The following is a 144,179-nucleotide window of genomic DNA, read 5'->3' on the forward strand; positions in this document are numbered from 1 at the left end:
TGAGACCCTCCCGGGTGACTAGCGCGCTTTACAAATGCTGTGATTGATTGATTGATTGATTGATACTAATGCAACAACGAACGAACAAACAATGACAACATGGAAATCCGCCGCCATAGTGCAATTTATTCTAGGGAAAACGGAGACATTCCAAGCGTGGGGCATTCAACTATAACAGCCAATCACCCCAAGATACCCGCTTCCTTTACAGATAAACACCTGCCCGCAACTTAATAGGAGACTGGCGGCCCATGCCCCGAAAAAAACAGTCTATTCTATTTTACAAAACGCCAAAGGCAGAAGCGAGGCAGAACCCACATGCGAAGAGCCCGATCTAGTTAAAGCGGGGGAACCGTTAACAACACTTGATTCTTAGAAATGGCTTCCTAGTATACTAAATAATAAACGGTCTAACTGACCAAACAGCCCCGAAGGAAATAATGCAGTAAATGATAATATACATATTATCTCATGGAACATAGCGGGCGCAAAAAGATTGCTGGAGGACGGTCTTGCCTTGGACGAATGGGACAACGCCAACATAATTGCCCTGCAAGAGACATGGATTAAGGGAGAAATTGCACTGCCAGGCTATATCCACTACACGGTGCCAGCGAAAAAATGCAAAACCTACGGGAGAGCAATTGGTGGCCTTTCAGTATACGTGTCTACTGCTCTAAAAATCAAGACAGAACAACTTCAATCTCTGGATTCAAGCTTTCAGCTAATTAAATTATCAGGCCAGAAACCGTACAGTCATAAAACAACAATTCTGATCAATTATTACACTCAACCAAATCTTCAAGTAAAAAAGACAAAAAATGATTTATTATGCAAGGAAATATTAAATCTGCGATGCTCTGAACCAACCTGGAACATTATCTTAACGGGAGATTTTAACTCCAGTCTCATATACCCACCAGAGGAAGATGAGATACTAACTTCAGAGAACATACATTGGAACGTCCACCAGCAGGCAACTGGCCCAACAAAGAGCCGAAAGGACAGCCTAGCTGTACACTCAGTAACGGAGCTAGAGTACCTAGGCATGTGAGTATTGAATGGTAGGACAGAGAAAGACAACCCACCAAAGAAAACGTTTTACGGTCCTCATAGTCAATCTACATTGGATTTTACTATAGTAAGTCTTCCATTGATCCCTCCAGTACTCACCTTTTACATCGAATATACACCAATGAGCGATCATAGCATGCAACACCTGAAACTCAACTTTTTTGCAGAAACACTGCAACCGGTGTATGCCCTGGAGGGCCAACTGGGAACAATTAATCAGAAACGAATACACTGGAACAGTTCGAATAAACTGACATGGAATTCAACAATAGAGGCCGCACTGCAAGAGATGAACGGACCAACAATGGACAAGACACAAGCCTGGTCTCTTTTTCTTGAGAAATTAAAGTAAAAAATGAAACCAATTAAAACAGTGGCAAAAAATAAGCACCAGACAAAGAAACTGATCTTGGCCCTATACGAACAAAGAAAGGCTCTACGTAGAAGCCAAAAAAAACTACAACTAAAACCGAACGACCCGAGCTACTTGAATATTTTTCTTGTCCAAAGAAAACTATATAAAAAAAGGGATTTTGAAGCAGAAAAAGAAGGAGAATGACGAGTTCTGGATTAATTTACTGGCCAGCTCTAAGCTCCAGGATTCAAATACATTTTGGAAAATAATAAACTAGCTGACAAGACCACAAAACGTACTGAACTCGAATATCCAAGAAACGGTATGGTCAACCTTCCTGTCGACAAAATTTGAAGAAAACTAAAAGAATGCTCTTGGGCAGCAAATAGGATCAGCGGACTCGCATTTAAACAGCAGCACAGAACATTGCCTTACCAACATACAACAATGGCCCAAAGGAAATCTCCACCCATTGAAGCCACAGATGGCTGGCAAACGGCTGATGAGATTATCACCTTCATAAGAAAGGGAAAAAGTAACGGAGCGCCGGGCCCGAATGGCATCCCGCAAATTGCCTTCAAGGAAGCACCAGAATTTTGGGGTCCACATCTCGAAGAACTTTTTGCCGATGTTCAAAGTTACAACCGCATTCCTGAAAGCAGGAAAGGTTCTATCATCACGCCAATATATAAAGGAGGAGACAGAGCTAACCCTTTAAATTATCGCCTAATAACACTCCAGGATATTGAAGCTAAATATTTTGCTTCTCTCCTTTTAAAAGACCTGGTAAATTGGGCAGAAGATAAAGCAATGATCCCAATAAACCAAACTGGATTTACAGCCGGCATCAGAACTACGTCAAACATATTAACAATAACCATGGTATCAGAAAAATGCCAGCGTTCGAAACAGGACCTAAACCTCTGTTTTATCGATCTGAAAGCGGCATTCGATAGCGTTGATCGCAAGCTATTATGGGCGAAGATGAGAGCTTGGGCCTTACCTGAGAAATTACTGAGGGGGCTCCTCCTATTCTTTTTTTTTATTATAAAGACCTTTATTGAAAGCAAAGCCATTGACATCACCAAGTATTCACATTTTCACCTTGCACTATATCATACACCACAAAATACATGCGAGCGATGATCAAGAAGAACCTTACACAGCCTTTTTGCCGGCATCCCGGAGGCCCGGCGGCGTGGTGAAGTGTCGTAATTCTAGTATAACCAGGTGTAATGTCTCTCCATGGGTAGCTTATTAGAGCAGTGTGTCAACTGGCAATCCCCAACTGCGCTCGCGACAAGAAGGTCTAGTATTGAAATGCGGTCAATAGAACTACCCCAACTGAACCCCTACCCCTCCCCCCAGAGTGTGGCTGTGGAACTGCTAACCCCATCTAGTCATGTGTACCTCAAGGTGTGCCTGCCATGTGCCCCGTGTCGTCGCACCGTAAATGAATGCCCTCCCCAGTACCACCCCCAATCGTGCCCCAGAATCAGGAACCTCAGCGTAGCCCCCTCCCGTCTCGTAGAACCCCCAAACCCCTCCCCTCGGGGAAGAAATGCATGCGTTCCAACCAATATTCCCCCACCCGGTCTTGGAGTTCAGCTACTTCAGAAGTGTCAGAGTCGCCATCTTCCCCCTTATGAGGTATTCTTTGTAAAGATCCCAGAAATTCTTGGGCCTACTCCTGGGCGGTAACAGGTCGCTGTACAGTTCCGTTTGAGTGCAGCAGTACTGTAGGTCCCGCAACCATCTTGTTTTGGCCGGTAGGGGCCCACGCATCCAACAGGTCGCCACCACCCTTCTGGCCAACAGCAGGGCCATATCGACCATCCGGCGCAGAGAAGGGGCCAACGGCTTAGAGTAACCAAGGAGCGCGAGCGCGGGAGTGCGCGTCAGGGACTCCCCCAGAATCTGGTCAATTTCCGCAAATACCTCCTCCCAGAATGCTCGTACGCCGGGACAAAGCCACGCTAAATGGAAGAAGTCTGCCACTAATGTTCGGCAACGCTCACACTCCGCAGTAGGGCGAAGGCCATAGCGGTGCAATCGTTCGGGGGTATAGTACACCCGCTGAAGGAATTTGAAATGCACCAGCCTGTGCCTGCCATTTAGGGAAATCTTGCGCGTGCTGGAGCAACAGTATCTCCACATAACGTCGTCTATGGGGGTTTGCAAATCGTCCTGCCAGGCCGCTCTAGCTTTAGAGGGTTGTGGGCGCTGATGCGCCACTCCCAACCTGTTGACCTGTGAAATAAGCTTTGCGGGTGATGTGGATTTAATAATATAGGTCAGTTCCGGGATCTCCTCAGGCTCCTCCATGGTAGAGCCCAGGACCTCTCGGAACGCAGAGCGAAGTCTGTGAAATTGAAATTTCTGTAGCAAGGAAGGGCCCGACTCCGTGGGAGTAAGCTGATCCCAGGTTTTCAAAGTGCCTCCGGAGAACAAGTCCTCCATCCTCGCTATGCCGAGGGCACGCAAGGCCTCGACTACTCCTCTCTCGCCCAACGGGTCCAGCCAGAGGGCCCATTCCACAGGCATCAATGGGGAGTACAAAAGGGCGCATCCGCGGAAACGCATCAGGGAGTTCCAGGCGTGATTGGTCGCTTTAAGGGAGTCCATTTGACCGATCGATCAATCCGTGGGAAGGCAGATTGTGGCAGGCAGGGGGAGTGGGTCCGCAAACAACCGCTCCAGTATGAGGTGCGGCGTACGTGCATCACCGTGAATCCACGAGTGCAGGTGCGAAGCCTGCGCAACTCGGTAGTAGCGCTCTAGATCCGGAGCTCCCAAGCCCCCCATCTCACAGGGGAGAGTCAGGATTGTCCACCGTACTCTTGGTTGCTTGTCTCCCCAGGCCAGTCGGATCATGACTTGGGTAAGTTGTTTAAAAAATGCTCTAGACAGAACCACAGGTAAGTTAAGGAAAAGGAACAGGAATCGGGGAAGCACTATCATTTTCATAATAGCGATCCTGCCCAGAAGGGAGAGCGGGAGTTTGACCCAGGCATCGACATCATCAACCAATTTATCGTACGCAACTCCGTAGTTGTCCCTAACCAGGACCTCAGGATCAGTATGCAGGCGGATACCTAGATAACGGACTGAGTCAGCGGACCACTGTAGTGGGTACTCCATAGCAAAGGGTTGTGTTACCGGGGTGAGAGGAAAAGCTATGGACTTGTCCCAGTTCACCCTCAAGCCCGAGAGCGATCCAAAGCGGACCACCTCCCGAAGAACCGCGGACAGGTTAGATTCCGGGTTCCGGACATACAGTAGTGTGTCATCAGCGTACGTCGAAATCCCTATTTTGTAAGTGGGAAAACGTATACCCTCCAGACTGTGGTACTCCCGTATAGCGCAAGCGAGGGGCTCCGCGACCAGCGCATAGAGCAACGGCGACAGAGGGCAGCCCTGCCGAGTGCCCCTACCAATGTATACCGGCTCCGACACTCTGTCTCCCAACCGAAGTCTGGCAGAAGGCCGATGGTACAGCGCCCCTATTCTCTGCAGGAACGGTTCGCCTAGGCCCAGCTTTCGCAGTACTCTAACCATGAAAGGCCACTGAACAGAGTCGAACGCCTTTTCCATGTCAAGGAAGATACCAGCGCGCTGTTCTCCTGCTTGACATGTTGCATTGTGCCCAGCACCGTGCGGATGTTGTAAGTTAAATTCCTGCATGGGACAAATCCGGACTGCTCTGGGGCGACAAGCTCTGGGACCAACAAGGCCAGCCGGTTGGCTAGGACTTTTGCTTAGATCTTAGCATCTACGTTCAGCAGGCTGAGTGGCCTGTACGAGCCGCAGAGGTCCGGTGGTTTCCCCGGCTTAGGTATAGTGATCAGCAACGCTTCACGCATGGTGGGCGGCATCTCGCCATCCTCGCAGATAGCATCAAAGAGGGCAACCAAGTGAGGGAGCAGATTGTCTTTGAAGGCTTTATAAAAGCCAACCGTGAGTCCGTCGGAACCCGGCGCACTCCCCGATTTCATGCTCGCTAGAGCCTCTAGTATTTCGTCCTGGTGAAAGGGGGCCATCAAAAATTCCCTATCCGACATATACAAGCGTCACCTACTGGTCCTAGGCCTTACTGTAGCCAAGCGGGATATAGCCAGGGCCTGGAAGGACCCCAGGGCCCCTTTGTTGGAAGTTTGGCGACGGGGATTGGACTTTTGTATGGGACTTGAGCACCCGATCTTTGAGGCCAGGGGATGCCCCCGGAAGCACTTCAAGATATGGAAAAGATGGGCGGACTACAGGGGACTGTGGCTGGAACCACCGATGGCCCAGGACACTGGAGAGGATCTTTAACAACTGTATCCTGGGTAGTAGAGAGTATACGCACTGGAAGTTATCATGCTTTATGCCTTGAAATTAGCAGACACTGTGTGGGGGGGTGGGGTGGGGCCCGGGGAGTTAGGGAGTTGGGGGATGGGAGGGTTGGGTAATTACTGCAATACTGCTTGTACTGACGGCATACACCTTTTCATGCCTTTGTTCATTTGTTCTGCGATGTGATGCGGTACGATGTCCCTTCATTCTGTGTTATGTCAGTGCTTGAATAAAATTTTGTTCTGAAAAAAAAAAAAATTCCCTATCCGAGTTCTTGAGGAACGGCATGGCAATATGGTCCAAATAATCGTCCATTTCGCTCTCGACTACCTGCGCCTTGGACTGATATAGTTCAGCATAATATCGTCTAAAGGTCCCTAATATCTGCTCCTCGTCTGAGACCGTGTCACCCTCCGGGGTCCTTAGCTCCTCAACAACCAGAGGCCGTCGAGAGCCCCGAACCATGCGAGCTAGCAAGGCACCTGGCCTGTCCCCCTCACCATACACTCGGGCAGTGGCGTACTTGCCCATATAAAGAATCTCTCTATCCGCCAGAGCCTGAAACCCAGACAGGAGTTGGGTGAGCGCCGGGCCATCTGCAGTACCAAGTGTCGACAATTGTCGAGCCTCCAGCTCCGCTATCCCAGTCTCCAGAGCAGTGAGTTCCCGCCTGATGAAACGTAGCACACTGGAGTGCTTAGACATAGCCATACCCCTGATGTACACCTTAAAAGCCTCCCAAACTGTAAAAAAGTCATCGACCGAGCCTTGGTTAGTAGCAAAATATTGGTCTATATCTTCCACAAGCTCCCCCCGGAAGGCATCATCAAGCAGAGCGAAAGGAGGGAACCTCCAAGTGAAGGCCGGTATCCCCTTTCTGGCAGTGGAAAGGTGTAATAGAATGGGGGAGTGGTCCGAGAGTGTGCGTGGGAGAACCTCGCATGCGCTGATACCACCCAGGACCGAGGGAGATGCTAACCAGTAATCTATCCTAGTGTGCACATTGTGGAAGGCTGAATAGTGCGTGAAGCCGCCCTTCGTGGGGTGTTTGTCTCTCCAGACATCCACTAGGTCTAATTTAGTCATCTCGGCTTTCATATGTGTGGCCGAAGGCACCGGGCGCCGAGCAGGGCCCGCGGAGCGGTCCCTGGATGGGTCGAACACAAAGTTAAAATCCCCCCCCCACAACATCCCAGGCTGGGCATGTAACCTACAAAGGGCAGACAAAGACACATAGAATTCAGGGTGATCATAGTTGGGGCCATAAACATTTACTACCAGCAGATCAAGACCTTTACCCACACACCTAGCCAGGACGTATCTGCCCTCCGTGTCTGTGTGTACCAGTATCAATTTCAGTTGTGATGTAGGATTGGCCCAGATCAACACCCCCCGGGAGTGTGTCGTGAAGCCTGCAGCCACTATGTTCCCCGCCAACCCCCTAGATTGTAACATCCTGCTGGTGAGTGGCAAGTGCGTTTCCTGCAACAAGGCCAGATCGACATGATGTCTATGGAGATAGCCGAGGACCTTCCTCAGCTTACGAAAGTCGTTCAGGCCCCGAACATTCCAGGTCATCAATTGCAGCTTATGCAGGATACTTGTGGGTGCATTCAGTGTAGCATTAGACATTGCATGAGCTTACGGGTTGTATTAGTAGCAGGGATGGGCAAAACAGGACACAGCAGTACACTTGATCCCATATTCGCCAGCCGGCATTTCCTAACCGGAACAGTTCCGCCAAGCAGTCCACACTCAATACGCACAAACAACCCAAGGGAACAACCCCCCCCAATTGTCCTGACCCCCGATCCCACCCCCCTTTCCCCCGCCCACCCACAGCCGACCACCCCCAACCAGGTCAGACAGGTCCCAAAAATCCCCCCATCAACCCTCAAGTAGCAGAGTTTTCGTCAGTTCGATACCAACTCCCTGGAGAGTCGCACAACCAAAGGCACCGGGGCGAAGCGCGCCAAAATAGTACAACACCGCAAACTGTCCCAATGAAAAGTTCAGATCGGCACCTCGATCCTGCCCCGCTTGTTGGCCAGTGCCCTTCGAGTAGCAAGTGTAACGGCCCCCCCACAACCCTACCAGCCCCCACAACGATTCAGCAGTGTTCAGACCCCCCGCCTATCAATGGCCAACGACCTCCTCACCAGCAATCCATAAGGCACATGTCCGAGCAGTGTAGCCGCCTCCCCTCCAGATAGTACCGGCAGCGCTCATGTAGACCAGATTTACCGCCCCTCCTGGGGTGGTGCAGCGGTACCAGGTTGCAGTGTCCCACACACGATGAGAGGTTCCATATATTCCTCTAGTCCTGTTCATCCAGGTTCAATGCTGAGCCAGCGTCGTCTTCCTGACTATGCCTAGCCTCCTTTCGCTCCCGTGTCCATGTCTTTAGGGATTTCTGGAGTTCTTTCGGATCCGTAAAGAAATACGATCGCCCTCCTGTGTTAATGCGAAGCTTGGCAGGGTACAGCATCGCGTAGTCAAGGCCCAGAGTGCGCAGTTGTTTTTTATACGGCGCGAACTGTCGTCTCTCCTCCTGCACTTTGGCCGTAAAGTCCGGGTAGAGGGAGATATCCATACCCTCATGTTGAAGCTTGCCCTTCTCCCTCGCCAGGCGCAAAGCAGTGTCCCTGTCGCAGTAATTTAGGAGCTTCGCGATGATGGGGCGAGGAGGCGCGCCCGGCTGCGGTTGTGGGCCCAGCGTGCGGTGGGCCCGTTACACTATGAACATGGGGGAAAAAACCTCCTCCCCAAGGAGCAGTTTCAGCAATTTTTCTACGAAGAGTTCCATCTTCCCAGTTAGCGTTGTTTCCGCCACACCCGTAATACGGATGTTGGATCTGCGTGAGCGCGCCTCCAAGTCCTCCGTTTTATCACGAATAACGTGCAAAAGTCTATCAAACTACTTTCTATCTTTGTCCCACTCGGTCTGGGCTTCTTCGGCTTCAGTGAGTCGACGTTCCGCCATGTCCAGGCGCTCCGTGTGTTTATCCACTCGCTCCGCCATGCGGTCCATGCGGTAAGACAGAGCGTCTATCTTAGTGCCCACAGACGCAATGCTGTCCTGGATGCCCTTTTCCATGGCAGCCAGCATGTCCCGGAGCTCCGTGGACGCTGGGGCGGTCGCAGTGGCCCCCTTCGGGGATGACTCCGGGGCCGTCGCATCAGGCCCTTTCGGTCGGCGCCGTTCAAAGGAGAGCTTCGCCTGGGCAGCGTCATTTTTCCCCATCTTCTGCTCCTGTTGCGGTGAGGCCCAGAACAAAGAAGCGCCTCGCAACCAGCAGGTCGCAGGGGCAATACAGGAGATACGCCACTAGTTACTGAGTCTGAACCAGAGGCCTGATGCAGCCAAGATGGCGTCCGTTATGGCAGACGAACCGCCTCCAATCACTTCGGCAAAACCCACACTCGCTGGACACAGGGTATTATTAAGTCAACAATGCCAACTCCAGTCAGCGTCGCACCACCGTGGCGTGGGGGCGCGGGGATAGCAGACCGCCGATGTGGGGATCCGAACCAGTGATCGCACCGATATGGCGACCGCTCCACCTCGTGGTTCGGGTGCTCAGTGTCCTCTCTGCCGGTGGTCCTCCGCCTGGGAGGACAAGTCGTTCTGTTGTGGAGCAATCGCAGACAAAAAAGGGAGGGGGGACGCTCCGGCAATGGAAAAGTCCAAGTGTTAGTCCGGCTGGAGATCAGTCCGTCAACTCCCGACTCTGAGGCTGCACGTCAGGCGACATCACCCGGCCACCTCTCCAGGATAGTACGCGGCTTCAGGCCAGGTCCTCCTCGGCCGAGTCGCAAGGAGCCGCCCTTCAAACAACTCGGAGAGGCCCGCCAGCCAGTGTCCAAAAAGTCCCCCAAAAGAATCTAGGGGTGTCGGCGGGTGTAGGAGAGCCCGCTATGGCATATAGGACACGTTTTAGGATAAATTATCAGGATTATTCCGGGGCTAAGGCAAGGAGCCGAGAGCTCACGCGTCCGCCATCGACGCCGGCTAGCTCCGCCCCCCCGGGGCTCCTCCTATTCTACACTGATACATGGACACAAATCAAGCTAGGGGGCTGATCACACCTGTCACGAAAAGTATACACATAGATCGGATTAAAACAGGGTTGTGTATTAGCACCACAGTTTTTTAATCTATTCATCTCAGACCTTTCGGGCAATTTAAACAACTGCAATGCGCACGCACCGAAACTTGGTAATTTCCAACTTACTCATTTGGCTTACGCAGATGACATTGTGCTCCTGAGTCTAACTAAAGTGGGCCTGTCCAGATTACTAGCAGTAACGTCAGAATTTTTGACGGTAAATAACCTTGCCCTGAACCTGTCCAAGACAAAAATTATGTCAATAACCAACCGTCGTTCAGCGCAATTTAACATCTCGCTTGATGGAAAATCACTGGAGAGAGTATCAAACTATAAATATCTAGGATACTACATTGACGACAAACTCAGTCTAAACGCCCAAATAAAATATATGAAGCAGAGAGCCGGAGCATTAACATTCGCACTAAGCTCACTGGCAAAAAAACTGGAAGGCCCCTCGTTTATACCTCTACTAACAGTGATGGCAAGCAAAGTACTTCCAACTCTATCTTATGCTAGCATAGCTATGCAGGGCAAGGATGATATCATCCTACACAGCCTTACCACAAAAATCTACAAGAAGGTCTTACAACTCCCACGCTCAGCTTCACCTGCCCAGACGCGTTTAGAATTTGGCCTGATGAATGAGTCACTGGGAAGACTCTACACAAGCATTAGAGTATGGTATAGAATTAAAACGAACTCCACAAATAAGACCTTGGACAGCTTGTTATGGCAGGAATTAGAAAGCCAACAACACTCTGCAGCAAACAAATATCTGACTGGCGCGCTGGAGCAAACATGCACTGCAAACCTGCGGGAAAAAACCTGCCATTCGCGTCCTTTAAACAGGTTCTAAATAAAGCGGCCAAATTTCACTCACTAATTACGGAAAAAGCTATCTTTGCTGCCCGCTACCATTCTTGGACCGTGAATAACAGTTACAATAATCTCACCTCGGCTGCCTACCTAGCATCAACGTATTCTGTTTATAAAAAAAAGGCTGATTGCAGTGAGATTTGGCAAACTACCAACTCTGGCCGATGAACCTGTCTGGAAATGCTCAGATGTAAACGCCTGTCGACTATGTGGCACTACAAAAGAAAATATAATCCATATTATATGCCACTGTAAAATACTGAACCGGGAGCGCACGCTCTTTTTAAAGAACATTTTTAGGGCCAAAAGACTGCGCACCTGTAGATCGGCCATTATTGGTGCTCTAGACTCAACAGACCCTATAATCAATTGTAAACTGATAAAGTTCTTGGTAGCCTTTGAAAAGCGTCTGAAAGCTCTTGAAATTTAAAAATAAGACTTTCTGTATTATTAATTATCTTAACGACGAGCAATCTGATAAAGTTCTTACGAGCATCATTTTAAATTTTGTGCTTTAAAATGTATTATGAAGAATCTTAATGATTTAATTGTAATGGACAATTTTCTTTCACTTTTGGTTTTGTTATGGCTTTAATAAACTAAACAATAAAAGTTTATTATTATTATTATTATTACCACATCCCCTTTTTATATAAACAAAAGAAAATTAACACATCAATTAATATAGCAGTGTAAATACTACAAGAGATAACTCGTTTAGACAACATAGGGGCATATTATCAAGCAAGGAGTTAAAATTATCGCCTATTTAGCGGCAGAAAACTGCCGCTAAAACAGCGATAATGGGCTTGATAATATGCTCTGGAGAATTCCAGTAGAAGCCCATGTTCACACCAGAACATGGGTTTCTATTCGAAATTGCAAGGCCATATTATCAAACCCATTATCGCAGATTTAGAGGCAGTTTTCTGCCGCTAAAACAGTGATAATTTTTAACGCCAGGCTTGATAATATGCCCCTCAGTTTCTTAGACGAACAGGAACAGTCCTAACTCTGCTACTGCTCCTACTCCCCTTACATATCCCCTCTTCTTCCCCTCTAACAGGAATAATAGCATGAGATTGTAAAACAGAACTTGGATGAATAGAAACACAATCACGTTGGCCTGAAAATGAAGGAGGGGAAGTAGAATTACAGCTAGATTAATCAAAGACCCGTTTTCCGAGTCTGTAATAGCGATTCATAAGGAATCCCTATTACAGACTCGCAAAACGGGATTCATGTAGGAATCGCAAAATTAAATGCGATTCCTACACATTCCTTATTTGCGATTAGCAAATTGCTAATCGCAAATAAGGAATAACTCCCCAAACATTCCTATGGGCCAAAAGGCCCGTAGGAATGAATGGGGAGTATTCCTTATTTGCGATTAGCAATTTGCTATTCGCAAATAAGATAGCGATTTAAAGGGTGCCAGGGGTGTCCAAAGGACACCCTGTAGCACCCCTTAAATGCAAATTCAAACAGGTGTTGCGCACACACATGTCCAAAGGACATGTGTGTGTGTAACATGCAAAAGAAAAAAATGCACTAAAGTGCTTTTTACTCGTTTTTAGCAATTTACCACGAAGTCAGATTTCGTGGTAAATTGCGAGCAAATATTGCGAATTCGCAATTTCAAATAGGGTGATGAATTGCATTTAAGGAATCTCTATTAGAGATTCCTTAAATCCAATTCCTCGCAAATTTTCGATTTCACAAATAGCGATTTTTGCATTTGGGATAATGAATCCCAAATGCAAAAATCGCACTCGCAAAGGGCCAGATTCTCAGAATCTGGCCCTTTGCGAGCGCAATTTCGTTTCATGAATCGGGCTGTATGTGACAACAGGGGTAGTCAAATCACCAACACCATACCAATTGTCGTTCAAACTATCACTTTTGTTAACACGAGTTTTGTGGATAATAGCAGTTTGCTCAGATGTAACTTTGACCACAGCATTTTTGTTCCACCAGCCCTTGTCTTGAAGAAGAACTACCATGAGTGAAACTTTCAACACTCGAGCAGAAAAAGACAATTTAGACTGACCTTTGCAAACCGTAATGGGATTTTTAATGAGAACCCAATCTCCAGAACTCAAGGATTTGTCTTTGACATGCATGCGTTTATCATAAACATGTTTATGAGCATCTTGTTTTTGCTTTACTTTTTCCTTGACTTTATTCAAATCCAGGGCAGGATGATCACACTTGTCCATTAACCATGCTGCGATGAGTTTGGAGATGGGAGTATGACCCCTGAGTAAAACATACGGAGAGACACCATTGGCATTATGTGGTGTTGTATTATAATTCCAGACTTTTTGAAACAAAAAGGAAGCAACATCCAAACCATTAGTGACAGCAGTCTGGACAACTTCTTTAAGTAGACATTCAACATACCACAAGACCATTGGAAGATGGACTATATAAAGGAACTAAAATACGCTTAACATCAAGTTTAGTGAGAAACGAATTGACCTCTTGTGCAATGAAATGGGAACCATTATCAGGTATTATTTCTTTGGGAGTGCCCCCAATACAGAATAGACGCCGTAAAAACAGTACAACTGAGTTGGCATCAGCGTTTATGACAAGGCATAATAGATCAATTTTGAGAAATAATCTATGGCAACAATAAGGAATTTCTTTTCTTTACTAAAAACAGAAAAGGGCCCAGCAAAATCAAGACTGATCTTTTGCCAAGCAGCATTAAGCCATTGAACAGGGTAAAGGGGTGCACTAAAAGTTTTCCAGTGCTCTTCAGAACTTGTCATTGTGGACACTGGTCAATGTGACTTTAAACTTGGTGTAGTATAAATCAGGCAGGAGTATGTAATATTTAAGCTTCTTTAATTCCACGTACAGGAAACAGGTGTGTCTCTTCCAGCAGCCACAACAGTACTGACTGGAATACTAACATCACCTGGCAACATAGCAATACATTCCAACTCTGTGGTAACCTAACAATACATTCTAATAACTCACCAGTTCTACTAAAGAATACATACACAACACACACCCTCATTATAATAGAACAAGAAGAGACTCTATACATATATATATATAAAAAAAAATATGAACCTACCGTGAGCACTTTTCCCTATAAAAAGGAAGAAATATATATATATTAATAATGTATTTACATTCACAAATTATCCAACAGCAAAATCCTTCAACTACGTCGGTAAATTTCTTTTTCTTCCACCCCTCCAATCCACCATTTCTGCTCACTTACTCTCAAAGTTATGCTCAGTAGGTGCAACAGAATTCTGGCAACTAGATCCACCAATATCAGTAGAACAAAGAGGATCTGCAACAGATGTACTTTTGCTTTTCACTTTTGATTGGCTTTTTTTACATAGCACCACTCTTTTCAGATTCCACACTTTACCATTTGTTAAACAAACTGCATTCTTAAGAACATCAATAACTCTTTCTAAAGCCCCTTTTAACCATTAAAGGTTTTTTGATTCTTACCCAATCACCAACTTTTACATGGACCATTTTCACATTATTGCAAGCATCATAATATTTTTTACTTCTTTTCTGATTTTCAACCAGTTTTTCCTTGACCACATCAGGAGACCATTCTAAAACAGTACTTTCACTTAACCACTTTGGACTAAATCTTCATCTCTTATAATTACTAAAGGAGATAACCCAGCTATGTCATTTTTGGTTATTCTATATGCCCACACAGCTTTAACAGCTAAGTTCCTTCTGAGATTGCACTCTGAATAGTTCCTTTTAATACTCTGTTGAATCTTTCAACTGTTCCGTTTCCACTTGGATTATAAAGTGCTGTTGTTTTATGTTTCAAAAACAACTGGAGAGTGATAGAACAAACCACACTTAAAAGGAAAATAAGGTGGGATGAAAAAGGAGTAGACAGAAGGTGAAGGAGAATCAAAGAAAGGTTTTTTAAGAACCCTCACTCACCACCTAGTGGTGACATGCTTCATCACTGGGTTCCCACTGAAAAGACCTAGCGTCTTTCCAGTGTGCTACAACGCCTGTTTTGCAGCGGAGCTGGTTGTTTGTGAGTGTTGAGGGTGCAAACGAAAAAAACCAAAGAGTGCTATGTGAGTGCAGATTAAAAAGTGCGTAGTTGTGACAGCAAACTATTTTATTCAAGGCCCAACTAGCACTAATAAAAACAAGGCTAAGTGGAAACTCAAAAAAGCCCAAGTCGCTCAGCTTTCGTCAGGACCAAAGGACAGTGATCCTCCGGTGGTATGCACACACTACAATACCACCGGAGGATCACTGTCCTTTGGTCCTGACGAAAGCTGAGCGACTTGGGCTCACCAATAGCAGAAACATGTCGACCATTTTTTCACCCAGTGGACTAGGTGTCTTTAATTATAGATACCTTTTTTGAGTTTCCACTTAGCCTTGTTTTTATTAGTGCTAGTTGGGCCTTGAATAAAATAGTTTGCTGTCACAACTACGCACTTTTTAATCTGCACTCACATAGCACTCTTTGTTTTTTTTCGTTTGCACCCTCAACACTCACAAACAACCAGCTCCGCTGCAAAACAGGCGTTGTAGCACACTGGAAAGACGCTAGGTCTTTTCAGTGGGAACCCAGTGATGAAGCATGTCACCACTAGGTGGTGAGTGAGGGTTCTTAAAAAACCTTTCTTTGATTCTCCTTCACCTTCTGTCTACTCCTTTTTCATCCCACCTTATTTTCCTTTTAAGTGTGGTTTGTTCTATCACTCTCCAGTTGTTTTTGTAATCATTCTTGGGGGTACGAGAGTGACCTGCTATACCCTTACTCTCTCTTTGTTTAGTAGTAGTTTTATGTTTCAAACCAATTCTAGAAAAATATGTTTTAGCTGATGAAGACATGAATTATACACCATTATCACTTAAAAGAGTGATAGGAATACCTTCAGGGAAGAATATGCTATCTAAAAATTCTAAAAAAGTGCCTCTATCTGCTTTACATACAATATAATTTCATAAAACTTTATTTCGGCACATTTGGCCATAAAAGCACAGTTTAAAATAGTAATTTAACATTTGAATAAAGTACAAATAGATAAAAAGAAGAGAAAAAGGTGTACATCCCACGCTCTGGAGCAACATTTCCGGGCATCAGCCATCTTGGAAAACAGGGCATAAAGTGCTTGTGCAGTGTATAATTGCAGGTTATATCTAGGCAATTTTTACTCCATTTTGTATTACAATTTTAAAATTGCGCTACACGTAAAGATGATGGTTAAGAAAACAGAATAGCAATGCAATTACTCAGCCGGTGTTTTTGCTTCCAGTTATCAACACAGTGTTTTAGGTAAAACCACAAACATTAGGGAGCAGAAATCTATATACAGAGCTTGCCAGCGTCGATGTAAGACGTGTGTGTGCTGAGCTCCGCGCTATCACCCAATAAATCCTGAAACTTATCCTAAATCGACGGACCTAGAGAGCCACCAGGGTGAGGATACATCACACGGACCTCGCTGGCACAATCGGAGGGGCCGGCGGTGGAAATCGGGCGAAAAACAGAGGAATCGGAGAGCACGCGAGCCACTAGCGGACCAGGCCCAGAGCAGCGGACTTGCCTGAGCATCTGGCCGCCGAGCGTGCTACTACGTGCGGCTAGAGGGGGAGCGGATACTCGGGGACTACCGAACCACCTCCGCGAAGGGCAAAGCGGACGGTGAAACGAAGTGCCACCTGAGGGCTCTGAGGTGAGAAGCAGCGATAAACGCCCTGGATTATAGCGGACACACACAGGGTCTCTAGACACCGCTGGAACTTGTTGTGGACATTTTACTGCGCACTGCACACATTTTGGCGGTTCGGCGGCGGGCCTCCCTACGAACTTCAGACATTATCTGGGCTTCCTGGGCACTCCCCCAGAACTGGGGTTTCCCTCCCCCGCAGCAGATGTGTGCAGAAAGGCCGACCCTTGTCGAGCTGTGTGACGCTCGGCTGCACCGGGTCCCCCCCCCCTTAATCCAGCGCTTGCTGCTGTCCGCTCGTAGGAGGACTGAGGAGCCGAACTTTAGGAGGGCAAAGACCAAGAGAGAGCTGGGGGTGATCTGAGTGGTGCAGTGAGCGAGCCCTCCCTCAATACTCCAGCAAAAAGCTCAAACCTAGTGGAGCCACAGGATATCTCTACCCCTCCCATTCCAGGCACTGCGTGGCTGTGTGGTAGTGCAGATCGCCCAGCGGACTGACAGCAGTACACAGGGAGAGCGCGCCATTTTGAAGGACTTTACCAGCAGGGTGCTGCAGTGTTTGAAGCGGGAAGTGCGAGGTGCGTGAACACATCGCGACGGGAATAGCGGCTGGGTGGGCTGCACTGAAGCTCTGATTGCAGCCCAACTTCTGTGACTACAGTCTGCTGACCCTGTAATTGCCATACTTCGGAGAGTCTTGGGGTACGTGGCTGAACCCCCGACCAAGGGACAATCGAGTGCAACTACTTTAGGTGAGACCCAGTGAAGTGATCTTGCCGACGGCTGTAGGGTGGAAGCAACTACGAGTCGAGGGAAGCAGCTGGGCCGCACTACCGGTAGTGCCAATCGATTGCATTCACTAGGTATTGGTACGGCACAGGTGCCGCGAGGTGTAAACATTGCTGAGATACGAGTGCCACCTGCTGCAGTAGTTCTCAACCCAGAGCGCACACAGAGGAGCGGGACACCAACTTCCCCGGCTACGCACTATGGGCAAGAACGATAGGACCCAGACCAAACTTGTGTTTGACCAACGCAGAACAAAGGTACCAGAGGACTCAGCACCTGACCCTTCGCCGACGAGCAAAGGCCCAGAAGGCACAATGTTTGCGGTCATAAAAGATATGCTTGTGTCTATGGAGAAGGGATTGCAAGACAGCATGGCGTCCATTGGCTCGAAGATAGACGCACTCACCTACCGTATGGACCGCATGTCGGAGCGGGTAGATAAGCATGCGGAGCGGCTCGACATGTCGGAGAGGCGTCTCACGGAGGTTGAAGAAGCGCAGACTGAATGAGATAAGGACCGCAAACAGTTCTCCAGACTACTACAGGTCATCCAGAATAAGTCAGGAGACTTGGAAGCCCGTTCGAGGCGCTCGAACATACGCATCACAGGGATTGCGGAGACGACACAAACGGGGAAGATGGAACTCTTCCTGGAGAAACTATTGGTCACCCTGCTAGGTGATGATGTCTTCTCACAGATGTTTATTGTAGAGAGGGCTGAACATGATTAGTGGGGACAACTACTGGGAATGGGGAGAGCATAGAGTAATGCTGGAGTCAGGAAGGAGGTGTTTTTAGACAGTAGGGAGTGCGGGGCGGTGAACACAGCGTTTTCTAAAGGCAACAAAGTGATAACTCTATGAGGGGTGTATTGAGAGGTCCTGCAGGAATAAGGTAGTTGTCTAGAATTTGGGCGGGGTGCTAGACTCCCCCTCCTATACCTAATGAGGGATGACTTGAAATTACCTCTCTAGGAACTTCAATTGGGTGGGTGTACTGCTGGCGAATTGTGGGTGGGGGGGTTGTTGGGGTAGGATTCAAGGATTGAGTTTTAACGTGGAAGCTGTGTTTGTCCTGCGACCTATGGGGTTTGGCGTAATAACTTAGTAGACATGCAATGCACATTTACAGGAGGAGTGAGACGATATTAATGCTGTGGAACTGTTGATAACCTTGGAGATCTTGGAATTACGTACTAATTGAACGCCACCGGGCCTCCGGGATGCCGGCTAATTGGCTGTGTAAGAAGTCCCTGGTATGTGCGGACAGGTTTGTGGAGAATCAGATGCCGGCCCTAGGGTTGTAGGCTGCACGCTATGTACAATATTCTGCATGAGAATGAAGGTTTTGAAAAAAAAAAAAATCTATATACATTCAATGTCTGGGAATGTTTAGTCATTAAGAATAATTCAGTTATCTCCACAGCAACAAAATAAATACAGTTAGTGCTAAAATCATCAGTTAAAACATATCATAGAGATTTGTCATTCCTATTTAGAGACTTATTTAAGATGGCTCTACGTGAGCACTACATAGAAAATAAAAAGCGTGAAATTGAAAAAACAATAGGCATGCGCGTGTCAGATTTTTGAATCCTATACAAGTTGCGACAATGTCTAAACCCCAAATTCCTACAAAATTGAAGTAGCAATCGAGACCTTGCCTGACAGAAAAATATCACATGAAGATCAGTCTCATCTACGTTGAGACACGCAAGGCACTCTGTGTTTGTGTGGCTCACCCACTTTTTTTTATAAGTGAACGCAGCAGAAGGACTCCATCCCTAAATTGCAGATAAAGCTTCTTAGCCAAAAGCGGCTGTATGTTGTCCAACACTGGTTCTAAAATATATGTTGTTTTTACTTCCAGAAACTCGGCCGTCAGTCTCCCCGCTGAGGGTCTCCTCTGAAGCTGGGTGAGTTTAGGTTCACTATAACTCTCTACCAAGGTTTTTCTGGAAGTTGTTTGTGAGATTTCTTCTACATTATGCCACAGACTGCCCCTGCCCAGGTCCTCACATAATTTCCTGACATACAACAGCCAAGGCAACTTCAATGCTCCTCACAACCCCATGACCTCAATCAGTTGTTCTCTGTAAGAGGCTAAATCAGGGGTGGACCACAGGCGCCACCAGTATAATATAGGTCTAAGAGTAGCTTTTTCCTTACTGGGTCTGATCCCTAGCTCCATACGTAGAGGTGTTAGTGGTGTGCTAGGTAGCAAGCCCATGAGTTGTCTGGCAAATAGGTTCTCAGTACGGGCTAACTGGCCAGAAGGAAAATGGCCCCACAGTTCTGCTCCCTGGAGTGCAGCCATCCTGGCTTGGGCCTTGTAAATTTCCACCACAGGACTCACCAGTTATTCAGAGCAAGTCCTATATAGTTTTAAAATACCCCCAGTAGTCTGGGATAGCTATAAGCCTACATTACTGATTTGGGCTCCCCAATCCATTCTCTCTGTTAATGTGATTCCCAGGTACTCAAATATGGATACCCTCTCTAGGAGACTTCCATCCAGATGAGGGTTTGGACGAGTGGTGTTACCTACGTTAAAAGCCATGTACTTTGTTTTTTGTAGGTTAATTTCTAGTCCCTTTTGTTTGCAGAAGGCGCTAAAGTTGTTTGGGGTCCTCTGGATTCCCATTGGGGATTTAGCGTGCAGTAGCGTATCATCTGCAAACATGAGGGCAGGTATTGTGCGTTTTGCCAGCCTGGGAGCATCAATGTTTACCCCGGCATTCAATGATTCTACAAAACTATTAATAAAAAGGCAGAAGAGAGTTGGGGCCAGGACACAGCCTTCCGATCCCTCTCTCGACAGGCAGGGGGGATGAAAGTTTGTCATTTTTGCCACATCTAATTCAAGCAGAATTATCCTCATGTAGGCCTTTTAACTGATGGCAAAAATACTCTGGGACTCCCATATCTAATAGAGTTGCCCAGAGTTTATCCTGTGGTACCAGTTCAAAGTCTGATTTAATGTCTACAAATATAAGGTAGAGGCTGCCACCCTCTATGATAACAGTTTTCCAATAGATCATCTGTAGCCTTAGGATCTGGTCAGTTGTTGATATCCTTGCTCGAAACCCGGCTTGGAGGAGGGAAAGAACATTATGTTCCTCCATCCAGATCTGGAGACGCCCCAGTAGGACACATGCAAAAAACTTTGGCTTACATCAATCAGACTAATCAGGGGATAGTTGACAGGTGAAAGCCGGGAGCCCTTTTTATAGATTGGTATTATTTTGGCCCCTGCCCAGGTGGTGAGAATCGCCATACCTCTGAGAATTGCATTAATCAGGGAAGGTAGATATGTGGCCCATACAGTCGGCTCAAGGCAGAAGAGATCACTAGGGATCTTGTCCAGCCCAGCGGCTTTGGTTCGTTTAATCATGCCCAGGGCCTCAGAGACTTCTCTCAGCGTGATCGGTGAGGTTTCTGCTAACATCGTGGAAGGGGACTGTAAGGGACTATTCACTAACCCTTTCCCGTCATCAACCCTTGTATATAGTGATCAAAATGGACCTTCCATGCTTTTTCACTGACATTAGGTTCTATGGCTGATTTGCCCTCCAATACAATATCAATAATAGGCCATTTAGTGAATAAAACATAAAAACAATAATGTACTCATGTAACTCACTAACTGGACCCATGATATCTATCGCAACGTTTTCCCAAGGTTGAAGTCTTATCAGCCGCAGAACATGCAACACAGGTGTCTAAAAATGTTTCAACTGCTTTATCTAAGGAAGGCCACTAAAACGTTTGTTTTACTATATTCTTTGGCTTACTATCCCTACATTTCATTCATGGCATAAACTTAAAACCCAACTTCTCATGCCCTCAGGTGGAATAACTTTACAACATCTGTAAACTATGTTATTTTCTATAGATAGTTCTGATCTGACTTCCCAATAGGCTTTACAATCTTTTGACAGAAACTCTTTTTAGGCCACCCTTCTGACATGTTCTTAATGACTTCTAATAACTCTTTGTCTAATAATTGTTTCGCAATCCAATCCTTATGTTCTAATGCAGAGATACCAGAATCATGTACTAATAGAACTCTATAATCACTCCAAGTGTCATCTTTGCATGTCTCTAATGGATTTGGTAACCTTAATAAACAATCAGCATTTAAATTCTCTTTTCCTGGAACATAAACCATTGTATGTATAGTCTTTCATTCTCATAGACGTCCTCGCTAATCTAGAAGATGCAGATGAAATACCTTCTGTGGAGAGGAATTTAATCAGTTATTAGTGGTCACTGCAAACCACTACAGGTTTGCCCCAAATAAATGCCCTAAAATGGTCAAGCGCCCAGGCACAAGCTACTCTTTCTGTTATAGGGTATTTTTCCTCAGTGGTGGAAACAGATCTAGATGCAAATAAATTGATATTTTCCTTTCCTTGGGTATCCTTTTGAGAAAGAACTGCTCTTAGACCTTTATTACTCACATCCACAGTAACATAGGAATCTAAATTAGGATCAAAACCTTTTAAATGTTGCACTTTCTCTGAAAACTCTTTGATGTATATGAACTCTTCTTCACATAGGGAATCCCAACAACATTTTACATGTTTTTTTAAGAGTTGTCTAATGTTGAAGACTTTTGCAGAAAAATGTAGAATACATTTTGTACAGTATTCTGCCATTCCCAGGAAGTATCTAACTTCATCCTTACTAGTGGGTGATGGGGCAATTGCATCAATGAAAGCTGTTGTGGGTTTAACATCTTCTTCACTTATAATGTGGCCTTGATATGAAACATTTCTTTCTGCAAATTTACATTTACTTAATTCAACTGTTAAACCCTTTCTAATCAAGATATCTAATACACTTTGTAACCTCTCATCATGTTGACTTTGATTTCCAAAAATTAAAATGTCATCCTGTAAAAATAATACACCCTTTTCCTTGCTAAATAGATTATGGATAAGTCTTTGGAATACGGCCGCAGCCGGAGTTAACCCAAACGACATACGTTTATATTGGAAATATCCAAAAGGTGTAATAAAAGGCTGTGATTTTCCTGGACTTTTCTGATAATAGAATCTGGTGGTATGCATTTGAAAAATCTATGGTTGAAAACCATGAAGCACCTTTAAGGGAAGAAACCATTTCTGTTATCTTAGGCAAAGGAAAGCGGTGAACAAGTTTATTGTTATTTACATAGTGTAAGTCAACACATAAACAGATTTTTCCGCTGCTCCGTTGTGCTACTATAACCGGAGAAATCAAGTCAGAACTCTGTACTGGTTCAATTACATCCATGTTTCTCAATCTCTCCAGTTCCTTAGAAACATCATCTCGTATCATCATAGGCACCGTCCTCATTTCGTGTATCTTTGGGCTAGCATCTTGTTTAAGAACAATTTTGTGTTCGAAACGCTCCAGTGCACCTAATTGTTCTTTAAAAACATTCAGACATTTCTTTTCCAAATCTTTGCCCATAGAGATACCTTCGTCCATTAGTAGCACTTGATCAACACTATTAGGGTCTAGAACAATGTGTAAGTTTCCTTGGTCATGCAAGCCTAAAACTGATAGTCCATTCTTGGCTACATATAATTTTCCTCTTGCACATTTGCCCTTAAATGCAAAAGCTAACTACCTGTAACCGATGATGTCTATTTTTTCGCCTGTAAAGCTTTCTGGATTATTGTCAGGAGGTGATAAGAATTCTCATATTTTTTATTTAAATTTATCCCTCCATACTTCTTCATTCATGATGGTAAAAGGTGAACCAGAATCTGCATAAATCTTTACTCTAACTTCACAAATGGACATATTACATTCAGGTTTCCCTCTAGTGTTCTTGTCATCAATATTGAGTACCAATCTATTCTTTTATGTGAGGTTTAAAACACTTCCATGTTCTTCCTTACTCTCTTCATCCTCACTACTGTCAGAACTTTTAATGTCACGAACACACTTTACTTTTAAATTCTTTTTGCAGCACATTTTTGAAAAATGCCCAAATATACCACAGTTCATGCATTTTTGTCTGATCGCAGGACAAGTCTTGCTGTAGGCTAAATGATCCTTCCTACCACATTAATAGCATTTCCAATCGGATTTATTGGTTTTCCAATCTGTGGTATTTGATTTCCCTTTCTGCTCAACTTTCTTTTTCTAATCAATTTTTCTACTATTGACTTTGCAAACGCATGAATCCTCCTTCTCAGGATATTGCAATTCTGTTGCACATCTTCCAGACATTTCTGCTTACCTCACTATATTAACTACCTCTTCTAAAGATGAATCTCCATTTATCCACAAGCGATCTTGAATAGTACTGTTTTTACAGTGCATTACCAAATGATCTCTTATAAAATCGGCGTGGTTAGTTCCAAATTTACAATCAATGGCAAGTTTTTTTTAAGTTCAGCAATGTTATCATCAGCTGCTTCCCCTATGAGTTGTTTACGTTGGAAAAATGTATGGTGATGCCATTGCAAACTTTGGGTGTAAAATATTTATCAAGGTCTTGTAAGGTGATAGAGCGTGGGTTCACCTGCCCAGAATTCAGCCATACTCACCTGGGTTCATAAACACTTACACACTTTGAACAAGTAAACCTACACTTTAAACCAGTAGTATTTACTTTTAGGACTTATACCTTGACTTACCAATCCTTGTCACTGGTACCTAGAGTCCTAAGGGATCAAGGGAGTTAGAATAATAGGCAGTATATAAACATTAAAATACCCACAAACTTGGGAAAGATTTAAATGCTTTAGCTAAATAATTCTTTAAATGTCAATGTCTATACTAGATTAATCAGAGCTTGGTCAATTAAGAATATTATCAAGGCAAGATGGTGTGAGAGTATCATGAAATGTTCTTTAAGCATTGAAACATAGGAAGGGTAAGAAAAGGGAAACAGCACAACGCCATACCCTTACGACTTTTATATTTACCTAGAATGGTGTGAAGACCAACCTTGGCCACGGGCTGGGATAAAGGATAGGACCCCGATAGTGCAGGTGCCAGCAGGATAGAACAGGTGTAGACCAGAACTCAGGATAAGTACGGACCAAAATGGATCAGGACAGAACCACCTCAGGTCAGGACCGGCACCCACAGCTAAAGTGCAACGCCTGCGTCACACCCCTCTCTGCAGCTAACAGTCGGACCCTGATTGGGTTAGCAAATCTTCTCCCTCAGGAACCCCGATTGGGTTATCAAACTCCTTCCCAGTACCCCGATTGGGTTATCGAATCTTCTGACAGGGTGCTCCACCAGCACCTCTGCTGCCGAATCTTCTGACAGAGTGCTCCGCTAGCACATCTGCTCTCGATCGCCTATTGAGTGTGTTGGGTCAGTGACAGGTCAGCTATTCGGACAAGTCGGATGTTGTATATAAAGAGGTACTTGAGTCATGGTATATATTTCATGTAGCTTTATTCATGGATAGTTACAAGTCCAGTTCTTATGATGATAAATAAGAGACCCCACCAGGAGTGACCTCCTTGTCACTCAGCCTGCCTCCAACTGTCAGTAGGCTTAGGCAATCACTACAACATTCTATGATGTCACTTGGTAAACAAGCAGTGACATCAAGAGAGTATCAAGGAAATGCAAACCTGGGGAAAAGAGACAAAGTTCATGTACAACATATCTCCTTTCTTTAGGGAAAAGAACAAAATGATATAAACTAATAACATTGTTAAATTTGCAAAGGAACTATGGCGCCAAACAAGAAGATACTAACATGTAAGAAGCTATAAGAAAGGAAGAGAAGCGGAAGAACAAAGAAGACAGAAACGCACACCACCACCCTCTTCCTAATAATGGTCGAAAGCAAGAAACATACAGGAAGTTATGAAAAAACACAAAAGAGAAAGAATACCAGACGTCTCCGGCACCTTAAGTATAGTGAACAAGAATCCGCCAAAACACATGTGAACCAGCACGAAGAGTAAAGGCAGGAGACTACACACTAAATTACAGAAACATAGAAAGTTCAAGAAGAAATTGAATACATGAATGAAGGAATTTACTTATCCAACATTCACTTAACCCGGAAACAATCAGTGGGATACATTTAGTCATATTTACTAACAGTAAAAAGTGTAAACTCACTCATCAATTACTCAACACTAAATGCTAATAACGTAACACGTAAACGACCTGCAGGAATTACACGTGTAGAAATTATATGAAAAGGATGCATTCAACTTACATACATATCATATTGGGAATGTTCTCACCCTCAAAGTATAAATAGGGACACATCTACCCTTCATAAAAATCATGTCAAGGGATACACTCACCCTTTTCGAATTTAAAAAACAAGTTGCTGGGATACACTCACTCAGGAATGCAACTATAACGTAACGGGGTTTACAAGAAATACTTAACCCGTGAATTTCATGCACTTGAATGTAACGGGAATTACAAGGAAACTCAAACCCGTGAAAATTGAATATATCATAACCATAAGTGTTATCACTATAAAGGCTTGCATAGAATGTAACGGGAATTACAAGGAAACTCAAACCCATAAAAATAGAAAATATCATAACCATAAGTGTTATCACTATAAAGGCTTGCATAGAAATCTGTGTAACATGTTAACACTTCATGTGCATTTACATAAAATGTATGAATATGAATACTATAAATAACATGCAAGTCGTAAAGCAAAGCTGAATCATGTCAAAATATAACCTGAAACTTATAATAATATGTAAACTTTTGAAAAATATTTGACTCTACATGACTAAATATCTAAACATAGAGATAGCATAAATGATGTTATTATTAAATAGTTAATCATAGAAATAGCATGTAAAGAACAAAAGAATAAATTAAAATAAAAAAACGTAGTCACCGTAGTCTCTCCTTGTGAAGAACAAAAGAATAAATTAAAATAAAAAACGTAGTCACCGTAGTCTCTGCCAATGGAGTACAGATACGATGATATATAAAATTGAATCATGGTGAAAAAGCCTTGAAGAGTGAAATCGTGTTAATCAATTCAATTAAATATTGTCTCCTCTTTGACTATTGTGAAAAAATAGCACAGTTAAAACAGGTCACTCCTTGAAGCCATAGTCTCAATTAGGTTCGACGAAGTGTATAAAACCACTTCAAAACGAAAATGAAGGAAAATAAAAGTTCCACTAACTTCCAGTAGACACTCGGTAAAATTGCTTTCATTCCGCACTTCACACACGAGGAAACACTTAAAATATATGACGCAAGTGTTCTCAATTTCGTTGTGCTTCCGAAGCCCTGTTACCATAGAGAGGAAAGCCCAGATTGACTAAAAGGGGAAGCTCACGTCGCGTTGTGACGTTTCTCTTTGCGTGACATCGTGTTATTGCGTGATGACATTCTGAAGGCACTCAGGCTTCTCCAAAACTCTGGAATGAGGCGATCACGTCTTGGAGCAGGCTGCCTCTCCGCCGAGTCACACGGAGATTCTATTGCGTCATCATTTACACCAGTGGCATGAAGGAGAGCAGGTCGGCGCAGAGGCAGAAAAACGGTTGAAGAAAAACGGCAAGCCAAGGCAAGTCCAAATTCCATAGTTCAAAAACTAGTCACTGTAGAATAACTCGGGTATTATTTCCAAATAGTAGCTCATGTTTTCATGTTGACTTTGCAGTGTAAAATAACGTGGACCGCTTTAAACACATGTTTTCAATTTGTGTGGAAAAACATGCGTGGTAAATCTCTTTTAAACTCAGCAGCTCCTGTCTCTCATATTCGAGTGTTACTTGTACGTCAGTAACAAACTAATGTCTTCACACGCTTGGCTGCTCACTACATTGACTTAGTATTCAACTGCAATAATTATTTTAAACTGAATGTTGAGTTGAGAAATGTTACTCGTCTTCAGCAATGCTCTGTTATATAAATACGCTAGCTCAGACAGCAATCTAAAAAATATGCCTTTCCTCTCAAAACTTTAACAATGACGCCTTAGGGAACAGGCTGTCCGGATAGAAGCGGACACTGGTGGGGCCAGGCAAGGCGTTACTTGTAATATAAATAAAGTTTAAAAGTCAATGAGAGGCTTTAAAACAGATAATAAACAGAGGCTTACTTGAAAGCTGTGAGGTCGTTTTTCTTTTGTAGTTCCGGTTCTTTTCTTTATGTAGAATAAGTTTCAGTATATCTTAGGTTTCTCAATTTAACCCTTATTTATCCTCGAGAAAGTTATATTTTACTCACTGTAGGTTCTTTAATCTTCTTTTGCACGCTGTAAGTTCGTTAATCTTTTTTCGCACGCTGTAGGTTCTTTGAAGATGTCCAAAAGTCGCCAAAATGTTGTATATAAAGAGGTACTTGAGTCATGGTATATATTTCATGTAGCTTTATTCATGGATAGTTACAAGTCCAGTTCTTATGATGATAAATAAGAGACCCCACCAGGAGTGACCTCCTTGTCACTCAGCCTGCCTCCAACTGTCAGTAGGCTTAGGCAATCACTACAACATTCTATGATGTCACTTGGTAAACAAGCAGTGACATCAAGAGAGTATCAAGGAAATGCAAACCTGGGGAAAAGAGACAAAGTCCATGTACAACATCGGACAATCTAACTAGCTAAGACTACCTTAGATATACCATTTTCCAGGGCAGTGTACCACCCCCAATGTTGCAAATGTGTGAATTCCCTTCATTTGATTGGTCAAAAGACAAGGAGAGGCCATCACCATACCAGTTTAGAGCTCATGCTCTTCAATATTCAGAATTATGTTCCCGCCCAATAATTTTATTTTCCCATGCACATTTATTCCACCCGGCAGTGAATGTATCAATAAGACTACAATGTAATATAACAATTTGTTCAGCTTCCTCTCCAAGGGTCAAGAGGTAAGGTTCCCAGGAACATCTTCTAGCAAGTCCGGAGTTGGCCGGATTTCAATGTCAGTGCTTCAGAAATTTGAGCTTCTCTGCACAGGTGCAGTTCCTCCAAAGATGGAGTTCAGAAGTACATGTCAGGCTCGAAGTACGATAAATGCAAAAGTAGAAAATAAACAGTTTTAGAACAAGAAATAAATGAATGCACTGTATACCACTTAACTCTACTCTATTCCCATTACTTTATTTTAACTACAGCATTAGGAATTAAGCAGAACGAACAACTTAGTAAAAGCAAGCTTTAGCGCGTTAAAACACAGAGTAGCCATCTTAGTTCTAGTGCGCAGAAGCAAGAATTTCCCACCAAGCAGAGAGAATATGTCATGTCACGTGAGTGTGACAGACGAATGGGTTCCTGCGTTGCGGTGGCCATTTTAGGTTAATCGAGTTACGGTTAGTAAAAGCACATATGCAAGCTTCCCCAGCTTACTAGAAATGTTGTGTTTTGCATTGTTAATAAGACGAAACATGTTTATAAGTGTATTACAGTTTATTTCGAGAGGGTTGAGTCCAAGCAAGTTGCTTTGCGTGCAAAACCTTGCTCCATCAATGGGTACTAAAAATGCATTTGCGTCACCAGTAACCACACTTTTTGGCATTCTGTTATATGTTTTTAATCTTATTGGTCTTAATGAGAGTAGAAGAATTCTCTTTTTTAACCCGTAGACATTTTTTTATTTTCATCTATTGCTGCGATATGATTTTCAAATTATTCTTCATATTCTGACCATTTCATTGTTGGTTCACGACCAGCAACCCAGAAATTGTGAGGTGGAATAATGGTAAAACTTTGCTGAGCCATTATATTAAACTACTTTGAAATAGTGGTATTGGAATTGTTTTCGTTAAAAAAAATGCACTTAAAAATAATTTATATCTCAGTAAATGTAGTAGTAGTATTTATTAGAAACTTCCCACATGTTTCCTGTTTTAAAGTAGTCAATTCAATGGTTTCTTACTACTCCATGAAAAAATTACACTACGAAGCATGAAACTGACGAAAACTGGTAACCAAAATGGCCCCGTTACAGGTCACCCTGCATGACCTCGTTAGCCTTGCGTTGCGGGCGCACGTAATTGAACAATCCTCAGTTCAGCGCACGTTCAAAAACAACTCGCGTCACTGCATACGGCTCGAGTCGAATCCTGCACTCTGTTAAAAGGTGCAGGACTCTTTCAACAGTATCACAAATACAGCGGATCAAAGGTCCCACGCTGAGTATGTAAAAAGAAATAATCCTTCATCAAGAAGGTTTTACCTTTCGTTGATTTAATCAAATCACTGCTTTTGGCCAATCTTTTGTAAGTCTTTAAGATGACTATCCATTAAATTGCCTCTTCTGTAAATTAAATGCTGAGGTAAATGTCATCCAAAGTCGGGTTGTTGTCCTCCAGCTCGTTGCCACAAATTGTAGTATAAATCAGACAGGAGTATTTTTTATTTAAGCTTCTTTAGTTCCACGTACAGGAAACAGGTGTGTCTCTTTCAGCGGCAGCAACAGTACTGACTGGAATACTAACATCACCTGGCAACACAGCAATCCATCTCTGTGGTAACCTAACAATACATTCTAATACCTCACCAGTTCTATTAAAGAATACATATACAAAACTTGGTTGTCAATACCGAGCCACCAATATGTCTGTTTGATTTTACTTGTGGTAACAGTAATTCCTAAATATCCCTCGTGAGGTACAGAAATTATAACATCTCTCATACCCCTGGGAGGAAAGAACTTGTCTTGACGTAACAAAATGCCATTAGAAAAGGATAACTCCGGAGCTATTTGGGCAAAAGTCTTTTCCCCCAGAGAAAGATTTCTGTCAAGTGGCCAACCTTTGACTAAAAACGTCTTGACATTTTGCATGGAGTCATCAGCCTCAAAGCTACGTAACCATTTATCTTGGGTGATTTTTGTGTTTTGAACTACATCCTCAATAGAAAAAACACATTCAGAATCATAATCACTTCTGAACAAGTCATCAACACCAGGTAAAGGAAGATGTGAAAGGCAATCAGCACGTACATTTTTCCCTCCTGGTAAATATTTGATATCAAAATTAAATTCTTGAAGTCTAGCAAGTAACCTTATGAGTCTTGACGAAGCTTAGTTAGAACAACTATCTCCAAGCATATATATAAGGGGTTTGTGATCAGTATAAAGTTGGAATTTAGTCCCCCTAAATGTACATTCTGAACTTTTCAACTGACCAGGTACATGCTAATGCCTCGCAATCTATAGTACTATAGTTTTGTTCAGCTGAACTGAGAGTGTGAGAGGCAAAAGCTATAGTACTCTCTTGGTCATTCACCATTTGACCTAGAACAGCAGCGAGACCCTTGGCACTGGCATCCACAGTTATGATGCTGTCAACACCATGCGTGAAAGATTTAATAGTGGGAGCACTGATAATCACATTCTAAACAGAAGTAAAAGCACCATGAGGGTCCTCAGACCGTAGAAATTTAGCATGTTTTAAGCAAATTTCTGAGAGGTTGTACTTGCAAAGCATAACCTTGAACAAAACAAGCGTAATATTCACTTAAGCCAAGGAACACTCTTAAAGAGTCCTTGTATAATGGAATAGGAGCATTCTTGATTGCATCAAGTAAGGAGGTATTAGGTTTAATACCAACACTAGAAATGTTGTGACCAAGATAATCCACTTCTTGAGTGAGAAACTTGTATTTTGTGACATTAACAGTCATGCTGTGTGACTGCAAAGTGTTCAAAACTCTTTCTAAAAGTATGTAATGTTGTTCTATGGATTCAGAATGTACTAATATGTCACCCTGAAATGCCTGAATGCCGGGAATTTCATCAAACATTTGATCCATTAACCTATGTAATATACTAGCAGCTGACGTCAAACCAAATGGAAGTCTTTTGTACATGTGGACACCAAATGGGGTAACAAATGTGGTTAAAGGTTGAGACTTTACAAAGAAACTCGATGATACGAAGAGCATAAATCCATGGTGGAAAACAATTTGCTACGGCTTATTTAGGCCAGCATATCATGAATACGGGGCAAAGGATGACAATGCACAACAATGTTACGATCTAATACCCTCAAATCAGCGCCCCCTGAAGATTTGCGTACAATCACTGCAGCCGAAACCCACTCAGATGATTCAATGGGACAAATAATGTCTTGTGAACACAATAGGGCTAGTTCACCCTTTAAATCTTCCCTCCCAGAGAGAGGTACATGTCTAACTTTTTGAATGAGAGGAAATGGCATTGTCCGTAAACTTAATAGAATGTTCGAAGCCTCTTACTACACCAATATTTTCACTGAAAACAGTACTATATTTATCAAACAATTTGAGCAAAGAGGAATGATGAGACTGTGTACAGCTAACAGATGATATGGGCAAATCACCAAGAACAACTGGCTCAGAATGACCTGGTCTCAGATATCAAGACCTGCTTGATCCCACCACCCTAGAATGTCTCTACCCTCCGAGTAATAGGTTTGCCTGGCAATTGGAAAAAAGGAGGTGGAAGCAAAATGTTATTTGAATTAGACATCCTTCTGATCCTTCTGGATCTGACGGCGGCCTTTGATACCCTTTCTCCTTCAGTATTAACAACTCGGCTGAGGGAGCTTGGGGTGCAAGGTGCAGCTCTAGATCTACTCACTTCTTTCCTCAATCATCGAGTGCAAAGAGTGAAGTTGGGGGAGTATCTATCTCCATCCATACCTGTGCAATGTGGGGTCCCCCAGGGCTCGGCTCTTAGTCCGACCCTATTTAACATCTATGTGACCCCACTTGCCAGGCTCATTAGATCCTTTGGGATGGAGATAGTTTCCTACGCGGATGACACCCAGATCCTTGTCTCTCTCTCCCAGTCTAGCGTCCCGACTGCCTCCAATTTTAGATGTTGTATGGAGGCAGTCGGTCAATGGATGATCCTTAATTCATTGAAACTGAATGGAGAGAAGACGGAGGTAATGGTGTTTGGAGGGAAAGATGACGTATGGTCATCCTGTTGGTGGCCAGACTCCTGCAAAAAATCCTCCTACCTCCTCTGCAAAAAATCTTGGGGTCATGATTGATCCTGCCCTCAATATGGGTAAACAGGTCAGCAGAACCATCTCCACCTGCTGGGGCATCATCCATGTCCTGAGGAGGATCAGGCATTACCTATCTCTGCAGACAAGGAAACAGCTTGCTGTTGCCCTCATTAGCTCCCTGCTGGACTACTGCAATGCGCTGTATGCGGGAATGAATAAGAGTCCACTGCAGCGCTTGCAGGTAGTCCAGAACGCGGCTGCCAGGTTTGTCCTGGATCTCCCAAAATGTGCCTCAGCCACAGCGGCCAGAAAGCTGTTGCATTGGCTTCCAGTTGAGGACCACATCCACTTTAAGACCCTATGTATGACATACAGGGCTTTAGCCAAAAACAGTCCCACTGGTGTAGGATCCATCCTGTCCAGCTACATTCCCTCTAGGGATCTGCGCTCCTCTGGCAGACTTCTTCTATCTACCCCACGATTCAGGAGAGCGAAATGGGGTGGCAGGGCCTTCTCCACCTTGGCGCCCAAGTGGTGGAATGCCCTCCTGCTGGAAATAAGATCCCTACCCACTCTTCAGGCATTCAGAAGCGCTCTGAAAACGCATCTCTTTGTGCAGGCTTATCTGTAGTGGTGTCGTGCTCACATTTATGATTTGTTCTGTTAGGCGTCTTGATGCCTTCGGGTTATTGTTTGCGCGGTATAAATTTTATTCAATCAATCAATCAATCAAGCCATAAGAACAAATAAATGAACATTACTTGAGTAACCACAGTCTGCAGCTTGGATGATGATTATACGAGCAGAATGTAGCAAAAGTGAAGCAAAATAGGCTGGAGCGTTGTACATACGTTAATATGCAAGCTGAGTTATCCCAAAGTTTAAAGATGGCCACTAAAAACGTCAAAAATGTAATATAGGTGTGACATGGAGCATGTTAAGTCTATGGTCTCTGAAGAAAAATCACGCGCATTGAGACGTGATGCAAGTGAGTAGGCTAGCAAACAGAGACAATGGTGTAATTCGAAAATAAGCGGTACGCGTGGATTATCAGTTGGTAAATTGGAATGCACTGTCGAATTGAATGTTAACAGTGCCACAGAGACCACCCAACGTCTGCTAATAAATTAGAAATTTCTTTAAAAATAACTCACAAGTGCCTCATAGACACCATAGAAACAGGTTTTCCGAAATTCAAAACACATCAAAATCGGCATCCGATTCTGCTGGAGCTATTGTAGATAGCAAGGTGTAGGTCGGTGGGTCCGATTTCAGGTATCCAAAAGTCAGCAAAAGAATGCCACAAATCGTTGCCAATTTATGTAGTGTGGCGTGTAGAAATGAGACCAGGAAACTCGAAGAGTTTTCCAAGCATTAAACAATGCTTTATTTCCAAGCAATGAACCCACGACTGAGAAAGACAGAAGCCAGGCAAATAATGACCCACAGGAGCCTCATATTCTAGAATTCCTTTCATGAGATAGAGAATCCAACAACACTATAATTCCATAAAGTGGTATACAATGAAAAGAAACTTAATATTAGTAAAATGTTAAACTCCTGTACCACAGCCACAATGTGAGGAAAAATAAAATCAAAGTAAAAAAATTCTGGCTGAACAGCACTCCAAAAATAATTAAAATCACTTGCAAAGTCTACTGAGGTGTGTTGAAAAAAGAAGGGCAGAGAACCCAAGCAAGTGGAGCAAATGAGGCTGTGGTGTCTTGGGTGTGGTGCATTCTCCTGGTACCATGGTGATGGAAGATGCACTGCAGCTAGACTCTAGAATGGGGGACTGTAGTCAGTTATTGAGTACAGCTGGACAGGATAAGGTGTACCTGCTTGTCTTCCAATAAATATACTTGTAAATACTATTTTGGATCGATCCTTCTTTACATTTTGGCGACTGAGGTCAGGATTGAACAGCGGCAAGCAGGAAGATTGAAGAACCTACGCAAGGATTTTGTTTTTATAGTGAACTCCTTTCCTGGTTTTGAACATTCTTTTGAGAAGAATCTTCGTATTAAAAATAAACAGAGGAAGAACACTCTGGACTTTACAATACTCCATGAGTAAAGAATTGAGAAAAACTTCTCATGATAAATAACGAAGGCAGAACCTTTCTAGACTTTACAGTACTCTGTGAGTTAAGGAGAAAATATTACTCTGTATCCTTTTCATTTACTTGATGGTTGGGAAACGTTTATATTTAAGAAGTGCATGGATTCAGGAATGCGCCTAATTTTTAATGAACATATCCGACATTTGTGCAAGGAACTTTGTGAAGTTCTTGATATTTAAAATGGAAGTTCCTGTGATAGTCGGATATTCAAGAAATAAGCAGTTTGGACACTCGTGAATGAAGCCTGCATTGTAAAAAGAGTTGGATGTTGCCGCATTGTTAACTTTGCAATCAGTATAAGGATTAAGTGGTCCCTTTTTACTTCTACCGTCTGAATTAAATAACGATACCTGAACAACGTCCGTTTCTCCGAGCATTCTTCAAGTGGGGTTGAGTGTTCTTTCTCCAGGATCCATGATCGCGCTGAGAACGCTTCGTTCTCCAACCATGACGTCTTTCTCAGATTGTTGAGAGACGACGGAGTGAAGCTCACATCACGTAGCGTTCAACGTCATCACTTGACGCGGGTCACGCAACGTGCATCCATTTTAGTTTTGGACTAGGTCGTCCAGTTCATCACACCGGCTGCTTGACATTCACCAATTTCATTGTGCACGTTACAGTATCCTGTTTTTAACGATTTCAAGGTACTGTTCGATATTATTTAAATAGAGAAGAAGATGGAATAAACACTTATTCCTTTGTGCATCTGCGGCGATGTGCACACCTAGGGGTAATTACACCTTGTATTAAGCTTCTTGTGTATCCTCGGTGACGTGCACACCTGGTGTAACAGCACGTTGTGTTCAGTTCAGCTTTGTTTTAAATAGTCATTTCAGGTCATTTATATAATACGACACACTCCTCCTTCGCGTGATGTGCAAACCTAAGTAAGGAAAATAATCTGGTGTGGTATTATCTATCAAAGAGCACATCGAAGATCAAGGAGCACATCAAAGATCACATGACTTGGGTTCCTTGGGTTGTGGCGTCATTCAAGAGAAAGACGTTTTCTAGAACTGAGTCTGTGGATCTACGAACCCCTCTGCGGAAGTGACGTCAAGCATAAAATTATTTGAACGTCGTCACGCAACGTGTCTCCATTTTGTTTTGATTGAGGAAGACTTACAGCTACGGAGAGCATTGCCGATCACCTTTAGGGTACTTAAAGTTAAAAAAAAACATCGTGGAGCAGCGTTTTTTTTCTCACATGTTTAAAGAGATCGCTTTATCACAGGTTGTAGGTGATGTGCACACCATATTTTGCACATCTTGACATTTGTTGTCACAAGTTCGTTGGTGGTGCACACCGTATGTAGCACATTGTGACATTTACTTATCAAACGATCATCGGTGATGTGCACACCATAATTCTATACATCTCTGACATTTGTTTGGAAACACAGCATGAGAGATGGGACCCCCTCGAAGAATAAATTGTGACCAAGGAACAGAGGGGAAAGAGAGAGTTCGTTCTAGAGAGATTGTTCCTTCAATGGTCATGAACTTCACTTAACAATATACATAAAATTATTTAAACAAGGTGACAGAATTATGTGACAATATTTACTTTATCATTATTTTTATTTTCATTTAATGTAATTTTTCATTTTTCTTTTTTATAAAGAAGAGATAATTCATCATAAATACATTTTTAAAGTGGGTATTTTTTGCTTTTAAGAACAAGTACAATTGTTAACACACCAATGATTGAAAATATATACACAATTATAATACACAATTAATTTTAAGAAAACCACCTGATATCGAGCACCCAACTCAATTCACTAACATACACACATACATACTACAATCAACCCGCACTACCAAAAAGGAAAAAGGGTGAAACTGAGTATTAGTTGACAAGATCAAAAATGTCAATACTAGGGTCTCAGAAGAAATTCGAGACCCCTGCACCAGGTCGGTCGACGCGCGTTTCGGTGGGTAAACCACCTTCCTCAGGACCTTTTTTCTTTTTTGACTCAGGGATATCAGGGGACGGTGAAAAACAAGAAGGTTCCTATTCCTTTGATACTCTTTTCCTACCAGCTGAGCGATTTAAAACAGGATATATGTCAAGAGGCACCAAATCGCGATACAGGACAGGGAACGATGGTGGCGATTACTCCAGTCTGCTTAGAGATAGTTGTCTGTTCTCCCGTAAACCAAATTGGCTTTTAAATAGTTGATAATGCCCTCAACAATGCGACACGATCGTCATCTTGATGTGTGCATCAATGCTCTGATCTTGGCTTTGTTCTGCATGACTACGTTTGTGGGATCACGTAGGACGTACAACGTGCCGCCATTTTGAAGAGAAAAAGTGTTCCTGTGTTCCTGGTTACGCTGATTACGTACTGGCGTGAATCTCATCGGTCGAGGTCATGCTGTGCGTGCCGCCATTTCGAAGGAAGTGTGTTCATTTTTGGCATTGATAATTGTAATTTCGCCGAATCTGCAGTTTTCGTCTTTGGTGACACATTTGTTTAACAGCTGCTGTGCGGTTAAAGAAATTCGGCAATGTGGCAATGGGTGAGACTTTACCTTCGTTATTAATGATTAATTGTGACTGTTTTTATTTCCGGAGCTTTCTTATCCTTTTTCTTTCCCTGGAACTAAAAATGTAAATGCTGATTGTGTATCTTGTTTACCTGCCGATAAATTGGAGAATATTGAAGAGAGGTCTGATGAAGATGAATGGATTGTGGCTAATTTGGAGGAGGTTTGTTAAGCCATTGAGGAATCTGAATGGAAACTAGCCATAGCTGATGATGAGTAAAGTGATAAAAAACGTACCTAATAATTATGAATGGAAAGTGCATGACGACTTTTTGCAGTATACAGAAGTTTGGAGTGAGTTATCGGTTGTTAAAGGGATTTTGAGAAGGACCGATAAATTAGTGGTTCCGGTCAGTATGAGGAATAGGCTTAAGGAACTCTTACATGAAGGTCATGGAGGCATGACCGCTATGTAAAGAAAAGCTAAAAATTATTTTTGGTTGCCAGGGATGGACAGACACATAGAAAGATTTGTGAGGGAGTGTACTGCATGTTCATGTAGTGATGAAGCTCACGTGGTACAAGAGTCGCCCATTCATTCTGTAAAGTGGACCATGCATACGTGGGAAAGAGTGCCCATTGATATTTGTGAACCTTTCGATCTGTTAGGTGTGGGAGAAAAGTATGCTTTGGTGATTATGGATTATTTTTCTAACTGGCCTGAGGTGACCTTTGTTCGGGAAGTTAAGACGAGCAATATAATACATTTTTGTGAGGAAATTTTTTGTAGAGAACGAAGTCCTGCGGAAATTTAATGTGATAATAGCCCCCAATTTACGTCTGGTGAGTTCAATGATTTATCAATGTATCAAACATTTTAAATCACCCCTTTATCATCCAAGGGGAAATGGCTTAGTTGAGTGCTATAACCGAGTCTTAGGTGAGTGCATTCAAATGGCCGTTCATGGTAATTTGTACTAGAGAAGTTGCGTACATTTTTTTGGGTGGAATTATGGAAATGCTCCACATTCTGTAACTGGTGAAACACCTTTTTGTTTATTGAAGGGAAGAGTTATGTGTACCATAGCTGTGCCTGTGTGGATAGAGAGATGTAGTAAACAATTTGTAGATGAGAGAGCTGTACGGAACAAGGTGGAAAATTACCAGCTAGCATATGAGCGGAGACACAACAACAGGTTGTTTAAAACACTGAGAGTGTTTAAAGAAGGGATGTATGGGAGAGTACACACAGGAACTTCCTCTGGGAAAGGTCATTCTAAGTTATCAGACATTAAAAAGGTATCTGAGGTTAAAGGCGATTCGATTAAACTTTGTGATGGAAGATGGTGGAATTACAAGCGTGTTGCTATTTGCAGCGATGTGGAAGTTCAGGAATGGTTAAAAATCAATCCTGAGGTTGATGACCAAATGTGTACCTCCAGAAGAAACCCCAGTACTCATTCAAGAGCACCTCCTAAAAAGTTTTAGGGTAAATATGCAATAAATATGTGTATTTCTGTAGTGGAATTAAATAGTTTTTTTTGCTTGCTGTTATTTAAAGAAAGAGGATATATGTTATGTCCTATTAACTTGTTAATGTGAAATGTTTGGTTCTATTACTCTGGTAACCGGACCTTAGCAACGGCTAGCTCTGTCACTGGATGCTGGATTGTGGAATCTAGGAGCAGTAGTGGCTTTGCTGGAGGAGGAACGGCTGCTGGGGGTTACTCTTCCTATACTTGAATAAAGCCTTTCTTTGAAGATAACTGCTATTGACTCTGTTGTACATTGATTCTTCATGTAATATGGTTGTCTGTAGTCTTAGTCCTTTCTTAGTGTTCTCTCATTCTCTGTTTACCACAATGCCTATGTATGTTCTTACTTCCACCTGTGAATTCTACTAGTGTCAGTTGATGGTCTGGTCAGCAAGCGAGGTTGTGTGCTCAGGTGTGTCCTACAATAAATCTACATGTAATCAACTAGAAGTATCCTGTCATCTGTGACCATCCTATTTACAACATTTTGGCGACGTTTTCTGCTGACCAGACCAGAGAGGAAACCATCTAACACAGCCTGAGCTACACCTCGCGAAAAGAACCCACTGCAGTCCACCTATCTGCTGCCAGCAAAGTGATCTAAGAAACTGGAAAGTGAACAACGAGGAGTGTGTAAATTTCACAAAGAAGAAAAAAGTGTACCTTTCCAAAACGTGAGTCATTCACTGATTTTTGGCAGCATCTAGCATTAGCAAGTCATCTACTTTTTGAAACGTGGCAAAAAACAAGGAAAATTCATGAATGATGAGAATAAACTAAAGAAGAAACAAAGAAACCCACCTACTGCAATCTCATTACAAAATAAGTCTTGTGGCAATCTGTTGAAACACGACGCAAGTTATCCCTAGCTGCTTTCAATTGAGACAAATGACTGTTCTGAATTGAGTTATTTTTCAAAGCTTATTTATCCCTATTGCCACTTGATGGTGTACTTTCACTATAATATCTTCAAGCTAGAGCAGTGTTTAAACCAAGATGTTTATGAAGCGTGTTTGAAATGTCATTTATCTTCTTTATCGAGCCCCAGTTTGAATGTCAAGGGATCGCGTCTCTCATGTTGTGTTAACCATCTTCAAGATATGTAAATTGGTGACCTCTGTAACCTCTGTAAGCATCGAGTCAAGTTTCTTTTGGAGAACATATTTGGCAGTTGGTGTGTTGAAACGCAAAGAAATATAAAATTATCTACAAAGCATTTCTGACTCATGTGTCAGTTACGGAGTGTGCGTCATGAACATTGCCTGGTAACAGCGTAACGCGCTAACTTGCGTCACCCCCTCAAGCTCTGACGTTGTTAACAAGCAGCGTTGCCATGTTACAGGATTCCGACACAGTGAAGCGTCCATCTTAGATGCAAGTTCGTGTCGCATCGCAGCACCATTGCGCATTCATTAAAATGAGCTGTACATGAGGAAAACAACATTTATTACCGGGCTGTGATCTCCAGGCATGAAAGAACTTTTTGATAGTGCGGGTAAGAGTTAACCTGTTATGGACATTCAGTCAGCCACAGTCAGGTAATCTGCATCATCTTGCTCAACAGTCAAGTCTATGTCTATGTATAACACGATTACAAACTGCGCAATGTGTTCATGTTTTGGCATTACATTCCACTTTTGTGCGAGTAAAGCCTAGTCTGCACTGAACCTATGTATTGAGTTTGTTACCTCGCGCTATGTCACTCATGTTTTTGGTGAATAAGTGTGGAAATCAAAGCGCAAATTGTACCGTCGTCATGTGCATTTTGTTTTTGGTGAACTGACAGAGACAATAAGTTGGCATTTGTATTTCGTGGACAGACTGAGACTTTAAGCATCTGCTGTTTCCACCATCTAGCCTTTGGCATTGATTTCAGCAAAAAGGTACAGAGCGTCCAGGAACAAGAATGAGAAGCACAAATCAGTTATTCAGCCACAATGCATCAATAAAAACAGAGGCGGGTCAGAGGACATAGAACAGAAATATAGTTCCACAATTTAAAGCTGGTCAAGTGCCTGAACCATTACTAACAAGCAGAAAGGAGTCTTTGGTTTCAGGGTGAGTTTGGGGGACAAAGCCCTTGGACACTATCTTGAAAGGATACAGTCCAATGATCACAAAGAGAAACAGAAGACGACAAAGGTCGCAGGAATAGGCTTGGTTCAAGAGGGGACAAAGTAAAAATGAAAAGTTATAATGGACTATCACTGTACTGGAGGAGACAAGGTTGTCCCGGAACAAAGAGCGGAATATCTCAGTACAAAGATTGAGCGCATGGACAATAAGTCCACAACGGGGACAAAGGTCCCAGGTGATAGTCTCGACGGAAGGTCCACATCGGGGTCAGAGGTCCCAAGTGAGACTCTGGATAGTAAGTTCGCAACGGGGACAAAGGTCCTGGTCCCATGTGAGTCTCTGGACAGTAAGTCCATAATGGGGACAGTGGTCCCAGGTGAGAGTCTCGGCGATAAGTTTATTACGGGGACAGCGATTCCACGTGAGACTCTGGACGGTAAGTCCACAACGGGGACAGAAGTTCCAGGTGAGACTCTGGACTGTAAGTCCACAACAGGGACAAAGGTCCCAAGTGAGTGTCTGGACAGAAAGTCCACAACGGGAACTGCCAGAGTTTGGACAAGAAGTCGACAACGGAGGAACAGTGAGTTCCGAACTGGGTCTGTGAACAATGTAGAGTCTAAAATCGGTGTTCAGGACTGAGAATGTACAGGATAATGGCTGTAAGTGTGGTGACTCCAAAATTCAAAGAAAAAGATCTGAAATGGGACAGTGAGTCCAGAAGCAAGTCAAGGAATCTAGGAGAGGATTGAGCGTCTGAGCGATTGTGACTGAGAAGTTTCCAGTTGAATTAAGAAGAAGGTTTAAAGTCCCGGAACCTTGAGGAAAATTGTGACAGTGGGGCTTACAGAAGTACCAGGTCTAAGGTCCCAGATTCACGACAGAGAGTTGTGACAGAAAGGTTCTGAGAGAAACCAGGACTAGATTTTGTCCCACAACAAATGTCGTGTGTGAGTTGTGTATAGTTGTTAGGCAACTCATCAACTTGTGTTGTATGTCATTAAGTCACTAAGTGCATTGGTAAATGGTGCATGAATGAGGTATGAGATTGCTCGTACTAGATCAACACCAGGTACACGATGACTGTTTCAAAGTTACTTATGAGACTTGACTGGTCTTGCCTGCTGCAGGTCACGATACTTGTGTCAATGGTTGGGTTGACTTGTTGATAATGGTAGAGGACAACCTTCATGGAGCCACATGGAGTTACATAGAACGAACTTTGAACCAGTTTCATATTAGTGATTACTTCGGGTGATGGACCGCTCACCGGTGTTCAGGTTCTTTCCCTCTGTTTGTTTATCCATAGTAATTTCCCATATGGGTACTCTTTTTATGGGGACAAGTGTGGACAGTTACTGTCTCAATCCTGTTTGTTCTTGCATTTAAGGGAAGTGGCACAGTTTGCAAGGGTGATAAACGTTTACTTAGGGGAGGTTGTATGAGCGATTCCCTCTTCATCCAGTTTCAAGGGTCTGTTCTCCTTTTGTTTTCTTCATGGAGAGGTTGTTTTGACATTCAGTGCCTTATTCTAGTTTTAAGGGCCAATACCCCTGATGTACTCTATCTAGGAGAGCTTATATAATCTTACCTGGTGTGTTTAACCTATTGTGTGTTTTGGGGGTCATTGTGGAAAGTGTACTGAGAGCTGTTGTGGCTGTACTTTCCTAGGGCGGTGTCTTTTACCCAATGGTGTACCCTTCTTTGGCGAGGGTGTGGGGCCTGTCGGTACCCATGGTATACCGGTGTGGTATAATTAACCTGGCATTCGAGACCCGGTCCCGAGGGCTGATTAGGCGTACCTGCAGGAGACGGGCGCCGTGGGCGATGTGCCAAATGCGCCGTCCCCTCCCTCCCGCGGTCTATGGGGTGGATTTTCATCCCTGGTGAAGTGCTTTTAATTTTTTGTCTCTAAAATTTTAGAGACAGGAGGTGTGTGCGTCCTACCTTCGGGTGGTGAAGCCCGCCCCCCTTGTTTTTGCACTTCACAGACTTTTTAACTTTCAAGTCCTCTGGTTGGGTGGGCCTTAGAGTGCCCATACCGCCGAGGTTTACAATCTAGGTCCTGACGAATGCCAGGTTAATTATACCACACCGGCTGAAACATGTTCATGTTGACCATTCACGTTGTCACTTAATGTTAGTGGGAGTAGACCATTCAATTAGTTGGCCCTACTCACCATCACATTTTTTAACTTTGTCCTTGATGATCTTTGATTAAATTAATTTTTTGATACATACAAGGCAATTTTAAGTCACCACTTCACACTATCCACGTAATTTTTCACATAGCCCTCCCACCTTCACAAGACCAGCTCCGCAGTAATTCTGGCGTCGCAGCACACCGGGGTGGCATTCGGTCACACCCGGTGGGGCCCGATGATGAAGCAAGTCACCGACCAGGTCGGTGAGTGAGGGCTTTCCTAACAAACTAAATGGGCTTTGTTGGTTCCTTGTGCTCTGTGTTGTTTTTTTCCACCTCAAACAGAATAGGAACACTCTTTTGTTGTTGATGTATATAAAAGATCTCCACCAAAGAGCCTCTCTCAGAGGTGAGCCCGTCGGGGATTGCACCGCCTCACCGACGAGGAGCAACGCCTATGATGAAGCATGACACCCATATGGGTGTGTGAGGCAAATACATCCAACAAAATGAATGACCAAAGGTGTTTCATCTACACCTCCGGTCACGCCAGATACACTTAATTCCTCTTTTCCTAAGGAACAGTTCAGCAATCCACTAGGTTTACTTATGCTTGACGCGGGCACAGGCTGATACTGGACCTTCCACCCTTCTGTGCGGTAAATAGTGTCCGACTGATCAATTGATCACTCTCCCTTCTTTTGTTGATTACCATCCTATTTACAACAGACTCCTCTTAAAAGAGACATAGTTTACCTGACCTCCTGCCGTTTTACAATCCCTGTGAACAGGGTATGCCGCTTTGCACAGCAGAACCATCCATGCTGCCTTCCACAATATTCCCAGTACTGAAAAAAAGTTGGGTACTGTGCACACGTGCACTTTACAAGATATTTTTTGCTGCTAGTTAGGGGTTGGTAAAGAGTGTTCTATAGAGGAGGCTCAGTGCATTTTGCACTTTATTGCGCACTTTATAAAAACGTTTTGCTGCTAGTATTAATTGGGATAGTTTTTACAAAAGAAGATGCACAGAGCACATGCACTTTTTCCCGACTTCCAGGCCTTAAGTCCAAGTTCTTATGTTTACAACCAAACATGTGCACTTTTTCAAATGTTTTGTGCTGCTTGATATTTATTTTCAGATTACAACTATATAATAATTTTCCCGTTGCTAAGTTATCATGATTTAGAGGCTTGATGGTTAATAAATTAGGTCAGAATTAGGCCTAAGTTTCATTATATAAGTCAATGTTACTGACCTTTAGGTTATGATGTACTTTTCCTAATCAGGTTTGCTGTAATTTGAAAGAAGCGTGTGTATGTTAATGGACCACTTGCATTGTAATTAAGTTGTCGGCCGCAGAGTATAGTTTAGAGAAAAGAAAAATTGTTCTCCTTTTATTAAATGTTTTTAGGATAGAATTAGTTTAAACAATCTGTATAAATTGGTAATAATCCATATACGGCAACTTTTTTACCTAAAGCTCATGTCTTTTTAAATGAAAATGAGAATCTGTAATTTTACTTAAAATTATTGATGTACGGAATTGTGTTTTAATCATGTATTTTATGTGGAATTCTTCGGAATTCTAAACCATAATAAATAAAATTGAATTGAATTGTGCACCAATGCTCTGTAATGGGTACACATGTGCAGGCAGCTGCACACTGTAATGAATGCATGCTTATGTTGTACATATATATTCAACCTAGCTCGTTTACATATTGTAAGCACTCTGCTATGTCACCAGTAATATGCAGACCTATGACACCAAAATACCCTGCAAGCACCCACCAAGTAGCCTATGCTGTGTAGTTCAACTACCATACCCTACACAAGCAGCTTTATACCAAAACACGCTGCATGCCTGTCACCTAGGCCTGTTACTCGCTATACACAGTGCAAGACGGGCCTCGCCAGCTGGAAAACACAAACCTGGCTGCCAACAATAATACACTTCTGAGCCCGCTGGCACCTATGTTATACTCAGCTTACAGCCACAGGGCTTTAAACACAGCCACCTAGAGTACACAACAGAAGGCAATCACATACAGTACACTGCTCCTTATCTATCACTAACTGATCAAATCCAATTGTCATACACGAAAATCCAGGTGTGACTCACAGCAAACTACAGCCAGCTCTTGCTAACTTCTCTACGCTGTGCACAACCAGCTGTCGCTAGTTGGGCACAGGAACCTAGTATGCACTGTAAAATGCAAGTAGTCGTTACTTTACTTTATGTACAGCCATGTGTCACCCACATCCGAGTATGCAAAGCTGACTGACAACCACTGTGCAGACAAATGTCACAAATGGTGCACAATCAGCTGTCTGTAGTATTCTATACTCTGTATATTTCTTCTATTTCTATTTCTATTTCTATTCTCTTCATCCCTTCTATTCTATCCTTCTATTCTAGAATTCACTCAGAATTCATTCTTCCTCTGGTTTCCTACTGAGCTAGTCTGCCCTTGCTGTGGGTGCTTTATTTACTTAATCTAGACTATTTAATTATAAGTATTCCTGTCTCCGGATCATTCCTTCGATGGTACACTGTCACTTCTAGTACACCGCACAGCCTGATGTCACCTAAAGCTTCAGTAACTGTTCCCAACCAGCTTCCAACAGTGCACAATCAATGGTTATTAACCCTCCGTCCACAGTACAACAGTCACTTATAGTACAATACACAGCCAGCTGTCACTACAGTACACTGGGCCAAGCAAGTGCTGTCAAATACAATACAGTGCACATCCATCTGTTACCAATAGACACTCAGTCAACTGTAAAGTACAATAGGCACCCAACATTGTCACCTGCAATGCAGTGGTGCACTATACAGACAGACCTACATTTTTTCACTCGCAGTACATGATGGATGTTCATCGCACACATCAGTTCACTGTGCACAGCTAGGAGTGTCACCCACCTTCCAACGCACAGACACACCTCTGCCACCTGCAGTACACTTACCTATCAGATCCAGCTACGCTACACTGAACACTCAACTCTTGTCATCCATGGCAATGGCCATTCCCGATAAGCTCAATTGTCATTCACAATAGACTTTGCACATTTATCTATCACCCATAATGCTACTGTACAGAAAATTGTCACTATCAGTACATTACAAAGCCAGCTGTCACACACTGTACTCTGTCAGACACTGCACACACAGACACAACATGCAATACCTTGTGCACAGTCAACTGTGCAAACTCCACAGCCAATTAAGGTGCACACACACTGCTTCGTCACTCACAATACACTACATTCCAAGGCCTGGAAAAGACCACACACACTGCAGATGTGAGTCTTCCACGGTACAGTCTACAAACTGCCACCCTTAGTACACTGTGCAGACCCAACATTTTCAATGACAAACTCAGCTTTAACATCCAGTATTCATTATGCAGACCCTGTTTATCACTGGAAGTACATTTGGGACTTCGCCATGTCACTCCACTACACACCAGCTCATTATTCCAACCATTATATACTCAGCAGGCCCAGGGCTATAAATCAAATCACAATGTATAAATTTAGTTCTACAAACCCACTATTTGCACCCCCAACGGTACCCCTAAGAAACTCCCCGACAGGCTCCTAAGGTTATTAAACAAAAACGTGAGAACGTGGCCAAACTTCATAGACTGTAAAAATGGTGGGGTAGATCTACAAGAAAGTGCCGCAGCGCGGCACCGCAAGCCCTTTGACTGCGCTACGCTGCGGCACTTTTAGAGCACAGGAATGCGACATATCTACAAAGATATGTCGCATTCCTGTGCTATCCCCAGCGCAGGCACCCTAGCACCATGGTGCAAGGATGCCTGCGCCATGGGGAGATTGTTTTTGTGAAGGAAGGGGCCCCTTCCTGCACAAAAGCAATCAATGAAGGCATTTTCCTCTCTTTCAATGCGTACTGTAGAATGCAGCACGCATTTAAAGAGGAAAAAACTGAAAACATTTCTCCTTGTTTCGCTTGGCTACGCCACCCCTAAGGGGTAACGTGAATTTCAAAAAAAAAGGGGGAAAAAAGGCAAAAAGTGTTTTATTAGTCTTTGTTGTGAGAACGAAGAAAATATCTGCTTCTTCCAGGACGAGTCTGCTCTTCGAATAATTGTTCAGGTTGCGGAACAGAGTCCTGTCGATCAGATGATAGTTCAAGTCTTGAGTTTTCCAATGAAAAAGGTTCAACAAATTTATCTGACTGCACTGAAGTGTCTCCTACAGGCTGAGCATCACTGAACGGCACAAATTTTACTGGAGTTTCTGTTTCTGTTGCAGCGATTCCTGTTCTCACCCACTAATCTGCTGGTAAAGGTATAGGCACCTTTTTGGTGTGGGTGGCATGCACCCAATTTTTCCGGCCTTCCAAACGAACTGCAGTTCTCGTGGCGAGGAGGACCTGAAAAGGGCCCACGAATCTCGGCTCCAAATTGCGCTTCCTGCCAAAATTGCGGGTGACAACCCGGTCACCCGGTTGGAGCCGATGTCCAGGACCCTCTGTCTGTGCCGGCAGTGCTTCAAAGACCTGTTGATGAATTAACCTCAGTTTAGCAGTCAGATCATGAAGATAATCAATTAACATTGGGTATTCAAGACTATCTAAGGCCTTAGGCCTAGGGACCCCCCAAACATTTGCAGGACGGCCGAACACAATCTCATATGGGCTAAGCCCTACTCGAGAGTGTACAGTCGCCCTGGTCGACAAGAGAGCCAGAGGCAAGGCATCAGGCCATGACAGACCAGTCGTAGCTTGGATCTTAGCGAGTTTTAGTTTCAGAGTACCATTGTACCCTTCAACCAAACCTGCTGACTGGGGATGATTGGCACTGTGGAATTTTTGTCTAATTCCAAGGCCCTTACACACACTCTTCATCACACTCCCCACAAACTCACTTCCGTTATCTGACCATACAATCCGTGGCATTCCATACTGAGGAAAGTATTCCTTCAGTAGGACTTTCGCTGTGGACAGGGCAGTATTATCTTTGAGAGGATAGGCTTCGATCCATCTGGAGAACGCGCAAACCACAACTAAAACGTACTTCAGGTTATTACATCTCTCCATATGGATGAAGTCCAGTTGGATAACCTCAAAGGGACATGTAGGAGGAGCAAAATGGCCAGGTGGTGTGGGGGTGCCCTTGCCGGGATTGTACATCATGCATACCATACAATTCTTAACCACTCTCTCAGCACACTTAGCGATACCATCATTCTTCCATACAGGGGACAGTAACTTGCATATACGTTTCGCGCTAATATGTGACAGACCGTGCGCCATAGTCACAACAGCTAGCACATATGCATCCGGCAACATCCACTTCTGACTTTCCGACAAATCAATCCAACATCCGTGCGCATCTAACTTTCCTGTGCTCTCCTTCCACTTAGTCTTTTCAGTTTCGGTGGCCTCATTCTGAATCGCTTTCACGCTCTCAACAGTGTCCTCACACATACCAGTCTCTGCCGGCCACCTCACTGAACTCGTAACATACATTCGGGTTGCAAGGTTTCTAGCTGTCTCTTTAGCAATCTCATCCACAAACGCGTTACCACAACCAACATCATCCGTCACCTTTCGGTACGCACTACATTTAATAATCGCCACCTGCTTAGGCAATGTAAGTGCGTCCAAAAGATCGTTTACGAGCTGTCCGTGTTGGATCTTCGTACCATGCGATGTCATAAAGCCTCTTTCTCGCCACAATCGACCAAAGCTATGTGCAACGCCAGATGCGTACTGGCTATCGGTAAACACGTTCACTCGCTTTCCCTTTGACAAAACACACGCTCTCGTCAACGCAATCAACTCTGCCGCCTGCGCGGAATTCTGATTCAATCTCGCAGTTTCCACAACCGTACTCAACGTCACCACAGCATACGCAGTCGTCACATCACCATTCGGCAACTTAAAACACGAACCATCAACATACAAGGTACCATCGGGATCTGCCAATGGAGTGACCCTTCATTTCTTCCTCAGTTCGCAAATAGCAATCATGTGGTGGTACATCATCTGATTCCATATTAGTTGGCAACAACGTCGCCGGGTTTAAGACATTACAGCGCTTTATTTGTATATGACTTGCCAAAAGCGTCAACTCGTAACCGGACAACCTTGCGCTTGTCAAGTGTTGAGTCTTTGTACGATTTAAAAGAGTGTCAACTGCATGCGGAACCATTACCGTAAGCATATTATCCATGACCAATCCTGCAGATTGTCGAATGGACACCGCAGCCGCCGCTGTCGCTCCTAGACAACTCGGCAACGCTCTAGCTACTGGGTCCAAGGTCGAGAAAAAATATGCACATGGACGCTGCTTACCACCAAATTGCTGCGTCAAAACACTCAACGCACAACCCTCTCTCTCGTGAACGTATAGTGTAAACGGCTTACTGTAGTCAGGAGTACCTAACACAGGAGCCGAACACAACGCATCACGCAATTCAGAAAAACTTTTTTGACACTCTTCAGTCCATGGCAAAGGAGTTGGAACATCCTTGCACGTGAGGGCTACCAATGGTTTCGCTAGCAATGAAAAATTTGGAATCCATTGCCTGCAGTATGACGTGATACCTAGGAAGGCACGCACATCTCTCTGAGTTGTTGGCACAGTCATTCGAGCGATCGCTGCAATTCTCTCTGGGGTCAACCTTCTTCCCTCCTTTGACGATAAGTGACATAGATAGGTTACTTCTTGACAACAATATTGCAGTTTAGAAGGGGACACCTTGTGATGTAAGTCGCAGAGATGCTGTAACAGCGATACCGTAGCAGTTTTGCAGATCTCTTTTGTGTCAGCAGCCACTAACAAGTCATCAACATATTGGATCAAGGCCGCACCAGCCGGTAACACAAACGCATCAAGTTAACTCTTCAGGGCTTGGCTATATATCGATGGACTCTCACAGTAGCCCTGAGGAGCGCGTTTAAACCTAAAGCTACGACCACCTAATGAGAAACCGAATAGATCTCTGCTTTCCTCAGCAATCGGAATGCTAAAGAAAGCATTCTTCAGATCGATCACAGAGAACCAAGAAGCAGAGGCTGGAATCAGAGTCAGTAAGGCCGTAATGTCAGGCACCACAGGAAATTGTGGAATCACAATTTTGTTCACCTCCCGTAAATCAATGACAAAACGGTAAACAGGAGGCTTGGATGGATCAGTGCTTTTCAAGATAGGTAACACAGGACTATTACACACGTTTCCCCGAGTTTCCTCAATCACATCTTTCTCGATCAAATCATAGATAATCGCTAACAACGCTCGTTTACCATCAAGGGAGATACGATACTGGGGAATACGTGGTAATCGCACATTCGATTTCAGTTGAACAACATAAGGTGAGATGTCAAGCAGGCCCACGTCATTCGGACCTGTTGCCCACAAAGATGTAGGAAGAGAACTCAATTCCGGTGGGAGCTTATCAGTTGACAAGTACATAGGAAGCTCCACTCCCGCAGGAGACCAGTACAAGGTCGCATATAACCGTTTCAGCAAATCCAGGCCGAAAAGATTTTCACCACAATCAGTAGTCAAAATCAAAGGTGCTTTCAAGTCACGAGGCCCAATTGTGAGGGGCAAAGGGCTAGAAACCGGATTGCTAACGGGGCGCCAGAGAATCCAACGGAAACATTCGTTAAGCCAGACAAAGGTGCGCCAGGGAGTTTCGAATGCATGATGGAACTTTTCGCTGCACCAGTGTCCAACAGAAAAGGCTCAACTACGCCCGATGTGGCAACTGCGACGTAAGGCCCTCTCTGATCAACCGGAACTGATACTACTCCCTTTCTTTGTCTGTGGCTGTCCTAGTAGTTACCGTCATCAATATCATGCTCGATGCAGGGCTCGAAAAATCTGAAAAATTGTACTAGTCCTGCAGGTCTAGAACCTTGGAAAATCCCCTCGACCCAACTGTAACCTACTTGACTCTGAAAACTGAGCAAAAGTGACAAGTTAACAAGATTTAAAGGCATCTTTATTGCTCATTCCCTTTGTGAGCAATAAAAATGCCTTTAAATCTTGCCATCTTGTCACTTTTGCTCCATTTTCAAAAACAGAGGACAAAAGTTAGTTTGTCTTCCTACTCGCCAGAAAGGGCGAGTAGGATCTAAAAATAGCTCGTCCTCATCGATTCTCCCTCGCAATTGCGAGCGGGCGAGTGGATTTGTCAAGCCCTGCTCGATGTAACAATCATCCACATGATTGCTACATCGAGCACGCTGATCAAAGCAATTGTTTGAATCAGACGAATTATTAGAACGCTCATTTTGATTCTGAGTAACACCACGACCTCTACCTCGCGAAGCCTGTTGAGGACCACTACGAACTCCTCTAGCCGAACCACCACTATTTTGGTCGCGCAAAACCGGACAATCAAACTTCAAATGGCCCTCACCTCTACAGTATGCGCATTGATTATATCCAAGCATAGATCTCGGCGTGGAAGAGTCATTATGCGCTTGCGACCTAAAAGATTGCGACTGCGATCTATTCTGTTGTTGAGGGGCATTCTGATTTGAGCGCGGGGGATACGCTTGCGGTAACAGAACTTTCGTTTTGAGATCCATTGTTTACTTATCCGCATGATCATTTTCCTCCTTCTCCCTATTTTCGTAATATTGAGCCGTGGCCAATATCTGAGCAGAGGTAGAAACAGGTAGAAACAGCCCACGAACTCTCAGAATTTTTCAATTTGTTGCTAAGGTCAGGCAACAAATTCGATACAAATTTATCTACGAACAACCGCTGACCTCCCTCGGTGCTCATATCCTGGCCACTGTGATCGATGAATGCCTCCTCAAATCTCGTAAAGAAATTGGAGACACTCTCGGCCTTCTTTTGCTTGCACGCAGACAGTTTATCCCAATTAACTTTCATTGCTGGCATAAGTGTCTTCATTAGTGTAATAATTCTTTGAGGCAGAGGCAGTAATTAACTGCTCAGGCTTAGCTCCACCAACCTGTAATGCGTTGGCCGTTACAAGTGCAGCCCAATCACCGCCTAACTCAGCTGCGTGATTCTCTTGACGTATTTTCGCCCAAACCGGTTGAGGTACTACGTTGCCGAACAACATGTCGATGTCGGCAAGATTTATGATAGTAGCATCCACTAATTGGGACAACTCTTTGTAGTAACCTGCAGGATTTTTGCGGGGTTCAGGCAAAGATTGTGCCACCTGCAAAACTTCCGATGGCTTCCATGGGAGGTGTATCCAAACCCTTTGGAAGTGTGGCGGAATAATAGGAACGGCATTAGCATCACCTGGCATCCACACTGGGGGAACTTCTCGCATGGGATACTGACCAGGTGTTGCCACCCACTCCTCAGTTTCATCTTTAAACAATGCTCGAGGTATTACAGTAGGCCGAAAAGATAGAAGATGTTCTACAGCACGTCGAACATTACTACCCACAATCATACCACTCGAAAACTGATGCTGAAGTTCAGTCACTTCGGGCGGCACATTGTCTACCTCATCATTATCTATCGCTTCTCGTAAACATTTACACATTTCCTCAAACACGAATCTCTGTGTGGGCTCATTGAATTAAGAGAAAGTCTCAAAAATTATGCACGGGGTGTTCTTAACGGGATACCTAATCCAATTACGCGCCATTTTAATTAACGTATCACTCTCCCTACCACCAGGAATCTTACTTCGTCGTTGTGGGACATCAGAAACATCGGACCCAAGAATCGGTCCAAAAGGAGAGTAGAAATTAGCAACAGTATTAAAGGACAGACGGAGAAGAGAAGAACAGGGGCAACAACATGGGGACTAAACACAGGAGCAGCAGGAGCAGTAGGAGTAGCCACAAGAGCAGAAGTAGCGGGAACAGCAGACTGAGAAGGTATAGGCAGTGGAGCAGTAGGAACAGGAGCAGGTAAAGCAATAGGGACGGCTTGAGGAACAAGGGGATTTGGAAGGACAAGGCCAGTGACAGGCTGACCAGCAGCTGCCGGAACAACAGGTTGAGGAACAGGGGGAACCACAGGAGCCGCAGTATCCTGTGCATATGGAGGTGGTGACTTCAGTAGATAGGACAACAAAGGGTCCTCTACTGCTTCCTCTACTTTCTTATCAGTACTCGACAGTAAAACGGGATAACATTTATCCACCGCCATACGTTGTAATCTATCAAAAACTTCCTTTTCCTTCTCTTCTTTGTCTCGCTGAAACTGCTCTGCATTTCTCATCGTCGTAACGATACCTTCCCTCTTATTTCGTTTAAGCTGTTTGATTTCTTTCTGCTTGGCCTCTTTACGCCATAACCGAAAGGAATCAAACATGGCCGGCCTAGATTTCTTTTTGAACAATTTTGCTTCAAGATTATCCAAAATTGCTGTTTTGAAACTACCATGAGGTGGCCAACTAAGGACACCGTCATCTTTAGTGTAGCGGACCCAGTAATCATTATATGTGATAGGACCCACACCATGGCGACTATATAACTCATAGACCGAGTTCCAACTGGAGGTATCGGACATGAGTCCTCCAATCGGGAATCCGCACCGCAACTTTTAAAGCAACTAAACAAAGTACTACGGCCAGGCATCGTGCACACTAACCGAGTTTCACAAACTTCAAGGGTTATCGATTTACGATATCCTCGCAAAAATGCAAGACCCTTGGTTTTTGGCAATTGCAATCGTCAAATAAAACCCAACAACTAAGAACCAAATACTAAGAACCACAAATGCAATGGAACCATGCAACAACCAAGTTTCAACAACAACCAAGGACTCTGGGAGCGACCCACAAATACTTAACTGAGAGAGCAATGGGGTCACCAGGAAGGCCCGTCAATCGTCTCGCTGTACAAAGGACTACGCCAGGCGCCAAAACAGGTCGACAGTCAGGGCATCAGTCCGTCGCAGCCGTCAGGGGGCGGGGATCTTCGCGGGAAAAGTCTTCGGGCCACTTGTTTCGACAACAGGATCGATGAAGCGGGGTGCACCTTCCCTCGATCGTCGGGCTTTGGACCGGTACCGCTGATGTCGCCCCACTTGGGCGCCAACTGAAGGACTGGGCTATTCTAAGGCCCAGCGGTGCCAGGGGACAACACCTGAAACCTTCGTGGGTTACCTGTTCCGGCGTACAAAGGACAGAGACACGGGACACTTCCTTCGGCGTCAAAGATCGAGGTTTATTTACTGCAGGGAACACAGAAGTCGCAAGAAGTACAACACATGTAGGTTCTAGGAGACTGCTTCAAATTGCAACTGTGGATAGCTCCTTTTATACATATTTCTGTCATAGCACAATATGGCGAACAAAAGGTTACAACCCAGTTCCCACAGTAAACTTCAAAAGGGTCGTTTTCATGTATTCAGGGTCCCGGAACATAATGACAGTAACATCGCCGGTTCCCAACTGTAAAAGTACGTTTCTCATCATCAAGTGCATTCCATTACGGCTGTAAACGAGTTAAGGAAAGAGTCAGAAACAGGTGCAAGGGAAGACAAAGACAGTCAACAGATTGAAAAGAGTGTAAGGGGGTGATAGCGGAAACACGAATGCAGGATCAAAGGAGACATGCCTAATGACTGCACGGCTGAAACAATAGACCGGCACGGCAAGATGAGCCTTGAGCGGGGCCATCTGCCTTTGCAGTGTCATCCCCCTCGTCATAAAGACACCCTCAAAGGAACACGTGTCTTCCGCAAGAGCTTGGGAATCCCAGGGTCACGAAGCGGACAGTGTCCGTTCGCTGGCTACTTGAGGGCAAGAGACAAAATGGCTGCTGTATCTAAAATGGAACCCGTGGGTTCAGATGAAGAAACCCACGAATAAGACGAACGGTTCAGGTCAGCGTAGCGAAAACGCGTACACCCACTAAACTCGTCATTTGCGGTTCATAGATACCAAACTCGTCCATATTCGAGCGAGTCGAAAACACCACTTTAATTGTCACGGAACGTCACGAGCAGTGTGCGCTATGCTGAGGAGAGGGGGGACGGGTACCGGAAACGGCAGCAGTGTGTTTTGACCCGTCCCCCCATGCGTACCCACATGTAAGCTGGGGCCTGGCCCGAGCATACTGCCCCACAACCCCCGTCAGTTGGGGGGGCACCGTGTCCTGTGACACATGGCCCCCACAGCCGAGGACAGATGCAGGAAGCCGGCCTACAATATGGCCCCCGCAGGCTGGGGTCCGGAGCCGGATGAGCCGCCATTCAAGATGACCCCCCATGTTTGGGTCAGGGGTGGGGAGATAGTCGGCACAGATTTAAATTGGTCCCTGAGGGCCGGGGAAAGATGTGGCACCTCCAGGCACTTAAACCCGTAGAAGCACCACCGTGCGGCACAAGGGCAGTGGCCAGCACTGGCAACCTGCTGGCCAAGCCGCGGGCCGCGAGCCAACCTCTGACCCATCGGACAGCGCGTACAAGTTCTAATTTACCCCGTTAGGGCTATTCCACTGGGGCCAAGACCCGCCACCCCGTACCTGGGTGGAGGCGCCCTAGGCAGGCATTAACCCCCCCTGCCACTTTCTCCATGTTCTACATGCATGCCCCCCACATAAACCGGTGAGGAGGGTGCATGGGTGCTCGATGTCTTCCCCACATCCCCCCAAGCCTCTGCCTCTCTGGCCCTCATGCCATCAACAATCAGGCCCTCCGCTAGCCCCGCCGGGCAACCTGTATGGGGGGACTTGCTAGTGCGATATTATGGCTCCCCCCCAGGAGTCCTGGCAGAGAAAACGGGCTGCTACTAACCAAAAACTTTGCCACCCAGCTTGGCCCGTAGCCCCCATGTGGGGGGCAGGGGCCTGCTGCAATCCGTGACCAGCTCACGGCGTGGTGGGAAGGCCAAACCCGAGAGAGAAAGAGAGAGAGAGAGACGCGTTCTAGTCTTGTGGGGTGGTGGAAGGCTGTGAAAAGAAAGGCCCTACTCCCGAGATCGAGGCTGCAGCCTTGCCAACTAGGCCTGAGGTATTCGGTGCCAGCGGGACCACAACCCCTCCCGCCCAACCCCCGTCCCGCTCCCTAGCCCCCAAACACCCACAGCAAGGCCGGGGCTGGAGCTGGGACAGGGTCCCTCCATGGCAATGCCCACGTGGTGGGGCCCTGGCTTGGGCCGTGTTAGAGGGGGGTAGACAAAGCCCGCATTGCACTAACCTCGTGGCCTGATGCGACCTGGGCAGCAGCTACCAAACGGCGTGAGTGGTGAGGGACAAAGAGGTCACCAGGTGGGCGGGAGAGAAACTTATACCTCTCCCCTTCCTCCACCTTGGGCAGAAGTGACGAGCAGACTAGGCTGTCCAGTGTGCCATCCTGTGGCACTAAAGGGGCCACCCTCTTATGAGGGTCCCTTCAGGGACGTCCGTCAGCCCACAGAGTGCCAGCACTTCTTAGCAGAGCATCTGTACTTTTAAAGAGGCAGTATCCCAAACTCTCGGCAGGGATGCTGTATATTTCACAGGAAAGTACAGGTGGGCTCCGGATGTACAAACGCTGCTGTCACTGCAGAGGTCCAGCGCAGTCTACTCTACACTGGTAGATCTCAGGCAGCGCAGCAACACCCCATGCCGCCTGCCCTGTACTGGGGCAGCAGTCTGCGGCAAGTATCACAGCGACGCTTTACCCTTCTACTCAGAAATGCACACCAAAGACCACCAAGCCTGTGTCTCAGACTTCATGGCGGCACAGCACTCGCTGACAGTCCTAAAGTTTCCCAGGACATGCCTGCACTACCCCCACCAAGTCCGAGAGAAAGACATAACAGTTCGCTGCGACACCCAATCACCCTGACCCTCCACAACGTACACAGGACAGAGAGTATGTGTTCCACAGCGCCTGGCAGGAGTGGTTTGCAAGCAGCGATAAGTTTGAAAAAATAATCATCTGATATGGAAAAGCCAGAAGGGAGTGGGGGGGCACAAGAGAGCAGCAAAGGGGCATAACCAAGGAAGAGATAGGCAAGAGAGACAGGAGAAACCGCAGGCCACCGTTAAACAGAAGGAAAGGGCACAAAAAGCAAGGACCTGGGCAGAGCAGGGTAACGGGGCACACGCAGTAGGGAGTAGACAGAAGAGGAGAGCACAGAAGGGAAGGTGGTGAGTAGGGGGATTCGGAGACTCACCTCAGTACTCTGGAGCTGTAGGAAGCTGCTGAGATAACTGGAGCGAGAGGTTGCAGCTCTAAAGCATGGGGAACAGTTGTAGCTGGAGCCCGGTCGGACGTGCTCTGCAAACGCAGCATGGGAAGGGAAGGGGTGGGATAAGAGGGCTGCTAGGAGGCTCCTGTTCATTACCATGGCTGTCTACCCTTTAAAACAAAATCCAAACAAACTGTCACCATTTCGCAAGGACCTAAGCAGAGCAGGGTAATGGGGCACCCGCAGTAGGGAGTGGAAAGTAGGCACGAGAGGAGGACAAGCATGGGGACAGTTGTAGCTGGAGCCCGGTCGGACACACTTTGCAAACACAGCATGGGGAGAGGAGGGGCAGGATAAGAGAGGATGAGATAACGCCGGACGAGACCTAACGCATGCACACTGCACGGAATTAAGAGCGAGCAAAGAGGACCAAAACTGTAGTTAGGAGCCGCTGCTTTGGGACTAGATGGAAGTTACCATAGGATCAACAGCCAAAAGAAATCAAGAAAACAACGGCAATGCCAGACTTAAACCAATCGGAACGGGCACGAAAAATCTCACAGAGTTGAATCCACTATACAGATTATTTTAAGTCTTGCTGAGACAGCACATGCAGCGCATGCGCTGCCAAGGCAAGACCTAAAAAGCCCTTTATGACTGAATTGCCTGATTCTTGGCTCCTTCGGATGCATCACTATGCACCAATCGGGAATCTACTCTACTTCACACCATACTTCATCAGCCAGCACCAACCAAAGAGGTTGACCCTTGGGGACTCATGGTGCCATGTTAAAGAATACTCTAAACGCAAATCGGAGACCAGAATTAAAGTATTGGTGGTTCAAGAAACATTTGACAACAAACTTTTTCAAACTTGCGTACAATTGAGCTGTACGGAAAAGGGTGTTGTAGGCATAACGAAACTTGAGGGGGATCCCCTGCATAAGAACATGGAGGTGGCTCCCAACGCTCTAGACTCATTCAGGAGCACTGAGGCCAGGGCCCCGCCGCCCATGAGCCAGTGGCGGCTGGTGGATCCTAAAAGTGGTGGGTGCTAAAAGCTGAGTTCTAAGTTGAAGGAGCAAGTGAGTACAACAAGAGCACCAAAGTGAAAGAGGAATGTTCAGGGTTGGCCTTTCCAAGTGGACCCTCACCCAGCAAGAAATAACTTCCCCAGCAAGAAACAAAAAAGTGGTTTAAATGCTGCATTGCATTTACAACATACATATCAAGGAACCTGGTGTAAATTTTTGAAAAAGAGGAGTTCAAATGGTACATTTTACAACACAAGGTTAAAACAATTCCACTAGAAAACAAGTCGAGAGATACCAATGGTATTATACTCATTAGCCTGGTTTGTAAAATCCTATCCATTAATGGTTCAGTACAGAGCTGTTACTCATAGGACTCCCTTCTGAATACAAATCTCCATCTCTAGTTAGGATTAAGCTGATATCCACATATACTCAGTATAGGACTACTCTGCTAGATGAGTAAATGAAGGAAATTTATAAAGAGCAAAACAGCTGTTCCAACAGGGGGGTCCTGGCACTAAGTGCAGCCCTAACTGTTCAGTACATGCTACATGTTAATTTTGAAGCTCTCCACTAAGCAATTAACAGGGCACATTGATCAGCACAGAGCCCACTAAGCAGGCTATAGAAGACACCCTACTCACTAAATGGTTCATTGGTGAGTACAATGCTCCTTATCAGCTTAGAACGTCCTTCACATCTCCAGTTCCATGCACAATCATATCTCTACATTTGCTAGATGCTTCATGTCAGACTTGGCATCCTTGGCTTTTGCCTCTACCTGCTGCATTTTTGACTGTGCACTACATTTTTTTTTGCTGGTTTAGATGCTTTCCGCACTTTGCCACTGCTGATGTCAAAGTGCAAATAGTGAGTACAGAACAGTAGGCAACTTCCAGCAAAGTGCAAGCGGATGCTGCCATTGAAGTGTGGCAGTCGGTGGCAGTGACAGCCTGGGAGAGGCACGCGAACGTGGAGGGCCAGTTCACCGCTGGCCATTTAGGAATTGAGGACTACAATCGCCCCTGGGACTGCAGCGCAGTGGTCTGTTATGAGTAGTGCACATGCAAGTCACTAGCTGGTGAGTTCGTCGGTTGACGAGCCTACTTGCAGCAGCCCCAGCAACAGCCCTAGCACTTTGGTCCATGAACCTGCCGTAATTTATCCGGGGCAGAGAGTGAGGGAATCGGTGGGACCGGAGGACTACACCTCCCATTATCACGCCGCGCATCACCAGCAGCACACAGCAGCGCGCCAGGAGGCGCCTAAAAGGGGGTCAAGGCTACCGCGAAGCGGTGAGGCCAGCAACAACAGCCCCAGTATCTTGGTCCCTGAACTTGCTGTTCTTCTTCTGGGGCAGAGAGTAAGGGAACCGGTGGGACCGGAGGACAGGAGGACTACACATCCCATCATTCTTTGCGGCGCCGTCACGCCGCGCATCACGCCGCTCATCAGCAGCAACGCACCAGGAGGCGCCTAAAAGGAGGTCAAGGCTACTGCCAAGGGTGGGCCAGTTTGAGACCGGGCCCCCCTCTAAATCCTGCAATATATCAAGGTTAATCTATACTTGTGCATGGTTGCCCTATGCGGGGACAGATTTATTTTTTTGGGACAGCTTCTGATATTGTGCCCAAGATGAATATCCGCGAGGGAAAGGGGAGGAACGCTATAACGGGCGGAAGTGTAGCTGGGACTTTGGATCAGTTTATATCGCCCTGACTGAGGGACGCCTATCTCTAGACCCCCTGCAATTGAAACAATCTTCACTGGGAGGTCTGATGTCTGCACGCTCACATGAACATTGTCTAGTGAAGTCACAGGCGCAGATACTCTTGGCTTGGCAGGAGGTAACAGCCAGTCTCTACAGGTACCAGTGAATATTTCCACAATATTGGAGTCTCCTTCTAGTCTTGTGCCTGTTGAGCTGGTGCAAGAGGGTACAGATGTTACAGCATCTAGCACATCCCCGAGCCTTTCTACAAGGTCCTAGCCTAAATCCAAATCTAAATCCCAAGTTATGGATCAATTACCGGAGCCGGCCACAAAGAGAAAGGGGGGAGGGGGCCCCCAAAGGCAAAAAAATGCAAAGATGCCCAAAACAAACCAAAATGGTGGGTCTGTTGACTGTACCACCGCCAACGATAATCGAACCTCAGAAAACCACTTCCTTATTGGGTGCTCCAAACCCGGACCCAGTTGGTGTTTCTTCACTTCAAATCGCCGAGGGCTTTTGGGTCAAAATGGGGGCCCTAATCTCGGCATCTATCTTGCCATTTTACGAGAGATTGACTCCAATTGAGGAAAAACTATCTAACTTTGAACAGTTTACTGTGTCCAATCTTGAATTCATTAAGGCTCACTGGGGGAAAACAATCTGTCATCTGGGATGATAACAAATGTGTTGCATAACCCTGTAAATCCTAAATCCCCATCAGCCATCCCTATAACATCTAACTCAATGTTTATTTCAACTAGTAGGAATGATGGGGTTGGTATCGCTTCAGATGTTGGTGTAGTGGCTCATGGAGGCAATGTAGGTGAGCAAGGGAATATGTCTAGTAAATTTGTCCAACATATCCTGAGTACTCCGAGGGTGGAGAGATGCATATCCTGTGCAAGGACAGCAAGGCCAACAAGTAACATCCAATCAAATAATCCTATTTGTGGTTCAGATAACCAATTTACTACCGCCCAAGCATTCTGGTCGCGTTTCCACAGTAGCACATCATGGTTTGGCCGTTAGTTCTCTTAGAAATGATGGCAAGGTTTTACATCTCCCACCTGCCACCGCTCCATTGGTGGTGGTTTTGAGGAATGTCCCAACCCTAAAACCTGGGCAGACCGAATCCACTGAGCAGCTAATGGCAAAAACAATGTACTAGCTCAGTGTACATATGTTATTTTATGTTATGTTATGTTATGTTAGTTTTGTCTTATATAGCGCACAGCTACTCGGCAAGAGTGTCCCGGCGCTTTTATTGACATCCTGAGCAGACACACAACACAAAGATAAAGAAATAGAAGAGGAAATCTAAAGGGCAAAAAGCCAGGTTTTAAGGACCTTCCTGAAGGCCAGCAAGTTCGAGGTACAGCGCAATGCCAGAGGCAGAGTGTTCCAAAGCTGTGGAGCCCACAACCTAAAAGAACGGCCTCCGATGCGGGCCTTCTTCACACGAGGGACCGTGGCCAGGAACATCGATTCTGATCTCAGAGATCGTGCCGGCCAGTAAAAGGCAAGCCTCCTTTGAAGATATTTAGCCCCCGAGGCGTAAAGAGCATTGTGTGCCAGAGGCAGGGCCTTAAAAACTATCAATTAGCAGCCAATGGAGAGCCTGCAAAAGGCCGGAGACTCTGGCTCTTCTGTGAAGGCCGAAAATGGCTCGTGTGGCCGTGTTCTGGACCACCTGCATCCGTTGTAAGAGATACTCCGGCAGGCCAAGGTATAGGACGTTGGAGTAGTCCAATCTTGAGCCAATTAAGGCCTGTACCGTAGTCCTCCAATGATCCTCAGATAGCAGAGGAAGAAACTTCAGAAGCATCCTGAGGAGGCCAAAACAGGTGCCAGTCAGGGCAAGGATCTGAGATCTTAAGGTCAGACCGTTGTCAATCTTAATCCCCAGGTTCTTAGCCACCTGTGACGATCGCACTGGAGGGGACATATCAGCGGGCCACCATTCCTGCCAATCTGGGTCGGATTGGCAGCCGAAGAAGAGTACCTCAGATTTATCTGAGTTGCACCTGAGGCTGTTCAGCTGGAGCCATTTAAAGACAGCCCCAAGGCACTCACGGATACTCTCTCCATCAAAATCCTCTCCTTTCCCGCAGGTAAAGAGGAGCTGGGTATCGTCGGCATAGGATACGATCCGGGCCCCATAAGACTCAGCCAATGCCGCCAGAGGGGTCATGAAGATGTTAAATAGAGTCGGGCTCAGCACAGAGCCCTGCGGGACTCCGACTCCCAAAGGCGACATCTCGGCAGAACTAGATGAGGCCCAGACCGTTTGTCGGCGGCCAGCCAGAAACGATCTAAACCAGCTAAGCACCGTCCCCCTCAGACCGATCTCATAAAGTCTGACGAGTAAACCCTCGTGGGGGACGGTGTCAAAGGCCGCCGACAAATCAAGCATTACCAGCATGGCTCTGCCACCCGAATCCAGTGCCTCCTTGATGGCTTCAGACACCTCCAGAAGCGCAGTCTCATATGAAGGAAGCAGGAGTGTGGGGGTGTGATATTTGTAACCAATTGATAATGGCCAGACGCTCATCTTGGGTTGGATATTCCATCAAGGATGGGGGGGGGGTGACTGTGTGGTTGCCAACTTCAACAACGAGCACGTAGTTAGACTCTTATTGGAGTGTCTAGGGAGCAGGAATGAAGGGTATTGCCCCAGACAAATATCTCTTCTACCCCTCGGGTTTTTCTACAGACCTCGTCCTCATTCCCCGCCAGGAGGGGGGGACTCTTAGTGCTCATTATAGAGCCATAGGGCTGCCCTTTGACCTTAATCTAGCTAATAGATTGATCCCTTGTCTGGCCTAGACACCTGTGATTAACTTCCACCCGTAGAACGACTAGGGACAGAGAACATTCTCAATTAAATCGTTACTCCTCATGTGACAGATTCAATTCCTCAGTTAGTGACAACTAGTGGGTAACAGTCTACAGAGGACTTAGCACAGGTAGCACAAGATGAGGAATTGAGTCCAAGCACACTGAGGATCTTATCCTGGAACATCGCTGGGTTGCTATCAAAGACTAGCTCCACTAATTGGTCTAAATTCATGGAGTTCTATGATATCATTGCCTTTCAGGAGACCTGGTCTCTGAGTACGATTTTTCGGCCAGGATACCTGGCATCCCCAATGACAGGGGCCCAGCCTGCGCTCTCTCAGCAGAACTGTCGGTGCTTTCCTGGAAAATAGCCGGGTTGGTATCTAAAATCGCATCCACCGATTGGCACTCCTTCATGGATCAATACGACATTTGCCTCCTGCAGGAAACTTGGATGGTATAGCCCTTCTTTCAAGAGGCTATATAAATTATAATATACCAGCTATTAATGGGGAAAAAGGACATGCCTTGGGTGGGTGATTAATCTGAGCTTGCCAAGAATTGGGTTTTGTTGTAAAGACACTAGAGTCAAATAATAAGGACATCCTAGTAATCCGGTTGAAATGGGGCCAAAGTGACACTATTGACGTCTATAATATCTATGCGAGAGGGACTAATGGTAAAAAAATCGGACGTTTTAGCGGCTCTCGTGGTTTACCAGACCAGCATTCTAGGGGCAGGAATGTATCAATAGCGAGTGACTTTAACATGACATTTGAACCCTTACAAATGACAATCCCAACCGTACAGTAGATGAAGATGTCTATTGGGGAATTCCTAATCTAGATTTAGCTCCCATAAAAAAGTGGACGGATGTGGTGATCCAATTATATTCCATCTGCCTGCATAGACACGGGGCTTGCACATTTGATAATGGCCAAAGTACCAGCTTCATCGATTATCTACTGATTAACTTCCAACTGTGGAACGTGTTAGGTGATATGGTGGTCCTAGAGAGGCTCGAGAGTGACCATAACCCTATGTGCGCAGCTTGTAATCTATCAATAAAGGAAGTAGTCAAACAAACGCATGTATAGAGGTATTATCATTCAGGAGGTTAAAATGGCCGAACCTACTGGAGAATCCTGAAGTCCTTGGAAAAATGTCCACGCATACTAATAATGCTATATCCTCATTAGAAGATCTCCTCTCTAACTCCGCTACCCCATAGGCTACAATAGAATTCCATGAAGAATTCTTTATTCAACTTCGTACCCATTTTTTTAAAGCATTTTAAGTCTAGAAGTACCAACTCTAAGAATATCTCAAAATGGTTTAATCGATAAGTTCCAAGAATCAACAACGATTTCTTTAAAAAACCCGGCTTCAGCAGCTGGGGACCTCCCCTTGCCTGAATACTATTTATCTAGGAAATCATGGAGTTTTCGGAGAACTGAGTCTTTGATGACGTTATTAGGTCCAATCACAAGTCAAGCTCGGCACCTGCAAAGTATAAATATGCCTAGATTTGCCCATGTAGTGTAGTTCCTATATTCCCAATAGGCTCTGCGCATTGGAATATTATAAACGGTAGTTTAGACTTAGGACTGAGGTCGGCTAGGTCTCTACTGAATTTGTTAGACTTAATTGTATGTGCCAGCTAGCTCAGAGGTCACTAGAAACTTTCGCGAATGAACAGGGAGGAGTTAACTTCCCTGATTAGACAAGAAGGGATTAGCTTCTGACAACCATATAACATGACAACTTTTCTCCCTCCAGGACAAGGAGTATATCTCCAGAGTCATGTGAAAACAATAGATAGCTATTTCACTCAGTCAATCGTGCATGCTTAGTTTCACCAGAGTGCAGAGAAATAGAGAGACGGGCGTTTTCAATAAAAGGTGTTATTTATTGAGCAGTCTTCTTTCTCATGCAAGAGAAATGAATTGCCACAATTGCAATACTTATCATAAGTAAAGTGCGTACAGTAAAAGGAGTTTTATGAAATAATACTGTAAAAGCATTGATATGTTTTCTGAGCCATATGAATACTTAAAATGTATAAAATATATACAATTACATAGAATGATAAAAGTTGACTAAACTTACTCAACTGATGTTTCTAAATATGCCTACCCCAGTGTACCTAACCGTAGCCTGGTACGTGGGAAGGAGTAAGGGAGTTTTTAAGTCAAGTTAGTTTTGTCAAGAATCTGACTCAAAAATTCTCTAAGGATCTAATCAGCTCGGTACCTTGGATTTAGAATGAAGGAGGTCTTGTATCTCGTTGTCAGGACTCGATCTCTCCGCAACCCGCAAGGGTGAATGGAAACACTGAAGCTGGATTTTCTCGGCAGGAGTAAAAGACAGCGTCTTTCTCAGTGTGTCAAATAGGAGGGACGACTTCCTTCGGCACTCGCATCAGCTGGGCTTTGGATAAGTAGATAGCTGCTCTGCTCCAAACCACTGTGTGTTTGCTTAGGGCAAATGCTGGCATATTTGTGCCTGAAAGGTGCCATGTTTGACGTAAGGTTGGACAGAAGACGTCACTAAGAACTGTCACTAAGAACTGGCAGTTCTTTCAGGACTCTCAGGAGTTCTAGGATAAATCAAAACAGAAGCAGGGGGATTCCCGGGCTGCTGGAGGTTTGGTTTGTTTAAAGAATGCGTTGTACTTTCTAGGAGTCTAGGGAAGTAGCCTTGCCGTATTTGGACTGCATGGGCTATGACTACATATGGATATGATTCTTATGCCTTTATAAGGATATGATTTATTATAACCATATAAGGGCATGAATCGGAATATTTAATTAGGATCCTAGATACATTCACAACACCCACTCCACGTACAATGTCCATCATTACTAAATACTAAGCCATATATAAACATAAGTATGCATGTGTTTTCCAGCCCACCCCAAAATACATAAAATGCATTTGAGATGGTATAGATACACGAAAGAGAGTAGTATACTCTACGCTTTCAGGCAGAGGTATCATTCAGATAATGCAAATATAAATATCAGTTGAATGAGTTGCGAAAATTACATTTATATAATGGCTCTTAATACAGAAGAGAAGGTCGAGACCATTTCATCACATATTTATACAAGATTGTACATGTGCTAGAGACTGATTCAAAATATTGTCTCTAGAGTCTCTAAAAATAGAAGCTATGTTCTCTAAGAATAGTTCTACTTTAAGCAGAGTACCATGTGCCAAAAAAAATGTAAATATTTTGGAAAGTGGAAAAAATAGTTCCAATGTTTTTAGAGTTCTGTTTATAAAAACTGAAGGCCGAATTCAAAGTTCAGGGAACGCTGTGTGCTTGCTGTTTCAAAAGTTTTCAAAAGTTATTCTGGTTGTTAGGAGAGAACATTAAATCAGATAGGCTGTTGAAAAATTTGTCTACGACAGTAGGTGAAAGTTCTACCAAGTTTGAAAAAGCTGCAATAGTGCATATGTGAGATGCATTGCTATCATCGATGTCAGGATCAGCAATGTTCACAGAAGGTTGTACCTGTGTGGTACCGCTTTCATCTCGTACTTCACCGCTACCTAATCGTAATGGTGAAGTCTCAACGAATGCCGTCATCAGAATAGGTAGCCGCTGGGGACAACACGTTGCATGAGCCGTTACCGAACCAAGCAAAGCATCGATATCCATTGGTACTGCTGATGGTAGTGTAAGACAGACGTCCAACACGCATTCTTCTCTGCATAACAGACATCAAAACACAGGTAAGATGCAATCTTGCCAGATTGGTCTGAATGAAAGAAACCAGGTAGTATTCAGATCTCTTAGCTGGGCCAATCTGAGGACTTTAGTGATCCGTTATCGGTATCGTATTGCTAGGATCGTGTCTTCCATCGTAGCCTGAGATTTGCCTGTGACTTGGCTTGCCATATCGGAGCAGAAGGAACAAAAATAAAATTCCTGCTACGAGTCCCAAAATAAGTGAAAGGCCACCAAATAGAGAATGCACAAAATTCGGGAAGATGTCCAGAACTGTTTCAAAGGGTGCTAACAGTCCCGAAAAAATTGTCTTAAATACATGTGCGATGCCACTAGTATCTGACATGTTTAAAATTTGGCTTAACATTCCTACGAAATGCACGGGGCAATTTGTTGATAATAGGGTATGTATCTCTGCCGCTGTCCTTGCAACTTGCAGGTCATACGTCTCTTTGGACGAGGTTAAAGGCACAGTTGTCTTTAAAAGAATAGACTTAATTCTGCTTAAAGTATCAATTCGAATAGAGGAGATATTCACAGAAGGCCAGATTGCTGCCTCCATGTCTGGATTGCTGTTTGGATACAATACTTGCATACAACAAATGACCCTGGAAGTAACGCTCACGAGATAGGGTTTTCCTGGCATCATGTCACAACAGCTGTGGTCACTTAATATAACGTAGCTACCGTTGGAAAGTTGTCTGAAGAAAGGCTCTATCTGTGTAGCAGGGGTGCCGTGCAGATAACATGAAAGGTTGTTTGATGAACCTTCGCAGGATCCATGTGAGTTAATACCTTGGCACAGTAGTGTACCGCTTAGTGATTGTTTACAATTGTTACCACTAAGAAATACCTCTTTTTTCCCTTCACTATAACATCTATGTGTATAAGGTAAATTCCAGGTTGATTTGATGTATCTTTTACCCAACCTTTCATACAGGCTTGCTGGTATAAACTTTTGGCAGTATTGAAACTGAAAAGTTGTTATCGGGATTGTAATGGTGCCATGTATTATCCATTCAATGACAGGTCTTTCTGACATTGTCAATGGTAATCTTTCTAACTTTTCAATGCTCAGCACCGTATAGTCTGCTTTTTTTTATGCCAAACTGATTTTTTTATCAGTATGGTTAAAGATAGAAAATAATGACGTTGTGTTGATTAGACGCCATGGCACATAGCCTGAACGCAGGTTTTGTAACGTTCAGCCTAGCTGTACAATAGAACGTAATTGGGACTGGCCATGTTGTAACATTAGCAAGTCCTGCTCTATTATATCAATAGCAGATGATACAATGCTGTTCAGCGAATAGATTCTGGAGGACAGAGTCGTTAACCCATTGTCCACTACAGAAAGTGATTTTTCCAAATTAATACGATCAATTTCTCGTATTTTTTCTGCAGTTTCAATTTGTTTTAATTTCCAAGCTTCATTGTAAGCTGCGTGTATACCGGCGTATATGAAACGTTTTTGACGCTTTTTGCGAGGTCCCATTACGAAATCTCGCAAGTCAGCACCTTATTTTTTATTTTATTTTTTATTTTAGTTTCTTGTATCGCGCTGGACTCAATCCCATGAGGGTATCTCCGCGCTTTGCCGGCCAAAGAGTTGTTGTAATCTTTAAGGTGCATTAGGGGGACTGAAATGCTTCCTGGAAGAGGAGTGTCTTCAGGGCCTTTCTGAAGGATAGGTGGTTGGTGTTCATCCTCATTTCCATAGGAAGTTTATTCCAAAGAGCAGGACCAACTGATGAAAAAGCTTGGTCTCCCTGTCTAGCTCTTTTTGTTGCAGGGGGTTTCAAGAGTGCTTCGTTGCTTGAACGGAGTGACCGGCTGGGTCGGTACGGTTCAAGGGATTGGGAGAGGTATTTAGGACTGTCTCCATATAAACATTTGTGGACCGTACAGCATATTTTGAAACTAATACGCTGCCGTATGGGGAGCCAGTGAAGCTCTACCAACAGAGGCTTGGAGGGAGTCCTGGCCGGCACACCCATGACTAGCCTAGCTGCCGTATTCTGGATTACCTGCAGGCGACCTACTGCATCAGCGTTTGCTAGCGTCAGCAGGCCGTTGCAGTAGTCTAGGCGGCTAGTAACCAGAGCCTGCACGAGTGTCTTCCTATAGGTATCTGGGAGATATGGAAATACTCATCTTAGGAGGCCAATGGTGTGGAAGCATAGTCCTGCAATGTAATTGGTGTGCTCCTTAAGGGTCAGTTTTTGATCAATCTTAATCCCTAGATTTTTGACATGAGGCTTAGATGTAGGAACTGGGCCCAAGTCCAGCGGCCACCATTCAGGAGACCAAAGAAGACTCGCCCTGCCAAAAAGCATAACCTCGGTATTTGCAACGTTACATTGGAGGCAATTTGCGGCCATCCAATGTGACACTGCCCTTATACCCTCAGCAAAATTTTCCTTGACTTTAGGGCCAAGGGAGCTGAAAGGGTAGAGGAGCTGGGTGTCGTCAGCGTAAGAAACCGGTATGAACCCATACTTCCGCACAATCTCAGCAAGGGGGGCCACATATACATTGAACAATGTGGAGCTAAGACATGAGCCCTGTGGCACCCCCTTTGTGAGCGCCTTCGAGGTGGAACGATAGGGGCCCAGGCTGACAGATTGTGATCTCCCGGAAAGGAAACTCTCCAACCAAGATAATACTGAGCCTCCGATCCCTACTCCATGCAAACGGCTGAGCAAGATGGTGTGGGACACGGTATCAAAGGCCGCTGACAGGTCCAACAGCACTAGTATCATGGAACCTCCTCTATCCTGAGACATTTTGATCTTATCAGTCACAGAGAGGAGGGCCGATTCAGTGCTGTGGTTGGGCCTGAACCCAGATTGTGATTGGTCCAGGCCCCCTGTCGCCTCGATAAATTTGGAAAGGATGGTATTAACGTGTTTCTCAGCCAGTTTGCTAATAAAAGGGAGAAGGGAGATAGGGCGAAGGTTGGAGAGTTCTGACCAGGGAAGAGTGGTGTTTTTTTCGTATGGGGTTCACTACCGCTTCTTTCCAGGGTTGTGGAAGTTGTTCCTCAGCAAAAGAGAGGTTCATTAGCTTCTGGATAGTGGGGCCTAATGATTCTACCAAGGGGGAGATCATTTTTGCAGGGATCAAATCAGTGGGGGAACCAGTCTTCATATTACTAATGAGGGTGGTCAGGTCTTTTAAGGTAATTTCTGGGATGGTATGGAGCATTTTATCAGGGGTCATTGTGGGGAGAGTCTCAGGGGCAGTAGTCTCTGTGGGACCTGTGGCTTTCGTGATTTTCTTATATATCCCTTCAATTTTTTCCTCAAAAAACTGAGAGATGTTGTTACAGAGATCTTGAGTAAAAACATCCGGGCTCTCACATATTACACGGTTGGTAAAAGTCTGTATAATTTTGAATAGTTCTCGGGTGGAGTTACCTGCCTCTGTTATTTGGGAGGTAAGACTGATTTTCCTAGCTCTTTTTATATTTTTATAATAGGTGGCCATAGCTGTTAAGTATCGGTCTTTGTCTACCTTCATATGTGATCGTCTCCAAAGTTTCTCCAGTTTCCTGTACCTTTGTTTTTCTGTTTTAAGGTCCTCAGTGTACCAGGTTTCTCTTTTAGCTATGGTAGGTTGCTTGATTGTTTTCTGAGGAGCCAGAGTGTTGATGGCTTCCATCAGTGAGGAATCAAATTTTGAGAGGGCTGTTTCAATGTTATCCAAGCTTGTGAGGACTGGCTGTTTCCAGACTTGAGTGAACTTATCAGGAGTGACTTTGTGCCATGATCTGCGTGTAGTAGTTTGTGTGATGGGGTGATTGGTAGGTTCAGGTAAATGGAGGAAGGAAAAATCTAACATTTTATGATCCGACCAGTAAATGTATTTAGGAGGGTGGCAGTAGACATTGGGAAGAGTGGTAAAGATTAAGTCCAGAGTATGGCCACCAGTGTGGGTGGGGCCATTATTGCGGAGATGAAGGCCCAGCAAGGCAAGGTTTGTTAAAAGTGAAATAGTATCAGGGTGGTCTGTAACATCAGTATGGAAGTTAAAGTCTCCCAATAGGATAACATTTTTATTAGTTTTCATGTGGGGAGCTAGAAGCTCAGTCAAAGCTAGGGAAAACCCCGTATTCGATCCGGGCGGGCGATACACTAGTGCTCCTTTCCATTGTACCTTAGGGCTAACTTTTAGATGAAAAATAATTACTTCCATAGTGGGTAGCATAACCCGTTCTAAAACCCTGATATTCAGGTTATCTTTATGAACAATGGCAATCCCACCTCCTATTTTCTCCAGCCGATCTAGGCGGAGGATTTTGTACCCCATGGGTATTCCCAAGGTGATAGTAGGAATAGTGTGGGGTTTTAGCCACGTTTCAGTTAAAAAACAGATCTCAGGCTTAATACTATGTATGGAGTCCCAAAGTTGCATATGATGCTTTGGGAGAGACCTTACGTTAAGTAAAAAACATTTCCAGCCTTTTGGAATGACTTTATGTTAGGGCTCCCAATTATAACGCTACAGTGAGTAGCTTGAAAACCGCATAATAGACAAGAAAAAGGCCCCTCGGGGCACACTGACAGTCTGTTGGTACATCTGTGTGTGCCCTGGGGTTGTAAGGCGAGGAGGGCCTGCGCTGAGTACCTTGTATAGGGGGCGGTCGTGGAACTGGCCATGGAGTTAGAGGCAGAGTGGCAGGCCCCTAGCCCCTTCCTGTCGCGGACGGGCGCAGACGGGCAGCTCTTTGGCGGGTCTTCGGCGGGGCTGCGCGCGATCGCTGCGCGCGATCGCTGCGCGCTCAGGGAGGTGCGAGGGCTAAGTAGCCTTCTTTAAGTAAAGTCAAGTGTTGCTTAATTTGCGGGAAGTGTGGATTTCTGTAGCCATTCGAGGCATAGTTTTCCTACACTATATGTTGTAACTATCCCTGGATGTTGTCTTTGGGGATATCTTGGGTCTGGCCTGTTCAGTTTGAACCCCTGTATTTTGATCAGGAATCTATCTTGACAGTTATTAGTGTCTGTGGGCCAGATCAACCATTTTTTCCAGTCAGGAATTGTTCTAGTTTGCTTTAAAATATAGGACCCGTCTAACCCCTCATCTGTAGTGGTGTTTCTATCAGGCATAGGCTTTGGTATAGACGGATTGTTTAAATCTTTTATCTTGGCTAAACCAAGACAGGTTGTTTGCTGAATAGTGTCATTCAGGGATATTATTTCTTCTGGGATCATGCAGGCTCTAAACAATGATTCTACACCTTGTACCTGCCACTCTTATGTACCCCAGATGGTTTTTGTCTCAATGTTGTTTTTCCAAAATTCAAAACCAAATGTAGACATTTTTTCATAAAATTTTTCAGAATAAATCAATTTAGTATTTGTCAACATGTTTTTCATTCTTGTTTTATTTAACATTTTGAAATACAACGTTTCTGGATCAGTGTAATTAAACCGTGAGAAGTATGGGAATTTTTCATAAAATGTTTTTGAACTGCCTTTTGGTGGAGTTGGACAATGTTCCCACTGATTATAACTTAAAATATTTCTAGGGGAGGAGCTACGCGGGCATCCAAGATGGTCGCGTAAGCAGAGGGCTCCCGGGACCTGCGCCGCCCTCCTTTAACTATCCTTGAAATATCCTGGTTTTTATTATGGGCTTTTGAAGATCTACTCTTGCTGACTTCAATATTCTTTCGAAAATTGAAATCGGATGTCAGGAACCGGTTAGGCATCAACTCCAACTTTCTGACCTGCCCCGATCGGTACCGGGGACTCTGCTGCTCTGGTGGGCCGAGGAGTAAATCAACAACAACGGCTTAGGGACATCCTCCCGGCCGGCTGCCTTGTCGCTTTCAGTTTCGATTTCTCCTCGACCCCTCGATTGACTGTTCTAAGAGCGATTCAGCTCTCAAGTTGGTGTGGCTTCGACCCGCTGTGCTGTCCTGCCATATCCCTCGTCTCGCAATCTACAGTATTGGCCTGAAATTCTGCTTTGGTATCTCAATAACATCGGCCGTTTTCACCAGGTCCAGAGGGCCCCTTTGGGGCGCGGCTTCCAATATGGCTTCCAAACCTGAGTTCGAGAGGCCCAAGACGAAGACGCCGACCCGTGGGGGACCTATCCAGACTAATGTTATGGATCGTTACACGCAACCGAAGGGTTCCCCCGGCGGTGCCGGCCGTACTCTTGCGGACCCCAGGACGGACTCTACAGCGCCATCGGAGGTTTCGCTCCAAGACCTAATGAGTGCCATCACTGGGATGAAGGCTGATATGGGGCTACAATATGAAGCTATTGTCTCCAAGATTGATACTGTGGCTGTTGATGTCACACTTATTAGAGTGTACCTGGCCAAGACTAACGAGAGGGTCAAGGGTCTGGATTTGAAAGCCTCCAGTCTCGTCACTGATATGGCGGACGCACAGTCGGAGATCGGTAACCTGCGATCATCACACGACGTGATGGCCAGACGACTGGACGACTATGAAAATAGGGCCCGGCGGAACAACATTCGCTTGGTGGGAGTTCCCGAAAACCAAGATGCCACCACTATCGACCTTCTTGTGGAGGATCTGATTCTCAACCATCTTGCTCCCGCCGGACTCAGCAAATTCTTTGCGGTTGAGCATGCGTATCGCTTCCCGGGTGGGAATACTAAACCGGCCCCCCCCCCCCCCCCCCTCCCCCCCCAAGGCCTATTATTGCTAGGCTTTTCCATTTTCGGGACCGGGATGCTATCTTTCAGGCCTCTCATGTTCATGGCCCATTGAAGTTCGAAAACAGTTCTGTTACCATCTACCCGGAGTTTACTCCTCAAGTCCAGCGACAAAGGATGGGGTTCCAGGGAGTGAAAAGGCGCTTGCGGGACTTGGGACTCAAGTATGCAATGTTGTTTCCAGCTCGACTGCGCATCGAATACCAGGAACGAACATTATCGACCAGACTGTGCCAGCGACTGGCTTGATTCGCTGCCGAAAAGAGACGATATGAGCGGAGGCCCCGGTGGAGCGGAGGGGGGTGTATCGGCACAGGAGTGACATTGTGGTTCTCGATGCCTGGTTTCTTGTTATTATGTGTCAGCTGAGTTATGCCACTTGCTCCTTATTGGTGGGGTTGGGCCCGAGGGTGGTTCGGTGTGGGTAGACTCATTTCCTCCTCCGGGGTTCTTTGTGTAGTGTAGTTATGAAAGGGGGACAGGCACACTGCAGATTGGGGTGGCTTTTTAGTCGTACGCAGGGGTGCAGGGTGGGGGGTGTTGTAACAGGACGTTGTTGGGGGGTGGGGGGAGGGTTTGATTTTGTTATTGTATCTGGTTTTTCTACATGGCATTGCTTTTATTCTACTGCGGCTGCGCTCCGGGGACAGAGGGTTGCGGTCCTTTACCGGGATGGGGGGTGGTGAGTTGAAGTTGCTGTCCTGGAACGTTAATAGTCTGGGGGATAAGATAAAACGTGGCGTTGTCCTCCAATTTCTCCAACGCCACTCCCCTGACATTGTTTTGTTACAAGAGACACATCTGATAGGGAATGCATGCAGGGCCCTGGATAGACGTGGGTACAGATTGGTCGCTCATGCTGGATTTACATCCGGTTCCAGAGGAATGGGCATTCTGATTAGATCCTCACTGCTCCTTGAAATAGACGATGTTATACTTGATGATAGGGGTCAATATGCTGCTATTTCGGGGAGGTGGGAGGGAAAGGTGCTCTCAATCGTCAATGTGTACGTCCCCCCGGGTCTCCAGGCTACTACCTATGCCGACCTCGGACGGATTTTGCTATGCTCCCAGATGGTCTCCTTATTCTTGGAGGGGATTTTAACTCTTGTGGTCTCTGGCGGCTTTGATCGATACCCCCCCAGAGTCTTGCCGAATTCCCAGATGTGGCTTTCTGAATTGCTGGAGACCTTTGGATTGGTGGATGTTTGGAGGCTGCTGCACCCCTCGCACTTGCAATATACGTTCCATACTGGAGCCCACGGCAGCCTTTCTAGAATTGATTATTTCCTAATGCTCTTTGCCCACTCTCCTTCGGTGTGGGAGGTCCGTCACCTTCCTAGGGGCATTTCTGATCACTCTCCCTTGTTGCTCAGGGTCACGGTGGGTTTATGTAGCGAGGGCAGAGTCGCCCCTATTAATCCTTGGCACTTGCGAAATCCCAAGACGTGCTCTGAGCTTATCAAGGCCATTGATTGCTATTTTGATGAAAATGTGGGGTCTGTTTCCTCTTGTTTCCTTGTGGGAGGCTTTTAAAACTGTTATACGGGGTTCTGCATTGTCGTTGATTGCTGCTAATAAGAAGATTAAGCAGGAGGAATTATTGCACCTCGAGGATGAGATAACTGTACTTGAAAGTGAATTGGGTGGTAATGATACTCCTGCTATTTTACATTCCCTGACTTTGAGGCAGGCAGACTATAGAGCCATGGTGAGTGACGCGGCCAAAGTTATGAATCGAAACCAGCTGGGCAGACTCTATGATGTGGGTGATAAGGTGAGCAAGCTCATTGCCTGGCTGGACAAGTCTGAGAGAGCGAACCGAGTTGTACCGGTGATTGAAAAGTTGAATGGGGATTGTGTGTCTGAACCGATTGGGATTGTAGATTGCTTTGTGGACCACTTTCAGACGGTCTATCGATCGGTGAGTGATAGAGATGAGTGCGATTCCCGTTTGCTCTTGCGTGATATTGCGCTACCCTGCCTCTCTGATGAGGACAGGACCCTTATGGATGCGCCCATAACGGTGGACGAGGTCCTGGTGCCATTCGTGCCCTCCGATCCGGTAAGGCTATGGGGCCCAACGGATTGCCCATCGAGCTTTACAAGTTGCGGCCTGACAAGATGGCGGCATATTTGCGAAATATGTTCACTGAGGCCTTCGAAACTGGCCTTGTCATATGGTTACTACGTTTCTATATATTGTGTTAAGTTAGCATGTGCTTATTAAATGTTTAAACGCCATATTTTCTTTCTGCTTCAGTTTGCACACGACACCTAATTGTTATTGCAGCTTTTAACCTAGACGAAAGATGTGCTTTATTTGAGAATAATATGTTATTGCACTGATATCAGTCGTGCTTGGTACACTTGGTACAACTGTCTGCACATTGAGAACTGCACACTCTCAGAATAACCTAACACAAGGTTGCTGTAGGCCTGATCCTCGCACCACGTTAGTCATAACACAAATAATGTTTGTGCCAACATTTGGCTCTACGTGGGTTTAAGATACAGTTACAGGGAATGAATCAACACACTTGATGCTTCGCATGCTGAGAGCTGGTAGCGGTTGATGTGATCTCCTCCTACTGAGAATTAGAGGTATGGGTCCGCCCTGCTAAGAACCCAGATGAGACCTTCTTATATATAATATAATATGCTAATTAGGGTGCGCGAAATATAGGTGATACAGAATTATATAGATCTCTGCATCATAGCATGCTATCACCTTTTGCTTATTATGGATTAGTGACTATGCTGCTAACTCTGATTTTTATAATATGTATATTGATATTATATAAGATACTGCGTTTGAGAATGTTGCATTGAAAAATAAACATTTCAAACTTGCATGTGTGTTCTCTGCCTCCCAGTTTCGGTTTGGAATGATTATATAACGAAAGAGTGTTCATGTGTTCCACGATACCTGAGGTATTCTAAGTTCATGTTCTGGATTGTCTAAGACATTGGGAAGTATTTACTACCGATGCGACACTGTAGCTAGCGTGGTAAGGGGATTTCTGAAACAAAGGTGAGTTGTGGGTCACCCTAACTCACCCAGGTTCTAGATCTCTGTGCACAGTTCTGTGAGAGAACGGAAACCCTGCGACATGGCGCCCATACGTTGATTGGCCTTATATCATGACACTCGAGTAGTATATCATTCAAACCTTAACGCCTACATTCCCGTTTCCGGAAAACGGCGGTGTCGGTAAAACCTACCTATTTTTGAAATAGGTCTTATTCAAGCTTGAATCTATCTAAAACGGTTTCTTTGGATTAATACCCAGTTGTGCTACAAAGTATTATTTGTTTTTTTTCTAGTTGCTGTGCTGACATGGCTTAAGCCGTGGACATCCCGCAGCATAGTCGCATTGCGGTGCGTGACCATTTGCGGATGTATGATGTTCCACTAGAGGGCTTGGCTGTGGTTCTAGTGGTGAGTGCAGAACATGCTTACCCGTACGAACTATTTTATTCGTGGGTGACATTTCCGCCGGTGGACGCTAATTCTGGTGTGTTCCACTCGTACACTGCTTCAGATGTACCGGCTGCGTACGCTCCGTACAGAGCACTGGAAGTTCCTATTGACGCTTGGCAGCATGGAGTTTGGTTTGGTGGCGCCCTACCGCACGCTTTAACCGCTCCGAGGTTAGGTCCATTGTCCATTCCGGGCACTCCGTGGCCCGCTTTGGCTGGGTTTACTCCTCACCCCCGACGTGCCACTTGTAACGTGGCTGATCTGCGGCGGCTTCATGAAGTCGCGGTGGAAGTGATTAGAGCACTTGTTCATTACACTAGCCGTAATGTTCAGGACGCGGCCCCTAGGGGCGCACAGCTTCGTGCAGAACATGCTGGTCTGAAAATCAATCCGGTCATGGTAAATTCCGTGATGGGTAAAAAACCCCCGGAAAAGGACGATTTTCCGTTCTGGCTTGCTGAGAAGTTCGGCCAGCTGGAAGCTGGGTTTCCCAATACGAGTCCGGGTGATAAACACCGGATTCTTACACTAAGTTTGCCGAAAGATCTGGCTCCTGACCTTGCTGACTGTGAAACCTGGGGAAAAACTTTTGCAGCGGTCTATTCGAGGTGCTATGGTTCCCCGTCTGTGACCAATCTAGGTGGGGTCCTTAAACGTGTTCAAGACGAACACGGACCAGAGGCGGTTGTTGAAGTGGGCATGCGCCTGTGTGGCTCATTTGAAGTAGTTTGCGATCTGATCCTTGCGAATGTCAAGGGGGATGCAGTGAACTTTCAGGTGGCTAACGCATTGGCGTTGGTTTAAGAGGCCGACCGACCCCGACAGTTGGCAAAGATTATTGTGACTGCTTACAAAATGGTTGGCCGCAATGCGAAGGGGGTTAAAGCTTTTCCGGAAAAGGAGAAGAAAACGCCCCAGGGTCAGACATCGGAAACTAGTGGTCAACAAAAGTCCAAAAAGCAAAATTGGCCTAAAAAGCAGAATCAGGGTAAGCAACAACAACAACAAACACAGGTTTCTGCTCCTGCGTCTCCGTTGCCTGCGCAGTCGGATCGTGTTTATGATTTGCGCGACCGCGCGATGATTAAATCGCCTGAAAGGTTTCAGGCTTCTGACCAACGCTCTCCTCGTTCCTTTCAGGACTCATCGGCTCCGTCAACCGGTGGTGGAGGGGGCGGCAGGGGCCGGGGTGGCCAGCAAGGACGTGGTCAGCCCCGCCCGCGAAACGGTGGAGAGCAGCAGGAAGGCTCTACGCCCAAGAGACCACAGTTTGCCACGAAGAAAGTCGCCGCCCTGACAGCGCATCGTTATGCCCCAGATAGTGAGAACGCGGCTTCGGAATCTGACGTGGGCTCTGACCTTGCTGGACAGCGCAGCAGAGATTACCATAGTGAGAGAGGCCCTCCGTCCACTGTTGAAGGTGACAGCGACTGATTCTTATGTTGTGATTGAAACTGCTGACACGCATGTTGCTCCCCCTGAACGACTTTTTGAAATTGTCCTGTTAATTGAAGGTGACATGCAGCGAACTGTAAAAGGGTTATTTTGGGAAAATCTCTCGTCTACATATGACATTTTGCTTTCGGAGGCTGACTGGCCCCCACCTTTTGTTCTCGCAGCTCCGCGAGGGGAGGAGGTAATCCTACCCAGTTTCGCGCACACTGTACCGAGAGTGGAAGCGCTGCATTTTGCAGAAGAGTGGGCTCTGGCGCTTGCGCCGGCTGTGTACCGAAATCAGTGTGGCTGGGATAAATTGTCACCTAGCCACGAGATTCCTTTACGGTCTCAACCACAGCCTCAACCTCAATATCCCATACGACGTGAAGCCAAAGCTTCAGTCGCGGCTATCCTTGAACAATTGGAATATCAAGGTGTAATTGAAACGTGTGTGTCACCGATGAATAACCCACTTTTTACTGTAAACAAGCCGGACGGCTCATATCGTTTGGTTTTGGATTATAGGCATTTGAACTCGCATTGCCGTAACTGCGCAGTACAGAATACTCATGGCTCTGCGTTAGTGAATAGTCTTGAGCGTAAAAGGTTCAAAACCACGCTTGACATTTCCAATGGTTTTTATGCCCATAGATTAGACGGTCTAAGTTCCCAATGGACCAGTTTTACATGCGGCGGTGTGCAAAAAATGTTTCGGCGTCTTCCAATGGGCTATAAGAACAGTCCTGGAGTATTCTCCGCCCGCATAGTCTCTCTTTTGGAGAGCTTCGACCCAGTTGCTTGTTCGTATGTGGATGACATTTATCTCACAGGCGACGATCTTTGGGAGCATCTGTGTCGAGTAAATAGCATAATTTGTAACTTTGCTGACATAGGTTACAAGTTTAACTTTGCAAAGTCGCACATTGCAGAGTACACAGTGTTGTTTCTAGGTTACGAGCTTAACAACGAAGGGAAGGGTTTAGCACCCCACTTCCTGGAGAAATGCGCACAATTGCGTTCTCCGACAACACTGAAAAAATTACAATCTCTGCTGGGATTTTTGAATTTCGGGAGGACTTACATTCCGGAATATGCCCAGCGTATCCAGCCTTTGTATGCTTTGATACAACCATCTTTTTCAAAATCATGCTGGCTGCCTGAGCATTCGGCCATTCTGCAGTCTTTGCAGGCTGATTTGCTCGCTTCTGAATACTTACAGACTCGTGATAACCAGACCAACCTGGTGATAAGAATTATCCCTGGGGCGGTGGGTTTCACATACCTGACTTTTAATGAAGGAGATACAGTACCTATTGCTTACAAGTCACACTTGTACACTTCGGCTGAACTGCGGATTTTCCACTGTAGAAAAAGTTTTAACGGCTGTGCAGATGGCGATTCTTAAAGAACGTGCCCTGTCACAAGGAAAACGCATGTTGGTTGTTACACCGTGTCCTGCCTTAGAGGCGGTTACGAAAGCCAGTGTACCCAATTCCAAAGCTTTGCACCCTCGGTGGATTCAAAGGGCTGCATCCTTGACGTCCCAGGATGTCACGTTTATTTTTGACGCCACGTTACGGTCGCAGGAGTATTTACAGTATGAATTTGTTCATCCTGCTCCTTTAGCAATGCGGCCGTTGGAGGATTTCCATTGCATCATTTACACTGATGGTTCGGCGCAGGTTGCGCATGGCTCTAAACATGCCTACGTTTCCGCTTGCGCCATTGTGGTCGGTGCCATGGTGAACGATGAGTTCAAGTCCAGTGTCGTGCACACGCAGACGCTTGGGGACTGCACCGCACAGTTAGCAGAGCTTCGTGCTCTGATGCTTGCATTGGAGTACGCAGATCCTAGTGTGACGACTTTAATCGTAAGTGACTCTTACTACTGTGTCCAGTCTTACAATGAAAACTTGTTATTTTGGATTCAGAATGAATTTCGTGACTCCAAAGGTAGCACAATAAAACACAAGACGATCTGGGTACGAGTGGCGGAACTTAAAGAGAAGCTGCCACTTGTCTTTGTAATTCATACTCTCGGTCATCAGCGCGTGGGGGTCCACGCTGTTGGCAACTCGCTTGCTGATGAAGCAGCGAAGTCAACGGTATCGAAATACCTAGTTGCAGCAGTCACGAGGTCCAAAAGCAAAATTGATGATGACATCTTGGCGGCCGTTGCTGCAACACAGAAGGGAAGTAAATATCCTGCGGGGTTCCCTTCTAAATACACATACCACTTAAGTCCCGATAAGGTTCCTTATGTGAAAATCCCTGAAGTTGGCGTATGTCTAGTTCCCAACTCGGATCGCAGGGCTGCTTTGATTACAGCGGCTCATGAAGGAGTGGCGTCTGCGCATGCGGGCGTCTCGGCCACTGTAACTCAGCTACAACAGAGATTCTGGTGGCGGGGACTGTGCAAACAGACGGGTGAATATGTTCTTCAATGTGACATTTGCCAGCAGATTAAGCCTTCGACTGCTGCGCGTCCGCCTCAGACACAGTTGTACATCTCGAATAAACCACTTGGATGTGTTTATTTGGATCACTGCGGTCCATTTTCTTCTGATACTGCATATAAGTACATCTTAGTAGCAGTTGATTCATGCACACGCTTTGTGTGGGTGTGGCCGCATCGGAGCGCTGATTCACGTACTGCCATTAAGGATTTGCGAGTCTTTGTGGGAATTTTTGCCTGTGGTACCTTCCATTCGGATCAGGGTCCGGCATTTGTCTCTAAGGCGTATAAGGATGCTATGGTTTCGATGGGGGTCCAAGTCAAATTTTCGAGTCCCTACAGACCTGAGGGTAATAGTGTAGTTGAACGAATGAACCGCGACTTAAAGCAATCTTTGACAGCTCGAGTTATAGGCACTGGCAGAAACTGGTTAGCCCACCTCATAGGCGTGCAGCGTGCGCTTAATAATCTCCCTAGAAGGTCTCTGGGTGGGCGGGCCCCATACGAAATGCTCTTTGGTATCAAGATGTATGTACCTGACCTCGATGGGCTAGACAGCAAGGCCCAGGCCACGGCCTTTGACGTAGATGAACATTGCAATGTTTTACAGAATCTACAAAAGACCACAGACAGTCTTGCAAAGGAACATTTGCCCTCCACATCGGATGATGCGCTGCAGATCCCGGTAGTTGGCTGGCTACCCCAAGTTGGAGAACTGGTTCGAGAGAAGATCGATAACAAGAAAGAGTTTGGTCCCTCATATCGAGCACCGGTTCGAGTTCTTGGAGTGAAGGGCACAAGAACAGTCATTTTACCACCACTTCCAGGTCGTAAGGAAAACAGATTTATTTCTATTGACAATGTCAAGACACACAGGGTGGCCGATTCTTCATAGCATGACACCGGCTGTATCCTGTCCTTCCATGGTGAGGCACTCTGTGCTGGCTATTACATCTGGTGCAGAACAGGAGGTGTCCCTCTAGATGACTGCCATTTCCAGTCCTTTATTAAATACTATTCCTGATACTAACATTGATGAGCTAAACTACACTTATCCTGCTGATTTATCGATGCCTGATTTACAGACCCGTTTGGCAGGCCAGTCCAGATTCTCTTTTGACTCTGTTTCGGAAACTTCAAAGAAACCCACAAACATTGCAAGATATGCCACGTTGTTCAAAAAACATTTTTTAATTCCACCTTGGACATACATTTGGTGTATTCTATTTTCATTCTATCTTTTTATGTCAATTGGTTTTGTGTTTTATTTTTTCCGCCTGATTGATGGTCACTACGTTAAAGAAAGAACAGGAGTTCGGTACCTTAATGGAACATTGGCCCCTCTTTCCTCTTCACATTCTGCGCACAGACTGAAACGAAACTTAAATACAGTTAACATTACTGCTTGGCCTGTCCTTGATGGGATTGTGTGGGATGCGGTTAGGTTTCAGATACATGGGCCTACTGAAGTGATTAATGTTCCAAATGTGCTTAGAGTAAACATGGGAGATGTAATTAAACAGAATATACGCTCTGATGATTGGGATATTCAGGCCGTAGAAGCATTATTCTCTGATTTAAAGTATTATGCTGCCTTCGATGCTGAGGATCTGTACACAGATTCTATTAATTATGGTGATTTGTTTTGTTTTCAACACTATGGTAATCATTTTTTACATAAAACAAACTCTAGGAGGGTTGCTGTACATTTTACACAATGGGAACATTGCCCTACTCCATTTGGGGGCAGTTCCAATACGTTTCTGAAAAAATTACACCTATTTTACGGACTTTAATCAATCTAATCCCGAGTCATTTTATTTTAAAATGACACAAAAGTCCATGCCCAAAGTTAGACTTACCGACACAAAATTGCTGTATTCGAAGTCCTTTCTAGACAGGTTGGCTTTAGATGGCTATGAGTTTTGGAAAGGAACAATTGACCTTAAATCGATTTGGGGTACCAAAGATTGGCAGGTACAAGGCACTGAGGCTTTGCACCGTGCATGTCTCATCCCGAATCACATGTTGTTTTTAAATTCATCCATTTTCCAAACAACATGCTTTGGATTGGCTACTTCTAAAAAATTGAATACACCGACCATCCCAGATTTGGAGGACTATACAGGTTGGGGTAATTTTACTGATTTGTCCATTCGTGAGTTGCAAATCCTTATACACAATTCGTCCTTTAACATATCCAGTTTGGATTCGAAGGGTTGGCTGATGTGGCATAGAAGTGCTGATTCTTGCCAACGCAGGTTTCTGGGTTTGGCTAAGGGGTTCACGAAAGTCAGACTCGATCCCCGTTTTGAAGAAGACTATACTGTCAGGACTTATTCTGTGGGGAAGCTGTGTCAGAATTGGTTACAACATTCCACTTTAGCTGCAGTTAAAATACATCTATCTCTATTAAATGATAATGTGGATTTGAACGATTTTATAAAAGGCCCAGCTAAAGGTAGATCTAAACGATGGCTGTATGCGATTTACAATGAAATTTGGAAGGTTACCCAGGTTGAGGCTGCTAAACGCCTGAGAGCTATTGATCAAGCAAATTTAGAGAAGGTGCTTGCAGTTGTTGATAACAGCATTAACACGCTTTCTTCCCGAATTTACACGTTAAACAATATTGTGTCTTCTGTTGTTGATATTGTACATGATGAAGTGTCCGTGTTATATCATGGTCAAAATCAATTGCGTTCTGTGATGCAATTTGCGTGGACACTACAGACTCTTAAGTCTGGTCGAGTGCCATGGACTTTTATGAACGTCTCATCATTATTTGCCCCGTTTAATCTGACTGAAAAACAGCGCATGCTATCAATGAGAGATGCAACATTTTCTATGTTGCATATTGAAAAATTAGAATCCCTGCCATTTTCTGTGGCTGAAGTGACTGCTGCGACGTGGCTTATTCATGGTGTTATAACATTACCTTTTTCTTTGTATAAATTTACAAATTGTATGAAATATATAGCCATTGGGCGATATGAACCATTAGGCAGCGCTTTCCTCCATGAGACATGGTCTTTACCATACACTTACAGATGCCTTAAGGAGGGAACTAAAGTGAATCTTAATAGTGAAGAATGTACACAGTCGCCTGACCGCTCACTAATATGCAGACACATCCAGTTGCATGGTTCTTGTAATCAGGACAAACCTAATTTGGCATGTGTTTTGAAAGGGACACCAGTTCCTGCAATAGTTCACTTTGTTGTCCAACGGAAGTTATTTACTTTTGAATAACGAGTTTTGTTGTGGTTTAGAGGCTGGTATCGCTTATGTGGTTACCGTGTCAGAAAGGGTGGTTTGCTGCAAGAATGTGTTGTATCCACCCACGCATGGGAATTCAGAAGTTTTAATTTGGCCGAGAATACCAACCTTGAGAGCTGAGTTCAATGGTTTAGGCCGTATAAGAGCCCTTTTGTCTCAAAAACTGGTGGCCCTGAGCTCTGCAGGCGAAACATATGTCCTTCACATAGCAAACACACGCACAGAAGTACAAGCACTTTTAAGTACTGATTTGCCGTTTCATTTTTGCGAGCTGGTTCATCAAATCTTCAATGCCTCCTCCACAACGGGCCTGGCTCATTTTTTTAAAATGGTTAGCAGTGGTCTCGTGACTACATTTGAAAAAGTATTTGGTATTATCCCTGCGTTCTTTCATTCTATATTTGCTAGCCTGTTTGGCGGATTTCCTGTTTTGCTGGCTTTGGCTGCAGGCGTTCTGGTGATATTTTATTTTATAAAACATGGATGCCCATCATGCGCAAGGAAACGCACAGCCCCTACTGATGCAGTTTCGCAACCGGATGCTTGATTACTATGGATCCTTGCCGCTTGCGACATTGAGCACGGCTTTTGGATTATCCTTCAGATTTTCCTATTTTACCTGTGTCCAGCCTGTGTTTCATTGCCTGAGCTGTGATTTGTGTCTCTGTTTACCGACTTCTCCTGACGTCAACTTTGATCAGCTGATGTACCCAGTAGTGGCTCACGAGTTGGTCTGTTCTGGCGAAAGGGTTATGGCTGTGGCAGCGATGCATGGACTAATGGGTCAGTGGGACATATTCGCAGCGGCGCATGACTTTCTGGCACAGAGCGTTCTCATGAGTTGTCCTCTGATGTTGCTAGAGGAATCAGTGTTGGAGGAGCACGTATGTTCTTTCCCATTGCTTAATTGGATGGCTGAACTGTTTTCGGATGATGGCAGTGATTTCATGTTGGAAGCTGTAGCTACCTATTTTGCATATTCATTCAACGAGGAATGACTCTGAATACTTCCATCATTATGGCACGTGACTTTTTAGTAATTCTGAATGGTGCCTTTTTCAATACGAACATTCGATTTTTTCATATGTTCTAGGCCTATTAATTGAAATTAGGCCTCAAGTTCGACTTTTTATGTTTTGTGTGGCCACTATAGGCATTCATACATACATTTTTGTGTTTTTATATTTTACATACATTTACATACATTTAGCTTGGCTCAATATCATTGAACTCTGCTTTCATGTCTTGCCTCTCATAGGGTATTGGCTTATATTTTTCTCTTTTAACCGTCCTCGGATCATTGGGGGGGTGTCATATGGTTACTACGTTTCTATATATTGTGTTAAGTTAGCATGTGCTTATTAAATGTTTAAACGCCATATTTTCTTTCTGCTTCAGTTTGCACACGACACCTAATTGTTATTGCAGCTTTTAACCTAGACGAAAGATGTGATTTATTTGAGAATAATATGTTATTGCACTGATATCAGTCGTGCTTGGTACACTTGGTACAACTGTCTGCACACTGAGAACTGCACACTCTCAGAATAACCTAACACAAGGTTGCTGTAGGCCTGATCCTCGCACCACGTTAGTCATAACACAAATAATGTTTGTGCCAACATTTGGCTCTACGTGGGTTTAAGATACAGTTACAGGCAATGAATCAACACACTTGATGCTTCGCATGCTGAGAGCTGGTAGCGGTAGCGGTTGATGTGATCTCCTCCTACTGAGAATTAGAGGTATGGGTCCGCCCTGCTAAGAACCCAGATGAGACCTTCTTATATATAATATAATATGCTAATTAGGGTGCGCGAAATATAGGTGATACAGAATTATATAGATCTCTGCATCATAACATGCTATCACCTTTTGCTTATTATGGATTAGTGACTATGCTGCTAACTCTGATTTTTATAATATGTATATTGATATTATATAAGATACGGCGTTTGAGAATGTTGCATTGAAAAATAAACATTTCAAACTTGCACGTGTGTTCTCTGCCTCCCAGTTTCGGTTTGGAATGATTATATAACGAAAGAGTGTTCATGTGTTCCACGATACCTGAGGTATTCTAAGTTCATGTTCTGGATTGTCTAAGACATTGGGAAGTATTTACTACCAATGCGACACTGTAGCTAGCTTGGTAAGGGGATTTCTGAAACAAAGGTGAGTTGTGGGTCACCCTAACTCACCCAGGTTCTAGATCTCTGTGCACAGTTCTGTGAGAGAACGGAAACCCTGCGACAGCCTCTTTCCTCTTGATCAGCGTTTGGCCACTATCGTTGTCATTCACAAGGAAGGTAAACCTCGTGACCGATGTGCTTCCTATCGACCCATCTCACTGCTTAACGCTGAACCCAAGATACTGGCCAAATTGCTTGGTACTCGTCTGCTTACGGTCATCGGCGACCTGATCCATCCAGATCAATCCGGTTTCATTCCGCATCAGAACATCGCCCTTAACCTTCGGAGGCTTCATGGAGTTCTCGCGAGAGCTGGTACTCTGACTGAACCTGCCATTTTAGCTTCCCTTGACGCCACTATGGCTTTTGATACCATCGAATAGCCTTATCTCTGGACAGCTCTCTCGAAGTTTGGTTTCGGCTCTAATTTTATTGCCTGGGTCAAACTCCTTTACGAGTGGTGGCCATTCACCACCACTGGCCCAGGTGGTGGTGAATGGCAGGGTGTCTGGTTCGTTTGCACTTGGGCGTGGCACCCGACAGGGTTGTCCGCTGTCTCCATTGCTTTTTGCCCTAGCACTGGAGCCGTTGGCCGAGTGGCTTCGTTGGGAGCCCTCGATCAGGGGCATCCAGTGGGCCCCAGATTTTGAAGATTGTGTCTCGCTGTATGCTGATGACATTCTTCTTTATCTCACCTCACACCAGAATTCTCTTAATGTGCTTTTTGATGTCCTTACCTCCTTCGGAAAGAACTCGGGTCTCGTTATTAACTGGACCAAATCCTGTGTTTATGTTCTGGCTGGGGATCTCCCTCCGTTGCCTCGTAGATTCCCGATTCTGGTGGTCGAGACTGGTTTTAAGTACCTGGGGATTTATGTCTCCTTGTATTCCACCGTCCGTTATGACCGTAATCTGCATGCTCCTCTCCGGCGACTTAAACTTGAGGTCTTGCGATGGCGTCGCTTGCCCCTATCCCCATTGGGGCGTGTGACTCTTTTTAAGATGATGTCGCTCCCTAGGTTCTTGTATGCACTTCAAAAAAAATTCGATCCCATACCCTCCGGGTATTTCCGGGAGGTCGAGAGCCTTCAGAGACAATTGATTTGGGACGGGCGGGCTCGTATCTCCTTACCCAAACTCACTTTGCCGTGGTACGATGGTGGCATTGCCCTCCCCGATATCAGGCGCTACTACTGGGCCTCGCAGTTGTGCGCGGTTAATCATGTAACCTACTCCCCTGGTCCTGCTCCCACTTTTGCGATGGATAAACTTCTCTTGCCGGGTGGGAATTTTAACAGGGCACTGTATTCTAAGGAGCTATTTCGCGCCCTGACTGGTCCCACGAAAAGTGCTGTACGAGTGTGGCGTGATGCGGGTGCTGCTATGGGATGGAGCGACAGGTTGACACGATTGACGTCGTTGTAGGATTCTGATGGATTGGGTAAATTGTGGAGAACGAAAGGATTCAATAAATGGGATACGATTGGTATTAGCAAGGTGGAGGATCTTTGGTCCAAAGGTACTGTTAAGTCTTTTGAGGCTCTTAAAGTAGAATATGAACTTGGTGACAGGGAGCACTTTAGGTACCTTCAGGTGCGGCACGCCTTGACCTCCGTTTCCCCCCGGGGACGGAGATTCCCCAGTCCTCGCTGCTAGAGCATCGTATTCTTGATGGCCACGTGCCGGACAGTACAATATCCCTGATCTATAAAAAACTCATTAATAACAGGGTTGATCTTCTTGTGCGACTCAGGGCTTCGTGGACGGCTGACGGCTTGGAACTCGATGACAAGGATTGGCAAATGGCCGCCTCCTCCCCTAAGGAGGTGGCCATACCAGCTCGCCTCCGTTTTGTACAGTTGAAGATCCTCCATCGAGTATATATGACTGGTACGCGTCTGGTGCGAATGGGTTACTCCCTCGATGGGTTATGTAAGCGTGGTTGCGGTATGAGTGGTACCTTCTTGCATATCATTTGGGAGTGTCCGGAGGCGTCTGCCTTCTGGTCTAGAGTGCATGCGACTATGGAAAGGGTCACCGGGGTCTCTCTATTGCCTGAGGCCCCTACGATGCCTTCTTAATGTCTGGGAACCGACGGATTATACTACGGCTCAGACCTTTTGGGCAACTGTTGGTAACATGGTTGCCAAGAGGGATATTGCTCAACTCTGGGGTTCCCATAGGCCACCCACGATAACTGCTTGGAAGGAGAACATGGACTGGTGTTTAGCTCTTTAGAATTTTAAATTGCCCCGTTTTTTGTCTCTTTGTTTATTTTCATTTTAGCATTTATCCCTCGTTTTTAATAGTTGCTTTCTGCCGGCCACGCTTTACTTGCACCTCAGACACGCTTACCCGCATCATAATTGGTCGAACACCGCACTTTGCGGGTCCCTCGTCCCGTCTCGTTGGCGGCCATCTTCAGTGAGGGTTGAGGATTACAGCGGTCTAGTTCTCACTAGGAGGCTGGACCAGTACAAATACAAGGTAAATCGCAGGTGAGCCCCCTTACTAGCCTCGGCGCATTACCTGACAGCGCTGTACTTGTTGCGCAGCTCTTTAGAATTTTAAATTGCCCCGTTTTTTTGTCTTTGTTTATTTTCATTTTAGCACTTATCCCTCATTTTTAATAGTTGCTTTCTGCCGGCCACGCTTTACTTGCACCTCAGACACGCTTACCCGCATCATAATTGGTCGAACACCGCACTTTGTGGGTCCCTCGCCCCGTCTCGTTGGCGGCCATCTTCAGTGAGGGTTAAGGAATACAGCGGTCTAGTTCTCACTAGGAGGCTTGACCAGTACAAATACAAGGTAAATCGCAGGTGAGCGCCCTTACTAGCCTCGGTGCATTACCTGACAGCGCTGTACTTGTTGCGCAGCTCTTTAGAATTTTAAATTGCCCCGTTTTTTCGTCTCTTTGTTTATTTTCATTTTAGCACTTATCCCTCGTTTTTAATAGTTGCTTTCTGCCGGCCACGCTTTACTTGCACCTCAGACACGCTTACCCGCATCATAATTGGTCGAACACCGCACTTTGCGGGTCCCTCGCCCCGTCTCATTGGCGGCCATCTTCAGTGAAGGTTGAGGATTACAGCGGTCTAGTTCTCACTAGGAGGCTGGACCAGTACAAATACAAGCCATGCTGACGCGCAGCGGGATCGCTGGATATCCGCCGGAGTTACGCCTGAGTTCAGCCCGTCTGCGCCCGTCCGCGCTAAGGACGGGCAGGACGGCTGGAAGTCTGGCCCAGGGAAGGTCGAACCTCTCAGATATTCGATCCATTCCCTGCTCGCACTCAAACCCCCCAGGCTCTCATGTTTTCATACATGTTCCCCCGATGACATCCTATGCCCGCTAATGTGCGGTTGCCGGACGGCAGATATAGTAAGGCCCTTACTTAAACCATCCACCTCCCCTAGAGCTATGACACTGAAGGAAAATGGTATTCTCCTAAATGCCCACTCTCTTATCAAAAATAACATCTCATTTAGGGAATTTGTATCAGACAGGAAGCCCTCCCTGGTTTTTGTTACTGAAACCTGGGCAAAGGATTCCTCCGGTCCAGATCTCATTGAAGCGATCCCAGAGGGATATTGCTTGGCTCGTCAAGATAGACTGGGCCGGGTGGGAGGTGGGTTAGCTATTCTCTATAGGGACCACTTTCATTGCCATACTGTTTCCATCCCTGTCCCTATGGACAGTTTTCAAGCTTTATACTTCTCTATAAAAAGTGTCCATAGAGCTTTCTTCAACGGAATCCGGATATATCGTCCTCCTGGCTCACGCACTGATTTTCTCCATGTCCTAGAACCCTACTTTGGTCGGAAAGACCTCACAGTTCTTGGAGATTTTAATTTTCATTTGGAGAGCCACGATAGCAGCAATACTATCTCCCTGTTAGACGCTATGTCATCATGTGGATTTGCCCAACTAGTTAAAGGGGCTACACATCGAGCTGGCCACACATTAGACGGGATCTTTTCCAATGACGAGAGGTTGACGATCAATGATTCAATCTCTCAGTCATGGTCCGATCACCTGGCCGTCCCATTTGAGCTAGTTTGTCCGTCTACTCATATATTTTATAATACCCTGAGCACAAAGGAAAGCCGCAGGAACTTTAAAAACATCTCTAATAGCTCCTTCACCCCATGGGCACTCAACCTGTTCTCTCCCCAAGGGGAAAGTGTCGCTACAGCAGTCCTCCAGTTTGAAAATACAGTGACTGAGGCACTGGATGAACTAGCCCCGAGCCGACTATACCACCGAGCCAGGAAAAGGCCCTCAGCCCCTTGGTTTTCGGAACACCTCAGACTCCTTAGACAAGAAGTGAGGAAGCGGGAGCGACTGTGGCACTCAGGTTGGAACTTAAAGGATAAGGAAGCCCACAAGACTCTGTTGAGGAAATACAAGGCCGAAATCATAAAGGCCAAACAAGAGCATTTCACGGCCTTGACCACCTCTCTGACGTCGTTTAAAGAGCTCTTTAGAGTAGTGGACTCCCTTATAACCCTCCAAACCCCAGATCCCATTGTAGCTTCCCAAGAGCTATGCAATAATATTGCTTCTTTTTCCAGTCTAAAATATTAGACATCTTTTCAGCCTTGGAGCTTCAAAGATCTCTCACTAGTGGGCCTTCCGCTTCGGGGAATATGGACCTTACCCCTGCAGAAATACTTCCTATGGAAACTCTAGACCCTTTTCCCCCTCTTTCTTTAGAGGATCTGGATACCCTCCTCAACAAAACTAAATCTAGCTCACCCCTAGATGTATGTCCCCTCAGGATTCTCAAACAGTGCAGGGATACTCTCCTGCCCCCTCTGGTTGACATAATGAATAGAGCCATGCGAGAGGGCCATTTTCCCACCCTATGAAAAAGTGCGGTGGTAAAACCTCTACTCAAAAAAGCCTCCCTGGATCCTGCGATTCTAAAAAAATTTCGGCCAATATCCCTGCTCCCAGCAAAGATGCTGGAAGCACATCTCAATAAACATCTTGCCGCATTTGTAGAGAGATCGGGCTGCCTTGATTCATCCCAACAAGGTTTCAGGAGGGAACACAGCACCGAGTCGGCCCTCACCATAGTGTTGGATAAAATCCACACATGTATTGGCGGGGGCCAGACCACTCTCCTGATCCTTCTGGATCTGACGGCGGCCTTCGATACCCTCTCTTCCTCAGTGCTAACAGCTCGGCTGAGGGAGGTTGGGCTTCAGGGTTCAGCCTTAGATCTACTCACTTCTTTCCTCAGTCATCGAGTGCAAAGAGTGAAGTTGGGGGAATATCTATCTCCATCCCTGCCTGTGCAATGTGGGGTCCCTCAGGGGTCGGCTCTTAGTCCGACCCTATTCAACATCTATGTGACCCCACTTGCCAGGCTTATTAGACCTTATGGGATGGAGATAGTATCCCATGCGGATGACACCCAGATCCTCGTCTCTCTCTCCCAGTCAGGTGCCCCGACTGCCTCCAACTTTAGATCTTGCATGGAGGCAGTCGGACAATGGATGATTTACAATTCATTGAAACTGAATGGAGAGAAGACAGAGGTGATGGTGTTTGGTGGAAAAGATGACGTATGGTCATCTTCTTGGTGGCCAGACTCATTAGGAGCCTGCCCCACCCCTACCTCCTCCGCGAAAAACCTTGGGGTCATGATCGATCCTGCCCTCAACCTAAGCAAACAGGTTAGTAGAACCATCTCTACCTGCTGGGGCATCATCCACATCCTGAAGAGGATAAGGCACTATCTATCACTGCAGGCAAGAAAACAGCTTGCAGTTGCCCTCATTGGTTCGCGTCTGGACTACTGCAATGCGCTGTATACTGGACTGAATAAAAGTCTACTGCAGCGCTTGCAGGTAGTCCAGAATGCCGCAGCCAGGTTTGTGCTAGACCTCCCCAAACGTGCCTCAGCTACAGCGGCCAGAAAGCTGTTACACTGGCTCCCGTTGAGGACCGTCTCCGTTTCAAGACCCTATGTATGACCTATAGGGCTCTTGCAAAAAATAGTTCCACGGGTGTAGGATCTATTCTGTCCAGTTACACTCCCTCTAGGGACTTACGCTCCTCTAGTAGACTACTCTTATCAGTACCCCGCTCTAGAAGAGCTAAATGGGGTGGCAGGGCTTTTTCCACCCTGGCGCCCAAGTGGTGGAATGCCCTCCCACTGGAACGAAGATCCCTACCCACTCTTCAGGCATTCAGAAGTGCTCTGAAGACACATCCCTTTGTGCAGGCTTACTTGTAATGGTGTCAGGCTCATATATTTTGATATGCATTGTTAGGCGCCTTGATGCCTTCGGGTTATTGTCTGCGCGATATAAATTTTATTCAATCAATCTAACAATCACTGGTGTATGTTCAGGGAAAAGACGGTCTATGTTGCTCAGGCCGACCTAAGAAATGGGAGCCAACAGGTATTATTTAAAAGACTGTTTCAATAGGAGTATGCCACAAGCATTACTAAGAACAGAACACAAGGAGTCAGAGGATTGAAAAAAGGGGTGGTATTATTCACCAAGGGTAAGGGGTAATACATTTACAGTTAAGACAGCACTGTAAAGATTAGATCTTGTGACAACCCAGTGGCACTTGGTGCAAGGTGCTATATACAGTTTGAAGTGAAAATGAGAAGTGCAAGTGCTTTTAAAAACAGCATAAGTGGCGCATACATGAAATTATGTACATCATTTAAAGCTTCAATTACAGAACAAGTTACAATCACTTGAACAATAGTTTTTGGTAAGAGCTTTAAGTGTGATATGCGTCGTATGATTCACGCTGTGTGGTCGACGGCGTTTCGATCCCCTTGGTTTGGGATCGTCATCAGGACGGGGTTGTCGATGGATACAGTGAGTTGCCAGTTGGGATGGCGAGTCTGGCGGCACACGGCTGTTACTAGCGTCAATTGCTGGTCGCGTTCCGTCCCAGGGATGCTCACAGAGTTGGGCAGCGTCTGGAAAAATGAAAAGCACAGAAGGCAAGCGCTCATCTGGCGTGGCTGGTCGGCAGTAAATGCCTGTTCCCGCATTTACTGCCGACCAGCCACGCCAGATGAGCGCTTGCCTTCTGTGCTTTTCATTTTTCCAGACGCTGCCCAACTCTGTGAGCATCCCTGGGACGGAACGCGACCAGCAATTGACGCTAGTAACAGCCGTGTGCCGCCAGACTCGCCATCCCAACTGGCAACTCACTGTATCCATCGACAACCCCGTCCTGATGACGATCCCAAACCAAGGGGATCGAAACGCCGTCGACCACACAGCGTGAATCATACGACGCATATCACACTTAAAGCTCTTACCAAAAACTATTGTTCAAGTGATTGTAACTTGTTCTGTAATTGAAGCTTTAAATGATGTACATAATTTCATGTATGCGCCACTTATGCTGTTTTTAAAAGCACTTGCACTTCTCATTTTCACTTCAAACTGTATATAGCACCTTGCACCAAGTGCCACTGGGTTGTCACAAGATCTAATCTTTACAGTGCTGTCTTAACTGTAAATGTATTACCCCTTACCCTTGGTGAATAATACCACCCCTTTTTTCAATCCTCTGACTCCTTGTGTTCTGTTCTTAGTAATGCTTGTGGCATACTCCTATTGAAACAGTCTTTTAAATAATACCTGTTGGGACCTGTTCTTGTTTACATAACGCACCCTTCCCAACGTGGTTTATGGGTTACCTCCTGTGCTTCCTACAACGACCTAAGAAATGGGGCAGGATTTGGTCCCAATGGAATGCTTACCGTGGGAATATTTGCACACCCCCACTGGACTACACCATTGATGTTTCACTGTCCCCTTAGTTGACGTTCCAGACGTTTGTCTGTCATAATCTGTATATATCGAGCTGCTCGCCACCCTCCGACCCTAGCCATATGTCTCATTATTCTATGAAAATTGGTTTCCTTGCCCTCTCCTCTAGAGTCCCTGCAATTGCCCTTTGCCATGTGTTTGTGTGATTTGTTTGTTGTACGTTTATTCATCAAAATTTTGTTGGCAGACGCTGTGTATCGCACATTACAGAAATAAAGGTTTAAAAAAAAAACCACAATATTTCTAGGATTAGCAGATTTATGCAGATACTGATGACCAAAGTGGTTGTAGCAATACATTTCTTCATAATTCGATGAACCCTGTAAATAATCATGTTCAGTAAATTTTGCTGACATTTCTAAATATGACATCATATTATTAATATTTTCAAAGTCCCAATCATCAGAGAAAGTACTAGGTGATACAAAGTCACCTAAAGAAATCTTGAATTGGTGTGGATATTTCAAGAGCTCTACCGGGCCATAGATTTCATAGTCAGTTCTGTACCATGCTATACCCCCAGGTATAAGCTTTGCTGTGATGTTCACTGATGATAGTTCTCTTTTCTCGATGTGAGAGGATCTGTGTGGTTTCAGGACCAAGTTGATGTTCTGACTTGCTGTGTCCATTGTACTATATTTTCCATCAATAAATTAAAACTAAGATGAGCCACAGAAGGATGAAAAGTACACCTAACACAATCCATAGTTCAATCCATGGTGAAATTAGATATGTTTCTCTGAGTTGGTTAAACAGTTCTGTAATTTTCTTTTTGAAAGTTTTTGTTGCTGGCTTGTCTCCATGTTCACTTGGATCATCGGAAAAGTCATAGAAATTGATGAAGTAGCCAGATGCAGTTCTGTCAATTGGTGGAATTGCTTCCGGATTTTTATTGATCTTTGGATTTTCTTTTTCCTTTTTCAAATTAGTATAGTCCGAGGCTACATCATTGTAGACAGGTGTTTCTTGACGAACTGTTGCAATTTGGGTTTCAAGAGGCTCAAGTTCCATGGCTTTGTTGCATAGTCCTTTTTTATTCACTGAAGGTTTATCGAAAGTGATTAGTCTCTCAGTTTGAACCTCTTGGATTGTAGCAAGATCTGGTCTTCTGCTACTTCTTGGGAGTCCACTTGGCCTACCACTTATTAACGGCCACATGATTGTGATTTTACCAGGTCGATTGATACAACTCCGTTCTCCTTTTTTCCAGCAAGGGGCGGTAGTACAACTAATCTTCTTCCGCTGACAGCTAAGACAGGTACTGCTTTTCTGTAAGAAAGCCCAAAATCCTTCTTCACCGCGATCTTTTCTCTGACCAGATCCCCAATCTTTGGAATCCAGACAGGTCTTGCTAGGACAGGTGGTTTCCAGACAGGTCTTGAATCCAGACAGGTCTTGCTAGGACAGGTGGTTTTTCTTCAGTGGTTATTGGCTTTAACTTTTTCTTGTTTCATTTAAGTCCTTCAAAACAGCCAAACGATCTTTGATATCAAAGGTTTTTTGTTTCACCACTGAAGTCTGACAATCCAAGCCCTGGATGATCATTCTAGTACCAAATAAAAGTTCATACAGACTGATACCTCCTAGAGAATTTCTTGGCATGTTATTAAGACTACGTTGGACACTTATTAGATGTTTGACCAACCCGTAATGTAGTAGTAAATGTAGTGGTACTTGTATAGTGCACGAATCACCATGAGGCATCTCGGCACTTGTACGAATACCGCTGAGGAACCCTTCTTGGCCTTTCCCAGTGAAGTGCCTACTCCTGGGCACCCCCAAGGTGAAGCCAGGCATCCTAGCGTTGTTGGGGCCGTTGTGGAGATTAAGCAAGCTATTGCCCAGAGTTACAGAGTGGGACCCATGATTAGAATAGGCACCGAGGCGAGAATTATCAGGTCTGGGGAAATTGAGACCAAGAGCCGCCGAGGCGAGAATTGAATCTCTGCATCAGGGTCTGCTGCTCTAACCATTGAGCCACACTTCTCCACCCGTCACCCGAACCTAATACCCTCGCTGTTATAGATTGCTTTATGTCACGTTTTTTTATTTCCACTACCGCATTTCCCTCAGGATGGAAGGGAGAAGAGTACCGCAATGCAATGCCCATGCTGGCCATGGCCTCCTTGTAAGCCTGAGAGCTAAACGCAGGACCCTAGTCAGAATGAAGCATGCCAATTGCGTATGTGCCGATAAAGATTCGCAAATCTTTTATAACAGTTCTGGCGTCAGCAGAGTACTGGGGGCCTCGTCTTAATGTTTATGGGACCGCATTCTTCCGTGTAGATGTCTGCGTGTAGATAGCCTAATGCTGTCTAATAGAGGTGTCTGGGCAGGTATCTGGTCCGGTTTACAACTGCGATCTCTGTTGCAGTCCTGACAATTCATTGCAAAGTTATAAACTTGCAAGCTCATTCCCGGCCACCAGTATCGTGATTGTAATTCTGTTAGAGATTTCAGGATCTTTTGGTGCCTCAGACCCAATCCCATGTGTGCATCTTCAATCAAGAAGACTCTCCGGTTCGTGTTTGGAATTACTCTATCCCCCACTCCAGGGATTTGAGCAAACGGAACGGAGTTCGCATCAATTATGTATGTATTATTGAGTGGATAGTTGAGAGGTAATGCTGCATAGTCGTCTTTTAATGAGGCTTTTACTGCCAGCATGGTTTCTCCATCTATTTGTTTTTCTGAACGTGTGGCTACGGAAGCCGGTTGACCAGCTGCCGCCGTGGCTCTATCAGCCAATGAATTCCCTCCAACGTGAACGCCATCACGTTGAAGACTCTGCGTATGTATTACGTGAGTCTTTCGTAGTTCTTTCTGCAAAAGAACTACTTGTTCCCAAAGTTTTTTATGCTTTATTGTGGCACCTGTCTCATATTTGTAATCGTTTTTTATCCAGGTCTGCATGGAATTATTGTAAGACTGGACGCAGTAATGCGAATCGCACACTATCAGTGTGGGGAATTCGCGATCGGCATTTTCAAGCGCCATCTTTAGAGATCTTATTTCAGCTCGCCGAGCTACAGTTTCTGAGTGATTCAGTTTTAGTGACCATCGGTCTGAATTTACGTCAGCGTCCTTTAACAATCGCGCACGCAGCATTGTAAATTTGTTTTTCCACAACGTAGTGTTGTGCAAATCTGTCCGTGTAGATTACACAGGTGTACTGTTTGAGAGGCAGAATTTCGATTGACAGAGGACATTCATGTTCGTGTTCCAGATCTTCTAGTTTTTTCATTTTCGGATCAAAACCTTTTTCACGTCTTCTGTTGCAAGAAAATGCAATTCAAATCCATTTTGGATCTAATGCCATGTCATTTGAAATGCCTGGTTTTGTTACTGCCTCAAGGGCTGATACAGCTGTTAAAACAGATATTCTCTTCTTGGGCTAGGGCTCCTTCTTTTGCTACAGTAATTTGAACCGCAGTCAGAATTTTTTCAATAGAACTGAATTTCATTTTAGCTTGTGTGTACAAGTGTGATTTGTAAGCTATTGGCACCATTTCTCCCTCATTAGAGGTCAGGTATGTGAATCCGCATCTTCCTGGGATGACTCGGATTACAAGGTTGCGTTTGTTTGCTTGTGTTTGCAGTTTTGTTTTAGATAACATGTCTGTCTGTAATGATCTTAAAATTTCAGTGTTTTTGAGTCCAAATAATTGGTTTGAAATCAGGTTTTATTAATTCGTAGAGAGGTTTAACCCTCTCTGCATAATTTAGAATGTATGTTCTTCCGAAATTCAGGAAACCTAGTATTGATTGTAAGTTTTTCAGCGTTTTTGGAGCTTGGAGTACTGCACACTTCTCTAAGAAGTTGTCTGATAGGCTTTTGCCTTCACTTGATAATTCATATCCTAAAAATAGGACAGTTAGATAGACAATTCGTGATTTTTTAAAGTTGAATTTATAACCCTCAGATGCGAACCCAAGTATTATGTTGTTCACTCTTTTCAAGTGAGTCTCCAGGTCATCGTCTGTAAGATAGATGTCATCGACATAAGATAATGCCTCATCATCATATATTTGTAGTAACTCTGTTACCCTGGCTGAAAATAATCCTGGGCTATTCTTGAATCCCTGTGGGAGTCGACAAAATAGCTTTTGTGCCCCCATGCTGGAGAAAGCGGTCAAATATCTGCTTTCAGGTACTATGTTTTGACAGAAGAAACCATTTGAAATATCTAATGTTGTTTTGTATTTCTTGCGCACAATGTTATTCATTAGTGCTGCACTGTGTGAATTTTGTACTGCAAATGTTTTACAGCAGGAGTTTAGATGTCTGTAGTCCAAAACTAGAAGATATGAATCGTCTGGCTTAGAGACAGGAAACAAAGGATTGTTCATTTGTGAGGTGCATGTTTTGTAGTGTAGTTCCTATTTTCCATATGGAAAGGGGCGACCACTCGGTCCCCCCGAACGTATGGTGGAGTACCCCGATCCCCCCGGGAGGCCATCTTGGGCGGGAGGCGAGTCTCGGCTGGTATGCCCGAAGCGGCGTAGCCGGGGCGCGCTTTTTCCCGCCCTGGAGTGGGTTGTCCTAGGCACTGAAGCCGCCAGCCACGCCCCCGGAGGCGGGCGGAGGCGGGTTTACGCCCGCCCGAAGACGGATAAAAGGAGCAACAAGCCAAGAGAGCATCCTCTTGTTCCTGTGCTCTGAAGCTGCACCTCCCCGCTGCACGTGAGCTCGAGACGGAACGAAGAGCCAATTTTGAGCGTTGTAATTTTGTTCTTGTTCTTACATCTTCGTTGGAGAATGCCGGGCAAGAAGGTCGGAATGCGGGTCGGTACCGATCAGATGCTCCGCATGCTCGTAAAGGACATAGCCGAGTTGAAAAAGCAGATGGCGGCAATGAACGGGGCGGGAGGCCTGAAGCGAATCATCGGACCAGCATTGCCGGGAGTAGTCTCTAGCGGGAGAGGCAAGAGGTCCAAGAGGGGGGCACCTGGGGGGGGAGGCCCCGGTTCCCGATACACCGATAGAGGAGCCAATCCCGGTTCCGAAGGAGGGGCATCCGATCCCCGTGGTAGTCACCCCCGTGAACGGGGAGGATATGCCTCCCGAGTTGGCTGCACAACTGGCAGCGTGGTTGGGAAAAGATAGCGAGGGCACCACGGCGGATGACGCCAGGGCAGTAATGAAGCAATTGCGAGAATCTAGAGAGGCTGCGAAGGCACCATCTTCTGTTCCCCCACAGGTTCCGGTGGGCGAGACCGCAGCGGGCACGAGTTCGGCAGCGATTACAGCTCCTAGTTCAGGTAAGCGGCTACTGCCGATTGCGGGTGAGGGGTCTGTACCCTCACGAAGGGAGAAAGTGGCCCAGCATGTTCCACTCGAAGTTAAAGAAAAGATTTGGGCTGATAAGTATGTGAACATGTTTTCTTTGCTTACCGACCATTACGAGATCGAACATGTGAAGGGCCAAAAAGAGCTTCTGCATCCGAGTGTTTGGCGCGCCAAAATGGCCGCCTTTAAGGTTGAGGAGAACATAGGTACTTGGGGCAGAGCGTTTGGCATATTCACCTCAATTATGGGGGAGCGAAGGCCTGAGTTGTTGCCCGAGTTGCCCATATATCAGACACGTATCATGGAGTATTCTCAATCATACGAGGGCAATCAGTGGTTTTGTTATGACAATGTTTTTAGGAAGGCCAAAGAGCATGACCCAGCTCTGATCTGGGATTGTTATGACTCTATTTCTTGGCAAAAAATGGAGAATTCAGGCATGTTAAAGGTACCATTGTCGGGGGGTAACGGGGGTGAATCTTCCCGCCAATCCTCTGGAACGTCCTTTCGGACGGGGGCAGGTAACGAGCATCACTCGAAGTCGAGTGGCAACACGGGTAAAAAGGGGATTTGTTGGAACTTTAACAGGGGAAAATGTACGAGGCCCCAGGGGTCATGCAAGTTTAGACACGACTGTGGGGGGTGTGGACAGTCCTCCCATCCCGAGACCATGTGCAGAGCCAAAACGGGTGATAACGGTGGTAGGGGAAGCGCCAAACAGGTCTGAAATAGTCCGAGGGGCGCCTTTACCTACCCCGGTTGATACCATGGCTATGATTCCTTGGCTCAATGAATACCCGGATCATGTCTCCGCTGGAGTGTTGCGAGACGGGTTTTCGTATGGTTTCCGCATTCCAGTGGGGAATTTTCAGGGTAAAACAAGTTGTAAGAACCAACTGTCGGTACTGCAGCATACGGCGGTGGTACAGGTAAAGATTGGGAAAGAGGTGACTCGAGGGCGGGTTGCCGGTCCATTCGATTTACCACCGGTTGCTAACTTTGTTTGTTCCCCCTAAGGGGTGGTCCCCAAGAAGGACCCGGGTGAGTTTAGGCTAATACATAATTTGTCAGCCCCGCGAGGTCTTTCCGTGAATGATGCGATAGACCCGGAAGTGTGTTCGGTGCGGTACGCATCTTTCGATGAGGCCGTCGCCATGTTGAATCGCCTGGGGCCCGGGGCGCTGATGGCAAAATCAGACATCGAGTCAGCGTTCCGGTTGCTCCCGGTACACCCAGACGATCAGCGTCTCCTTGGTTTCATGTTTCAGGGTCGCTATTACATGGACAAATGTATGCCAATGGGATGCTCCATATCTTGTGCTTATTTTGAAAAGTTCCGTTGTTTTCTGCAATGGGTATTCACGAGAAAGACGGGTTTTCAACATGTTATGCATTATCTCGATGACTTTCTGTTCCTGGGGGCAGCCAGGGATCCAGAATGTGGACAGGCTTTAAATGAATTTTGTGGCTTAATGAATCAATTTGGTGTGCCATTGGCACCAGGTAAGACTGTGGGTCCCTCGACTTCACTCGAGTTTCTGGGGATAGAACTCGATTCGGAGGAGGATTGCTTTCGGTTACCCAAAGAAAAGGTGGTAAAATTCAGGGCCTCCCTTGAGACATGTATTCTAGAGACTAAGGTAAACTTGCATCAATTGCAGCAAACGGTGGGCCAGTTGAATTTTGCCCTTAGAGTAATGCCAATGGCCCGCCCCTTTTCCCGCTCGATTGCACAAGCCATGGTCGGTCTTAAGGAAGGACACCACCGCACGAGGCTCTCGGCAGAGATTCGCCAGGACATGCGCATTTGGTTGGCATTTCTGGCGGATTTCAATGGTCGAATTGTCTGGAACAAGCCGGCGGTGTCCTCCGAGGAGCTGGGGCTGTGGACAGATTCGGCGGGGAGTGTGGGTTTTGGCGCCATATTAGGTACGCAATGGTCGGCTCAAAAATGGCCGTCATGGTGGCACGAGTGCGGACTGACGAGTAACATTGCTTTTCTTGAACTCTTCCCTATTTTGGTGGCCCTGAAAACATGGCCTGAGGGGTTTCGGGATCACTCTGTGGTGTTCTGGTCTGATAACATGACCGTGGTTGAGTGTATCAATAGTCAGGCAGCACGTTGCAAATGGATTCTGAGACTGCTCAAAGAAATTGTGTTATTGTGTATGCAGTTGAATGTGCTCTTTAGGGCAAGACATGTCCCGGGGGTACTGAACTAAGCGGCTGATGCGCTTTCTCGTTTCCGTATGCAGGCCTTCTGGGGTTTTCTGCCCACAGCGGACCCGGTAGCGGCACCCTTTCCCGAAGCTCTCTGGTCTCTCGGTGCCCCGAACTACAAAACCTCGTGGGAGAGAGTTTAGCACCCAGGACAAGGAAGGCATATGAAGGGGCGTTCCGTTCCTATTGGTCCTTTTTGGGTTCTGCTAGGGGGGAGCTTTGGGGCCAGGAAGAGCTTGTCGTAAAATTCTTGCTGTCTTTACATCAGGCAGGCAAATCCGTAGCTACGGCCCAGAGGCATCGGGCCGCCATTTCCTTTATGGCAAGGGCTCATGGGATCCAGGACCCGACAGCGTCTTTTGTGGTGCAGAAAGCGCTACGTGGGTGGCAACGCCTTGAGGGTCGCAGAGTAGATGAGAGGCACCCGATAGGTCTGGATAGGTTGGCCCTGTTATTATCCGTACTCCCTGCGACATGTTCATCCCAGTATGAAACAGTGTTATTCCGGGCCGCCTTTGCGTTAGCATTCCATGGGGCAATGCGGGTAAGCGAACTGGTGGCGAAGAACAAGCGGGATACGGTGGGGGGACTGTGCCGAGAGCACATTCAGGTAAAGAGGGAGACGATGACTGTCTCGTTTGTCAGGTCCAAGGCCGATCAGGGTGCGATAGGGGATTGTGTAGTCATACATCGGATTCCCGGATCTCCCATGTGCCCTGTTGTTTGCGTAGAGGAATATTTAGCGCAGAGGGCGTCATCATGGGGGGGGACCTTGTTGAGGCACGCTGATGCCTCCCCACTGACGAGGTTTCAGTTCCAGCGGGTGCTTGCAATGGCAATTTCGGCCGCGGGCTTGAACCCCGGCGACTTTGGGACCCATTCCTTTCGGATAGGGGCTGCTACTGAGGCTACAGCCAGGGGTCTGAGTGTAGAAAAAGTGAAACGTTTGGGGCGTTGGTCCTCGAATTGTTACAAAAGGTATGTGCGGTTGCACATGTTGTGAAGCTGCTATCATGTACTCACGCTTCTTGTTTTTGTTTGGTTTACAGTTTCGCAAGCTTACGAGGCGGGGCGGACTGTGCAGTCGACCCGACACCTGGGAACCAGCGGTCAAACATCACCGGCTGCGGAAAAAGTGGTGTGGGTCGTGGGCCACTCATACGTGAGGCGTGCCGCGGACGTATTCAAAGCAGGTGACATGATTCACATGGCTGGGGAATACGGGTACAGGGTGACCTTCTACGGAAGGGGCGGGCTCTGTATTGACCAGTTTCAATCCTTTTTCGAGGGCTTGTTAGGGCGGACGAGGTCACCGCCATCTATAATCATAGTCCATCTTGGGGGCAACGATTTGGTGACCACTGGTAGACGACTTCTTCTCGAGGCGATACTTTCCACAGTAAGTTGGTTGGCGAGAAGGGTTCCAGGGTGCACAATTGCATGGTCCCATATGATTCCACGTAGAGTGTGGCGGGGGGCGAATTCGGTTTCTGCTTCAAATCATTCTGTGAAGAAAGTGAATAACAAATTGGGTAGATTGTTTCGTTCAAGTGCACTGCATTGTATTCCGCATGGTTGTATCAAGGGGGACAGTATGTATTTGGGTGATGGGGTCCATTTGTCCCGGGTGGGGAATGAGTTACTCATAGGAGACCTCATAGCTTGGCTAAAGAGTTTAAAGCATGACCTTTAGGCAGGAGTTTTTTTGGGGGGTCCGGATAGCCGGTCAACTATCCGGCCTGTGGCGGTAAGGTCATGATCGGTGAGCAGTAATTGGAAGATCCCTATGGGGGGGGGCGTCACCCATTACGGATGGGAGCGCCCGGGGGAGGTGGCCATTGGCCCCTCAACGGGGAGGCGGTCCCTTCTAAGGATGGGCCGCCGAAAGGAAAGGGAAGGCGGTCAAGGCCCCTTCCTGGATAGGAGGGGCTACGGGCCCCTCCTGGGAATTTCCCGGGGCCAGGACACCTGCGACGGCAGATGTGGTAAGTTGTGTGGGGTGGGGAGGGGGGTTTACGCTACCTTCTAGACACCTCACACGAGTCCTCGGACGACCATTAAATGGCGTCGAGTTCATTGGGGCCCCCGTCAAGTCAAGGGAAATTGGTAGATGCACATGAGGTACAGCCTCTGTGCGGTCGCCCCTCGCAAGTGGGGGGGGTAATTCTGGTTTAGGGATCTGACACCGGTTACGACCTTGCCGTTGGCCCTTAACGTTAGGATGTACAATTTCAAGTTAAAATGTTTTGTAGGATGTTAGTTCGGCTAGGAGAACCTTTGTATTAGAAATATGTTAAGGTTAGCCAAACATCGTAATGTGGAAATGAAATTGTACATAATATGAAACTGTTATTTTTAATGTTTTGATTTTGTTTCATATTTTAATAAATACGGCCGGGAGGGTCACTCCCTCCCGCCTTCCAAAAGTTCAGTACGGTTTCCGGTTTCCCATCCTTGGGGATTGTGTCGAGAGGGGGTGGCGGGTATCTCAGCCATATAGGCCCTGCGCATTGGAATAACAAACAGCAGTATAGACGTAGAAGTGCGGTCTTCCAGGTCTCTACTGACTATGCTAAACTTAATTGGGTTTGTTACCAACTAGCTCAGAGGTCACTGGACACTTTCTTGACTGAATAGGAAGTGATCAGCTTCCCTGGTACAGACAAGAAGGGATTCAGTTTTCCAACAACCGCATAAACATGACAACTTTGCTCCTTAGAATAAGATTCAATCTCTAGAGTTGTGTGAAACAATAGACAGTTATTTTACTCAGTCAGTTGTGCAGATTACTTTCACCAAGATGCAGAGAAATAGAGAGACAGGCGTTTTCAATAAAAAGGTATTATTTATTGAATAGTCTTTCTTCTCATGCAAGAGAAATGAATTGCCACAATTGCAAGACTAGTTATTATAAAAAGTGCGTACAGTAAAATGAGGATTGCGAAATAATACTGTAAAAGCATTGATATGGTTTCTTAGCCACACAATGGTTAAAATGAATAAAATATATACATTCATATATACATTTGACTAACGTACTCAACTGGTGCTTCTAACTACGCCTACCCCAGTGTACCTGACCTAAGCCTAATACTTGGGAGAGAGTAAGTAAGTAGCAGTTTTAGTTAAGTTGGTTTTGCCAAGGTTTGCTTCAAGAATTCTCTCTAAGGGTTTAGTCAACACCATACCTCTGAAATAGAATGTTGGAGGTCTTGTATCTTCTTCCAGGACTCGATATCCCAGTCACTCGCAAGAGTAGGCTGGAAACGCCGGAGCTGGATTTTCTCGGCAGAAGAAAAGACAGCGTCTCTCTCAGCGCGTCAAGGAGGAGGAGGGGCAGCTTACATCTGCCGGGCTCTGTAAGGGACAGCTGTTCTGTTCCTGTATTCACCACACCATCGATATCATCGATGTCTTGAGGCAGCGTTTGCTTAAGGCAACGTTGGTAATATTTATACCTGAAAGGTGCCTTGTTTGACGTAGGTTTTTGGACATAAGACGTCAATAAAGATGTCACTAGGAAGTGATCGTCTCTCAGTGCTCATTGGAGTTCTATTACTAATCAAAACATAGCAAGCGGGGCTTTCCCAGGTTGCGGAGTTTTATCTTGTTGAAGAACTCGGAGTGTAATCTAGGAATCTTAGATAGTGGCTTCTGCTGTGTCATCTGCTCTAATGAGCTGCAGAGGAAGAGATTCTGAAATGTGGCTCTGATCGTGTTAGGCCAGAGACGATTTTCTTAAATATCGCTCTTGATCGTTTATGCCATTATAGGGGTATGAATGGATTATAGCCGTATAGGGGCATAAGGTCACAGTATTGATCGGGGTCCTAGATTAGAACGAGACACCCACTCCACGAATTTATGTCCATCAAATTACTAAAAACTATAGCAATAAGATGCATTTGTAACATTACCCACCCCAAAATACATATCTGCATTTGAAATGGCGTATTTGAAATACATGGAAATATTGGTACTGTACGTCTTTAAGCATAGAAATCATTCAAAATTATAGCATATGTAATCAGTGAACGATTTTGCAAAAAATTACACATGAAATATCTCTTTATACAGAAAAGAAGGTCGAGATAATTTCATCACATAGAAATGCAATTGCTGTAACATGTGCTAGAGGCTGATTTAAAGTTATTATGTCTCTAGAAGTACCTACAAATAGAAGTTCTGTTCTTTATGAATAGGTCTACTTTAAGCAAAGAATTTTTGTGCCAGAAAAAGGTAAATATTTTGAAAAATGTTCAATTAAAAAAAAAACAATTTTTGTGCCAGAAAAAGGTAAATATTTTGAAAAATGTTCAATTAAAAAAAAAAAATTCTTGGTGAACGGGGGAATAGAGTTCCAACGTTTTTCAGTAGTTTTTGTTGATCAAAACTGAAGGCCGAATTCAGAGTTCATGGGAACGCTGTGTGTCGGAATGCTTTTCTAAAATTATTGTTTCTGTTCGTATAGAAGAGACATTCAAACGAGGCCATATGGGAGTCTCGGAGACTCCAGGGCCGTTTGGAAACAATGCTTACATACAGCATTTGACCATGGAAGTTAGTTGAACGAGATATGCTTTCCCTGGCAAAAGGCCACAACAGCTGTGATCCGTTATTAGAATGTAACTCCCATTCGAGAGTTGCTTAAAGAAAGGCTCTATCTGCATTGCAGGTGTGACATGTTGGTGGCATGAAAGGTTGTTAGAATTTCCTTCACAGGCTCCGTGTAAATTAATACTGCTTAGTGAATGTTTACACTTTTCACCACTAAGAAATACATTTTTGTTGCTGTCACTATAGCATGTGTGTGTGTATGGTAATTTCCATGCTGACTTAATGTATCCTTTACCCAAACGTTCATACTGGCCAGTCGGTATGTATTCAAGGCAATTTTTAAATCGGAAAGTTGTTATCGGAATTGTGATAATCCCGTGTATTATCCATTCAATGACAGGACTTTCTGACATTGTCAAAGGTAACCTCTCAAGTTTTTCGATGCTCAGGATTGTATAGTCTGCTCCTTTCTGTGCCAAGCTGATTTGTTTATCAGTAAGGTTAAAGATGGAAAACAATGACGTTGTGTTGATTAAACGCCAAGGCACATAGCCTGAACGAAGATTTTGCAGCGTCCAGCTTAATTGTAAAATAGAAAGCAATTGCGACTGGCCATGCTGTAACATTAGCAAGTCTTTGTCTATTATATCTATGGCAGATGATACAATACTGTCCAGTGAATATATTCTGGAGGACAGAGTCATTAACCCATTGTCCACAACAGAAAGTGATTTTTCCAAATTAATTCGATCAATTTCTTGTATTTTTTCAGCTGTTTCAATTTGTGTTACTTTCCAAGCCTCGTTGTAAGCCGCATATATACTGGTCGCTATGAAACGTTTTTGACGCTGTTTGCGAGGTCCCAAAAAGAAATCGCGCAAATCGGAACCATCTTTAAGTAAAGATAAGTGTTGCTTAATTTCTGCCAGTGTGGATGATTCTAGCCATTCAAGGCACAGCTTCCCTACACTGTATGTTGTAACTATCCCTGGATGTGGTCTCTGGGAGTATCTAGGGTCTGGTCTGATCATTGTTAACCCCTGTTTTTTTATTCAGGAATCTATCTTGACAGTTGTTTGTGTCAGGAGGCCAGATTAACCACTTTTTCCAATCAGGATGTGTTCTGTTTAGATGTAAAATTTTAGATACATCTATTTCAATATCTGTTGTTGCATTATCAGGTATTGGCTTTGGAATAGACGGTTTGTTAAGGTCTTTAATCTTAGCTAGGCCAAGACAGGTTGTTTGGTGAATTGTGTCATTTAAAAACATTAATTGTTCTGGGATCATGCAGGCTCGAAATAATGCTTCTATGCCTTGTACCTGCCAATCTTTTGTACCCCAGATTGTTTTTGCTTCAATGTTATTTTTCCAATAACCAAAATCAAATGTCATCATTTTTTCATAAAATGCTTCTGAATATATCAATTTAGTATTAGTCAGCATTGTTTTCAACCCTGTTTTATCTAACAGTTTATAATAAAACGTTTCTGCATCACTGGTGTTAAACCCTGAGAAGTACTGAAATTTCTCATAGAATGTTTTAGAACTGCTTTTAGGTGGAGTAGCACAATGTTCCCATTGGTTATATTTAAAAACATTTCTAGGTTGTGCAGATTTATGTAAGTAAAGATCTCCGTAATGTGAGAAGCAGTACATCTGTTCATAACTAGACAAACCTTGTAAATAATCATGTTCTGTAAATCTTGCTGACAACACTAAATCAGACATTATATTATTAATACTTTCAAAATCCCAATCAGAAAATGTACTTGGTTTTACAAAGTCACTTAAGGAAACCTTGAACTGGTGAGGATATTTGAGGATTTCGACCGGACCATATATTTCATAGTCAGTTTTGTCCCATACTACCCCGCCGGGTATTGGAATGGCTGTGACAATTACTGTTGACAGTTCTCTTTTCTTCACGTGGGATGATCTGTATGGTTTGAGGACTAAGTTGATGTTCTGACTTGCTGTGTCCATTGAACTGTAATAAACTTTCCTAAACTTAAAACTAAAATTAGGCATAGTAGGAGTATAAATACCCCTGAAATAATCCAATGCTCAATCAATGGTGCATCCAGATATACTTCTTTGATTTGTTGAAAGAGTTCCGTTGCTTTTTCTTTAAAAGTCTTTGTTTCTGGCATCACTTCGGGGTTGCTTTGATCCTCAGAAAAGGTATCGAAATTGATGAAGTAGCCAGAGGCAGTTCTGTCAATTGTTGGGATTGTTCTCTCAATTTGTCTTTCGGTAGCACATTCCGATGCCACGTCATTGTAGACTGGTGTTTCATGACGAACTGTTTCAATCTTTGTTTCAAGAGGCACGAGTTCCATGGCATTATTGCGTACTCCCTCTCTGTGCACTGCAGGTTTATCAAATGTGATTAGTCTTTCAGTTTGAACCTCTTGGATTGTTGCAAGATTGGGTATTCTGTTGTTTCTCGGGAGTCCACTGGGCCTACTGTTGATTATAGGCCACATGCTTGTGGTTTTACCAGGTCGATTGATACAACTCTGTTCTCCTTTTTACCAGCAAGGGGCGGTAGTACTACTGATCTTGTTCCGTTGAGTGCTAAGACAGGTACTGCTTTTCTGTAAGAAGGCCCAAATTCCTTCTTCACTGCTATTTTTTCTCTGACTAGATCCCCAATCTTTGGAATCCAGACAGGCCTTGCTGGGGCTGGTGGTGCCTTTTCAGTGGTCGTTGGCTGTTGCTTTAACTTTATGTTGCTTAAGGATTTTCTTGTTTCATTCAAGTCCTGTAAAACAGCCAAACGGTCTTTGATGTCAAAGTCTTTATTCTTATCTTTTACCACTGATACCGGACTATCTAAGTCCTGAATGTACATTCTAGTTCCGAACAATAGTTCGTATGGGCTGAAACCTATTAGAGAATTTCTTGGCAAATTGTTAAGACTGAGCTGGACACTTATTAAATGTTTGACCCACCCATCACCCGAACCTAATACCTTCGCTGTTATAGATTGCTTTATGTCCCGGTTTTTTCTTTCCACTACACTGTTCCCTTCGGGGTGTGATGGACAAGAGTATCGCAAGCCAACGCCCATGCTGGCCATGTCCTCCTTATAAGCTTGAGAGCTGAAAGCAGGACCCTGGTCAGAATGGAACATGGCAATTGCGTATGTGCCGATAAAGACTCGCAGATCTTTTATAACCGTTCTGGCATCAGCCGAGTGCTGGGGCCAAATTTTTTAAGTGTGTTTAGTCTTAATGATTAATAGGACACTGGATGGCATGAAGTCAGCATTACCCTGTTTCTAAACGGTAGCTGGGCAGCAGACTGGACCGGTTCACTAGTTCGATCCCTGTCACAGTTGGGACAGTTCTTCACATATATTTGGTGTTGCACGCTCATCCCCGGCCACCAGTATACTGATTATAATTCAGTCAGAGATTCCTTGATCTTTTTGTGCCTCGGACCTTCACCCATGTGTGCGTCTGCTATTAATAACTTTCTCCGGTTCATGTTTGGAATTACCCTATCCCCCACTCCAGGGATTCGAGAAAAAGGAACGGAGTTTGCATCAATTACGTATGCATAATTGAGTGGATAGTTCACGGGTAGTGCTGCACGGTCGCCTTTTACGGACGTTTTTACTGCCAGCACGGTTTCCCCGTCTATGTATTTTTCTGAACGCTTTTTTGTGGCTACGGAAGCCGGTTTAGTTGCTTCCGCTGTGGCTGTGTTAGCCAATGAATTTCCTGCAACGTGAACGCCATCACGTTGATGACTCAGAGTGTGTATCACGTGAGTCTTTTGTAGTTCTTTCTGTAAAAGAACTACCTGTTTCCAAAGCATTTTATGCTTGATTGTGGCACCTTTGTCATCTTTATAGTCATTTTTAACCCAGGTCTGTAACTTATTATTGTAAGAGTTGACGCAAGAATGCGAATCACACACGATTAGTGTCGGGAATTCACGTTCTGCATTTTCAAGCGCCATCTTTAAAGATCTGATTTCAGCTCACTGAGCCGAACAGTTCCTCACTGATTCAGTTTGTTATTTTCGGTCTGAATTTACCGCACAGCCAGCGACCTTTAACAATCACGCAGGCTGCATCGTAGGATTTGTTCTCTACGTTGAAATGCTGTACAAATCTATCTGTATAGATTATACAGGAGTATTGTTGGAGAGGCAGAAGTTCGATTGGCAGAGGATATTCTTCTTCATAAGTCAAATCATTCAGTTTTTCGAATTGCGGGGCGAAATAGTATTTCACATCTTCCGCTCCAAGAGAATTTACACACTGTATCCATTTCGGATCCAGTGACACTGTAGGCAGGTTTACTGGGCTGAATAGCGCCTCGAAGGCCGATTCCGCTGTGAGGACATTGATCCTCTTGCCATGTGCTAGTTCTCGTTCATTCGCTAATGCAGTTTCTACTGCTTTCACAGTATTTTCTGTGGGACTGAATGTTTTTTCCGCTTGTGTGTACAAGTGTGTTTTGTAAGCTATTGGTACCTTTTCTCCCTCATTAGAGGTCAGGTACGTGAATACGCATCTTCTTGGGATGACTCGGATTACAGGATTGCGTGTGTTGTCACGTGTATCTAATTTTGTTTTTGCTAACATGTCTGTTTGCAGTGATCTCAAAATTTCTGTGTGTTTTTGAGTCCAAGTGATTGGTTTAAAATCAGGTTTAATTAGTTCATAGAGAGGTTTAACCCTCTCCGCATAATTTAGAATGTAATTCCTTCCGAAATTCAGGAAACCTAGAATCGATTGTAAATTCTTCAGCGTTTTTGGTGCTTGGAGCACAGAGCACTTCTCTAAAAAGTTGTCCGCTAGGCTTTTTCCTTCACTTGATAATTCGTATCCTAAAAATAATACTGTCAGATGGGCAATTCGAGACTTTTTAAAGTTGAATTTGTAACCCTCTGCTGCGAACCCAAGTATTATGGTGTTTATTATTTATTTATTTTATTTATTTAGTTTGTTGGGTAGCTGTTTGCGCCATTCAAAGGGTTTCCCGGCGCTGTGATTCAGTACTAGCTGACCGGACGACTGACTTAGATGTTGAATAGCCAGGTTTTCAAGGCCTTTCTGAATTTCATGTAGTTCACCTCAGAGCGCAAAGCTTGTGGCATAGCATTCCACAGTGAGGGTCCAAGGTAGGCGAAAGATTTGTCACTCATACGTGAGAGCTTTATTTTAGGAACAACAAATTTATTGGCTGTTGCAGATTTCAGAGTCCTAGATGGATGGTAGCAATGTACCAGATTTTGTAGATACTTAGGGGCTTTATTTGTACAGATCTTATGCATGAAGCATAGGGACTTCAATTTAATTCTGTTCTCTATTTTTAGCCAGTCCAGCTCACGTATAAGTTTGGTGGTAGATGAAAAGATAGGAATTTTTCCTAACAGTCTCGCAGCTGCGTTCTGCACAGTTTGCAATCTGCGGACTGTGGCTTTATTAGCCCCCAAATATAACACATTAGCGTAATCTAACCTTGATGTTATTAAGGCATTGATGACCTTTTTTTGTGTGTTCTGGTAGCATCCAAGAAATTGTCTTTAGCCACTTTAAGATGGCAAAACAAGTGGCCGATGTTTTACCTGCTTGCTGGTGCATACTCAGCGTGTCATTGACAATAAAGCCTAGGTTACGGGCCTGTGTAGTAGGAGTTGGGGGATTACCCATTACAGATGGCCAATGTTGGGGTCCCCAGAGTTCTTTATTTTTCCCCAAAACAATTAATTCGGTTTTTTCACCGTTTAATTTCAGGAAGTTTTTTTGCATCCACCCTGCAATTTTTACCAGTCCTAGATTTAATGTGGAGGGGTTGTTACTTCCTGATGGTGAAAGGGAAAAAAGAAGCTGAGAATCATCAGCGTAGGAAAACATCATCAAACCGGTCTCGTCAACTATTTTTGCAAGCGGACTCATATACAAATTAAAAAGTAACGGACTTAAAATCGAGCCTTGTGGAACTCCATGTTTGAAAGTAAGGGTTTCAGAACAAGCAGATTGGGAAAAAACTTGGAACGTTCTATTCTCAAGTAGAGATTTAATCCAATTTAAGGCAGCGCCACAGATGCCAAATGAGTGGAGAGTCCTTATTAGTACCGCATGTGACACAGTGTCAAATGCGGCACTGAGGTCAAGAAGCACGAGTGCCACCGTTTCACCTTTATCTATCATAGCACGGATATTCTCTGTCACACCTAACAGGGTGGTCTCAGTTGAGAAACCAGCCCGGAAGCCTGACTGATGGGGAGGCAGCAGGTCATGTGTGGTTATAAAATCTGTGAGACAGCAATGGACATGTTTCTCCAGAATTTTTGCAAAGATAGGGAGAAGGGAGCTTGACCGGAAATAAGAAGGCACTTTTGGATCTGTATCAGCTTTTTTTAGTAATGGGTGAATCATTGCGTGTTTCCAGTCCTGTGGCACATGTTCTTCCTGCAAGGATATGTTTAGGAGATCAGTGATAATGGACATGGCTTTTCTACTGAGTAATTTTAAAATAGAACATGGTAAAGGGTCTCTTGGTGAACCAGATTTAATCGTATTTATTTAGTCAATGATAGTATCAACATTAAGCATGGGCCAATTGTTTAATAAGAAGGTATGAGTATCACAAACATTGGCATCTAGAGTGTCATCTTGAATACTTGGTCTATTAGGAGGGGAATTACGAGTATCTATGAGAACTTTGTTTTGTTTATTCTGGTCTTGTTCGATGCTCTGGTAAATTTTATCTACTTTATTTACAAAAAAGGTAGCTAGTTGGTCACATTGGGTTTTATTAAGGTCAGGTAGAGTTTGTGAGGTATTCGAGCCCGCCAGCTCTTTAACTATTTTGAAGAGAGTCTTAGATTGATTTAAGGCTGCAGTGATTTTGATGCAGACAAATTCGGCTTTGGCTTTACTACACATCTTTTGGTAGTGTGTGTTCACTCTTTTCAAGTGAGTCTCCAAGTCGTCGTCTGTGAGATAGATATCATCTACATAAGATAATGCCTCATCATCATACATTTGTAGTAACTCTGTTACTCTGGCTGAGAATAGTCCTGGGCTATTCTTGAATCCCTGTGGGAGCCTACAGAAATTTTTCTGAGACCCCATTACTGAGAAAGCGGTCAAGTATCTTCTTTCTGGTGCAATATTTTGACAAAAGAAACCATTTGATATGTCTAATGTCGTTTTATATTTTTTCCTAACTATGTTATTCATTAGTGCAGCACTATGCGAATTTTGTACTGCAAATGTTTTGCAACATGCGTTAAGGTGTCTGTATTTCAAAACTAAACGATATGAATCGTCTGGTTTGGAGACAAGAAACAAAGGATTGTTCATTTGAGAGGTGCATGTTTCAATCACCCCCTGGTATTCAAGTTGATCTAAAATCTCCCTGACTTGTTTTTTAGCTTCTTGCTTAATGGGATACTGCCTTTGTGCAGTTGGTTGACTTTTTAACTAGATTTTGTGAGGAGGAGAGTCCTCATCCCATCCTACATGATTTTTATATAGTGCTGGTGCCTAGGCCACTACCCATTTCCTTGCACATATATATTTAGTGTGAATCGGAATGTGATTCGAGAAGGCAGGCATAATCATTTCTTCGCCACGAGGGCACTCCCTAACAAACTCTGGGGCCAATCTTTTTCAGCTAACAGAATGTCATAGCCTTTTGAGAGTTTATCCCAAAATAGACCCTTTATTTTCCTAGTCTTATCACCCTCTATACGCAGTGTTATTTTGTATATCTTCTGGGGCTCGCTAACTCTTGTGTCGGCAGTTTCTACTTGACTGTATTCATTCGTGTCCACTGTCTCCAGATGACTCATCAGGATCTTGCGAGCTATGGTGATTTCTGCTTTACTGTCTAACATTGTCTGTGCCCACTCCCCGTTTTTCAACTGTGTCCTCAGTATTCTTGGCATGTTCGATTACTCTAATACTGGCTACCTTCTTTCTTTGAAATTGAGATTTTTTACTCTGAGCAGGTTCCTTGTCTTTGGACTTGGTGTGCTCTCCTGGGTCTGACCGTCCTCTTCTCTCCGATTTCTGCGAAAAAGATCGAGAGGGACGTGTATCAATACTTTGATATCTATCAGGCTTCTTCAAAATATCCCTATTTCTAAGGTTATATCTCTTCTCAGAGGGCTCCTTCTGGGGAGACTGGTGTTCTCGAGTCGGAGTTCTTTCCCTCCGTCGAGGAGACCTTCCTCTGGACTGGAAAACTTTTTCTTTGGGAGTAGATTGTTTATTTCCATCCCAGCTCTTTTTAGGAGTGTTTGAATTATTTTTAATAAATAATTTTTCAGGATTTTCGAGCAGTTAGGGCTTTACTGGTTTTCCACCCAAGCTGTCTCTACCTAGTTCTTCATAACATTTTTCTATAATTCTGGCAATCTCAATTGGTTGATCTGTTATATCGTTTTTTTTCAATTTCTGGCGGATCGCCACAGATGCTGCTTCTCCTTTTATATTGGCTAGTAATATAGCCGAGACCTGCTTGAAGTCTTTCAGTAATTTCATACCAAGAGTTAAAGCAGGTTCTGGACCGTATTCGTTCTGAATCTGTTTTAGCACTTCTGGTATTACCACCATTGACGGAACACCATGTGTTTTGTGTAAATGGAAGCAAAGACTGTACCCCAAGTGTCACAGTCCTCCACGTGTGGTGCGACTCCCATTGGAAGGCAGATGGTCAGAATTCTGTGTTTCTCAATAGGGGTAGTATTCGGAAATACTGCTTCTATTTGAGTAATTTTCTGCGCTAACCAGAAAGGAATTTGTTCCCGTTTTATGGGTGTTTTACCAAGACATGATTGTATGTTCTGTGGTGTAATTTTATTGGTGTTCCCCTGATGAGGGGTCAGCTGTGGTACATTAACAGCTGTTTGGACTGTAGCAGTCCGCATTACGTATTGGACTAATTGTCTATGTATTTTAATTAATGTTTTTAGCTGTACTAGCAGCTCTTCTTTTGTCATTTTTGCAATGTCCGGATGTGGTGTGTAGCTGGCTACACCGGGCACGTTGCTCCTGGTCTACCTAGTGGACAGAGCCTGGTAATATGATCATTGTGTTTTAGGGCGCCTTTAAACCAGAGCAAATGCTCTTGGTATTTTAATGGGATTTCAATCTCCTCGAAAGGAGCGTACTCTTCCGGTGGATCCCCAATTTGTAATAGTGGAACTCGTGTGTTGCGGCATTTGCCGCTGGAAATTTTATCCAAGAATAGAATACCTCTGTCTGCCGATATTCGTGTGCCTCTATCACGAAAACGACTGTGCCACCTTGTGTGGTCAGTCCATTTTCTATAAGTTTTGACGTTATAGATTTTCTTATGTTAACCGGGATGATTATTGCACCCGGTTCATTAACACCGTCGGGACCCTGCTCAGTCGCATTTACTGCAGCTGCAGCGGTTCCGTTTTCATTGTCTGACATTTTATTGTCAGGAAGGTTTTGCAGAGCAGGTCTCCAAGGAGACAAAGCTTAGGTGCACAATATTTTGGAACGCCGTATCCTTCAACCTTGAATAAACCAGAGCTTTACATAGGAATCTCTTCCTACTAAGTTCGGGTGGATTTTAAGCTTTCACCCACTCCAGACGTCTATTGGAGTATTTACGGTAGAAAGGGGTCTGTGTGAAAAATGCACGACTGAGTTACTCTAACGTCTTGTGTTAGTTTTATCGCCTTACCAAACGTTGGGCGCCATGTAGTGTAGTTCCTATTTTCCCTATAGGCCCTGCGCATTGGAATAACATAAACAGCAGTATAGACGTAGAAGTGCGGTCTTCCAGGTCTCTACTGACTATGCTAAACTTAATTGGGTTTGTTACCAACTAGCTCAGAGGTCACTGGAAACTTTCTTGACTGAATAGGAAGTAATCAGCTTCCCTGGTACAGACAAGAAGGGATTCAGTTTTCCAACAACCGCATAAACATGACAACTTTGCTCCTTAGAATAAGAGTCAATCTCTAGAGTCGTGTGAAACATTAGACAGTTATTTTACTCAGTCAGTTGTGCAAGTTACTTTTACCAAGATGCAGAGAAATAGAGAGACGGGCGTTTTCAATAAAAAGGTATTATTTATTGAACAGTCTTTCTTCTCATGCAAGAGAAATGAATTGCCACAATTGCAAGACTAGTTATTATAAAAAAGTGCGTACAGTAAAATGAGGATTGCGAAATAATACTGTAAAAGCATTGATATGGTTTCTTAGCCATACAATGGTTAAAATGAATAAAATATATACATTCATATATACATTTGACTAACGTACTCAACTGGTGCTTCTAACTACGCCTACCCCAGTGTACCTGACCTAAGCCTAATACTTGGGAGGGAGTAAGTTAGTAGCAGTTTTAGTAGAGTTGGTTTTGCCAAGGTTTGCGTCAATAATTCTCCAAGGGTTTAGTCAACACCATACCTCTGAAATAGAATGTTGGAGGTCTTGTATCTCCTTCCAGGACTCGATACCCAGTCACTCGCAAGAGTAGGCTGGAAACGCCAGAGCTGGATTTTCTCGGCAGGAGAAAAGACAGCGTCTCTCTCAGCGCGTCAAGGAGGAGGAGGGGCAGCGTCCGTGGGCAGCTTGCATCTGCTGGGCTCTGTAAGCGACAGCTGTTCTGCTCCTGTATTCACCACACCATCGCTATCATCGATGTCGTTGAGGCAGCGTTTGCTTAAGGCAACGTTGGTAATATTTATACCTGAAAGGTGCCTTGTTTGACGTAAGTTTTTGGACATAAGACGTCAATAAAGATGTCACTAGGAAGTGATCGTCTCTCAGTGCTCATTAGAGTTCTATTACTAATCAAAACATAGCAAGCGGGGCTTTCCCAGGTTGCGGAGTTTTATCTTGTTGAAGAACTCGGAGTGTAATCTAGGAATCCTAGATAGTGGCTTCTGCTGTGTCATCTGCTCTAATGAGCTGCAAAGGAAGAGATTCTGAAATGTGGCTCTGATCGTGTTAGGCCAGAGACGAGTTTCTGAAATATTGCTCTTGATCGTTTATGCCATTATAGGGGTATGAATGGATTATAGCCGTATAGGGGCATAAGGTCACAGTATTGATCGGGGTCCTAGATTAGAACGTGACAGTTTCAATCACCCCCTGATATTCAAGTTGATCTAGAATTTCTCTTACTTGTTTTTTAGCTTCTTGCTTAACAGGATACTGCCTCTGTGCAGTAGGTTGATTTTTTAACTGGATTTTATGGTGAGGAGAATCCTCATCCCATCCTACATGATTTTTATATAATGCAGGTGCTTGGGCCACTGCCCATTTTCTAGCAAATGTGTATTTTTTATGAATTGGAATTTGATTTGAGAAGGCAGGCATAATCATTTCTTCACCATGTGGGCACTCCCTGACAAACTCGGGTGGCCAGTCTTTCTCTGCTAGAAGGATATCATAGCCTTTGGATAGATTCTCCCAAAAGAGGCCTTTTAATTTCCTAGTTTTATCTCCCTATATACGTAATGTTATTTCATATAGATTATGGGGCACGCTCACTCGTGTGTGTGCAGTTTCCACTTGAATGTATTCATTCGTGTCCACTGTCTCCAGAAGATTCATCAGGATCTTGCGAGCTATGGTCACTTCTGCTGCACTGTCTAACATTGTCTGGGCCAACTCTCTGTTTTTCAGTTGTGTCCTTAGAATTCTCTGCATGTTTTATTTTAATACTAGCTACCTTCTTTCTGGGAAATTTTAATTGTTTACTTTGATGAGCAGGTTCCTTGTCTTTGGACTTGACGTGCTCTTCTTTATGTTCTGACCGTCCTCTTCTTTCCGATTTATTTGATGAATTCTGAAAAGATCGAGAGGGACGTGTATCAATATCTTGATATCTGTCAGGTTTTCTCAAATTGTCCCTATTTCTAAGGTTGTATCTTTTTTCAGAGAGCTCCCTTTGGGGAGACTTGCCTCCTCTTTCTGGAGATCTATTTCTTTCCTTCCTCTGGTCTGAAAGTGTTTCTCTCTGGGAGTGGTTTGCTTACTACCCTCCCACTTCTTCTTTGGAGTGTTGTGATTATTTTTAATGAAAGTTTTTTCAGGATTTTCAATTAGTTTTTTTAGTTGGTAGGTTGTACCGTCAAGTGTTAATTGAACTAAATCTCTATATGCTTTTCTTAATTCTTTTATTTTAACTAAGAGTTCCTCACTTGACCTTTTTTCAATGTCTGTATGTGGTATGTAGCTGGCTAGAACCGGCCATGTGGCTCCTGGTCTACCTAGTGGACCGAGCCTGGTAATGTGATTTTGATGTTTTAGGGCGCCATTAAACCAGAGCAGGTGCTCTTGGTATGTTAGTGAAATTTCAACTTCCTCGAAAGGAGAGTATTCCTTTGGAGATTCCTCTATTTTGTAGTAGTAGAACTCGCCTGTCACAGCATGTGCTGCTGGAAAATGTATCCAGGAATAGAATACCTCTGTCTGCCGATATTCATGGGCCTCTACCACAAATACGACCGTACCACCTCTTGATGATACTCCATTTTCTATAAGTTTTATAGTTATGGTTTTTCTTATATTGACCGGAATGATTATAGTATTCAGGTCATTTTCATTAAACCCTGTAATGTCTGCACCCGGTTGATTCGCATCTAATGCGGCTCCACCGGTCTAGTTGTTGTCTGCGTTAGTTGACATTGTTTAATGAAAGTTTGCAGAGCGAGTTTCAAGGAAAACAAAGATTAGGTGCACAATATTTTGGAACACTGTATACTTCAACGTTGACTAAACCAAAAACTAAAACATAGGAATCTCTTCCCACTAAGTTCTGGCGGATATTAACCTTTTACCCACTCCAGACGTCTATTGGAGTTTTTACGGGAAAAGGGGTCTGTGTGAAAAGCACAACTGAGTTACACTCGTATCTTGCGTTAGATTATTGCCTTACCAAACGTTGGGCGCCATGTAGTGTAGTTCCTATATTCCCAATAGGCTCTGCGCATTGGAATAACAAACGGTAGTTTAGACGTAGGACTGAGGACAGTTAGGTCTCTACTGAATATGTTAGACTTAATTGTGTGAGCCAGCTAGCTCAGAGGCCACTGGAAACTTTCTCGAATGAACAGGGAGGAGTTAACTTCCCTGATTAGACAAGGAGGGATTAGCTTCTGACAACCATATAACATGACAACTTTGCTCCCTTCAGAACAAGGAGTATATCTCCAGAGTTGTGTGAAAACAATAGATAGCTATTTCACTCAGTCAATCGTGCATGCTTAGTTTCACCAGAGTGCAGAGAAATAGAGAGACGGGCGTTTTCAATAAAAGGTGTTATTTATTGAGCAGTCTTCTTTCTCATGCAAGAGAAAGGAATTGCCACAATTGCAATACTTATCATAAAGTAAAGTGCGTACAGTAAAAGGAGTATTATGAAATAATACTGTAAAAAAAACATTGATATGGTTTCTGAGCCATATGATACTTAAAATGTATAAAATATATACAATTACATACAATGATAAAAGTTGACTAAACGTACACAACTAATGTTTCTAAATATGCCTACCCCAGTGTACCTAATCTAAGCCTAGTACGTGGGAAAGAGTAAGGGAGTTTTTAAGTCAAGTTAGTTTTGCCAAGAATCTGACTCAAGAATTCTCTAAGGATCTAATCAGCTCTGTACCTTGGTTTTAGAATGAAGGAGGTCTTGTATCTCGTTCTCAGGACTCGATCTCCCAGCAACCCGCAAGGGTGACTGGAAACACTGGAGCTGGATTTTCTCGGCAGGAGAAAAAGACAGCGTCAGTGCGTCAAATGGGAGGGACGGCTTCCTTCGGCACTCGCATCAGCTGGGCTTCGGATAAGTAGATAGCTGCTCTGCTCCAAACCACTGTGTGTTTGCTTAAGGCAAATGCTGGTATATTTATACCTGGAAGGTGCCGTGTTTGACGTAAGGTTGGACATAAGACGTCACTAAGAACTGTCACTAAGAACTGGCAGTTCTTTCAGGACTCTCAGGAGTTCTAGGACAAATCAAAACAGAAGCAGGGGGATTCCCGGGCTGCTGGAGGTTTGGTTTGTTTAAAGAACGTGTTGTACTTTCTAGGAGTCTAGGGAAGAAGCCTTGCCGTATTTGGACTGCATGGGCTATGACTAAATATGGATAGGATTCTTATGCCTTTATAAGGATATGAGTTATTATAACCATATAAGGGCATGAATCGAGAATATTTAATTGGGGTCCTAGATACATTCACAACACCCAGACAAACACACGGGGGTTTGGAGCACATCGACTATATACTTGCCCGACGCCCTGCAGCAGCAAGTGCCGAAGGAAGCCGACCCTCCAGCAGACGCACTGAAAGACTGTCTTTTCTCCATCCGAGAAATCCAGCTCTAGTGTTTCCAGGCTACCCTTGCGGGTTGCTGGGAAATCGAGTCCTGAGAGAGAGATACAAGACCTCCTTCATTCTAAACCCAGGTACGGAGCTGATTAGACCCTTAGAGACATTCTTGGTTAGATTCTTGGCAGAAAAATACTGAACTTAAGCTACTCCTCATTTACTCCTTCCCTCGTACTAGACTTAGGTTAGGTACACCAGGTAGGCGTATTTTAGAAGCACCAGTTGAGTACTTTTAGTCATTATTTTATCACTATGTATTTTATATGTTTTAAGACAATTCATGGCTCAGAAGCCATATCATACTTTTACAGTACTACTTTATAATACTGTTTGTATTATATGCCCTGTACTTCTTCGTCAGTAATACGATTGTAGCAGTACATTTCTTATGCTTGAGAAAGAAGACTGCTCAATAAATACTTTTTATTGAAAACGCCCGTCTCCCTATTTTTCTCAGCACCTCTGGTGAAACTAAGCATGCACGCATGACTGAGTAAAATAGCTATCTATTGTTTCTGCGACTCTAGAGATTGATTTCTTATTCTTGGGAAACAAAGTTGTCATGTTTATGCGGTTGTCAGAAACTAATCCATTCTTGTAATTTCGAGAAAGTTTCTAGTGACCTCTGAGCTAGCTGGCACTCACAATTAAGTCTAATATATATGATAGAGACCTAGTCGACCTCAGTCCTACGTCTAAACTATAGTATATGTTATTCCAATGCGCAGAGCCTATTGGGAATATAGGGACTACACTACACCATTAGAGGACAACTTGTGTGTTCTGCAAGATAATTTTGTGCCAGAAAGTCACGCGCTGCAGCACATACGTCCCAATTAGCTAGAACTCCATGTGCAGCTGCATAGGCCATAATCCCAATACCAGAACAATCAAACTCATGGGCCAGCAAGGGACTCATCAGTCGATCAAAATCTGGAGCAGGAGATGTCATATGCGTGAGGCACAAATCCAAAGCCCATTCAAATTCACAATCCAGGCAATGGAAAACAGGTTGCACGCAAGTATGAGAATCTGAAAGATAATCCATAGGCTACACTAAAGGTGGCCAGAGGTTGCGTTCCATAGAACTCAAGCATCAGGTTGTGAAGGTGCAGCGACCGGGGCTGGCTGCCTTGTGACACAGGTTGTGCAGCCATTTTTTAGCAAGCAAATCAATAGCAGGACACCAGCAGCCAAGGCGAGAATTAACGGTAATCCGCCAAAGATGCTGGAGAAAATAGAATTAAAAAATACCGGTATCACACCAAATATAAGGGTCCATTAGGATGGCGGTCCGTATCACCACTGCGGTGCGGAAAAAAGCATTTTACCGCTTGCGAGCAGCGGTACTCACGTCCGCCATGTTAGTATGGACAAACCTAGACCATTTCCCGTCCGCCGCAGTGCGACGCGCACCGCCATTAAGGGGCACTGGCGGCGGTGGAGCCAATGGAGACTCACCACTGTGCAGAATGATGTCCGCCCGCTCCACAAATTAGGATGCCCCAAACAAGCAGACGCACAGCAGCGGAGACACCGCACAATCAGAGACAGCGGAAGCACGACAGCAGAGCGTGAAACCATTCTCCCTGGTCCACACCACCCGGTCACAACCGCCATGGACCCAGCTCTACCCGTTTTCCCGGTGCTGTACCTGCTACATCACCAGTAACTCATGGACCGCCACGGACGCCACAGCAGGTACGAAACTACACAAACACAATACACAACACATGGGCTGACACAGGGTCCAAATCCACATTAGACACCCTGGTGGGGACAGGAACGCATCCACAAGGGCACCTACACATGACCCACCTGCCACCAAGTCAACCCTCCACATCCAGGATACATATTCACTGCGATCTTGCAGCAATGTCCCGGTCACGTCACCGCAGCGGAGAACACAAGTGAATACATGCACAGAATGCAGAAGGCAGGCCCAGTCAAAGTCATGGGCAGGGCACAAAGATCTTAAGGCCACACCTCCTCCCACCACACATTAGCACACCCCACGAAGGCACATGTCATATGCCCATCATGTGCACCCCCATGCACAACAAGCCAGGTCAAACCACACCCTGCACCACACAACAAACAATCAGGAAGACAGCCACAGCAGGAATGGCTGCACAGGAACACACAGCACAGTAGCACAGGGCCAGGGAAACACACACACCACAACACCACCACACACATGGAAACAAAAATGAGTACAAGCACCAAATTAACACATACAAGGAACAAAGATACAAATGAACACACAGCCTGCATAGTCACACATACATACCACAGACTGACACACAGACACATGCACCCCCCAAATGCGAACAACAATGGAGCACAACAAATAGGAAAGCTAAAGTGGGATGCACACAAATGGAAGGCCATGGAGACACACAACAAGCATGTGCACATCACATGCAAGACAAGAAACACAGAACATCCCCCTCAGACCATCAAACCACCGCTGGTACAGTCAGTGAAGTCAAACCACAGACATCACAGTGCAACAACACAGGGAGACAGCAAGGCAAACCATGTATAGGTACAAGAATGAATGGAAGGCCCAGAAGTCAAACTGTGAAAAGCCACACATGCGTACAACCACTTCAGAGGAGTACACCAGCAGCACAACACACAGGACCCATTGACACACTCCATGACCAACATACTGAAGGCTGGCAATACCTGCCAGTCCATTCACACACAAACACAAACCCTGGGTGTAGCCATAAACATCACATACACATGGATGCCAGAACAAATGTCTGCATAAAAACAACAGACAAACACATAACCCAACCAAAACACACACAGAACGACAACAAAAACAGACATGCCCTGTGCAGCCAAACTGTGGAAAGGCTATGGGAGCACTGACACAACTAGAGTGCACAACCTAATCACTCAGGAACAATGCACAGACAACATACCACAACACACACAAGAAGTGCATCATCACAGAACAATACAGCCATCAAACAAACAACAGATGCACAGGCAAAGAAAAATGAGCAAACACTGCATGACATTAGAGGATGCACACCAGGCAATGACAAGGCAACATACACACAGCACTGCACGTACAACACGCAGTATGTGCACACCAAGCATACCAGTCACACACAGACATGAGTGACACAACATCAACCCACACAACACAAACACAAAAGCATACCCAGGAAGTGAAGCTATACCACAGCCAACACACATACATCCAACGCAACAACAGATGCACAAATCTGGGATACAAAGGCGGAATCAACTTGACCAGAGGACTGCAGATGAGCAACCATGACTGCCAAACAGCACAAGAGCATCACAAATAAACAATTGGGGAAATATCCTGAGTGGCACATAGCTCCTGGCCAAAGAACTGCATCACTTAGCACAGTGTCACAAATGAAGTGACGAGGAGGCACACACACACATAGACACCAAGGGGACAGCTGACATTTAAGTGAAGTGTACTGCACGTCAGAAGTGGACATGGCAGGAATGCACCATACACAGAGGGAGTTCAGACCCACAATGGGTAGGCATTTGAAGCACAGATAGAGGATGGCATGACACCACACACAACATGCTATACTGGAGGCAAGAAGGCACCATGTGACAGCAATGCACGGGAAAACACAACCACAATAGCAGTGTGGAGCAGCAGGTCTGCACAGTCTATACAAACAGAATCAAGACACATGGGTGCTCAGCCAAACACAACACTGACGTGCCAGGTACACACTCTGGAGAAGTGTGGCTCAATGATTAGAGCGGCAGACCCTGATGCAGAGGTCTAGCCCGGGACCAGGGTTCAATTCCCCGCTTCGGCGGGTCTTGGGCTCAAAATTCCACAGACCGGATAATTCTCGCCTCGGTGCCTATTCCAATCATGGCGTCCCACTCTGCAACTCCGGGCAATAGCTTGCTTAATCTCCACAACGGCCCCCACAACGCTAAGGATGCCTGGCCTCCACCTTGGGGGTGCCCAGGAGTGGACGCCTCACAGGGAAAGCCAGGATGGGTTCCACAGTGGTATTCGTACAAGCGCCTTGAGACCCTTGCGGGTGAGTAGTGCGCTATACAAGTATCAATTTATAATTTACATTACTCTGCATAATCACAAGTGACAAAAACAACAAGTAGGAGTCAGACAGAACTGCATGAACACACCAACACACTGCACAGTGCACAGCATACAACTCACACATGTGCATACAACCACATCCACAGGGCTGAATAATCAAAACAACAGGCACCCAACTCCTGGGTGACACATGTGTGTAGTTGACAATGCAGGGGCACACACACATCAACACTCCCTACAAAGTCACATCCTTCACACTGCACACTTCTTGACTACCCAAGAGCACACATGTAAGGTGGGCCATTGGACTAGGAAGACTGGCCATCACAAGATGACCACACACATACACTTCTGGGCACACATAAAGGAATAACACACATACATGATGACATTGCCCAGCCTGCCTGTGGACAGAATCACACTCTGTGCTGGCAGTGTCCCCCAACCTGACATGTGAAGAATATAGCCAACATTTACAAACCATGAAAATGACAACTGCATTACAGGTAAAATTGACATCATAGACACCACAATTATCAGTGTCAGGAACAACTGAAGTCCCTGTCACCCCTGTGAAAAAAGAGTAGGTCAGCAAAGACATTGGCAATGTTGAAGTGGCACACAGATCATGGGAAACAGTCAACCATATACACACCAAAATAACTTTATTCAGTAAGGAAACTGACAAAACAGACAACAGGAGTAGCTGTCTTTATTCACATATTGCACAGATAGGCACCAAGGGTAGAGAAGAGCAAGGCACAACATGCAGAGCATATCCATGAGAATCTGCAATGGTAAGGGCAAAACAGCAAGGCCAGTGTCCAGGGCAAAGTGCAGAGCGAGTACATGAGAGGCGGCACAGGGAATAGTCCAACACAGCAAAGAGCAATAAGGCCAGTGTCCAGGGCAAAGTGCAGAGCTAGTACATAAGAACCTGGACATGCAAGGGCAAAGCAGCAAGGCCAGTGTCCAGGGCAAAGTGCAGAGTGAGTACATGGGAATCTGTGCAGGCAATGGCAAAACAGCAACAACCACGCTAACACATGCGTTGTGACGCATGTGATGTATTTGCTGTTTCATACCGACACATTCATAAAAGTAAAACATACTAATTGCTGACAGATAGGAGAATGGGTATGTATGTGTCCACAGCAATGTGACTGGTGTAAACATGCACAAACACATGCATAAATCTTGCTAAACATCAGAATTGAAAGAGTACATTTGTAATTTAAATACACAGATGTGTGAAATGACAATACAACTGTGTCATGCACAGGGTGTCACTTGACAGTCAATGTATATGTACAGTCAAGGTTACAACACATGCACATACATGCACAGAGCTGGACATGCTCTGAACAAATAGTACAGTGTCTGTGACAAATGATGACTTTAGATTGTTAGAAAAATTCACTCAATGTACTACATCTCACATCTCTGTGTATGATACGTTGACATGTGTAAATACAATACTAAAAATGTGTCTCTTCTACCCACAGGCGATCCTGATCTGTGACCAGATACTGAACAAGAATCTGAAGCCCAGGCTATGGATGACACAGACCTCCAGTGGGTCTGTCTCGAAGTCCCCTTCGGACGATGAGGAAAAACCTGGCATCTCCAGTGTGCGTCAGCATGCAGCACCAGCAACAGCAGCAGCCCCAGCGACCACACATGCAACATCTATGAACATCCAGATTCCCAGTACCCACACAGACACACCGAGACCACCAAACCCTGGAAGAACAGCAACACCAGCCTCCCCGTGGCAGGAAACATCAGTCCTGACAACAATGAAGAAAACAAGTTACTTACCTGTAACTTTGGTTACCCAGTATTGGTAACTTTCATAGATTCCCATGCTTTGTATCATTTCCCTGTCGTCGGCCTGGGAGCCTCGGTAAATAGAAAATACCATAGCAGTATGTACAAAAGAGAAAGAAAGGCCTAGGCCTCATCTCATTTTGTAGCCTAACGACCTCTTTGTGTAAAAGAGACCAAAACTTTGCAATAACCAATCAGATCAGCCTCACCCCATGAAACCCTCAGGAGAGAGCCTCAGAGCCTCAGATTTCCGCAGCTGTTGTGTAACAACCATTTTTGCTGCAGGCTGAGCTTTCCCCGGGGAGGAGGGTGGGCGCATGGGAATCTATGAAAGTTACCAATACGGGGGAACCAAAGTTACAGGTAAGTAACTTGTCTTCTTGCCCCAGTATTGGAAATTTCATAGATTCCCATGCTGTGTATCAGAGTAACTAGCAGTAATTTCCTAAAATCCTTTGTCCTTGCAAGATAAAATTTGAGACATCTCTGGACATCCAAGGAATGAAGAGAACGTTCTGCTAGCGTCGTAGGACGAGGAAAAAACAAATTCAGAACCACTGGCTCATTCAGATGGAAATCCGAAGGAACCTTCGGGATAAACTTTGGGTTGGTTCTTAAAGACATAGAATCCTTCTTGAATTGTAGAAAAGGTTCTAGGATGGAGAGAGCTTGCAATTCTCCTACTCTCCTAGCTGAGGTAAGAGCCAGAAGGAGAGTTAATTTCCAAGATAAGAATTTCAAATCCGCTCTGTGAATTGGCTCGAACAAAGGTCGCATCAGATGAGCCAAAACCAGATTAAGATTCCAGGATGGAGGTGGAAGCCGCACTGGTGGAAAAACTCTGAACAGACCTTTAAAGAAGTTTGATAATCCTAGCTGACCAAAGTGATGGACCCGCAGCTGACCTCCTGTACCTTGAAATAGCCGCCAGATGAACTTTGATGGAAGAATGAGAAAGGCCCGATTTAGCCAGTGATAGAATGTAAGGCAGTATTTGATGAGGAGCTGAAAAAAATGGATGGATGTGCTCCCTATGACACCACAGACAGAAACGCTTCCATTTAGCATGATAAGTTTTATTCGTACTTGGTGCACGAGCTTGAGATAAAATGTCTCTACACTGCTGAGGAATATCTAAAGCGTGGAATTCTCTCTGTTCAGGAGGCATGCTTTCAAATAAAGAGAGATCGGATCTGGATGTAACACCTGTCCCTGGGACATTGTCAAAAGAGATGGGATGGGACAAAGGTGATATGGCTGATCCTGGGACAGTAGGAGGAGTTCCGTGAACCAGAATTGGCGAGACAACGCCGGAGCTATTAAGATAATTTACATCTAAGGATAGGGTTAATATGTCTAAAATGGGCATCTGCAGTTAGAATATTCACGGGTTTAGCAGTATGGACCAAGATAGTGAGACACAACTTTTCTTCCATAAATATGATATCCTTTTATTACAAGAAACTTGGAACCTAGTACCCCCGCCATTCCCAGCTTCACCGAGCACCATATCCTTGCTGAGAGAAAGTCCAAGTTGGGCCATCCTAGTGGAGGTGTATCCACATACATCTCGCAGAGATTAAATTGGGAGCCGGAATCACAGGACGTGGGATTAAACTGGGTTCAGGTAACCAAGATCTTCATAAAACCTCGATTCCAACTGCTACTAATAAATATCTTCATTCATCCTGATAAAACTAAAAAAAAAGAGAAACTGGCCCTCCTCATCACTCTCATAAAAACATTTCAGAAATCAAACTCTCAAAGTTTGTTGATACCATCAGGCGACTTCAACTCTAATCTAAATTATGAAGACCTGAACACACATACCCCAGGCAAAATTCTCGGGGAAAGCTTAACCCATCAATTTTAAAGAAACTGTCAACGCTGGGTTTAACAATTTTAAAACCCGCAACAACAGGTGCAATCTTAGCACCACCAACGTACTTGAGTGGCAAGTCATCGTCAACCATTGACTTTACTTAATTAGTAATAGCCTGCTTGACTTAGTAGCAGACTATGAAATCACAACACGATCTGCAAACGATCACTTTCCACAAATTACTTGGATCAACCTAGGGGTGTTGGAGTCTGCCCAGTTGACTGTCCTCTCAGATCAGCCGGAAAAGTTTAATTTACGAAAATTGCGTTGGAGGGGCAGTGGAACGAAAGCCATCTACGAAACTGCAAGCAATTTATTTTCTCAATATGAAAATGATCAAAACGAAGACTTGGTTTCAACCTGGATAAACTTGTTAGAAAAATTGTCTCTCAAACACTCGGTCCCAACTGCGCCGTATCAAGGCCCACTAGTCCCACGGGAACCCTGGTTTAATACCAAACTAAGGCAGGAAAAAAGAAAAATAACCCAGGCACAACGGAGGGCACTAAGGAACAACACTCAGGCCTCTGCATCAAACCATCTTCTTGTTAAGAACATGAGAAATAACTACCGCAAAATGTTGTGGAAAGTTAAGACAAATTATAAGGAAGAGATGTGGGCAAAACTGCTAGCAGCCAGTAAAAAGCGAAATTCAAGGGACTTCTGGGGTATCGTAAATAAACTAAATAATGGGGACCCAACATCTCAGGACCCAGGCATTAGTAAAAAAAAAAGCTGGGAATCACATGTAAAAAATCTCTATCGAAAAAAGGGAACTTTCAGTCTCAGAAAATCATTATCGCTTTACCACATTAACAAGATTAAGCTACTTGAAAGGACCGACAGACAACCTATCAACCCACCCCGACACAGAAAGGTTCAATAATCTGGGGATTGAGCCGGATTACTTTTCCTGCGACAGAGTCAAAAGGTGCATTAACCATCTCAAATCCGAAGGCGCTCCAGGGCCCAATGGCATCCCCAACGCAGTATACAAACATAACGCTGAGTTTTGGGCACTCCATCTTTCTGCCTTGTTTAACCAAGCAGCCACCATCGTGGAATGGTAACATCATCCACCCAATCTTCAAGAAGGGTGACAGGAGATCTCCACTGAATTACTGGTTGATATCATTAATCGATGTGGAAGCTAAATTATATGCTTCATGTATTTTGGAGGAGATCCAGGAATGGGTAGATACCAAAAACCTAATTCCAAGTTATCAGACTGGCTTCAGAAAAGGTACAGGGACTATAACCAATCTCGCAGCCCTAGCCCTCTTGATGGAAAGAGCCAAAACGAATAACAAACGGTTATATGGCTGCTTCATTGACATTAGAGCGGCTTTTGACCGAGTCAGTAGGGGGAGGCTTTGGGAAAAACTCAATGAGTGGGGGCTGCAAAAAAAGGGCCTCCACGCTGTCATGCTCCTTTACACAGATACCTGGGCAAGGGTCAAACAAGGGCACAGTTTAAGCCTTACATCCAAAATTCCAACGGAGGACAGACTGAAACAGGGCTGTGTCCTGGTGATAACCGTGGCTCAAATCCACCCGAATGACTTACCGCACTCACCTATAGTAACTCTGTAAGAAGTCAGCCGGACAGTGGAGAAGAATAAACAAGTTACTTTATTAGGCCACAAACTCCCATATGAGAGGGCCCTGTCCGACCATCACCCCAAAGAGTGCGTCGAGAGGACTGACTCCCTTCACCACAGCAGTACATTATAATGCAACACAGTTCATTAGGGTACGCCCCTTCTGGAAAATTACTGAAACCCAGACAGAGGAACAATGTCCTCACACAGTAGGCATCTCCACCTGCAAGGGATACATCGCTATCTTTGCTCAAGGCCGCAGAGCTAGGCTTCAGCGTCTCTGGGGCATGAGAACATTACTGATAAAGAGACTTGTTAGTTTCGGCCACAGTTAGCTGAGAAACGAAAACTGCTGTCTTAGTGAAATTCTCTATTCCTACGGGAGGGGCAGATGAGCGAGTGCGACTCGCAGGCTCAGAGAGATATACAAAATGGAGGCACACAGGCTAAGCTAAGGAACTAATATCGTCACACATATAATTGAATAATCAGGTAACAAGCAGGAATAATGCAAACACGTGTATATATACGCATTTCATCAGTTAGTCATATGATGCTAACTCACATATGAAAATAGGGATGAGTGAGGCATCGAAAAGTGAATTCTATCAGACCCTCCTTTTAGCATCATTGGCTAACTGCAGCCACGCATTTATTTGCCAAAAGGTAGCGCCTTTACAACCATTCTAAGGGCGGGGCATCATAATTATTCAAAAACATCATCTGCAATAAACATCATCCAATGTGCATCAGGAATGTCAGTAATGATAGAGGCAGTATATTGACCTGACACCTTCTTTCGTTGTCGCAAATTTGTAGCACACATTGAGCAACATGGGGGAAGGCAGTATACACAGAGGCAACACGTCAATAGTATGCTCACCACACCAACTAAACCCATCAATATTTTCCAACCCCAGGAGGAGAAAGCACCCCAGAGCCACCCTTTTTAAGGACCAGGTCCCGTTATCCTGATGGAGTTCAGTCGCTAATCTATGGAGTTTCTGTACTGCTAAATTAACAGTCGGAGCTGAGTCTGGAATATATACGCAACAAGACGTCCCGATGACGCGACAGGCCCCGCCCCTATCTGCCAGGATGACGTCAAGCACCATCCTATTCTGAATCGTAAATAATCTCATAGCCTGAATCTCAACAGACATGTTAGTCGCAATGTCAGCTTCAGTAAGGACTACCTTCTCCATCACCCTGGACAGTCGTCGAATGGCCCTACTATTAAATATCGGACCCCAGAAAGGCAGAAGACCCTTAGAGAAATCAGTCCATTGTTGTAGAGAGGTGTCTGTCTGGTCAACGTCATCTACCTGAAGTTCCCTCCTTTTACGCTGCTCTTGTGGACTGGGAAACCTACGATGAGTCTTGTGATAGTCGGAGGGTGCCACATATACGGGAGGAATCATATAGGCTAGGTAACATACCCCACCCCAACCTTCAGGCAACCATAAGTATCCATTATCTCCGCACACAAAATAGATACTGGGGGGAGTGACCAAGGAGGGACTGAGAGGCAAACGTATTGATGCTGTCACGTTACAAGAACTATTACCTACCTTGATGGGGCCCCTACCCTCTATACAAAAGAATGGTGGCGGACCCACTACAGCCAGGGGTATCAAAGACTTAACACTGTCATTTCCCTTCGGTGGGTGTCTGTAAGACAGGGAGGAATTCAGTTGTAAAAAACTTTCTCTAACTTTGTCAGTGTCATTTGGAGTTAAAAACCGGCCCACCTTTTTCTCACACGTCTCTATAAATGTCTGATCAAAACGTCCATCAGTATATAGCCGTCCAAGGGAAGAGGGGGGCATAGGGCGAACTCGCATCGTCATTGTCGATCCCCTATTCTGCAGTCGAGGAGTCAGAAAATCTGGCTGCTGAAAATATTTAACAAGACCTATGAGAGTATACCACCCCACACAACTATTCACAGGTGTCAAGGGGAGTGCTAAAAATCTATCCTTCTTGTAAGCAGCAGAAGGCAAGAGCCCACAAACCCAACAATCTGTTATGTTTGTGGTCGCATGAGCATGGTGCAAAGTCTTTATAAACACATTTTCTTTGTAACCTCGTCTAAGTATTCGTTCACCATAATCCACAGTAATAATGTTATGTTCAGGAACAGCAGTAGGTGTGGGTGCAAACACATGAACGGGATAGGCTTTATCCAAGAAAAACAATATACCAAGAGCCACTAGGAAAGCAATGAGCACTATAATAAGGAGTACTATTTTTCCCCTCCGAGAAAGGGCCAACCAGGGGGAAGCAGGCAAAGGTCTTCGAGGAGCCGCAAAGGGCTGCTCCTCATCAGGGATAGGGCGGCAAAAAGGGTGCATATTTAAAATTGCAAAAATATATCAAAAAAATGAGAAAAAGACACTCTAAAAAAATAGTCCCAGACAATCCTTAGAAACCGGCCAGAGGGGTTCTTCAACCCTGAAAAGGGATCTTCTCCCTGTGTCCTTCAAAGCCTCACAGGCAGGCTTTTACCGTCCATACCTTAATCCCACGTCGCTTGACACACAGCAATTGAAACAGAGGAGCACTTAATCTGGGCCCCACACCACTCTATAGTCTCATAGAACACAATCTTCGGCTAAACACCAGGGCTCTTACAAGTCCATCCCTACCACTAAATCTTCTTTTATATCAGAATCTCCGCTAAGCCCTTCTTCCAGTGTTTAGTCCAGTACACTGTCACTTTTTCCGGGGCCGCAGATTATAGCGAGTGCTCCCTCGCACTTCGGGGTCAGTGAACAAAACAGGTGTATCTATAGCATGGACTGAACTCTTTGACGCCTTTTCACTAGTAGCAACGGGAGTAACGAGCTTGTCGGAGCACTTTGTTCTGCCTGAGACTTTGCGTTCGTCTTTTCACCTTGCTCCTCTCCCCTCAGTGAAGCATCCGAGAGGGGAACGTATCTGGGTAATTGCTCGTGTTCCTCATCAGCAATGCCTTCTCTTACCCATTTGTCATAGGGTAACGGTAGCGGAACTTTTTTTACATGCGAGGCGTGCGTCCACGCTTTTCTGCCCTCAACTCGAAGTGCGGTACGTGTTGTGAGGAGTACTTGTCGTGGCTCCGACCACCTGGGCTCCAGACAGGATTTCCGCTGGTATCTTCTAACGAGGACCCAGTCCCCTGGGAGAATGGAGTGTCCAGGCCCCTCAGGCAACGGCTTCAGGGTGTCTGCTACCTGCTGATGAATAGAACGAAGATCTTTAGTCAAAGCATACAAGTAGTCTATCAACAGAGGATACTCTATTTCAGAAAAGCATTTGGGCCTGGGTACTCCCCAAACGTTGGCCGGGCGGCCAAATATTACCTCGTAAGGGGAGACACCCGTTTTGGAATTAACTGTGACTCTGGTAGAAAGCAAGGCTAAAGGAAGAGCATCTGGCCAACGGAGTCCCGTACTCTCCTGTATTTTGGCCATCTTTAATTTCAATGTTCCGTTAAATCTTTCCACAAGTCCCGCGGCCTGAGGGTGTTGGGCCGCGTGGAACTTTTGGGAAATCTGTAAGCCTTTACATATCTGCTTCACCAATTCAGCATTGAAGGACGTACCATTATCACTCCAGATCACCCTAGGCAATCCGAAACAGGAAAAATATTCTTTAATCAACATTTTGGCAGTAAAAATGGCTGTACAATCTTTTGTTGGAAATGCTTCCACCCATCTGCTAAAAGCGCATACAACCACCAAGACGAATTTGAGATTATTAACCCTTTCCATTTCAATATAATCCATCTGAATCACCTCAAAAGGGAAAGAGGGAGGTGCAAAATGTCAAACTGGGACAGGGGTACCCTTTCCTGGATTGTGCCTCAAACATACCATACACTGTTGGACCAAGTGAGTCGCCACTTTAGAGATATTCTTATTGCTCCACACTGGGTCTAGCAGCTTGCATATACCTTTGGCGCTAATATGTGCAGGCCCATGAGCCATCGTCACCACTGGGAGGACATATGCGTTCGGGAGTAACCATCGTCTCTTATCGGTCACATCTGTCCAACATTCATCGGCATCCAATCGCCCCCCACCATCCTTCCATGTCCTCAATTCATCCTCAGTCGCTTTCTCTTGTGTATGTTTTGTACACTCTGTACAGTATCTGCAAACATGTTAACGTCTGGAACCCATCTAGCTGGGCCTGCCACAAACATCCGCTGTAGTTTTGTCTGAGCAGTCTCTTTTGCCGTTTGATCTGCAAAGGCATTGCCTCGTCCCACATCATCCACTATTGTCTTGTGTGCACTACACTTTATCACAGCCAGTCGCTTGGGTAACGTCAATGCTGTCAACAGTCGTAATATCAGCGGACCATGCTGTATGCGTTGTCCATGTGAAGTCAGAAATCCCCGTTCTGCCCACAGTCGCCCATAATTATGAGCCACGCCAAAGGCGTATTGGCTGTCAGTATAAATGTTCACGTCCAGTCCCTCACTCAGTTCACATGCTCTCAGTAAAGCTATTAATTCTGCAGCCTGGGCCGAATTGTAAGGTATTCTAGAGGTCTCCACTACCGTCTGTAATGTCGTTATTGCATATGCTGCTGTCGATGTACCATCTGCAAGTTTGAAACAAGACCCATCCACATACAACTCCCCATCCGGCTCGTCTAAAGGCTTGTCCGTCAGAACCACCCTCCCTTTTGTCTCTTCCTCTGTCCGAAACAAACAGTCATGCATGTCATCGTCCTTTGCATCCGTGGGGATAGGTAACAATGTGGCAGGATTCAGTGTAGCACACCTTTTTATCGTCACATGGGGTGCAAAGAGGGTCATCTCATAGCCGGTAAGACGAGCACTCGTTAAATGCTGCGTCTGTGTTCTGTTTAGTAAAATGTCCACAGCATGCGGTACCATTACTGTGAGGTCTGAACCCAATACGAGCCCTGCCGATTGTCTTATAGAGACCGCAGCAGCCGCCGTGGCTCTCAGACAACTCGGCAGCGCTCTTGCCACATTGTCGAGCATCGCAGAGAAGTAAGCACAGGGTCTCTGTTTCCCTCCGAAACATTGTGTTAAGACAGACAACGCGCAACCTTCCGCCTCGTGTACATAAAGCACAAAAGGCTTCTGGTAATCAGGTGTTCCCAGAACGGGTGCAGAACATAAAGCAGTTTTTAGTGACTCAAACGCTTCCTGACATGCAGGGGTCCAGGGTAGGGGTTCGCGCACTTCTTTGGTAGTCAGATACAATAGGGGTTTTGTTAGTAACGCATAATTAGGTATCCACTGGCGACAATACGATGTTATGCCCAAGAATGCGCGCACCTCTCGCTGCGCGTTAGGTACCTTCATGTTCGTTATCGCTTTTATGCGCTCTGGCGTCAATCTCCTCCCCACTTTCGAAAGGAGGTGACCTAGGTAGGTAACCTCCGTTCGACAATATTGAAATTTTGGAAGGGACACCTTATGCCCCCTTTTGGCCAAATGATGCAGTAATTTTATCGTAGCATCTCGACAACCTTCCTCTTCATCTGATGCTATCAGGATATCATCCACATACTGCAACATAACGTTGCCAGGTGGAAGTTCCAATTCGTCCAATTGTGCCTTCAGTGCTTGACTATATATGCTCGGACTTTCTGTGTAACCTTGGGGAATTCTCCTAAACCTAAAGCTTCGGCCAGCCAATGAGAATCCAAAGAGATAACGGCTGTCTTCATGTACTGGAATACTGAACAAAGCATTCTTCAGATCCAGAACAGAAAAATACTTAACATGGGGGAATCATTGTCAATATTGTAGTGATGTCCGAGACAACCGGGTATTGTGGTTCCACTACTCTATTCACATGGCGCAAATCAATCACAAACCTATATACATCAGGAGTATTATCTGCGGCAGCAGGCGACCGTCTTTTAAGGATCGGCAGTATGGGGCTGTTACATATGTTCGAGTCCGTCTCTTCCACTACTCCTGACTGAATCAAATCTTGTATTATCTGTAACAGGGCTTTTTCTCCTTCCCTAGGAATTCTATACTGTGGTACCCTGGGTAATTTCGCTCCCACCTTAACTTTAATTGTTACCGGGGCAATATCCATCTCACCCACATCTGTATCATTGGTAGCCCACAAACTGTCGGGTATTCCTTCGAATTCAAGTGGTAGTGGATCGTCTTTAGAGAAACATTGTAGTGGGCGAGCAACAGTCGGGCCTAGCGTGAGGTACACGCCGCCCGGGGAACAATAAATGGTGGCGTGCAACCTCTTCAATAAGTCTAAACCCAGTAAATTTTCTCCACAATTTGAGGTCAATAAAACGGTGAATCAACAGTGAAAGGACCAATCGTTAGTGTAAGAGGTTTGGAAATGGGGCTAATCACCGGGGTACCTGAAAAACCCACAGAGATATTGTTCTTGCCAGACAGAGCCGCCCCCGGGACCCGAGAATGAGCCACTGAACTTGTCATTGCACCCGTATCCACTAGAAATTTTTGCTGAGACCCCAATAAGTCTGCCTCGACATAGGGTCCCCTCTGATCAACTTCCACAGGCACTGGTCCCTCGCTCTGTCCTACGCTGTCCTAGTTTTGGGAGAACCCCGTCAGATCGTCCACAGAGTAGTCATCGTTATAATACTGACCACCGCCCCTTTGTAGCTGTTGCCTGTCTGCACCATTGTCAAAGTAATTTCCTCCTGGCCTCGCGCCCCCATCTGACCGCGCATTCTGTTCCCCGGAGTCACCACTACCTCTTCCTCGTCCTCGCCCTGAAACGGCATTCGACTGAAACAGAGGGCAATCCCTCCACCAATGCCCCTCTTGCTTACACTTCGCGCACTGATTCAGTCCCAGTCTTTCTCTACTTTCGCCTCTGCCATAGCCGCCACCTCCTCGTCCCGGTGCAGCGCCTCTCCCTCGACCCCTTGACACTTGCTGTAACAAAACCCTTGTCTTCAAGTCTTTAGCCTTCTTTTCCTGCTTGTCCTTACTCTCATTCTCTCTGTGTTCATAATACTGAGCCATACTGAGAATACCAGAGGGAGAGGACGTCGTCCACGTACTCTCCGACGCTTGCAACCTTGCGGAGATCTCAGGCAACAAGTTCATGACAAACCTATTAACAAAGAGTCGCAACCCTCCATCCTGTTACACATCCTGCCCACTAAAGTCCATGAACGTCTCTTCAAACCTCGTAAAGAAGTCTGAGACCGCCTCATCCTTCTTCTGCTTACAAGCCGTCAACTTGTCCCAATCTACCTTCTTCGGGGGAATGAGAGTGTGCATATACTTTATTATGCGCCCCGGCAACGCCAAAATCTCAGCTTTCGGCTTTTCCCCTGGCTTACGTTCCTTATCCCAATTCTGCAACTCCTGCCACGTACCACCCAATTCTTCCGAATGATCTGTACCCTTCACCTGTCGCCATACATCGACTGGGACCAGAAGCCCAAAAAACAGTTCAACATCAGCTAAAGTCATTACAGTGGAAGACGCAGCTTCCGTCAACTCTTTATAATATGCAGTCGGGTTCTTTCTAGAATCTAGCAACTGGGCCTTTAAGGCTAGTACCTCACTTCTCTTCCATGGTGATTACACCCATTGCTCCTGGAAATGTGCATCTACCCTGTTCCTGGTGACAGCCTTCGTGACCGGATCTACCATCTCGGGTATCTCGGGATGAAAAATAGGGTGCACCTCACGCATTGGATGTATACCTGGAAAATGGGGCACACCTGCAGAGGGCAATTCATTCCTATACTGTAATAAGGCGCGTAGACTGCGCATCACCTCCTTCACCCCAGTATTCGTTCTGTAGGCTCCGCTCTGTATATCTCGTAAAGTCGCCGGAGCCACACCTCCATACCCCTGCTCCCATAGTGATATTAATACATTTGCCATATGCCACAAAGCATGCTGTTGCATCAAAGGCTCAAAATCTTTCATTGTGGACCAAATGTCTTCAAACGAATAAATGTTATTCCTAGCCCACTGGCATGCCTGGTTGGCCACTATACTTTTCTCATCCAAACCAACCGTAGAACGCGTAAGCAACTTCCGTACCTGTGAGAGCAGTCCGCTACCTGCGCCTCAACTCGGCGTTGACATCTCCTGACTAGGGGTGGTGCTAGCTGAAACAGTAGGGAGTGCTAGAGAAAATTGGGAGGGAGCGGGTGAAGTGGCCGGGAGCAAAGAAACGAGGGGCGTCGGGGTGGGGAAGCAGAAATCGCTGCGCCATGTTGGTGCGGGGCACTTGCCAGTGGACCCGGAACCCCGCTAGTAGAGGCGGGAGCTGGTAGAGAGGGATACAATGACTGCGGGGCATAAGGAGGAGGGGGTCGAGTACTCAAAATGTCTTCCATCTCATCCTGTTCATCCTCTCGTACTACGTAACTTTTATTTTCTTTCAACCTGCAAAGCCTATCTGCGCGCTCCAAACGCTGCTCATTCTCATTCTTGTTGTGTCTCTTGCTTTCTGCGCCATTGTCTGCGCGGATTTTTTAAAAGCCTCTTTCTCTTCTCTCAACTTACGTTTCCTAACTTCCTTTTGCCACACTCTTAAAGAATCAAACATGCTTTGACGGCTACGCCTAGCAAACAATTTGTCTTGCAAATAGTCCAATTTAGCTTCCTCGAATGAACCTGTCAAGGGCCATTGTAAATCCATATTGTCAGCGGTATATCGGTGCCATAAAGTGCCAAACAAAATCGGGGGCAATCCATGCTTGATATACATATCAAAGTTTGGAGTGCCCTCAGGGGGTGCAGGTTGGCTCTCAGCCAGCCTGGAATCTGAGACACGACAACAACATCCAAAACATCGTAACTTACTGAAACACGGCATCTCTACTTTGGTGTAAAATAAAGCACTTCTCCTCAAAATTTGTTACCTTGAATCGCTAGCTCGAGCTCATTCACACACATATAATATGCATTAGGGAACCACACACACACATACACATATAAAATCCTTCCAAACACGTGTTACCAAATGGGACAAGGCCCTTCGACCAAGTCCTGGGGAACCTGGACCCTACCGCAGACCGAACAGTACACTAACTGTTCTGAGGATGGAGAACACATCCGCTCCCCGTGCGGCACTACGGATCGCTGCGCACTTTACCACGGGAGACCCAGGACTCACCTCCACAGAACCACCACTCTAGGAGTTCAGGGTAAGTTCCGGAGTCCACCCGTAATGAGCCACGCCTTCACCACAGTACCACCCGGTCGGATTACTACAAACAATATATCCAGATATTCTCCCAACCTCGTCAAGTCTGTCACAGCGCCTGCTCGCACTCTGAGTTCCCCGGAGCACACTAGCCCCAGGAGCACACCGGCTCCTCAAACCACCGGAGACACCCTAGTCTCCCGGAACACTCCAGTTCCTTACACAATCACAGGTGGACCACTCACCTTCCGTAGGCGGTACCGACCTCTACCGTTCTCCACCTCCGGCTGCCAGGACCAACACGGTCAGCTCCGAGTTCTGCCTTCTGGACCCCGGCGTAAGATCCGAACCGGGACCTCTCCCGATCAGCAGGGTGGGGCAGCGCTGCGAGAACCAAGCTCGGCATCAGATGGGTACCCGGGCCCACCGTGCCGACCAGCGGGTCCCCGGTCTTCTGCTACCCACCTACGGGTGAGAAAGATCTTTATCGCGGGGTCCCTATTCGGGCGCCATCTGATAAGCGTGGCTCAAATCCACCCGAGTGACTTACCGCACTCACCTATAGTAACTCTGTAAGAAGTCAGCCGGACAGTGGAGAAGAATAAACAAGTTACTTTATTAGGCCACAAACTCCCATATGAGAGGGCCCTGTCCGACCATCACCCCAAAGAGTGCGTCGAGAGGACTGACTCCCTTCACCACAGCAGTACATTATAATGCAACACAGTTCATTAGGGTACGCCCCTTCTGGAAAATTACTGAAACCCAGACAGAGGAACAATGTCCTCACACAGTAGGCATCTGCACCTGCAAGGGATACATTGCTATCTTTGCTCAAGGCCGCAGAGCTAGGCTTCAGCGTCTCTGGGGCATGAGAACATTACTGATAAAGAGACTTGTTAGTTTCGGCCACAGTTAGCTGAGAAACGAAAACTGCTGTCTTAGTGAAATTCTCTATTCCTACGGGAGGGGCAGATGAGCGAGTGCGACTCGCAGGCTCAGAGAGATATACAAAATGGAGGCACACAGGCTAAGCTAAGGAACTAATATCGTCACACATATAATTGAATAATCAGGTAACAAGCAGGAATAATGCAAACACGTGTATATATACGCATTTCATCAGTTAGTCATATGATGCTAACTCACATATGAAAATAGGGATGAGTGAGGCATCGAAAAGTGAATTCTATCACTGGCCCCATGTTTATTTAACCTATACCTGGCCGACCTAGGAAAAAAACTCAGCCAAATCGTAAGTCAAGCTCCAAAGCTTGGTAACACCCCAATGCCAATCATCCAGTTTGCTGATGACATTGTTCTTTTAAGTGGAACCCCAATTGGTCTGCAAAGGCTGATAAATGCCCTATATCTCTATCCGAACAAAGAACATCTGGAATTAAATAGAGAAAAGACAAAAATAATACGTCTTATAGAGCGAAAGCCCATTAAATTCAGCTGGACATTTATCCATCTAGCCATTGGGGTACAGCCACACTACCGGTATTTGGGGGTCACCCTAGGCAATGACAACTCAAAAAAAGAACACTCTAAGGTGTTAAAAGCCAAATCCCAAACGCTCATTTTCGGATACAGGCGACTCCTCCAAAAACTGGGTGGTCCAAACTACACTCATCTTTTAAAAGTAATGGCCGCTCACATTTTACCTACATTATCGTATGGTCTTGTTACATGGCTTGGAGGGGAGGCTGGTTTATTAAACACCTTACAAACTAAAATCTACAAAGTTGTATTCAAATTGCCGTAATGTGCCTCGCCAGCCCAGGTGCCCAGGCAAACTCCACGCAGCTGATCCAGACTCATTAAACCATCTCTGTTGGCAGCAAATCAATCTCGACTCTACCCAGCCCTGGGCCACCCATCTGCAGACTTGCCTTTCAGACCTTGGTTTGCTCGAAGCATAGAGCAAAAAAATTGATCAGGCTAGTTTCTGCAAAACTGCAAATTCAAATGCCAAAATAAAGTCATTATTGGAAGACAAACAAACATTGACCCATCAACGCCATGGCTGGACAGTCATTTCTTCCTATTCACGTCAACAACCCCAGGCATACTTGGCAACTCATTTCAGCCAACACTAAAAAAAGATCCTTATTGATTTCCGTATGGGCCTTCACGAATCCAAGGATCGGAGTCCCTCTTGGAAACCCCATGACACTTGCTCAAAATGCAGACTCTGTGGTTACCAAAACGAATCTTTAATTCATTTGTTTTGTGTGTGCCCGGCCCTCATGGCGGCTAGAAGAAAATTTTTACGGGATATCCTAATCAAACTGAACATAAGAACATGTTGCCAAGCAGTTACAATTTGGCTGGGAGGATCATCGTCAATTCTGACTTGCAGGGGTCTTAAATTTATGATAGAGACTGATAAATAGCTGCAGGTCCGTGTATGATCTTTTAAAGCATTGCCTGGGGCTCACTCTCTATGTATTATCCCCCATGCTCATTCCATAAATCTCTACGTTGTTAGTGGGGAGGTCCGTCGTAGAGTTTAAGTTTTAACTGTTTTTAACTTTGATATCAATCATCGTTTTTGATCTTTAATAGAAATTGTATTGCGGACATTCGCTAATTGGATTTTTTTCTAATTGTAAGGATTTTTATTAATTCAACAATAAAAATATTCATTCATCATTTATTCTATTAAGATCATCCTGCAAGGTTTCATCTTTATCTTCCTGAGAAGCCGTGGTATTAGGGGAATTGGAGGAAAGGCGTAACAAAATGCGCCTAACAAGGACATCGAAAGAGCATTCCCCAGCGATCCTCGATGGTGATGCCTGCTTGCATAGAGTCAGCATTTACTGTTTTCTGGAGTTGCAAACAGGTCTATTGTTGGTGTTCCCCAGTGTTGAAACACTTCCTCCAGAGTGTCTTGATCTATTTCCCACTCGTGACAGGCAGATTTTAGACGACTTACGGTGTCTGCTGTTTATGTTGAGTGCCTGGTAGGTGCTCCGCTGAGAGTACTACATTGTGGAGAATCGCCCATTCCCATATCTCCTGGGCCTCTTGAGAGGAGAAGGGATCTTGTACCTCCCTGCTTGTTGATGTAATGCGTGGCCGTTGTGTTGTCTGTCCTGACCAGCACAGTTGTATTTTGAATCCTCGGTTTGAAAGCCAGGCGAATCGCTCAGAGTTCCAAGAGATTTATATGAAGACCACGTTCTTCTGCCTTCTAGTGATTGCTCACCTGGAGATCCTGTAAGACTGCGCCCCAGCCTTTCAATGAAGCGTCTGTGGTTAGAACCAGCGGGGATGAAAGCATTCTGAAAGAAAGACCTCTTGAGATATTTTTCTTGACACAGCCCACCAACCTGCTGTCTTTTGTCTTTTTCATGGGAGGAGTAACCTTTATCTTGTCCTCGAAAGAGCCTTCCACCTGGCGCCATTGCATGTCTAGCTGTTCTTGCAAGGGGCGCATTCTTAATCTGCAATGCGGAACTAATGGTATGCAAGATTATATCAATCCTAGACAAGATTTGTAGAAACGAACTGAAAGGGATCTTTTCCCTTGTAACTAGTTTGCCGAAGAGATTAGCTTTTTCTGTCTCTCCTCCGAAGGGAAAGCTTTGCAATTCGTTGTATCCAAAATGGAGCCCAGGAACTTGACCCTCCTGGACGGAACAATGACTGACTTGTCCTTGTTGAGACATAGACCCAGGTTTTTTAAAAGATGGATGCGTTTTTCTACAGCCCCTGACGCTGCGAGAGGAGACAGAGCCTTGATTAACCAATCGTCTAGGTAAGGGAAAACTTCTAGCGATTGTTTCCTTAAGAACGCCACCACCAGGGCCAATACTTTTGTGAAAATCCACAGAGCGTATCTGAGCCCGAAGGGCAGGACTTTGAACTGAAAATGGCTCTTGGCTACTGTGAAGCACAGACATTTTCAGTGAGCTGGGTGGATCGATATATGGAAATATGCGTCCTGTAGATCCAGCGTTGCAATGTAATCCCCAGGATTTAGAGGACGCAAAATCTCCTAAAGAGAGACCATTCGAAAGGAGAGCTTTATGAGATAGGTGTTGAGCTCCCTCAGGTCTAAGACTGGGAGGCATTTGTCTTCCGTCTTCTGAATGAGGAAAAATCTAGAATAGAACCCTTTCCCTCTTTGTGTGGGTGGCACTGGTTCTATCACTCCCTTGGCGAGCAGATTCGAGACTTCGAGACGGAGAAGGTGCAGATGTATTGATTCTGTGGTGCGAGGGGCACTTGGAGGTGGTAAATTTTGGAATTCCAAGCTATGGCTGAATTGAACAATTTGTAGGACCCACTGATCTGTAGTTATGATCTTCCAGCAATCGAGAAAATTCGTAATCCTTCCCCCTACCTTTGAAACAAGAGGCTAGGAAGCCGCTATTGGGGTTTAGAGGTATCTCTACCTTGACGCCCTTGTTTGCCTCTGGACGATTGGCGAGAGAAAGACATCGATTGATTTTGTCGCTGAGAATACTGAGGTTTATATGATTGAGAGGATTGCGAATAGGAGGAGTATCGTTGCTGATAGCTTCCCCTGTACGTCGAGAATCCCTTGCCTCTTGCTCCCCGGAAAGGCGCTTTTCGGTATTGGAGTGTGCCCAAGGATTTTGGCGTTTCGGTGTCCTTTTTAATATCTGTTAAAGCATCATCTACATGCTTGCCAAACAGCATGTCTCCGTCAGAAGGCAGATCCAGGATTTTATTCTGCACCTCCGGGCGGACCCAGGTACATCTCAGCCAACCTTGACGCCTTTAGGACCACTGATTCCGCTAAGGCCCTAAAAGCCGTTGTAGCAATGTCCATTGCACAATCTATAATTTCTGATGAAGATCTTTCCCCTTCTTCCAAAATTTATCTTGCTTCCGTCTTGGCACTCTCTGGAAGCTGATCAATGAAAGGTGAAAGATCGCACCACATCTGGCAATCATATCGTCCCAAGATTACGAGTGCGTTCCAGGCCGGAACCAGGAGGCTAGACATCGAAGAAAACCTCTTCCCAACATTATCTGAGCGCCTGCCTTCTCTGTCAGGCAGAGCTGTCAGGGGTGCTGCTGGGTTAGTTGATTTTCTTTTTGCCGCTTGGGAAATAACAGAGTCCGGTTTAGGTTGACCATCAAGAAATGCCGGACTGTCCGCCGGGGCCTTATATTTCTTTTCCAGCCGCAGTAGAACCGGAGTTACAGTAGCTGGATTCTGCATCACTCTCTTGCCCTCCTTCCAAACATGATCTACAATAGGTATGGAACGGATTCTCTTCTTGTAGGGCTCTTTAAAGTTGTATAGGAAACAGTCTGACTGCACAACAGTAACTGGAAGGCCAAAACGTTTGCATGCCCTTTCCATAAGATTATGGAAGGCTCTTATGTACCTTGGAGGCGAATCCACAGGATCCGGAGATGGTGATGCCAGATCAGGAATAACATAGTCGTTCCATTCAGTATCAGGGTTTTGAACATGCTCTCTATCTTGGTCTTCATCAGAAGAGTCATCATCATCAGGGACTGTAATCACATTCAGTTCCGTCCCAGGCTGTTCACAGACAGGCACATGCATCAAAGGATTTTGCGATCGCAAGCGGTGCGAATCGCAAAATTCGGTCATTTGTGATCACAAAATCTGCTTTTGGAATGCATGAAGGGTTAAGGCCCTTGCAATTTGAGAAGTTGCAAATTTTTGCGAATTCTCAAATTGCGATTGCATTTAAGGAATGGCATTTAGCGATTCCTTAAATGCAATGCATGAAACTTTGAAACTTTGAAAACTTTAAAAAATTGCGATTTCGTAATTAGGGGGAGCAAATTACCATGAGGTAATTTGCAATAGTAATTTGCGAAAACTTTGAAAAATGCACTTTTCTGCATTTT

The sequence above is a fragment of the Lissotriton vulgaris genome, chromosome 7 (genome assembly GCF_964263255.1).
Source record: "Lissotriton vulgaris chromosome 7, aLisVul1.2, whole genome shotgun sequence".
NCBI lineage: Eukaryota > Metazoa > Chordata > Amphibia > Caudata > Salamandridae > Lissotriton > Lissotriton vulgaris.